The 144179-nt window shown below is 34.6% G+C and overlaps 1 protein-coding gene across 1 annotated transcript; it reads left to right on the top strand.

The window, feature by feature from the left end:
* The first annotated feature begins 62904 nt into the window (after window positions 1-62904).
* On the top strand, window positions 62905-105081 carry NAMPT (nicotinamide phosphoribosyltransferase). Its single transcript, XM_031938752.1, has 11 exons — window positions 62905-63075; window positions 73922-74078; window positions 76250-76353; window positions 79640-79768; window positions 83637-83795; window positions 84982-85118; window positions 93414-93639; window positions 95612-95731; window positions 98717-98857; window positions 100096-100230; window positions 102149-105081. Exons 1-11 carry the CDS (start codon window positions 63019-63021, stop codon window positions 102257-102259), a joined length of 1476 nt encoding a protein of 491 aa, XP_031794612.1. The 5' UTR covers window positions 62905-63018; the 3' UTR covers window positions 102260-105081.
* Window positions 105082-144179: the final 39098 nt, after the last annotated feature.

Below are 144179 nucleotides of genomic sequence, written 5' to 3'. Positions count from 1 at the left end.
AATGTACATTGATTTGTTGACTTGACATTAACTTTTTTGGTTGCTATAGTACATTGCTGATGTATATTGATCTTTAAATCACTTATTGAAAGCTTAAATAGCACATCTTTAAGCACAAATCTGTGGAAAGCTTCTCTTGAGGTCTCCTGTCAAATTGACATCAAACATTCGTGACTATTTTTTAAATCTAATCATTCAGTCAGTTATGAAACCACCTAATTGTACTACATCTAGCCCATCTTTTCTGTAAAGCTAACATGAGATTTCGTGAAATCTTATGTTGAAATTTAGGTAAAATACAGATGTCCAGCATTCTTTTTGTCTGCCACTTTAGTAATCCAGTGGGGAAAAAAAATAAAATAAGGCTATTCTGGAATGGTCTGTCCTTGACGAAACCATAATGAAGAGGTTCGGGGTTATGTCCCCAACTGATGAGGTTCAGCATTGGGCAGAGAGTTTTTGTCAGCACAGAGGTCCTTTGTAAAGGAATTTATGAACCCAAAAAGCTAAACTGGCAAAAAGAAGTTTATTATTGGCATTGGGAAGTCAGCCTTTACTAGAAAGACTGAATTCCTTTGTGGCAGGTCCTGACAGAGAAGTAAAGCTTCTAAGGAAGGAGTCTTGGCAGAGAGAGGGAGAATTTCTAGCAGAGAAATACTGACAGAGAGATGAATAAGGTGTTGTTAGGGAAATAGGTGAGAAAGAGATAAGGAGGGGGTAACGCTGAAAGAGAATATCATTTCAGCAGGCAGAGGGTTGCAGCTTATGCCAAGGAGAGAGAGAGGTTCCTTGGCATGTTAGGTCCTCTACAAGGACAGAGCCCCAAGTTGGCTCTTTTTATAATTGAAGCTAGGCTAGAAGCTGGGGCAGCTCTTGATGGGGGCTAGGTACAGTCTGAGCTGAAATCAGAATAGAAAATCTTGGAATTGAATGAGTGTCTCTGGGTTAATTTCCAACTCAATAGAGATGGAATCTCCACCTCTGCTAAGTCCTGTATTCAATTAGCCCCACCTAGAAAACAGAATGAAACCACTTTATCTTGATTCCCTGAGGTGGGTCTCTCAGGGGAGAACTTAGCATTCCCCCTCAAAGTCAGAGAAAGAGAAGACAAAGAGTTTCAGGACTCCCCTCATCAATAATGACTCTTGATGATCAATGATTTCTTTTCTAGATAATTTTTTCTTTTTCTAATAATAGATTTCTTTTTCTAGTAATGAATCTTAGAATTTTGCTAGGCATCAAAATCAAATTCATTGATCTATAATTTAAAGACTCCATTATTTTCTCTTTTTTTGAAGATTGGAATACCATATGTCCTATTATTTAATGTACTTCTCATATACCACAATCTTTCCAAAGTCATCTACAGTGGCTCAGAAGTCACATTTATCAGTTTACTAAGTATCATAGCAAGTTCATCTGGGCCAAGTGACTTAAACAAATAAAAAACTGCTAGGTTTTCCCTATTTCCTTACTTATTTTGATATATCAACTTATTAACTTTTATCCATTTTTTAGCTACTCTTTTCAATGGAAATATCATACTCTACGATAGAGAAATTGTAAGAAAAACAAAGAATTCAGATGCTATGCTCTTTCTGTCATTAGCTTTCACTATCCCATCCACCCAAAGCAACAGCTTTTTTTCCTTCTTTGATCCTTCTTCCCTGGGTCTTATGCAAGGGTATCTGGGCATATAGTAGATAGAGCACTGGACCTAGAGTCAAGAAAACCTGAGTTCAAATCATCTCTCAGAGACTTACTAATTAAGTGGTCCTGGGCAAATCCTTTAACTTCTATTTGCCTCAATTTCCTCAAGCATAAAATGGGGATGATAATAATGTCTACTTCCCAGTGCTGTTTTGAAGATCAAATTAGATAACAGGATTTTTAGCACAGTGCTTGACCCACAGCCAAGTTCTAAATAAATGTTTATTTACTTTCTTTCACATAGATAAAAACAAACTTTTATTATCCTTTACTTCCTCACCAATCTCAAATGATTATAATTATAGATATTTAAAACTATAGTTGAATCCCAGTGAAGAATTCCAATGAGTCTTGGGCATGCCTTTGTGTAAATCTGTTTGCTGAGAACTTTGGAACGTACTAGTGATTATCTGATAGAACCTTAGGAAGCCCAAGAAAACACTTTCTGGTGTCTTAATTAATGAGTGTCTCTTATGGCAGACCTGTGCTTACCCTGGAACCTTACCAGTTTCTGGAGTAAACATAATCCCCCTAAAGGAATGAACAAATATTCTCGGTGGGTCTCTTGTGATGGAGCATCCTAGACCTGGGAGGCTTCTACTCAAGAGTCAAGTATCAAATGAGAATACTTAGCATCCGACCTTCTTTGTTCTCAGACTATAAAACCCCCTACATAGAAAGGGACTTTGAAGATTTGGGCTAGGAAGTTTTGTACAACTTGCCTAAGAATAACTCTCACTCAAGATTCCAAATAGCTGTGACCATGAGTCTTCCTAACTAAGGAATTCAGATAGTGATACTTCCTCAGAATGGTCATGTATGTCGTATATTGTTTATTTGTTTGTTATAATGGCCACCGTGTTTGTTAATTGTGTGTTACTTTTATGTCTTATTTAAATCAAGCTTCTGAGAAATAAATATTCAACAGACTATGCCTGTTGAATGCGAATTCCAAATTTAGATTAATCTTACATAAATTGGTGTCACAAATAGGATTTACAATCAACATTCTGTTCTTAAAGTGAAATAAGGACAAAAAAAAAAAAAAAAGAAACCATACTCACTGATGGGATGATAGCAAATGAGGGAGCTAAAGGAATGGGCTTCTATGAGGATTGGGGGAGTAATTTATAATGTGCTCCCTCAAGTCACACAATGTACAGAGATTATATCTTTTTTTAAAAAGTGAATGGAGTGAAGATGGTTGAAGAGAGCAAGAGAAGGGTAAGATTAGAATGAGAAAATTTAAGCATGTTGGGAATAAAAGAGTATGGGCTTAGAGGAATTTGAAAGTTTGGGAACTCTGGAAACAGAAAAGTGATTGACTGTTTTTAAAACCTAGTGGCAAACAGCCTACATTTGCATAGACAGGTATTTAACCCTTTTCTAATAGGGTTTGAAAGAGAAAAGAATTTTGTGGGTTGGCAAAAACAATCAAAAGGTAATAGTTTCTTCATGAAATTGCAGAACTGAGATTTGGCTTGTAATTAAAAGTTTGTTAAAAAGAAATGTTTAAACCAAGTTAAGAATGGTAAATATTGTGTATAAAAAAATGGGGTGAGATTTAAAAAAAAAACAACACTTTATCTGCTTATCTGTATTGGATCTGCACTTTAAAAGCCTAGAAATCTGCAAATTATATCTCCCTTCTCTTCACCAAAATGGGAAGAAGAGGGAGGGAAGCAAAGAACAAAGAAAGCAGATGTCAATCAAAGAAGGTACAAGTGGGGTCTTTATGTTTGTTTTTGGAATCCCTGGAAATTCCTCTTAAATTGTAAATTTATTAGGTTTCTTAAAACTATCTGGTGAGTAAGCTTGTATCCCTGAGAAATAACTTGTTTGAATTACTTAGGTCCCAATGAAGGAATGGGTTTACTGATAATCTACAACTTAGTTACTTAGGAAAAATTTCTAATGATTGACTTTGAGACCAGGGATGTTGAGCTTGAGGCCATCTCCTTAGCTATCAGGATGGTAGTTGTGTATCTTATGTGATGAATCTCTTACTATTACAATTTTGTGAGACAATCACTATTAAGTGGTGAGTGTTAAAATTGTGAATTTGTTTATTTTAGTCAGAAGATCTTAGAAATTTTTGTGCTATTGAAAATTTAAATCAGTGTCTAAGCAAGGTTCTCCTTGATAACTTAATCTAATGAGGTTACATGTTTGTATAAAGTGTTCTATTGTTTCTATTATTCAATTTGTAAATTTTGTTTTGTGAAGTTATGAGTCTAAAACTTAAAACTGATGTAACTAATGTGTATTGGATTATAAGGTTGATATAGTATATGAAATTTCTACACAAGGAAGAAAATACAGGTAACTATTTGGTTACCATTCTTGAAAATGTTTGATTAAAATTTTTTTTGGAAGTTATCTGGAATTGGGGATGAAAAATTGCAAGATTTCATGGTTTTATTTTGGCTCAGTTGGAATAAATGGGAATAATTATAGGATGTTCTAATTTGAGCCCTTCCCTTACAAAATAAGGGAAGTATCCAAGAACACAGCCCCTGCTCTGGACCCCCTGCTGGTTAAATGAAATTCCTTTGACATTAATTGCTGCTATTGTTTAAAAGAATGGCTCATGTTTTCAGTGTTAATAAATGAATTTTTTTTATTTTTCAAGTGTATGGCTATTTTAAGGCAAAGTCATTTGTGATGCTGGAGGAAAGATTCTACTACTTAGCTATGCAAGAAACTTTTAAGAGGTTTGTTAGAAGTACAAGTTCTGGGACAGTTAGTTGGCATAATGGGTAGAGCACTAGCTCTGAAGTCAGGAGGACCTGAGTTCAAATCTGATCTTAGACACTTAACACATCCTAGCTATTATGACCCTGGGCAAGTCACTTAACCCCAATTGCCTCAGCAAAAAGCAAAACAATAACAAAAAAAAAACTACAAGTTCTCTGAAAATGGTTGCTTCTACTAAGGTCTCCACCTATCTTCAGCAAAATTATTTAATATATATTTAAGTGCTTCATGGTCTCCTTGTTTAATGAACATGATAATAAATATGATCTATAACTTTCTTGAAGTACTTAGAGCAGAACTTCAACCTGATATTCCTGCACTTAGTTTTTGTCTGTGTTCTACAGGCACATGTGTTAGGTTAGACACAATGGTTTGTAAGATTTTTTTTTACATAGACTTGCAGCCTTTGATTGGTGAAACTTGCTATTGAGATGAAATCTCTTAGGACTGTAACTAATATTGTTTTGAGTTTTGAATTTGGGAGTGATTGTCTGATGAATTATTAGGAGGTAATCCACCACTTGAGAAAAATACCATGAGCTACTCAGAAGAATGTAATCTTGAACAGTTACAGCTGGAGGTCTGTATCTGGAGAAGAGTTGGGAGGACAACCTTCACCTCTGCTCAAGATGGGATCCTTCTGACTCAGTTCCCAGTTGTGTTTCTTTGAATAAGAGCCCATCTGATTATTCCTGAGTCTGGCTATAAGGTAGAATTGTTACTGCATAATTAGTTATCAAACTGAGTTAAGGATTTTTTATCCAATCATGTGTGTGTTCCCAAGCTGAGGTCTGAAGGACCAATTTTAATGGTATTATAATCATGTCCCTGTTTTTTCTCCTATTGCAAATTTCTATAGTAAGAACAAGTGGTCAGTAGAAGCCAAAAGCACAATTCAATGATATGATATCCTGCTGTTTTCAATATGAAAATAAGTGGTCCTTATATCCTGAATAATTAAGTGAATGAATATTTAAACAAGGAGACCATGATGCACTTAAATAAATATTAAATTAAATAATGTAAGAACAATTAACATAACTGTCATTTTATTGCTTATCAAAACTAAAGCTGAAACATCTTTAACATTTCTCTGTGCTATGCATCCTATGGCACAGATGTGTTTTCTTAATTGATATGAAAAGCTGTAAGCCAATCTATATTGGCCCTTCTACATCTCATAGCAGTCCTTATGGACTGGTCTTTCTATCTCAGACTACTCTAACCCCTATTTGTTTTTTATTCTAGATTTTTAGTCAGTTACAGCTGCATTGAGCAGCTTCAGGGATATGACTCAATCAATTAGATAGTTAAATCAATTCCAGCTTAGCTCCCTTCCCACCCCCCAGAAAAAAACTCAGGATGACCCAGCTCAACACCCATTCTCAGCAGGAAGTCGTGTCAGAAGATGAAATTATCTCCTCATGCCCCCAAAGAACTTTAGGTCCCATTGGTTTAGGGAGATTGGTGAATGAACCCCAAATTATCCAATGTCTGAGTGGGTCTCCTGTTACAATGTATTTGGGATTTAGGATGGGAAACATTGGATTAAGAGTTAGGTAAGAAAGGATACAGTTCAGCTTGGTGTTTGTCAAACTATAGAATGTATATAGATGTGACTAGTTACAGACAAGTAATTTCAAAGAGTATTTGTGCCCTAATGGATAAAGAGAATTTTATAGAACTGTCTGTACAATTTAGAATAATGTCTGTTTTGTTACAAGGACTGGATATTTTTTTTAAAATGCAAAGTAAGTTAAACTTATGATTTGAGAATAGGTATAATAAGTTTGGATCTCTTAGAAAGATTTGGAATCACAGTTCTACCATGATTCCATGAGGAAAATCATGAGGAAAGCACCAATGCTTGAGTAGAATTGGTAAAGCACTCTGAAAAGAGTCTGTAAAGAGCCATCTCAATGCCTATGCTACTGGTTGCCTCACACCCAGATAGTATCATTTTCTTTGGGTATGGAGAACCTGAGAACTAAGGGAACACCTGAATTCTGATCCAATCTGGCTATTCCTTCTGCCTTGGCATCCAACAAAGAATAGAAGATTAAATTGGGAAGAATTAAGTCAAGGGTAATACCTGGTGGATTCAAGACTAGAAATTCAGTTAGTTCTAGATCCTATTCTGGTGGGTAAATATTATTGGATAAATGATACTAGGGAGGCAGTGAAGGGTATTGCTAACCATTTGGATGCTATAAGCAGAATATATAGATCATGAAGTTATTTTAACCAATATAATTGCTGCTGTTGAGCAATTTGCAAACAAAATTGCCTAAGGTTAACAGAACTTTCAAGAACCCCTACATTTCCCAGCTTATGTCATCCTTAACAATCAAATAGCCTTATTTGCTGGAAATCATAAATACCTCATGTTGTGCTTACATTAATAAATCAAGTGCCATTGAAACTAACATACATAATAGTCACAATATTGCACATTGGATGCATGATACCCAAGTATTTTTTCCATCATTATCAGAATGGGACTCAATATGGAAACACTTATCATGTCTATACCCTATCATTTTAATATGCTTGTTCTTTGCTTTGGACCTTGTATTAAAAATTGCCTCTCAAATATGGTTTCTTTTAGAAGTGAATATATAAGTGAATGTGAATCAGTTGAAGTCCTCTTGTTTTATTTGACCAATTTGAAAACATGTCTGATGCTAGGGCTAAATTGTAAGAAATCCTAGTGAATAAGGAATTTTAAATAAGTCTCAGTCATGTCTTTTATGTAACTTTTTGCTGAGATCATGACAACATGCTTACAGTTATCTGATAGAATTCCATGAAAGCACAAAGAAGTTAAAGGCCACTCTTCTGATGCATTAATTAATTAGTGAGTATCCTTTATTGCAGCCCTGTATTTATCCTGGAAACCTGGCCAGTTTCTGTAGTAAACAGTCTATCCTAAAGAAATGAACAAATATTTTCCTTGGTGGATCTCAAAAATTATATATCAAAGAAGAATATTTAGCGTAGTGCCTTCTTTGTTCTCAGCTTATAAAAACTCCTTGGTGGAAAGGGATTTTGAGGATTTGAGCTAGGAAGTCTTGTACAAACTTGTCTAGCAATGGCTCTCACTCGAGACTCTAAATAGCGGTGACCATAAGTCCTCTCAGCCATGGAATTCAGATGCTGGTGCTTCCTTGGAGTGGTAATGATGTATGTTGCATATTGTTTGTTTATTAGTTATAGTGGTCATTGTGTTTGTTAATTGTATATTACCTTGGTGCTATGAGTTTTCTCTTCTTTTATGTCTTATTTAAATCAAGATTCTGGGCAGTAAGAAAAATTGTATCCATCCTCTTTAAGACTATGCCTATTGAACATGAATTCCAAACCTAGATTAATCTTATGTGCTGATACCTAAACTAGGAGGAGCCAACACAGAGAAAGAAAATTATACAGCAATTTTCCAATGAATATTGCTGCAAAAATTTTAAATAAAATATTAGAAAAGAAATTACAGTTATTTACAATCAGGATAGTACACTATGACCAATTTGGAGTTTTATCAGAAATGCAGCACTGGTTCAACATTAAGAAAACTATCAGTATTATGGACCACATCAATAGAAAAAAAATCAAAAACCTAATTTCTCAAAAGATAAAGAAAAGCAAATTAGGAGAACAAGAAATAGTTTGCCTGTCTAATCTATGGGGAAAGAAAGAATTTCTGACCAAATGAGAATTAGTATAAATTATGAATAATTCTGATTACATTAAAGTAAAAGGATTTTGTACCAACAAAAGCAATTTAACCAAGATTAGAAGGGAAGCATAAAGCTGAGAAACAAATTTTATAACCAGTGTTTCTGATAAAAGCCTCATTTCTCAAATATTTAAAGAAGTGGGTCAAATTTATAAGAATACAAGTCATTTCCTAGTTGATAAATGTTCGAAGGATATCAACAGGCAACTTTCAGATAAAATAATTAAATCTATAGTCATATTGAAAAATATTCTAAATCAATATTGATTAGAGAAATACAAAATGAAACAACTCTGAGGTACCACCTTACTCCCATCAGATTGGCTAATATGATAGAAAAGAAAAATGACAAATGTTGGAAAAGATGGGAAAAAATTGGAATACTAATTCATTGTTGGTGAATGTGAACTTATCCCACTATTCTGGACAGAAATTTGGAATTGTGCCCAAAGTGCTATAAAAGAGTGCATACTCTTTGATCCAGTAATACCATTGGTAGGTCTGTACCCCAAAGAATTCATAAGAAAGGGGAAAGGACCCACATGTGCAAAAAAATGTTTATAACGCCTCCTTTTGTGGTAGCAAGGAACTGGAAATTGAAAGGATGCCCAGCAGTTGGGAAAATGGATGAACAAATTATGTTGTATGAATGTTATGGAATACTATTGTTTTATAAGAAATGATGAGTAGGCAGAGTGCAAAAAACCTGGAAAGACTTACATGAACTAATGATGAATTAAATGAACAGAACCAGAATGTTGTACACAGTAACAGAAGCACTATGCCATGATCAACTTTGATAGAGTTAATTTTTCTCAGGCATATAATGATCTAAGACATTTCCAAAAGACTCATGATAGAAGATGCTAACCATATCCAAAGAAAGAACCATGGAGCCTGAGTGTAAATCAAAGCATACTATTTTTACTTTTTTCTTTTTTTTTCTTCCTTATGATTTTTCTTTTTTGTGCAGATTCTTCTTTCACAATTTGATTAATATTGAAATATATTTACCATGATTACATTTGTGTAACCTATATCAGATTGCTTGACATCTGGAAGAAGAGAGGAGAGTAAGAAGGGAGAGAGAAAAAAAGTTGGAAATCAAAATGTTATATAAATGTAAATGTTGAAATTTTAACATATAATTATAAAAAATATCATTAATGGGGGAGGGGGAATAAAACATAAAAGAAATATAGTGATAATACAAAATAGTCTTCCAGTCAAAATTTTACTTCCTTCTAAGTTACTCCCTAATTCAAACAAGATTCCCTCTTTTCATGGTTAAGAAAAAATTAATAATAGGTAGTTCCTAAATACCAGCTAACTTTAAATTGCAAATGGAAAATCCATTTTTAAGGTCTTTTCAGTGAAATAGATCAGTGAAATCATCTAAAACACTAAAACAATAAATCTGCCATTCTCCAGGGAAAGAATAATAAAAGATCTAAGCACTATTTCTATTATAACTTATGATAACTTTCATAGTGTTTTATTCTTATTTTCCTTAAAACAAATTCTATGGAGTTGTATCCCAAAAAAATCACTAAAATATTTTAGCATTTATAGAAATTTTCAGACCATGATTTGAAAAATCAAAGCAAAGAATTATCAATCACAAATTTAGTCTCTGGTTTACGATGCCATAAATTCCTGCAGATTGGGAACAAAAATTGTATTCTTTCTTGTCTATATCTTGTTTGCCTTCCCAACTTAGCCAGTTAGAAATGCAAAGATACTGTCTTTCTGAATACTTTTAAAGTTCCTCCAAAAACATCACTTTTTATACTTTTTCCTTGAACTGATCAAGCCACAAGAAGTTAGATTTGCTGAAATACAAAACATAAACAATATGACAAGACAAACACATAGAAGTAAATGTTTTCCTTCTTATCTCCTGCTGAAAATTTAATCAAAAAGTCCTCGAAAACAAGTCCCTACTTAATATTATTAATAGCTGGTAGAGCTGTTTGAAATTCCACCTTCTCTGACTTTTTCTTACAAAATGATTTCTTAAGAATGCCATGGGAAAAAAAATTTTTTTTTAGAGTGCCATATTCATCAACACCACCACCACCACCATCATCATCATCATCATCATCATCTTTTCCTCCCTATCCCCTTCTCCTCCACACTTCCCTTCCCTTCTCTTCCTCCTCCCTTTTACCCCTCACTCCTTTCTGTCCTTTTCTCCCTCCCCTCTATTTCCTTTCTTCCTCCCTTTCTCCCTTCCTTTCCCCTCCCTTCCTTTAATCACTTTTCCCTCCTTTTCTCACTCCCTCTTCCCTCCCTCCCTTTTTCCCTTTTCCCTCATCCTTCTTTTTCCTCTTTCCCCTCTTCTTCCCATTCCTTCTCGCCTGCTCCCTCCTCCCTCTCCACTCCCTCCAGGTTCCAGGCAAAGCCTCAGTTGGTCAATGTTTAAGCCCTGATTGATTCAGAGTGAATGCAAATAGCAATTATTTCTGTTTAGAGTAGAAGTGCTAAAGGTCTTTCCCTCCCAGATTGATTTTTTTCTTTTGACTAGGTAAAAGAGGCCATTCTCTGCCTCATTTCTTACCTACACTTAATCACTGAATGAGCAGGTGACTTAGTCCAATTGAAATCTGTTAAAGATCTTAATTTAAAAAGGCCAAGATCTCCCATTGCAGCTAGAGACATCTCCAGTCTATCCTGATTTATATCTGGCCATTGGACCCAGAGAGCTATAAAGGAGAAAGTGAGGCAGGTGATCTTATCCATCCCTTTCTCACTTAAATCCAATTCATTTGCATGGCATGGCATTACCTCCTAGATGTCATGGTCCTCTTTGAGAATGAAGGACAAACAACAACAACAATAACAATGAGGTAGGTGCTATTATTATCCCTCTTGAGGAAATTAAGGTAAGCAGAAAGAAAATGAGTTGCTGAGTCACAGTTAGTAAGTGTCTGAAGGTAAATTTGAATTCAAGTATCTGATTTCAGGTGCAGTATTCTATCCAAAGTGCCACCCAACTGCCTATGATATAGGAGGCAGGATATCTAGTCACCATTCTAACATCTGTTGGATAATCTTGGTCAAATTGTCTAATCTATGTGCATCTCAACTGTCTTATCTTTAAAATAAGGGTAATAGGAATCAGTGGATACAGCACCCACCCTTCAGTAAGGAGAATCTGTGTTCAAATCTGGACTCAGGCGCTTGATACTTACTAGCTGTGTGACCCTGGGCAAATCATTTAACCCCAATTGTCTCTTAGAGAAAAAAAAGGCAAAAATAAAATAAGGATTTTTCGTTCTGACCTACTCTTACAATTCTCAGACTAATTAGCAAATCCAGCCTCTGAATTAACTCTGGACCTGCAGAATCCACAAATATTGGGAATGCAACAAATTGTCATCAGAAGAAAATTTCAAAGATCACCCGAAAATATCTGCATTTGGAAATGGGAGGGAAGCAGCAAATCACAAACAGCTGACCCCAAATGCCAGCATAGACAGCGCAGAGTCCTGGCGCGGTACAGACTCCATAGGCAGGTGTGGACTCTATGGGGTGGTGAGGACTTTACATAGCGAAGAATCTATGGGGAGGAATCTATAGGAATCTATAGCAGTGTTGGCCATTCTGTCTTGGTTGCAAGCCAGTAGATCAGCAGAGAAGTTATAAAACACCTAACACAAACACAAAAGTAAATAGTGAACCCCAAAAGGCCAGAATCTCATGGGACCTGGCCACACCCACTCAGCTCCAGGAGTGAGTCATCACTGACTTAGGACAGCTACCACCTCTTATAGAGGAAGCTTGGAAAACTTCCCTTACCCTAAAAGCAGACCTTAACATTTTTTTTTTAATTAGGAAAAAAGTATGGTTAAAGAGAAGAACAGATTTCAAACTCTGCAGAGACTAAAGGCAGATTGTCTCCAGATAAAGTCCCAAAAGGTGATATAATCTGGTCCCCATCACTCAAGGCTCTCCTAGAAGAAATTTAAAAAGATCTGAAAAGAGAGTTAGAAGAAAAATGGGGAAAGGAAATGGAAACTTTGCAAGAGGGTTTCAAAAAGGCAAATAACTCATTAAAAGATAGATTTTATAAAATGAAAAAGAAAGCAACTCCCAGACAAACAGAATTTGTGAAACAGAAAAAGAAAATAGCTCCTTAAAAAACAGAATTTGTGAAACAGAAAAAGAAAATAACTCCTTAAAAAAACAATTTGTGAAATGGAAAAAAGTTCCATAGAACAAAACAACTCATTTAAAAATTCAATTGGACAAATACAAAAAGAAGTTTTAAAAAAAGAAAATGAAGAAAATAATTCACTAAAATTCAGAACTGAACAAATGGAAATCAACAACTCAATGAGAAAATAAGAATCAGTCAAGCAAAACCAAAAAAATGAAAATATACAAAAGATGAAAAATACCTAATTGGGAAAACAACCGACCTGGATAGTGGATCTAGGAGAGAGAATTTAAGGATTATTGGACTCCCTGGAATCCATGATAAAAAAAAAAAAAAAAAAAACAGTCTAGACACTATTTTTCAGGAAATCATCAAAGAGAACTGCCCAGATGTCATAGAATCAGAAAGATTCTATTGAAAGATCATTGAACACTTCCTGAAAGAGATCCCAAAATTAAAACTCCAAGGAATATCATGGCTAAATTTCAGAACTATCAGACCAAGGAACAAAAATATTATAAGCAGCCAAAAAGAAACAATTAAATACCACAGAGCCACAATAAGGATTACTCAGGATCTAGCAACTTTCACTTTAAAGGATCAAAGGTCCTAGACTCTGATATTCTGAAAGGCAAAGGAACTTGGAATGCAGCTAAGAATAAATTACCCTGTTAAACTGAGCATTTTCTTTCAGGGAAGAAAATAGACATTCAATGAAACTGGTGAATTCCATTTATTTTTGATGAAAATACCAGAGCTAAACAAAAAAATTGACTCAAGAGAAGTATAAAAAGGTAAAAAGAAAAAAAAAAAACTCTTGAGAACTATTTCTGTTATGGGTATACATAGAGAATACATGTATAATCTGACTTTACTGTTATGATATAAAAAAAACTAGAGGTGGAAAGGGGATTGTAACAGAAAAAAAAGGGGGAAAGAGGAGATAAAATGAGGGAAATTACATCTCAGGAAGAAGCAAAGGAATCCTATTATAATGGAGGGAAAGAAGGGAAGGTGACGAATATTGTGTGAATCTTACTCTCTTCAGATTTGACTCAAAGAAAGAATATTAGATATATTTGGTTTCACCGAGAAACTTCTCTCACTTTATAGAATAGTGGGAGGGAAAGGGGGAAAAGGGAAGGGGTAGGCTAAATAGAAAGGAAAACAGAAATAGTAGGAGAAAGATATAAGAAAGGAAGAGGGTCTCTAAAGGGGGAGGACTGCTTGAGGCAAGCAGTACTCATAAGTAAAATACTGGGGAGGAGAGAAAGGGGAAAAGGAAAGAGAAAAGTATAATTTGGGGTTAATAAAATGGCAGGAAATAGAGAATTAGTAGTTTTAACTGTAAATGTGAATGGGGTGAACTCTCCCATAAAGCATAAGCAGATAACAGACTGAATTAAAAGCCAAAATCCTACAATATGTTGTTTACAAGAAACACATTTAAAACAGAATGATACATACAGAGTAAAGGTAAAAGGCTAAAAGCAGAATCTAATATGCTTCAGGTGAAGTAAAAAAAAAAAAAAAAGTGAGAGTAGTCAACCTGATCTTAGATCAAGCAAAAGCAAAAATTGATCTAATTAAAAGAGATAAGGAAGGAAAAGATATCTTGCCAAAAGATACCACAGATAATGAAGCAATATCAATATTAAACATATATGAACCAAGTGGTGCAGCATCTAAATTCCTAAAAGAGAAGTTAAGAGAGTTGCAAGAAGAAATAGACAGCAAAACTATAATAGTGGGAGATCTCAACCTTGCACTCTCAATTACAACCTTGCACAATCAAACCACAAAATAAATAAGAAAGAAATTAAAGAGGTAAATAGAACACTAGAAAAATTAGGTATGATAGACCTTTGGAGAAAACTAAATGGAGACAGAAAGGAGTACACTTTCTTCTCAGCAGTTCATGGAATCTATACAAAAATTGACCATACATTAGGACATAAAGACTTCAAAATCAAATGCAGAAAGGCAGAAATAGTAAATCCTTTTTTTTTTAAAGGTCACAATGCAATAAAAATTACATTCAATAAAAGGCCAGGGGAAATAGACCAAAAAAAAAAAAAAATTGGAAACTAAAAAAATCTCATCCTAAAGAATGAATGGGTGAAACAGCAAATCATAGACACAATCAATAATTTCAACCAAGAGAATGACAATAACGAGACAACATACCAAAATGTGTGGGATGCAGCCAAAGTGATAATAAGGGGAAATTTTATATCTCTAGATACTTATTTGTATAAAATAGAGAAAGAGAAGATCAATGAATTAGGCTTACAACTAAAAAAGCCAGAAAAAGAACAAATTAAAAACTCCCAATCAAATACCAAACTTGAAATTCTAAAAATAAAAAGAGATCAATAAAATTGAAATTAAAAAACTATTGAATTAATAAATAAAACTAAGAGTTGGTTTTATGAAACAACCAACAAAATAGATAAACCTGTAGTTAATTTGATTTGAAACAGGAAAGAGGAAAAATTTGGTCTCAAAATGAAAAGGAAAAGATCCACCAATGAAGAGGAAATTAGAGCAATTATTAGGGAGAGCCAGGATATGAACAGACAATTTCTCTTTTTTTTTTTTTTTTTTTTTAAAAGCCTTTTTATTTAAGGTTTTGCATGGATAATTTTTAAGCGTTAAAATTGAAACCTTTGTTCCAATTTTTCACCTTTCCCCCCCCTCCCTTTATGGCAGGATGACCACTAGATGTTAAATACATTAAAAATAAATTGATAAAAAAGTATACATGAAAAAATTATTTTGTGTATAAAAAGAATGACTCTGAAATATTATACAATTAGTTGGAAGGAAATCAAAATGCAGGTGGGGCATAAATATAGGGGTTGGGAATTCAATGTAATGGTTTTGTCATCCCCAAAGTTCTTCTCTCGAAAGGGTTCATTCAATGCTCCATTGGAAATGATTTTTGATTCTTTGGAGGATGGCCATCCTAGAACTGGTCATCATATAGTATTGTTGTTGAAGTATATAATAATCTCCTGGTCCTGCTCATTTCACTCAGCATCAGTTCGTGTAAGGAACAGACAATTCTCAGATGAAGAAATTGAAACTATTTCTAGCCATATGAAAAGACGGTCCAAGTCATTATTAATCAGAGAAATGCAAATTAAGACAACTCTGAGATCCTCCAACACCTGTCAGACTGCTGTGACAGGGAAAGATAAATGGGAATGTTGAGGGGATGGGAAAACAGGGACACCAATATATTGTTGGTGGAATTGTAATACATCCAACCATTCTGAGAGCAATTTGGAACTATGCTCAAAAAGTTTAAACTGTGATACCCTTTGATCCAGCAGTGTTACTACTGGGCTTTATCCCAAAGAGATCTTAAAGAAAAAGGGACCTTATTGCAAGAATGTTTGTGGTAGCCCTTGTGTGGCCAGAAATGGGAAACTGAGTAGATGCCCATCAATTGGAGAATGGCTGAATAAATTGTGGTATATGAATATTATGGAATATTATTGTTCTGTAAGAAATGACCAACAGGATGATTTCAGAAAGGCCTGGAGAGACTTCAGAACTGATGCTGAGTGAAATGAGCAGGACCAGGGAGATCATTATATCTTCAACAACAATATATATGATGATCAATTCTGATGGACGGGCCATCTTCAGCAATGGATGAACCAAATCAGTTCCAATGGAGCAGTAATGAACTGAACTAGCTACACCCAGCAAAAGAACTCTGGGAAATAAAGAACTTAAGAATTCCCAGTCCTATATTTATGTCCACCCAGGATTTTTTCACAGGCTAATTTCCAAATTTCAGAGTCCAATTCTTTTGTACAGCAAAAAATGGTTTGATATTATACTTATTTTGTATTTAATTTATCTTTAACATATTTCCATGTATTGGTCATCCTCCTATCTAGGGAGGGGATGAACAGGGGAAAATTAAAAAAAATGGCAATTTAAAATACTTAAAATTACCCCATGCATAGAACTTGTAAATAAAAAGCTATTAATTTTTTTTTAAATGGAGTTACTTTGCCCAACTTTATGTCAACAAATTTATACAATCTAAGTGAAATGGAGGAATACCTACAAAAAAATATAGATTACCCACATTAACAGAAGAAGAAATAAATTACTTAAATAGTCTCATTTTAGAAAAAGAAATAGAACAAACTATTCATCAACTCCCTAAGAAAAAATCCCCAGGACCTGATGTATTTACATGTGAATTCTACCAAACATTTAAAGAACAATTAACTCCAGTACTATATATAAACTATTTGAAAAAATAGGGAAAGAACGACTCCTACCAAATTCCTTTTATGACACAAACATGGTACTGATACCTAAACCAAATAGGATGAAAGCAGAGAAAGAAAATTATAGACCAATCTCCTTAATGAATATTGATACCGAAATCTTAAATAAAATATTAGCAAAGAGATTACAGAAAATCATCCCCAGGATAATACACCATGACCAAGTAGGATTTATACCAGGAATGCATGGCTTGTTCAATATTAGGAAAACTATTAGCATAATTGACTATATCAATAACTAAATTAATAAAAACCATATGATTATGTCAATAGATGAAGAAAAAGCATTTGATAAAACCCAATGCCCATTCCTATTAAAAACACTAGAGAGAATAGGAATAAATAGACTTTTCCTTAAAACACTCAGTAGCATCTATTTAAAACCATCAGCAAACATCATATGTAATGGAGATAAACTGGAATCATTCCCAATAAGATCAAGGGTGAAACAAGGTTGCCCACTATCACCATTACTATTCGATATTGTATTAGAAATGCTAGCTTTGGCAATAAGAGAAGAAAAAGAGATTAACAGAATTAGAATAGGTAATAAGGAAATCAAATTATCTCTCTTTGCAGATGATATGATGGTATACTTAGAGAACTCTACAGAACCAACTAAAAAATTGTTAGAAGCAATCCACAACTTTAGCAAAGTTGCAGGATACAAAATAAATCCACATAAATCATCAGCATTCTTATACATCACTAACAAAATCCAACAGCAAGAGATACAAAGAGAAATTCCATTTAAAATAACTGTCAATAGTATAAAATATTTGGGAATCTATCTGCCAAGGGAAAGTCATGAACTATATGAGCAAAACTACAAAACACTTTCCACACAAATAAAATGTTTTCCACATAAATAAAGTAATTGAAAAAATATCAAGTACTCTTGGATAGGTTGAGTGAATTTAATAAAGATGACAATATTCCCTAAACTAATCTATTTATTTAGTCCTATACCAGTAAAACTCCTAAGAAACTATTTTATTGACCGAGAAAAAAATAACAACAAAATTCTTCTGGAAGAACAAAAGATCAAGAATTTCAAAGGAATTAATGAAGAGAAAAACAAATGAAGGTGGCTTAGCTGTACCTGATCTAAAACTATATTATAAAGCAGCAGTCATCAGAACCATTCGCTACTGGCTAAGAAATAGAGAAGTTGATCAGTGGAATAGGTTAGATTCACAGAACAAAATAGTCAATGACTATAGCAATTTAGTATTTGGCAAACCCAAAGGCCCCAACTTTCGGGATAAGAATTCACTATTTGACAAAAACTGCTGGGAAAATTGGAAACTAGTATGGCATAAAGTAGACATAGACCCATACCTAACACCATATACCAAGATAAGGTCAAAATAGGTTCATGATCTAGACATAAAGAATGATATTATAAACAAATTAGAAGAACATAGGATAATTTGCCTCTCAGATTTGTGGAAGAGGAAGGAATTTGTGACCAAAGAAAAACTAAGGATCATTATTGATCACAAAATAAATCATTTTGATTATATTAAATTAAAAAGGTTTTGTACAAACAAAACTAATGCAGACAAGATTAAAAGGAAAGCAATAATCTGGGAAAACATTTTACATCCAAAGGATCTGATAAAGGCTTCATTTCTAAAATATATAGAGAATTGATTCAAATTTATAATAGTTTAAGTCATTCTCCAATTAATAAATGGTAAAAGGATATGAACAATTTTCAGATCAAGAAATTGAAACTATTTGTAGTCACTGAAAAGTTGCTCCAAATCACTATTTGTTGGAATCTTTACAAACTGTTAAGCCATTGGAGTTGATAGAGACAATAATTATCTAATTTGGCATGGTTCAATATGATTGATTTGATCTCAGAAGGAGATATTTTGGGCCAGAACTTGAAACAAAGTACTAAGTACAACTGATAGAAACGATGGTTGTGTTCATACCTTTAGAGAGGTCATAAGTATCTAAGTACTCAATGGAGTTCACACTTGGGAGATTTCAGGATTTAGTATGAGATATCCGAATTCACACCTCCCTTAGGGCCAGAGAGCACTCTGGAAGATAACCCAGAATCCTTCTCTCTCCAGAAGGCAGAGTTAACCTTTGGGAGATCATATATATACACACATATACAGGAAGCTCTTAGAGCTTGATGGAGTTTTCTTGGGAACATTGACTGGGGTCGGAGAGGAGCACTCTGGAAGGAATTTCTCCGGAACATTCCCAGGGGTCAGAGAGGAGCACTCTGCGAGGAAGCCCACAAGCCCTATCTTCAAGGCAAAAGAGATTCGTTGTATCTTCTACCTTGGTGCTGGCTGGAGTTGGAAGGACAAACCTTTGTATTTGGAGACATTCGGGCGGAGCTCTTAGAACCAAGCAGAGAGATAGGCCTCTGAGCTAACCAGGCTATATTGAAGGACACAATAAAAGATCTGAACTTTTATCAGCTGGCTGCGATTTTGGAGTAATTAAACCTGCTTTCTCCCAGAGAGAATTATTACTATCATTTTAAAGAAGAGAAAAGTACCAACAACTATTGATCAGAGAAATGCACATTAAGACAACTCTAAGATACCACTACATACCTGTCAGATTAGCTAAGATGACAGGAAAAGATAATGACAAATTTTGGAGAGAAATGTGTGAAAAATGGGACACTGATATGTTGTTACTGGAACTGTGAATGGATCCAACCATTCTGGAGAGCAGTTTGGAACTTTGATCCAGCAGTGTTTCTACTAGGATTGTATCCCAAAGAGATCTTAAAGGAGGGAAAAGGACCCAAAAATGTTTGTGGCAGCCCTCGATGTAGTGGCAAGAAACTGGAAATTGAGTGGATGCCCATCAATTGGAGAATGGCTGAATAAGTTATGGTATATGAATGCTATGGAACATTGTTGTTCTATAAGAAAATGACAAGCACGATGATTTCAAAGAGTTTTGAAGAGACCTACATAATGCTAAGTGAAATGAGCAGAACCAGGAGATCATTATACATGGCAACAACAAGGCTATATGCCAATCAATTCTGATGGATGTGGCTCTTTTCAACAATGAGATGATTCAAACCAGTTCCAATTGTACAGTGATGAAGAGAGCCATCTATACCCAGAGAGAAAACTGTGGGAACAAGTGTGAAATAGAACGTAGCATTCTCACTCTCTGTTATTTGCTTGCATTTTTTTTCTTTTTCAGTTTTTCTTTTTCTTCCTTCTTGATTTGATTTTTTTGTGCAGCAAGATAACTGTATAAATATGTATACATATATTGGATTTAACATGTATTTCAACATATTTAACATGTATTGGACTACCTGCCAGCTAGAGCAAGGCATGGGGGGAAGGAGAGGAAAATTTGGAACAAAAGGTTTTGCAAGGGTCAATGTTGGAAAAATTACCCATGCATATGCTTTATAAATAAAAGCTTTAATAAAAAAAATAATAAAATGAAATAGGGATAATAATACTTTATCATACTGGGAAGATAACTCCTGAGTTCTTTCAATTCTAAAGTCTTTGGTTCTGTGAGCAAGGTCTATAAATCCTTATGTGTCAAAAGGAAATAGTTTTTTGCCAACAAATGACAATTTGAAAGTCATAATCCAATCTCACCTCTTTCAGGTCAATGTGAAGGGAATTAATGCAAGTAAAATTAAAACCTAATAATCATTTACTACCCTTTCTTGTGGTTGCTTTAGCAGTTACTTCTTGTACTAATAAACTGTTCATAAAGGCTAATAAATAACTCCTTTTGAATTCTGCAGCTAATCAAGTTACTTTGAATTTTCAAGAAGGTATAGTTGGTATGGAATGGAGTCTACCTCTTCCACTGACTAGTGATATAACCTCAGACAAATCATTTAATTTCTCTGGATTTTAGTTCTTCATCTATTAAATCTCAAAGATGTGAGGATTTTTTTTTTATTCAGAACTTTTAGTCATGTCTCAATTAGTACTAATAAGGAATCCTCCAAAGTGATCATATTATTTAAATTCTCACTACATATTTACATTGGACTGGAAGTTAGGATGGTATTTTACATAATTATCATTTTGAATAGTATAGATTTGAATAAATATGACCACTTCATGGAATGTGATCTTTATACTCATCTACAGTAAACTCTATATATACTAATACACAGTATACTCCCTACATTGTTGAAGATAGACAACTAGTTCTCTAATGTATAATTTTTAAAAGATTTTTGAAGTACTAACAGATTTAATGTCTTGCCCATGATTATACAATTAATATGTGTCAGAAGTAGGGATCTGAACTCAGGTTTTTATGCAACTAAAACTAGCCTTCCATACATTTCTCTCACCCTATTCCCCAGCTTGAAAGGATAAAATATGTATATGACTATACATATGCATGTGTGTAATACGCGTGTGTGTATGTGTGTGTGTGTGTATACATATATATATATATATATAGTCAGTTAATATATTTTCCTATCACAACAAACACAATGAAATCTTATAAGGACAGGAGGACAGGACTTATAAAGGTTTATAGATTGAGTTATATCAGTCCTTAAATTAATATCATATAATTAATATTAAGAGCAATATCTTTGACAAGTTATTTAATCTCAATGAGTCACAGTTTTCTTAACTGTAAAATGAAAACGTTGAGGGCAGCTAGATGGTACAGTGCAACAGTGCAGAGAGCACCAGCCTTGAAATCAAGAAGACTTGATTTCAAATTTGGTCTCAAACACTTAACACTTTCTTGCTATGTGACTCTGGGCAAGTCACTTAACCCAAATTGCCTCAGCCAAAAAAAAAAAAAAAAAAAAGGTTAAATTAGGTTTCTCCCACCTTTAAATCAATGATCTTAAAATCTCCATAGAAAAGTGTTTTTAGGAAGAGATTTCATTTTGTTACTTGAACTTTTTGTAAAGTATGGAAAATTAAATCTCTCACAAAGGACCACAATAGTGTATGGTCCCCAATTAGTAGACTAAGACCTACTCTAGATTATAAAGCTTTCCCTGATATATGTTCACCTTTGCTGCTATTACACTACCTCATCTCCTTCACCCCAAACTATGCCATCTCTCTCATCCCCACCCAAAAAAACCAACAAAAATCCTCCTTTTTTTTTTTTTTTTTTTTTTTTTTTTTTTACTGGTATTCGCAATGGGGAAGGGATCCTTCATCTCAGAGAATTAGGAACTTCATTGTTGACAGTCTCCCCACTCCTATAGGTATATATATATATATATACCCATCAACCTGAGTAAGACAATAGCTAGGATTTCTGTCTTGAATTCACTCTAGTATTTTAGAAAGTCTTTACAAAATAACTGGAGGGATGAACTAAGAGGTTCTGCCACAGTGCAACTAAATTTATTTTATTGCTGCTTTATAAAAATGACTTTGAAGTTTATTAACTAAATCTTCCCTTAAAAACAATGGCAATGAAGAAGCAGCCTGGTTCAGTAAAAAGAACAAGGGCCTGGGAATTGTAAGAACTCAGTTTCAATTTCTAATTTCTGTTTTGTCTTCTTTGTCTTTTGTTAGTCACTTTATCTCCTTTCAAATTAATTCTTCAGCTGTAAAATGAAGAGGTTGTTCTCAATGACCTTGTCCATTCCTTTTAGTTCTAATTAAGAATGGTATTACATGTGCATGTGTACACATACATATATATGTATATGTCTGTGTGCATATATATATATATACACATATACACACACACACACATACATATGTGTGTATTCTATACATAAACTGCTTAGTGTCCAGGATGAATAAAGAATAGAAGCAAGTACCAAAATAAACAAAGGGTAAACATACTTAAAATAGGAGGGGGGAAAGTGATGACAGTATTATTTGTTGTTGGAGAAAAGATAAGGAATTTAATAAAGAAAATCAGAATACTTAGGGTTTAAATGATATACTCAACCTTCTGTTTACTTTATACTACAACACCAAGCAACTAAATTTCTCAAATGCAGAAGGAAGTTTTTTGTCTTCTTATCTCTTTCATGTATTTTTCTTAACCCTTGCTTCCAAAAAGGTACTTTTACGTCCTACACTGGCAAGTGTTGTTGAAGGCAAATAGATAATAGGGTCAAAAATTAAGCTCTGAGAGAATACCTAGGAGGATATCCTTCTAAGCTGCATCCAGTGGATCACAACATACTCTTTATGTAGATGAAGAGGGTGAAATAAGAAATAAGAACTTAAGGAATGAACAGAGGAAAAATAGTTTTTGTAAATATAGTAGGAGAGTTCAAGATGTAGAGTATTTTAAATTACTAGTTTTCATGTATATTTATAGGAAGTATAGCAGTTTGAGAACAACCATAGGAACAAGGTCATCAGGTCCACATTATTCTCTTTAAAATTGAAATTCTTGATCAATTTGAATTATTGGGGCTAACTACAAGAAGTATAATGGAGGTTGAAAAAAAAAATTCATCACCTAATAAATGTTGGACAGTTCTTCAGGAAATTGATTGCTGAGGAATAATTAAAATAGTTCCAAAGACTGACCTGAAGTAAGGGTTTTTGCTAATTATTGGATAGGATAGTTAGAAGAGTCTAACTTAAAAAATAAAAAATAAAAAGAGCTGTAATAGCTCTAGGGTGTGAACTCTTTTATGAAGAAGCTCTGGCCACTTCTCTACAGAGGAAAAAAAAATCATGCAGCAATAGAAATTCATCAAAGAACCAGCAGGTGACAGCATAGCAAAGAATACAACCCAGCAAAAGACACCAATAATTTGCAACTATTCAAGAAATTAATCACATGATGATACCAGATAGCAATTCATAAACCTCTCTCAATGATATTTCTCTTTTACCTAAAAAAACAAAAACAAAAACAAAAAAAAAAAACCCAGAGATCACATCAAGTAAAAGCAAAAGAAATTTAATTAGGGCCCTTTCTGGGTAAAGAGCAGAATGCAGACCAAGAAAGTAGTGAAGACATATTTCTTCAGACACCACCTTGCAAGCAATGAAAACTTGCAGACCCTGAGGACTAGCTCTGAAAATAACAGCCCCCCCCCAAAAAAAAAAAAAAAGGTTGAGATAATGCCTCCCCAAAAGTGAACAGAGTACGACTTTAAAATAAATTTCTACGTCAAAAAATAGGCTGGAAAAATCATCAAACAACATAAAAAGAACTACTATGATGGCAGGGAAGACAAAAATACCAACTTGAAAGAAGACAACAATGTGACAAGAGCTACAAACAAAGCTAAAAAGAAAAATACTCATTGGACACAAGCCCAACAAGAATTGCAGGAAGACTAGAAGAAGAAGATAAGAGTGTTAAAGGAAAAAAATGTAGTAGAAGGAAAATGAGAATGATGAAAAAAAATATGAAAAGAAAATCAACAGCTTAGTAAAAAGAGGAACCATAAATTACTGAAGAAAATAGCATATCTTCAAAAACATAATTAGTCAAATGGTAAAAGTCAAAAGAATGAAAAAATAGAATAAAATGTTGAAATACCTTATTTGAAAAGCAACCTGGAAAATAGTTGGAAAAAAAATCATTTAAGAATTACTAAGCTATCTAAAAGCTATGATAAAAAAAAAAACTTAGATATTATATTTCAGTAAATTATAACTGCTCCAGTATCATAGATCTAAAAGGCAAAATTAAAATTAAAATAATCCAGCAATGATCCCATGAAAGAGATTCCAAAATTAAAGCTTAAGAATATTATAGCCAAATTCCAAAGTTCCCAAGTCAAGAAGAAAACATTGTAAACAAGAAAGAAACTATTCAAATATCATGAAGCCACAGACATAAGATTTAGCAGTTTCTACATTAAAGGAATAGCAAGGCTTAAAATATAATATTCCAGAAAGCAAGCCATGACTGAAAAATTACAGAATTTCAACTCTTTTTTGAGTCAAATCTATAGCCATAACACTCATTCAGCAAAAGTCTTTTAGTAAGATCAATCTTATGATTTATTTTGCTTTTGCATCAGGAACCACTCCTCCAAACTAATCTACCAATTGAGCTGGAATGAGGAAATCTCTTTCAATTCCCATCATGCTTTTAAGGCTAACACTGGTTGTACAGATTACCCTAGAGCAGGGATTGACACACTGCAGTTGATCTGCCAAATCCCACCATTCACCTCATTTTGTAAAGCCAGCAAGTTAAAATAATATTTTTTTATTATTTTAAAATATTTGTTTAATATAAAAACTTTTTTCTCTCTGGCCATACAAAAGAAAACCAATGGATCAGATTTGGCCACTAGGCTATAATTTACCCACCCCTTCCTGAGAATTTCACTTTAGCAAGCCTACAGGTATGGATTAGAGCTGATTACTTTAATCTTCCATTTGTATAGTTGATATTAAAATGCTGCTCTCCTTCCATGTTATTATCATTTTTTTCAACAATCAAAAAAACATTAACAGTGGTCTCAATTCATTTGGAATATACTAAGGAAAAGAACCCTCTCAGTTCTTTCCCAAAATTCTTCTTTTGCCTCATATAGATATCCAGTTTAAAGAGATAATTATCTAACACTCCCTTATCTCTTCACCTGTGTTCACATTAGAAGTTGTGCTTTTTATATATTCTGCAGCTTTTTTCTGTGATACAATACAGTGTTCTATGAATGTGAACTGCTTTTATTAGACCATTTGATGCCCAGAGTCTGTGAAGGAAATCATAAGTCTCCATCTGGTCCAAAAGAAAATTATGTGAGGTTTCATCAACTATCTTGCTAATGTCTAGATAAACTATAACTCCAGTGATTCTTAACCAAGTTTAAAAGAGAAAGGAAATTAGTCTAGTATTACCTGCTTTTGATAGTCATGATTGTGATCATTGCTCTCTTTCCTAGATTTTTATTAGCATTCCTTTGATAATGTATTCTAAAATATTGAAAAATTAACATCAATGAGAAGAGAATGGAAAGAGAATAAACATTTATTTAATACCTGCTGTGAACCAGACACTGTTCTAAGTGCTTTGTGAATGTCAGCTCATTTGACAATATACAATAATCTAGTCTATCCAAGCTAGATATATTGGTTGACTGACTTTTTTGGTTGTCAGCTCAACTGGATAATTAGTTTGGACACCAGGATTTCTTCAACCACTTTATTTTTTTTTCAGAGGATTGTAGAGTCAAACTTTTGATTGATAATGAATCCTATTTAGGAGGTCCAACAATCTTTCAAGGTTTCACTCTAACAACTAAATATTGTATGGGGGAACTTATTATGTTTTGGGAATTCTTCTACTTACATTCTATGCTAGTTGTCATCCAAAACAATGAAAAAAACTTTTGGTAGACAAATTTCCCAGTTTTATTCTTCACCTGACATTTATAATCAATCTTCAAATAAAAGTATTGCTATGGTCAGATGTTTCAATCCATATGGTTACATTTTGACATATATTTCCTTTAGTTATATTCTCTTGTCAGAAGAGACACCTTGTTGGAAGGTGTTCTGAGATAACTCCTTGTTCTAAGGTGACATTTGCTGAACTGAATTAAATGCTTTTTTTTATAGTCAACAAACAATTCTCACAGTTCATCCTTGGAATGTCTAAAATTTTCTAGCATTTGTGAGAATATAAAAGTATTGTTTACAAGCCTGCTTATTCCCTTCTTAAACCATCATTAAAGATACTTTTGAGATATATATATATAATTATTCTTATTAAAAATTATAGAAATGAGGAAAATAGGTATATAGGGTCAGTAGTTATTGATAGTCTGTTGTTTAGTAATTTTTCAGTTGTATCCAACTCTTCATGGTCCCTTTGGTAATGACTTGGCATTTCCTTCCCTAGCTCATTTTTCACAAGAGGAAACCAAGATAAAAAGGATTAAATGACTTTTTCAGGGTCACGCAGATACTAAGTGTCTGGAGTTGGATTTGAACTGAGGTTTCTGACTCCGGGCCGGCTGTTCCATCCAGTTTCCCTGATAGTCTCTTGGTTTCCTTTTTTCCCAAGTCTTTGACATCTTTCCCTCTTTCATATAAATTAATATTATATACATATTAATTAATTATTAATTAATAATTAATCCTTCAACCTCTTTAAAATTATTTCTCCTTTTTTTAAACTGTCTAGTCCAACTTCTCTTCTTATTTTTTCAATTTTCAGTGCCATTTTTTTTCTCCTTCACACAGCACCATCAATGATAATAGAATCCAAATGTAATGGTTTCATTCCCCATTAACAGAAATGAAAATTTGCTCTAAAAATGGTTTTTGTTTTTCAGTCATTTTTCAGTTGTCCTACTCTTTGTGACCCCATTTAGGTTGGTTTGGGTTTAGATTTGGATTTGGGTGTTGGCAAAGATGTCAGAGTGATTTTCTGTTTCCTTCTCCAGCTCATTTTACAGGTGATGAACTGAAGCAAACATAGTCAAGGAACTTGCCCAGGGTCACACATGAGTTTTCCTGACTCCAGGACCAGAACTCTTTCCTTGTGCCAACCAGCTGCCCTAAAGATTTTTACAGATACTATTTTTATTCCATTTGTTATTCTCCTTCTAATTTCATTCTTAATGTTCTCAGAATAATTTTATTCAATTGAGTCTACCATTAAATTTCTTTTAAACTTGTTTTATTTTCCTTCCTCAGATTCTCATTGCATAAAAGACAATCCTTCATAATCCTTTATCAGGAAATTTTTATTCTAAACCCATGTTGTCCTTGTCATCCATATTTCTCTCTTTAAAAAGGAATTGAATGTTTGGGATATGAGGCATTTTCCAGGCTCATTCAATCTCATTATAGCAACTTATGATTTCAGTGGTTACGCTTCATTATAGATGGTGATTGTGTCAATAGTTTTTTTTTTTTTAATTTCTTACTTTTCAACACCAATATTAAGGAGATTATGTGGAATTACTCCAATTTCATGCTATATTGCTTTATTTTTGTTCTTCTAGTTTGACATTGATTTTAGTCTTTGCTCTAACACAGGGGTCCTCAAACTTTTTAAATAGGGGGCCAGTTCACTGTCCCTCAGACTGTTGGAGGGCCGGACTATAGTAAAAACAAAAACTTTGTTTTGTGGGCCCTTAAATAAAGAAACTTCAAAGCCCTGGGTGAGGGGGATAATCATCCTCAGCTGCCTCATCTGGCCTGCGGGCCGTAGTTTGAGGACCCCTGTGTCTAACATATTGGTGACTTGATGGCACCAAAACAGCTGATTTAGAAACGATTCCCATATCGGTAAATAGTTTCCTGTCCTTTAAAATAGAATCCATACCTTTTTGGCTTGATTATTTGATCTAGTATTTTCTGACTCTTTTCTTGAAAAAAGTATATATTACATGGATGGACAGATGTATGGATAGATAGGTAGGAAGGTAGGTAGATAGATAGATAGATGATATTTAGATAGACAGGACTTCTAAATGACCAATTGTTTTTGTACTTCCATGTCTTATTCTTGAGTCATATTTTCCATTCTACTTTTCATTTTTGTCTTAGATGCCCATCTTTACATTGAAGTCACTGAGTCTTAAAAGACATTTTTGTTTAATTTGAAAAGATTTTTAATAAAATTAATATTTATCTCACAAAAATTGAGAAGCAGAATAAAAGAAATGAATATTAATGTTTTCAGTTGTCAAAATCATAAACTCTTAGAATTTAGAAGAAATCATTAGATAATCTGACTTCTCCTTATTTTATAGATGAGGAAACTGAGGCCCATAAAATACAAGCAAGCATAAGTATTATGCTGAAATTAAATTAAATTTTTAAAAGATATTTTGTGTCACAATATGCTTCCCGTAATCCAGAAAAAAGCAAGAAAATGAAAGTTTTTTGTTTTTTTTTAAAGAGGCAAGAAGTTTCAGTATCTTTGGTTATACACTAAGGAATTTCCCTTTTTTTAAAGAATGAAAAAAATAAATATCTATAAGCAAAGGAAAAAGGGATGTTTGTTAGTATATATGTGAGAGTAACCTCTGAATGTAAAATGAATTTGTAATGTGAGCATTAGAGTTCTTACTAAAGAACATCAATTTTACTTTTGAGGAAGTAAGGATTATGACAAGAGAAAGAGACAAAATTGAGGAAGTTCATGAGCAAAAAAAAAAAAAGATATAAAGGGCAGGGTAAATGAAACACAGAAGTCAGAGTAAAATGAAACATAAAACTAAGGATGATAAAACTATGAGAGATAAGAGAAGCCACATTCTAGAATGAGGAAATGGAGGCTCCCAAAGAAGTTTCAGCTAATATCAAAAAGTAACATTATTTGTTAAGATAAAATTTAACTGGAACCTCGGTCTTTTGATCCTTTGTCCAATACTCTCTTGAAAAAAATTTAATTAAGCATAAAACAAATATAATTAAGGTGAATTTCAGTTTATAGAAATATTGATTCCTGAATACATGCTGAAAGTATCTTTTGTTTAGGGTTGAATGAGCAGTTAATTAATTAAATTTAAAAGTTTCCTTCTAAGAAACATATGTCTACTGGTAGAACTGCTTTTCAGATACTTTCATAACACTATTCTGAGGGGATGCAACCAATCAAGCATTGGAATAAAGGCAGACTAAAGGCATTCCAGGAATTCTATAAACACCTCATGTATTTTGAACTCAGATAAAATTGTACATGCTATAAAAATGAAAATAACAAGAATACTACCCACACCTTCATTGTTCATTTAAATCAAGAGAAAAATATGAATTACACATATTTATTTATATAATGTTAATATTTATTGGTGTTTCTACAATGTGCTTATCTTTCTACTGGATGTTGTAGATAGAATTGTATAACAAATTCCAGCCAATTACTACTAGCCTGGTGACTCTTGCCAACCCATATCTTTTATCTGTCCTCAAAATTTATCCCGGGTCCATTGCTCTGAGATGACCTGTCTTCTTAGTGGAATACACGGAACCTCCACTTCAGATTCCTGAACAATTTTATTTTTTACTCTAGTCTAAGGTGTATTCTTCCAACAGAGAGAGAGAGGAAGTAAAAAGATACCCAGAGCAGAAACACCTATCAATTATAATGTCAATTTTATGCCCACATTAAAAAAAAAGGGAATGCTGAGCAATAATGAATTATAGTGATTACAGTCAGTTTTAAAGTTAGCTTTCAAGTTCTGTTGGGACAATTGCAACAGAGCTTGCTATTTTCAGTTTTATTTTCACCTCCTCCAGTTCCAAGAACTCTTTTCCTTCCAGTACTTTCTCTTTGTGTAATGGGCTGAGGCTTGAGTTGATGCACTGAGGTCCCAAGTACGTGAGGCTAACTAGTAATTGGGCTATACTCTATTAATATACATGATTGGATAAAGAATGGTCCCTGCCCACTCTCTGTGCAAGTCCTGATGTGTTGTATAGGAAATGAAGATCTTGGTGGGTGGAGGCAGAGAGAGACAGGAAGAGAAGCTGGGAGAGATTGGGCCTGGGTTCCATTCTCCTAGCTGCTGGTCGTGTGGCTGCAGGTCTAGCTAGCTTCTTGACTCAGCTGCACACATTGCTATCGCCGATTCTCTTCCACCTCCGATCCTTCTTCACTGAGAATAAAGACTGACAATTTTCCCCTAACCTGAATTCCTGTCTCGTGCTGATTTTAAAATACACGATCTTCACATTTGGCACCCAACGTCTTTGTGTAGTATTCTGCTTTCTCAGAAGTTCTACTACAACTGCTCTAGTATCTGACAGCTTTTTGTCTGTCACAGAAGTCAGATCCCTTTTAAGATCTTACAAGACCCAACAGAAAGATTGTTGTAATTGTCATTGTCATTGATATCATTGAGGTGTTTAGTTATGTCCAACTCTTTATGACCCAATATGGGATTTTCTTGACAAAGATAATGGAGTAATAATTTTCCATTTCCTTCTCCAGTGGATTAAAGCAAACAGAAGTGACTTGCCCAAGAGGATACAGGGTAATATCACTCAGATACCTTCCCCTACTATGTCTTCCTTACTCCTATCCTATTGAAGTTTTCTCCAGACTGAAAAATCTACATTGAAACCATCTTAATTTAACAATTTAGGAATCAACCACATAGATACAAATATTTCTCAGAAACAGTACACTCAATAGGTAGCCATCTACATGTATGATTTTAAAAATAGAAAAATATTCAATGGGAAAAAAATTGCTCTCCTCTCAGAACTGGTTGTTGAAATGCCCACCATAATTTTGATGAATGATTAATTAATGGAAAAAAGCAACATTAAGATTTACTGTGTGCTAAACATGCTATAAAATAAAAGCAAAGATTATATTATAAAACAGGGAGACAAGACACAAAAGGAAGTAGTGGCCGAGAGGGGCCCTTTAATCCAGAAAGTTATGGGGATAGAGAATAAAAACAAAATAGGAAGAGAATAAGCTTTTATTACGTCCTGGGCACTATGGTGGGTCCTGTATAAATATTTTCTCATTTGATTCACCGTGAGATTTAGATACTATTATTATCACCATTGTACAGTTAAGGAAACTGAAACAAATAAAGGTTAAATGACTTGTCTGAGACTACATTTGAATTCAGGTGCTCCTGACCCCAGACAGTACTTTATCTACTGTACAACTTAGAAGAAGAGAGAGTTTTAGGAGAGAGATAATGAGTTCAGTTCTGGACAGACTGAATTTTAGATGTCTATAGAATATCCAAGAGAGATGTCCAATAAGCAGTAAGAGATGTGAGATTGTAGGTCAAGAGGGAGGTTAAAGCTAGACAAATAGATCTGAGAACCTTCTGCAAAAAGATAATTGAATCCAAGGGAGCAGATGAGATTACCAAATAAAATGGTATAGAGAAGAAAGAGAAGAGGTCCCAGGACAGGGCCTTGAAAAATACCCATTGGCTGATAGGAAAATAGAGTGACACACCCCATCTAAGAAGAATATAGAGTTTATTTGATTATGGTTCCTGTTTCTTAAAACTAGAGAGAGAGATGTTAAAAGTTAAACATTTTATCTGAAAATGATAAATGACATGATTCTCAACCAATAATTCATGTTATAAAAATAGCTGATCATTCAACTAACAAAACCCTGAGGGAATAATATACAAGATAAGAAAATTTTGTGGTTAGAAAGGGATCAACAAAGGTTCAGGATATTAGATACCATACTATGATAATCTTCCTGTATTTTCTTAGGGTATGAATGGATGACTTCTTCTGGAGCAACAGTTGATGAAGTCTAACAATACCTATAAACTAACATAGTCCAAAAAAGCTATGATAAAATTAATCTGACTTTCAATGCCATGTAAATTAATTATTGTTCAATATAGTTATTAGGTAAAAATAGAAAGAAATCCATGTAAATGATTTGGTCATTACTTTTGTATAGCTATAGGGACTGGTTCTATGATTCCACTGATATAGAGAATTGCCTTATGAGGAAATTCTTTCTACCAAACCACTCTGGCACTTTCTCTGCATCTTATCATCTTTAGAGAGTTGCTTAGAAAACTGAGAATTTAAGGAATTGCCCCAGGTCATATAGCCAGTATATGTCAGAAGTAACACTTGAGCCTGGGTCTTCTGGATCAAAATTGACTCTCTATCCACTATTCCATGCTACTTCCTAGCTAGTAAGATCTCAGTAGTAATTTCTGCCTTTCCTCATCCATAAAATAAGAAGATTTAACTATATAATCTCTAAGTAAATTCTGTAAGGTGATTTCTTCAAACCTGGCTTAGCCCCTGACTCCAGGAGACTACTTTTCCATCTGCCTAGCTTTCAGGCCTTCTCAGTCCGACATTTGCTTCCCACTTTTGCGTCTTACTTTGATTGGTAACTTCCTCCCTGAAATCTTCATTTGAAGAAGTAGCCAGCCATAGTCACTTTAAACTCGGTTGAACTCCTGAACACTGCCAAGAGTTGAGTTTTATATGTTGTCCTCCAGGGATAGTTTTATGTGTTGTCTTCCCCCAAATAAAATGTAAGTTTTTTGAGAGCAGAGACTGTTTTTCTTTTTGCTTGTACTTGTGTCTCCAGCATTTAGCACGTCTGTCACACAGGAAGCACTTGAATATTCTCTATATCCTCTCTCACACTCTCTCTTCTCTCTCTGTATTTCTCTGTCTCTATATCTCTCTTTGCCTCTCTTCTCCCTCCCTATTTCTGTCTCTCTGTCTCTGTCTCTGTCTCTCTGTCTCTGCCTGTCTCTCTCTCTCTCTCTCTCTCTCTCTCTCTCTTTCTCTCTCTCTCTCTCTCTCTCTCTCTCTCTCTCTAAATGCTTATGGGCTCTTCCAACTCTAAAATGCAACTCCAAAATGTCTATATGTAAATTCTTCAGAAAGAAAAACTAGTAATATGAGGTCTAATTGATTATAGGATAACAGTATCCTTTCTGTTTTGATGAAAGGAAGAAAATTACACTTGAAGGAGAAGAGATTTTTTGAAGGGGAATGGATCTTTCTGTACTTATTGAAGCTAGACTGATACTGGAACAATAAACACAAAGACAGCCACTGTATTCATACACAAAGTCTTCCTTGCTTGGCTATACTTAACAGAAATTGAACTTCATGTATATAGCTCTCAAGAACTCGGGGTCATCTCCATGTCATCATGAGGTGTTAGAATTGCTCTGTAGTATTGCAAAGTTTTTTCATGAATTTTTTTGTAAGAAATAAATGAGTATTTTCCCCATTAGCTCAGAGTATAATCTATCTATGTCTTCTATTCCTGTGTGGCTATTGTCATTTTCTTCCCTATAGTCTCAAGTCTGGGACTATCAAAATTTGTAATAATGACTAGACATCTAAATGAAAGTACAAAAGTCAACTAAACATGTAGATACAATAAAGAAAAGAGGACAAGTAGGTGACTTTTTTAAAATGCTTTTTATTCTGAGTTGGGGTATTCATTTAAAAATGACTTCAGCCTTCTACCTAGTTTGTAACCAAAGTGGCTGGTACAATATATATAGTTCCTTGTCTTCAAGTCAATTGTAATTGTAAGACTAATTAGATTGTGTCTTGCTATGTCAATATGATTGAATACTAAAATGCTAGGAAATTGGAAATAAATGACAAAACATATTGAATACTAAAATGCTAGGAAATTGGATATAAAATAACAACATACAAATAACTAAAGCAAATTAAAAATACCTATTGCTTTCAGTTATGATAGGTTTTTTCTTGGCAAACACTTTGTCTAGTATTATTTTTTCAATCTAATTATTTCAAAAAAATTTCCATACACAGAAAAGAATAGAAAAAAGATTTTATATGAAATCATTAATCTTTATTATGTACTATTTTGTTTGTTTTTAAAGTATAAGATAAATTCAAAATGGTAGCACCTCAGTTGTCTGGGTTCCTTTCTGAACTTCATTTTGTTCTCTTCTGTGTGGTTTTTTCAATGTTTTATTAATTCTCTTTTCTTCTTTTTGGACATCACTATCATTCCTTCCCTGTTATTCTCTTCCTCTCAATAATAATGTCTTTCTTTATAACAGCATATTCTCTATATTCAGGCATTTACCATGTCTGAAAATGTACATTTCCTTCTGAACTTCTAGACCCATCATTTTGCTGCCAAGAGAAAGAAAGAATGAGTCATCATCAGTCTTCTTATATGTCATGACTGATCATTATCCTGTTCAGATTTCTTAATCTTTACAATATTATAGTAAATATATGAATTGATCTGTTCCTGCTTACTTCACTCGACATCAGTTTATACAGAACTTTCTGTCTCCCTAAATTTGTCCCTTTAGTAATTTCTTACCACATAATCCATATTCCACTTAATTCATATACCATAATTTGCTAAGAAAGGAGAACAGAACTAATTCCATGCTGAACAAAGAACCATATTAGTGAAAGGACCCTGTTCACCACCAACTACAGAGGTTATTTATAAAGTAAAACTTCTGGAGATTGCTATTCTTCTCTGTTCCAGGACATATCCACAAATTTCTCAAAATGTTAATATCTTTGTAGATGTTTTCCTTGTTCGTGGAATAAGACTCAGAAGTCTATAGAAATGAAGATTTTGACTTTCTAATAACTCAGAGGTCTCAAACTTTCCAAGTGTCTATTTTCCATCATTTGAAAGTTGAATGACTTCCAGTTATTCAGTCTAAGCCTGGAATTATTTAGTTTCTAAGTCCTGAAAGATTAGGTTCTCATCCTATAATCAGACATGGAGAAATACATCAAAATATATCAAAAACCAACCAAAAGGCAACTGTTCAATAATTGTCTATTTGTTGCCACTTTTTTAAAAATCTGCAAAATGAAAATAATCTGTTCTAAAGCTCTGGATCTACCTGAAGTCAAGAAGTTCTGAGTTCAAATCCAGCCTTAGACACTTGCTATTTGTATAATCTTAGGCAGGTCACATAACCTATTAATTTCTATATATCTTTTTCTATTTCTAAATTTCCTATTTATCTCAGTTACTCAACTATAAAATGGTAATGATAATAAGGATACCTGTTTCTCATGGTTGTTATGATGATCATATGAGATAATATTTGCAAAGTACTTAGCACAGTGTCTAACAGATAGCAGGTACTTAATGAATGTTTTTTCTCCTTATTTCCCAAGAGTATTCCTGCTAAGTTTATGTTTAAAATCTTGCAAATTTGGAGGGAAATGGCATTTCTTAATCACAAGTAATGAAAATTTACAGTAGTCTCTTAAATAATCTTTCTCTTTCCCTATCCTAAAGCATTTAAGACAGGCATTAGAAAATAAAGAAAGCAAGAATCGCCAGTGAAGGGCATACTGTGATGCATATATGAAGGCAGAAAAGAAACTAAGTCAAAGTTTTAAAAAAGATATCTGAACTTAGGGTTGTAGTTAAGGATTTCTACAAACCAAAAGATGACAGTTCAAATTTTAAGAAAGAACTAGAATTTCTTAGATCATGTATCCTAGACCTTCTCCAGTTACTTAAATGATACTTTCACGATTAGTAGTCAAAAAGTGGCTTAAGAAAGATTGATCTGAGATACTGCCTCACACTAATCAGATTGGCTAAAATGACAGAAAAAGATAATGACAAATATTGAAGGGGATGTGGGGAAAGTGGAACACTAATGCATTCCTGGTAGAATTGTGAAATGATCCAACCATTGTAGAGAACAATTTGGAACTATGCTCAAAGGGCTACCAAATCCAGCAGAATCTCTACTGGGCCTGTGTGCCAAAGAGATCATAAAAAAAAAAGAGAAAAAGACCCCCATGTGCAAAAATGCTTGTGGCAGCTCTTTTTGTAGTGGAAGGGAACTGGAAACTGAGTAGATGCCCATCAGTTGGAAAATGGCTGAATAAATTATGCTGTATGAATGTTATAGAATATTATTGTTCTATAAGAAAGGATGAACAGGCTGATTTCAGAAAAGCCTGGAAAGGCTGACATGAACTGTTGCTAAATGAAGTGAGTAGAACCAAGAAAACATTATATACAGTAATAACAAGATTATGTGATGATCAATGGTGATGGACTTGACTCTTTTCAACAATGAAGTGATTCAAGATAATTCCAATAGACTTGTGATGGAAAGGGCCATCTGAATCTAGAGAGAGAACTATGAAGACTGAATGTGGATCAAAGTTTTCACCTTTTTGTTGTTGTTATTGCTTGTTTGCTTGCTTGTTTTTTTCCCTTTCTTTTGTTTTTTTTTTTTCCACTTTTGATCTGATATTTCTTGCACAGCATGAAGAATATGGAAATATGCTTAGAAGAATTGCAGATATTCAATTTATATCAGATTGTTTACTATTTTGAGGAGGGGGAAGGCAGTAGAGAGGGAGAAAAATTTGGAACACAAGGTTTTGCAAAGATGAATATTAAAAACTATCTTTGTATGTATTTGGAAAAGCAAAATAGTATACTAAAAAAAGAAGAAAGAAGATTGGGATCAGGGCATTATATCCTAATCAGATTTAATGATACAGTCTCACATTGCACAAATCATAAAGAATGCCATGGAAGTTGCAGATTACTTCCTTGCCACCTTCACCAAAAACACAACTGTATGTAGAAAAAAGATAAATCAGTTGAGGAAAAGAGAACTTTTATTACTACTGAAAAATTGTCTACTAGTATTCACAAATATTGTCAAATACTGATACAGTTATTTGTCTTTTGTTTTTAAAGTAGATCAATGGCATCATAAGGTAATGAATGTCTTGACTCATGCATGAATTAGATTTAAGAGAGACAAAGTAAAATCTCTGTTAGCTCATATATTTAGAATCAATCTGGTCTGTCGTCATAGATATTCTCCTTTTGTTCAGAAAATTGTTGTCCTCATTTTGTTTCCAGTGATTTTCTATGATAAGAGTGCTGCTATAAATATTTTTGTATATACTCTACAGTATTTCTAGTTCAATTTCTTTTATAACTATATAATGTATGTATGCAATTATTATTGTCTTTTATTTTTATGTATATTTAATTTTTGAAAATACCCTTCTTCTTTTCCTTATGCAAAAAGACAACTTTTGTAACCAAGATTTAAAGAGAAAGAAAAAAGCAATTAAGCAAAAATGAAACAATACATCAATTGTTTCTGACAATCTATGACATGCCCATAATTTGCAAAGAGGAGAAGGAATTTCAGCTATTAACAAAGTGCAATCCAACATAGTAGGTATTTATTAAGTGCCTACTACATACAAGATAATATATTAAACACTAGAAATACAAAGGTAAATAGAAAGAACCCTATTCTCGAAGAATTGATACACCTACTATTACAATACACACAGCAATAAATTTTGACCATTTTGTTGACAACTTGGAAATTCTTAAGTTCTGTAGTGTCTATCCTCAGTCATTGTGCTGCTGCATATTTTTGTCAATGATTTGCATAGTTGAATCTATAAAATTGTGTCCCTTTCAGATGTTGGCATGTTTTCAAAAGACAAATAACAGAAGTCAATGAGATAGATAAAAAGCATATTTCATTCAGAACAAAAATGGTCAGATTTTGAGCAGATAATTTTGCACCTTATATTGAACACTATTTGAAAAAGCCATTTTTCACCTAATAAAGGATATGAGATTTTGAGTAGATTGTTTGCAAATGAAAAGGCCAGGAAAGATGTTAAACAGATAGCAGAAAAAAATTAACTTTCCTTTGGCTATATATCACTTATATAGCTTTTCCCCACCCACATTTGCATAAACAAGGGTGACTTATAATGTAAAAAGTGGGAAATTTTGAACCCCAGAGATGTTTGATGACTAATAGGAAAATGACCACTGCGTCATTATAGTCTAGACTGCAGAAAAAAAAAATTAGAAAAGTAAGCAGAATTGCCACCATAAATTAGGACACCAAAAGACACCCAGTCCTGTCACGGGAATAATTGTCAAAAGGAAAAGCTTATAAGCCTAAGTATTTAGTTTGTCATGGTAACCATGTTCTCTTTCTGATCTTCTGTGTAAGAAGTCAGAGACCTCAGAGATGGGACACAGAAGGAGAAAAATTGAGGAGTTTCTTGTTGTCTTGAGCTATGAGCCTCTCTTATTTCTAGTAGAACACAAAACAGCACCCTTAACTGAAGATCACAATTAACTAGAGGTAGGAGAGACAATAGTTAATTCTCCAAAGACCAAACTCAACCTAGGAGTGGAATGATGTCATGAAATTGTACAATTCTGTTTGGTGCTGTTTGAACCATTCCCTTCTCCCTTCCCAAAACAAACATCGGCTGACATTACCTAAACCTCAAGTTGCAAATTCCAGTTCTGGAGACTGTTATGAATTGGCAAAGTCTGCTACTTTACCACCATATCTGGATGTTTTAGCACCATGCCAAAAACAATCTCACCCTAGTTGATCAATTACAGGAGAGAAAGGCTTTTCTTTAGTCAAATCTAATACTGTCTGATTAAAGTTTCTTGGGCCAGAGTACTGTAAATATGAGACCAGTCTTGAACTACCTACATTCTCTCTGGTCTCCTAGCCAATCATTTTAGACATCGTGAACAACACCCTGAAGGAACTTTAATCCTAGGATCTGGCTTTCCTGATTGGTGACTGTCTCTTTTGATCTCTATTTTAGGAAAATTCCACCAATGATTCACTTCACTCCCCCTTCTCTGGTCATCACTTCCATAACATCCTTATTTGCCTTCCATGAGTACCTTTTCTTTCCTCACTTCTCCAGTTCTGGGACCATGTACCATGATCAAATCAACTTTGCTATTATTCCTGGATGGAATGTGTCGTTCTACTGTACTATAGTCCCACTTGATATCTCTTTAACTTTTTGGACCAAAATGCCCCTCTCTAAGCCACTACTTTCTCATCAGAATGCAAGCTCAGAGAATGAATGTCTAGTGATAGACAAACAAAATGCACTTAATATTTGCTTTGTCATTTATTCATGTTTTTAAAGTTACATTTCCAGAACATTCTACAAGGTCAGAGCTGGCTATTCCACATCATCTTATTATCATGGAACACATCACATGCCATAAAATCAACTGGTCATCCATTCACCCATATCCTTAAAAAAAGAGGCAGAGGCATTAGACTTTCTATTATATTATGCCAAGCTAATTTAAAAGAAATTAAATCAAATAGAATAGAAGAGATAAAATACAAAAAATAAAACAGATAATTTTAGTTATGTGAAAATGAAAATCTTTCATTCAAAATCAATGTATCTAAGGTTTACCTAAGGAAACTGTCAATTAGGAAGGAGAAAAGCCATAAAAACTTTGTATCACATAAGAGTTAACACAAATATATAATACCAAGAACTTTTCTAATGGATAAGTAGTCACAGGAATTCTTAAAAGAAGAATTGCAAAAGTGTCAAGGGCAAGAACTTTGGAGAAATATACTTAAGGCTCAGTATGATTGATTTAATCCTACATCAAGGTATTAACTCAGTGGAATTGATAAGACAATAGTTATCTAGTTTAGTATGTGAGTTCTCTAGTTCAGTATAATTGATTTAATCTTACAACAAATAATGATTCCCTAGTAATATAATGATTGGTTTATATTCAGTATACAGTAATAATGCAATTGTAATGGAGTGTATAAAGTGGGACAAACTCAGCCAGAGAAGACAGAAGACTGGAGGCTGGAGCTCTGTAGAGGGCTGAAACTCTGAAAAGGTGTACTTGAATCAGACAGCAGAGCACTTAAGGTTAATTACCTATTCAATGTGAGATAATGGCTCTATATACATATTTAGATGAGATGGTGATGTGATGGCTCTCTTCACCATTGGCAATTGCTGAATGTTTGGTGGTAAGGTAATCATAGGCAAGGGATTGGAGGGCTGAGGGAGAGAGGTCAGCTTCACTTGGCTGTAGGGCAAGGAGGAGAGAGGCTGGTGAATCCAGGATACATCTTTGGCAAGCTGTGTGGCAGCTTGCCCGCCTCCTTCACTTCTCCCCTTAAAGACCAAGAACTCTGACTGATCCTGACTTTGACTGACCCTGAGGCCCTCCAGGGAGCAAGCCCAAACACTATATTTGGCACCCCAATGTGGACTAAGGACCTGAACACGAAGCTCGATCGTAATTTCAATGAAGAAGTCCCTGTGACCAGGAAGTACGATTAGTATTAAAATAGACAAGCAGGAAACTTTGTTAAGGGCTGAAATGGGGCAGATACTAGGAAAAGAACCTCCCCCACCCCCACCAGAGGGAGCTCTATAGAAAGAATATTTAGGTTAATAAAGAGGCAATTTGCTTGTAACTTGGGAGCAGATTGATGGACTCTTAGAAAAATTAGAATGCACGTCCCCTTGGTTCTTCAAGGAAGAAGAAATAAAGGCAAATAATTGAAAACAAATTTCCAATAGGAGAACAAATAAAAGAATATTACAATGATAATGGTCCTGATTCAGTTTCTAAGAAAACATTCTATAAATACAATGTAATATAATTGGCCTTAAAAAATCCCACAAGTTCTACAAAAAAGAAAAGTTTTAAGGAGAACAGTCAGACAAGGAAGCATGAGGAGAAAGAAAGAGAAGGGGGAGGACAATGAAAAAAAATCACTGAAAGGCATAGGGAGTTGAGTAAACTTAAAGGATGTGGTGCTTCTCACTCACAGCCCAGCTTCACCTACACCTACACCCGACCAGGATCTTGACCCTTCCCCATCAACTTCACCTTCCTGGATGGAGAGAGGAAGAGGACTGGGAAGGGCAATGATATCACCAGCACCTTTGCAATGGCAATGATACCAAAGATACCATTGCAAAAGGCACTATTTAAAGCCAAAGAGGAAGAACAGAATACATCTGATTTAAGATAGAAATTTATCCCGAGATTGAACAGCTTAACTCTTCAGGTCAAGAAAGGAGAAGCTACATTCCTTTTAATGTAGAAATTATCAAAGATCTGAAAAAGGCTTGCATTCTTTACAGATCTACATCATCTTATGTTAAGATGTTATTACAGAATTTGGCTCATGAAATTTTAACCCTAGTGACTGGAAATCTATAGCAAGGACATGTTTAGAACCTGGGCAAAACTTATTGTGGCTTTCTGAACATAGTGAACTCTGTAGGATACAAGCCCAATGAAACAGGCAACTTGGAGCTAATACACCAATCACCTGTGATCAACTAACAGGTATAGGTCCTTGTGCAGACACTTGAGCACAGATTAATTACCCCATAGCAGCATATGAGCAAATTGCTTCTGCTGCTATAAAAGCATGGGGCATCCTCGCAGGAAGGCAAGATAGAGGGGAAGCCTTCACAAAAATAGAGCAAGGTTCAAATGAACACTTTGCTGATTTTGTAGCATGTCTGCAAACAGCTGTCATTCAGATTATTGGTTAAAATGCAGCAACAGGAATTATGATAAGACAGCTTGATAAAGAAAATGCTAATGAGGTTTGTAGAAGAATTATACTGGGACTACACAAGGATGCTCCTTTAGAGGAGATCATAAGATGCTGTGCCAAAGTAGGCACAAATATCTTTTATATCCAGTCTATGATGCAAATTTCCCAAGATCTAAACATGGGAAGACAGATTCCCTTTTGGCAAGGGACTTCTAGAGGGACTCGTCAATGCTTTCAATGTGGTAAAGTAGGGCATCTGAAAGCTCAATGTTGGCATACAGATAGAGTGAGAAAACAGGGTAGGAGAACAAGACCCAATACCCCATGTCCAAAATGCAATAGAGGCTTCCATTAGGTATCAGAATGCAGACTGATTCAGGGAAATGGGATGGGGGGCCCAGCCCCGGGTTTCAAAGCAAAAAATACTCAGGGCACGATGGTAGCCGATGCTACACCTAGAGAGTCTTTAGAAGTTTAGTACTCAGACATGACCAATCAGCTGAGAAGCAATCTGATAGGAGAAAGGGATTACATAATCAATCAGTTAAGAAACAATCAGATGGGAAAAAGGGATTGCAATTAGGGAAAATAGAATTGTATGCAGCTGGGACTACTGAGATATCCCCTGGAGAGGAACAGATTTCACCTCTCCAGATCTCAGCTTCCAGCCTATGGATCCCCTACCTCCAGGCACAGTAGGTTTGACCATTTCACCTCTTGAGAGTATGTACAAAATATTGTCGATCCATACACTGAGGTGGGAAACTGGGGAATGTGTAGATAATATCCCAGTCACTAATACAGGTAGACAATGTGTAACCTATCACCCAGGAGAAGTAGTAGCATCAGGTTTACTGATACAGACTCCTAATAGGCAATCTGGTAATAGTTGCCCAGATTCTGCCTCCAAGTATCATAATCCAGGAATATTCCAGACAGCAGCAGTTACAGCTGAATCCTATGCTCACTATCTATATAAATAACATATCATTAGAAGGATTGGTAGACACAGGTGCAAATCATTATTACATTCATTATCACAGTCATTAGAGATGCCAGCTGGCCCAGTCACTGGCTAAAGATTAAGGCAGATACCTATATGTCTGGCATAGGAGGATCAATAGCAGCTAAAGTTAGTGCTGTCGCTATGAGATGGACATTTGAAGGTGAAACAGGAGTTTTTACTCCTTTTGTACTTGAAAAAAATCCCCATCAATCTATGGAGAAGAGACATTTTACAGCACTTAGGATTACAATTGAGTACTTCGGCTTTCTAGGCAGGGCTCCTATTGAAGGCCTGCCTGCGCTCTCACCTGTTCCCATTTAATGGAAAACTTATACACTAGTGTGGGTAGAACAATGGCTCTTAACAAGAGATATTATTCAGGCCTATACCTTATTAAATATTAAATTAAATACCATAATAAGAATAATTATAATATAGTACAGGAGCAACTTGACCAAAGACACTTACAACCTTCTCAAAGTCCTTGGAATTCCCCTGTATTTGTTGTAAGAAAGAAATCTGGGAAATGGAGGATGTTGACTGATTTAAGAAAAGTAAATGAACAGACAGAAACTATGGGAACTCTTCAGCCTGGACTTCCATCTCCTACTCAATTGCCTAGAGAATGGCCTCTTTGGGTCATAGACATGAAGGATTGTTTCTATTCTATCCCTCTAAATAAGGAGGATATGAAAAGATTTGCCTTTTCAGTTCCCAGTGTTTATTTAGCTGAGCCTTATAAAAGATATGAATGGTCAGTTTTGCCACAGAGAATGAAAAATAGCCCTACTGTGTGTCAAATGTATGTTGCTGCTGCTCTTACTCCAATAAGAAAAGCATTTCCAAAAGTTATGTTATTACATTACATGGATGATATATGTTGGGATGTGCACCTGAGGAACAAATGTTAGAAGCATGTCTACAGAAGACCACAGAAACACTAAGAAATTACAAATTGCTAATTTGCATAGGACCTCACCTAAAACCCCATGTTTGGGCAGCAAAATATAAAGTCTGGACTAGTTCTCTGGAAGACCTTGGGATCAGCTCGAGTCCTTCATCTTATCAGAGAATTGAAGGAGGCAGGAGGGCCATGTGGCTGCTCAAAGATGGAGTCTGGAATGTTCTTTTATGTCTGTGGCTGAGAGCTGTGGCTGAGAGTCTTCTGTGTCTGAGACATCTTATACAAGCTTTTGCAATTATGGGTGTGCCACAAGCAATAAAAACATAATGGACCTGCATATACTTCCAAACATGTTGCACACTTTTGGGTACAGTATAAGATTTTACACACCACTGTACCCTTTCATCTTCAGGGATAGGCAATAGTAGAGAGGAGAAACAAAGACATCAGGATACTCCTCCAAAAATAAAAGAAAGGGGGACCTACAAAGGATATGAACAGACAATTTTCAGATGATGAAATTGAAACTATTACCATTCATATGAAAGAGTGTTCCAAATCACTATTAATTAGAGAAATGAAAATTAAGACAACTCTAAGATACTACTACACACCTGCCAGATTGGCTAAGATGACAGGAAAAAATAATGATGAATGTTGGAGGGGATACAGGGAAAACTGGGACATTGATGCATTGTTGATGGAGTTGTGAACGAATCCAACCATTCTGGAGAGCAATTTGGAACTATGCCCAAAAAGTTATCAAACTGTGCATACCCTTTGATCCAGCAGTGTTTCTACTGGGCTTATACCCCAAGGAGATACTAAAGAAGGGAAAGGGACCAGTATGTGTCAAAATGTTTGTGGCAGCCCTGTTTGTAGTGGCTAGAAACTGGAAAATGAATGGATGCCCATCAATTGGAGAATGGTTGAGTAAAATGTGGAATATGAATGTTATGGAATATTATTGTTCTGTAAGAAATGACCAGCAGGATGAATACAGAGAGGCTTGGAGAGAATTACATGAACTGATGCTAAGTGAAATGAGCAGAACCAAGAGATCATTATATACATCAGCAACGATACTGTATGAAGATGTAATCTGATGGAAGTGGATTTCTTTGACAAAGAGACCTAATTCAGTTTAAATTGATCAATGATGGACAGAAGCAGCTACACCCAAAGAAAAAACACTGGCAAATAAATGTAAACTGTTTGCATTTTTGTTTTTCTTCCCAAGTTATTTTTCCCTTCTGAATCCAATTCTCCCTGTGCAACAAGAAAACTGGATCTGCACACATACATTGCATCTAGGATATACTACGACATATTCAAAATATATAGGACTGCTTGCCATCTAGGGGAGGGGGTGGAGGGTGGGAGGGAGAAAGCGGAACAGAAGTGAGTGCAAGGGATAATGTTGTAAAAAATATTACCCTGGCATGGGTTCTGTCAATAAAAAGTTACAATAATGAAAAAAAAAAATGAAAAAGAAAAAAAAAAAAAAAGAAAGGGAGACCTACAGGTAACCCTAAAGAACTTCTAAATTTAGTTCTCTATACCATTAATTTTTATATTTTTGATATAGAGGCACTGGATCTGGCAGACAGGTTTTATAACCCACCGGAAGGGCAGTGTCCAATGCGAGCAGCTCCACTATCTTTAGATAATTGCCCGGTGATGTGGAGAGACCCAGAAAGTGGTGAATGGAAGGGACCAGATAGGTTAACTGCTTGGGGGAGAGGGTTTGCTTGTATCTCTACAGATGGAGAAGAAATCAGATGGGTGCCAATGAGCCATATTTGCCTTGTCCATCGGAGAAAGACAGAAAAAGTGAAAAACATTGAAACAAAAGAGAAAACTCAAGAAACATCAGATAGTTCCATCTCTGACTACATGTGCCACTGAAAAAGCAGGGTTGTTAACCCAATGTTTATGACAATTGACTCATGAACATCAAAAATTGTTCATAAGACTGTTACAGAACTTCAAAACCAGCAGGAATTATTGGATTCCCTGAGACATGATGAGACTATTGCAGAACTTCAAAATTTGCAGGAATTATTGGATTCTCTGACACATGAAGTAATGGACAATAGATTGGTTTTGGACTATTTCTAGGACTTATGGACATGTATAATTCCTCATGTTGATTCATGTTGTTTGTTCCATCACTACTAGCCTGTGTCATATTACTATGTGCTTATGTAATACCTCCCATATTGATGGATTTATGTATACCTATTTCAAGTGAGACCCTTCAGAAACCCACTAACAAAATCTGGTTTGACTTCCCATTTCCCTTTGGTGTTTTCACCTTCCTTTCTGAGAAGTCAGGGAGGGCATGATCACCTTCTTTTTGGGGTTCTCATCTCCCTGAAAAGTCAGGGAGGGTATGACCACCTGTATTCTAAAACAAAAGAAAGAGGGAGATGGAAAGGGCAGGAACTTTGGAGAAATATACTTAAGGCTCAGTATGATTGATTTAATTCTACAAGGTGTTAAGTCAGTGGAATTGATAAGATAATGGTTATCTAATTTAGCATGTGAGTTTTCTAGTTCAGTATAATTGATTTAATCTTACAACAAATAATGGTTCCCTACTGATATAATGATTGGTTTATACCCAGTACACGGTAATGATGTAATTGTAATAGAGTATATAAACTGGGACAAACTCAGCCGGGGGAGAGAAGACAGAGACTGGAGGCTGGAGCTCAAGCTCTCAGACTTGGAGAGACTTCAAAATAGAGACCCTTGTAGTGACTCTCCTGTCTCCTACACTGAAACCAAGATCCATTCCAGAGGACCTCCAGAAAGCTAGCCTGGCCTCAGGCAAAGGAGACAGACTGTGAAGGAGATAATAAAGATTTTGGACTTTATTCCTGACTATTCACATGGTGATTATTCTGCTGAGACCAAGGCTGGTCAGAAAGACTCTAGAAAGCTAACCAGAATATTAAAGCAAAGTATTAACAGCAATATGAAAAATTTCTCTGAATAAGTAGCCATAAGTAAAATATACATTATAATTAAAAAAAAAACAATATTTATAATGACTTTGTTGTTAATTTAGTTTCAATCATGTCCAACTCTTTGCTACTCAGATTGGAGTTTTGTGGGATTTTTTGACCACTTTTTTTTTTCTATTTCCTTCTCCAATTTATTTTATGTATAAGGAAACTAAAGAAAACAAAGTTAAGTGACTTGCCCAGGGTCACATAGCTAGTAAGTATCTGAGGCCATATTTGAACTCAAAGAGAGGAATCTTCCTAACTTCAGACCTGACATTCTGTCCACTGGGTCACCTAGCTGCCCCCAATTCATAATGACTACAATATTATAAACAGAAAGAACAAAATAATGAAGCTCAGTAATCATAATGACTAAGTTTCATCTTTTTTTTTCCTTTTTTTTTTTTTTTGTTTTAAATTGGGGTTAAGTGACTTGCCCCAGATCACACAGCAGGAAGTGTTAAGTGTCTGAGGCCAGATTTGAACTCAGGTCCTCCTGAATTCAGGGCTGGTGTTCTAACTAAGCTTCATCTTAAAGAAGAATGATGGGGGAGGGGAAAGAGAGTGTTTTATTCTGGGAGAGAGGGACATTAATGGCCAAAGAACATTTCACTTCTTTAAATTCAGGCCCACAGGATCTAATCTCATTCATATGAGCCCAGGGTTCTGTGGAGGGATAAGGAATAATAGGGAGATATGAAAAAGACAAAAAGAGTGGAGGGATGTCTCTTGTGACAAAGGTGGTACTTGTCACTTATATTTGCTAATACATTAAATCTAATTTGATTTTAAACTAAAATTCAAAGTTTTCTATAAGGAGGTCTCCAGTTTCTCTTACTTCCAATCTCTCCAATACCTTTTCCCCATGAACACAAGATGAATTTCCCTTAAATATATCACACCTATTCAGAAACCTACAATATCTCTTTATTGTTCATAGACTCAAATCTATACTTCTTACCCTGATATTCATGGCTCTCCACAACTTCCAAAACTCTTTGGATTTTTATCTCCTACTACCCTCTAGGCTTCAGCTAATGTCTCTACGATCTCTTGATTACATTATACTCATTATTGCCTTTGTTTATGCCATGCCTCATATCCAAAATGATTTCCTATGCTTCTATCTACTATTTATCTAAATATTTTCAGGTCCTTATCATTTCTACCTCTTAAATAAAGATTTTATAACAAATCTGATCTCTTTCTTTCCCTTCCTTATAAAATAGCATTTATTATCTCTGCCATACAATTTGGCAATTAATTAAATTAAATTTAGCACTTTGTATGTATATAAAAATATTATATAAAATGTCAGTTATTTTAGGTTCTTAATAAATAATTTACTGTTTTTACTAATGCTAAAGCTTCTAGTTTTCAAAGGCATTTTAATAGCTGTGCCTACATTAAGGCTTTTACCTTTTAAATATATTTATCCAATTATATATACACACACATATACACACATATCTAAATGCATGTTAAAACATGGTTCCTGGTAACTTTTCCAAGTTTTTACCTCTTTTCTGTTTAGTTGGCTTTGGAATAAACTCAGCTTTAGATTATAGAAGATGTAAGACCTTACAGTTCCCTTTCCTCTGTTCCTTTTTTTCTTTTGTCCCAATAGCTCCTTTCTCTTACTGAGCCTAAGCCCTTTAGGTAGCATCAACTTCACATTAAAATACAAACAAGTCTTTCCCAGTAAATAGCATGTGCATTGAAATAGCAAATTAGAAAGAAATGTAATGATCTGTGAAATTATAATAACTATTAATTTCAGAATCATCCTCAAAAAAGCCTTTAATAAGTGGCAGTTTTTAACAGGAAAAAGAAATAAAGCAATGAGAAGAATAAACACAGCCAACAAACAACTCAAGACACTTTTATTCTGTGTGTACTTCATCTGAATATAATAGCAATTGAAAAGTCTATATACTAGAGCTATTAGCTATGTTAATATTGTTGCCATTGTGCAAGTGTTCTACAAAGGCTGAAGAATGATTGGGCATTTGTCTGTTTTGTTCTGAGAGATTCATTCTACTTGCTTACTGTCTACCATCTTTTAATGGATACTATCCTATTGCCACTATGAGATATAGACTTTCTACACAGGAAATTGTTGGTGACCGGACCATAGTCATGGAAAATTACTAGACTGCAGACCTTGCATCAAGCAACAAATAGCAGCCAAATGGCCAGGAAAGCGGAACGACCCCCACACCTCAGAACTTATATCTATGGTATTATGTCAGCCACAGAGATGTCTCTGGGCGTAACGACCCTGGAAACTCAGATAAGAACAATAACCACAGGATGTCCTTCCTTCTCCTCCCAGAATATCTGTTCCCTCCTGTAGCCCCCTCCCATACCTTTTCTCCCACGCAACGCACATAGCTTCACTCTCCCCTGCCAGCTTTTGTCCTCACGTATCACACCTAGCTCCACCCTATATAACCTGAGCTGTTTCCAGCAATAAATGAGACTTGCTTCAACCATATGCCGTCTCCCTCCTCCTTCCCGCCCGTTTCTCTTTCAGGCTGGGTCCCCCTTGGTTCCCCACGAATAACTGAGTCCCGGTGGACAGGACAAGTGGCGCCCAACGTGGGGCACAAGAGGTGCGGACCCTTGCCAGGCGGACCCCGAAGAATCATCCGGACCCCGAAGAAATCACAAGGATCCCTTTCTGTCCTTGGTAAGTAAGATTCCTCCGTCTCATAGAAATGGGCCATAAGTTGTCTAAAGAACAGGCCTTTATAAAGGACCTCAAGGCCTCCCTCAGGGAAAGAGGAGTTAGAGTAAAAAAGAAAGATTTGGTGAAGTTCTTTGTTTTTATTGATGAAGTCTGTCCCTGGTTTCTGGTTACTGGGCCAGAGATTCATCCCCAGAAATGGCAGAAGGTGGGCAAAGATTTAAATGACAAACTAAGAAAGGAGGGACCTAATTCCGTCCCCATAACTATTTTTTCTTATTGGGGCTTAATTCGTGATATTGTAGATTCAGCATCTGATGACCCTGATAAGTAGCAACTATTATCAGTTGCGGAATTTTGTCTCCTCCCGCTTTCTCGGACAGCCTCTGTGGCTTCCGTCCCTTCGGGCTGATAAAAATCCTTCCAGACCCCCATCTGTCATTATTGAGATGCCACCCACCCCAAAACCATCTCAGTCCCTTTATCCCCCCTTGCCTCTGGAAAGTCCGCTTACAAGCGAGCCTCAAAATTTCCCTATCATTATAAAAACCCCTCCTAAAAGCCCGAATAACGATGTCCTAAGCCCCGGGGACCTTGCCGAATTAGAGGGTGAGGCTGCCCGTTATCATGACCTTGATAATTCAGCCCCTTGGGATCACTCTTCTATATATCCTCCTCCACACACTCCACATTTACACCCCCCTCCCCTGAACGGACCCCCCCTCTATGTCACACAAACAGTTTTGACCAACCCCGCCTTCATGCCCCCCTCTGCCCTTTCCGCAGCTACGGAAAAACTCTCTTCCCAGGTAGGTGCCCTCAAACAGCATTTAGATTTACAGAAACAATTTGTCCAGCTCTCCACTGAACTCTCCTCTCTACAACATTCTTTACGTGGTATGGCCCTCCCCTGAACGCTGAAACAAGGACAAGCCCCCTTAAGGGACCTAAGAAAGCCTTGGCTTTCCCCGTCATTACTCGTGCTAACGCACCCAATAAACCCCATATTTCCCCTTCCAAAGGATCCCCACCGCCCTGGGATTCTGAGGGACAGAGCGAAGTTGACAGCCAAAACGAAAATGAGGGCGAGGGTGACGATGAGGTTCCCACGACCTCCGGGGTCCCCCGGAGGGAGCTCCGTAAACTCAACTTTAAAACCCTTAAAGGACTTGAATAGCGCTGTTAGAAATTATGGTCCCAATGCCCCTTTCACCCTTTCTGTTTTGGAGGCCATGTCCCGGGGAGGTTATATGCTTCCCTCCGAATGGACTCGCATTGTTCAGGCAGTCCTATCCCGCGGCCAGTTTTTGAACTGGCAGGCAGATTTTTTTGACCGTTGTCGCACCACGGCTGCTGCCAATTTAAAATCCCCACATTCACCCTCTGCCAACTGGACTTTTGAGAAGCTTAGCGGACAGGGAAAATATGCAGCAGAAGCTCGCCAGCGTCACGTTCCGGTTGGCCTTTTAATGCAGACATCCCATGCCGCCCGTGATGCATGGCGGGCCCTGCCAAACACAGGTTCCCCTTTTGCGCCTTTAAACAAAATCATACAAGGGAATCAGGAAGATTTCTCTGAATACGTCAGCCGCCTGCTTGAAGCTGCTGAAAGGACTCTAGGACAGGAGGCTGCTAACGACCAGCTTGTTAAACGCATAGCCTATGAGAATGCAAACTCCTCGTGCAGGGCAGTCCTAAGGGGCAAAGTCAGAGACAAAACCCTTGATGAAATGATTCACATGTGTAGGGACATAGACCCCCTCTCCTCTAAATTATCACAGGCCATTGACCCCCTTTCCTTTAAATTGTCACAGGCCCTGGACCTTACCATAGGGGCTTAGATCTGTTATTTTTGCAAGGGGGGGGGGGGGGGCTCTGCACTGCTCTAAAAGAAGAATGTTGCTTCTATGTGGACAAGTTTGGCCTTGTGGAAAATAGCATACAGAAAGTTAAAGAAAGCTTAGAAAAACGCAAAAGGGAGAGAGATCAACAGGAATCGTGGTATCAAAATTGGTTCTCCACCTCCCCATGGCTAACAACCTTACTCCCTAGCATTCTAGGGCCACTCGTTGGTATACTCCTCATCTCCTTTGGCCCTTGGCTATTCAACAAACTAACCACCTTTGTTAAGTCTCAGGTTGATTCCGCGATCCAGAAAAATGTTCAGGTTTTGTATCACCAGCTCCACAAAGCTGACTCAAAAGATGACCTGTCTGCCCCATGGCCTGAACCTCTCCGTTTCTCTGACCTTGATGTAGAGCTGAACACTCCATGGTACAGGAAGCTTTGTTTAAGATAAGATCTTGTCCCCCCCCTTTTAGGAACCTTTTAGGCCATAAGCTGTGGACGAGCCCATAACGGGAATATTGTGATTCTATGTTTTGGACAATCATGCCTGGCTGTAGGAGCACCCAATGACGGGATTATTGTGAGTCCGCTCCCAGTGGGAACGGGGACCACTCACATAGCCTAAGACAGGGGCACTACCCTTTTGTATAGGCACCAAACATAGCTGCAAATCACATAGCCTAAGACAGGCCATCCACCGACCTAATGTATAGGCTCCTTCATTTTTAATAAGAAAAGGGGGACATGTTGGTGACCGGACCATAGTCATGGAAAATTACCAGACTGCAGACCTTGTATCAAGCAACAGATGGCGGCCAAATGGCCAGGAAAGCGGAACGACCCCCGCACCTCAGAACATATATCTATGGTATTGTGTCAGCCACAGAGATGTCTCTGGGCGTAACGACCCTGGAAACTCAGATAAGAACAATAACCACAGGATGTCCTTCCTTCTCCTCCCGAACATCTGTTCCCTCCTGTAGCCCCCTCCCATACCTTTTCTCCCACACAACGCACATAACTTCACTCTCCCCTGCCAGCTTTTGTCCTCACGTATCACACCTAGCTCCACCCTATATAACCTGAGCTGTTTCCAGCAATAAATGAGACTTGCTTCAACCGTATGCCGTCTCCCTCCTCCTTCCCGCCCGTTTCTCTTTCAGGCTGGATCCCCCTCGGTTCCCCACGAATAACTGAGTCCTGGTGGACGGGACAGGAAATCATTGGTAGAATGAGAAATTGGACTCATGACAATAAAAACTTGGATAAGTGTTCTATTCCACAAGTATGAAGCTTGTTCTCCCTGTTCTTGGTCTCCCTGCTAATGTCACAGCTGGATTGATATTCCAATATAGATTTTGCCATAGTGTGGTGGGCTATTTATTGTTTCTAAGAAAATTACTTTTGTACTGACTGAATGGTATTAAAGGTTAATAAAATTCAGATTAAAATTATTATCTATCACTTGTTAAAATCTGACTCAGATCAGCTGTTTTCAAATGCTTTTGCTATTTGACAACTTTTTCAGACTTGTGGGAAATGAAGCTATTATTTCTGTTTAGTTTCTAGTAGACAGTAGTTAACATCCAAAAAACTGTCTTCAAAAATGACATTTACTTGGCAGAAAGACACCATGACATTCTACTAACATGTGCATGACAGAATGAGCCTGTCAAAGTCAATATGTAAACATCACATGCCAAGGTCACGAATTTCAGCTCAGTGCCCTAGAAACATCAGTCATGGTTGGGGTATGGGCACCAAGGTCATGAAAATTAAATTATGACCCCTGAATGAGAGCTACATATTTATGCAGGAAAATTTTGTATAAAATTTTTCATTTGCTTCATTTTCCCTTCCTCACCCCCAAAAGAGTCTTCTAAAGCATTAGCTCAAAAAACACTTGTAAATGAAATTTGCAACAAATTTTTGACATTTGGGGTTGTTGTTTTTTAAAAACAAGGGAAAGATAATTGAGTGAATATGGTTTACTATGAAATCAAAGTGAAACCATAAAAGATATTTTGTTCTTGTCTATATGAATATATACATATATATATTTGCATGCACACATTTATAATATAATATGAAAACTTAATTCCATTTGTCTGTATTTTATTGTAAGTCAGCTGTGCAATCTGTTTTAGTGCTTAATAAGTGATTTTAGATGAGTGATAACATGCCTATTGAACAATTTTATTTTAATAAAAAAAATCTTTGAAATGGATTGCATATTTTAATTGTTAATATTGATTGATTTTATCACATTGACAACTTTCACAGAATATTTTAACACTTTCTTGTCTATTTCAGATAAATGAGATTTACTTTATGCCCACTCTTCCTCACCTCTATCTTTATATACTCTTCTAACACTTTCCAATTATGATATAGCAAGTTCTACCCCCTCCCTTCTTTCTACATTAGTGCATTCCTTTTACTCTCCCTTCTATATTTCCTCCTGAAACTTTCAAAACAGAACCAATCTACCCCATCTCTTCTGGTTTTCTTATTTAACTCCTTTATAAACTTTGAATTTATTAAGATTCTGAAACTTGTTTGTTTTCATTCTATTAATTTGTTGGCACCATAAAGTCCTTCCAACTGTTCAACTAAATTTATCTTTCTAGATTTCTCTGGACTCATATATTTGTATTTTAGTACTAGTCTTTTAATCAAAAATATTTGAAAGTCCTTTTTTTTCCATGAAAGATTTCAGGATATATTGTTCTTGATTATAATATATCTTTTGCCTTTTGAAATATTATATTCCAAGATTCGATTCATTTATATGTTACAAGATCTCCTCTCATCTAATATGAGTTGCTATGTCTTGTATAGTCCATATTGTAATTTCTTAAATGTTTCTTTCTGAAAGCTGATAGTATTTTTTTCTTTGAAATGAAAGCACTGGATTTTAACTATGATATTCCTATTATACTTCCTCTTGAGGTTCCTTTTTTTCTGCTTTTGATTTGTACTTTTAATTTATGGTTTCTTGAAATAATGCCCAGAATTTTTTTCCCATCTAAATCATGATCTTCAAGGAGCCCAGTGACTCTTAAATTCTGTCTTTGATCTATTTCCCAAATCACTTTTTTTATATCAGATATCTTACATGTTCTCCTATTTTTTCAATCTTTTTATTTTATTTTATTCTAATTTTTCTTGCTGTATCATGAAACCACTGATTTCTTCTATTTTAGTTTTCAGGTCATCTGCTACTTGAATAAGGTTTACCACTTTCTCTTCTAAGTTATTAGACTCTTTAAGAGCTTTTGTTTCATTTGTCTTTATCTCTTTATTTCTTCTAGATATTCACATAGTTCTAGAAAATTCACATTTTTCCTCTAATGAGTCTGTTTATAGGGTTACTTTCTCTTTCTAGGCAGTCTATTAGCATATCTCTGGATCTATAGTATTTTTTTTTTTTAATTTTAGTTGGTGTTTTGTTTGATTGAATAATCGTTCCTGCTTTGGTTCTTAAATCAGAGCTATGCCAGGTCTACCTCTGTCTCCTACTGTAGTTGCTGTTCTGGATGAGATAGTCAGCTTTGCTTCAACTTATCTACATAGAGTAGGTCTAAAAATACTGAGACCTGGCCTCAGTATTTTTAGACCTACTCTATGTAGTTTTAGAATAAAAGAAGTCACTTGTCATAGTTTCTCATTGGTTTATTTGATTATTCAGGTCTTTACTGAGCAAGAGTAGGTATGTAGAAAATATATGTGTATATATACCTCTAGCCCACATACAAGTGATAAACCCTTGAGGCAAAAGCCTAGAAAGGTTATCTACCAATGGGAATGGCCATTATCATATGTGGGAATTTTATATGGTATTCACCAGAACACAGAATTAAGGTCTCTTGGTGGAAACAAACTTGCAGCCCCATAATCTTGCATATCATGAAACATGAGGACCAAACAATCCTCTTGTATTTCTTCACAAGTATGACTCTCCCTGTATATGCTTTTATTCTACATGATGTCCTACTAATTAGATTTTTTTAGAATACCATCCAGTTGAAACTGGCATATACTTAAAGCAAATGTATCACAGCAATATTAATTCAGATATAGTTTATGAACAGGTGGATGCTTTGAGGATAACATACAGACCCCATTATTTTATAATCTATTAGGTGATTGATTTTTAGCTTATTGATCTCATGAAAATATTTAGTAAGTTTCCCTGACATCTAAGAATTATCACTGCGCTTCTCCCCCATTTTGGTGAAGTTTTTTCCCTCAATTAACAAGCATTTACTCTTTCCCTTCTATCCTCATTTTTATTTAATGGAAAAAGAAAAAGTAAAGACAAATTCTCATATTATCCATGTCACTATACACACACACACACACACACACATGTATATGTCTCATTTTGCATCTTGAATCTATCATTTCTCTATTAGAAGGTCAACAACACATCAATCCTCTGGAATCATGTTTGGTCTGTACTTTAATTAGAGCTTGTAAGTCTTTAAAAGTTGCTCATCTTTACAATGTTGTTGTTATTGTATAAACTATTCTCCTGGTTTTGCTCACTTCACTCTATAAAAGTTCATACAAATTTTTCCATGTTTCTTTGAATCCATCTCTTTTATCATTCATTGCTTACTACATAATAGTATTCCATTATAATCATACCATAATTTGCTTAGCCATTCTTGATTTCCTGTGTATTTTTAAAATAATACACACATGAAATACACACAATCTAATCTTGGAAGCTACAAGAATTCTGTTGTATATGGGATTTTTCTGTACCTTTTGCAATTCAAGTCAGGATATTTTAACTTCTTTGCTAAAGTAGTTAAAAGCAATCAATTGCAAAATAACCTTGTGATGCTTCATTCAGCAAATGTCTATTCTGTAGAGGATGTTTTAGGCTGAATTGACTCAGGGCTATCTTAAAGAAAATACAATTTCCTTGACAAATTCATTAATTCAATTAATATTTTGAAGCACTTACTATACATAGAATTTCTTTAGAGTTCTTAGGAGAAATATGAAGATATTTAAGACATTATACTTTTATATATATATATATATATGTCACCCAAAGGACCTTAAAAAATCTAATAGAGAAAATGAATACAATACAAATTAGAATATAGTTAAATACTGATAAGTGTGAAAATGAATACCCTGAATAGTCTCATTATTTGAATTGGTACTGCTTATTTCCTCTGGGTTGGAACAAATGACCATATTTTACATAATTATAATTTTAAATTGTTGTTTGTCCTTTATTCTCAAAGAGGACTATACATCAGGGAGGTGATACCATGATATGCAAATGATTTGGACTTAAGTGAGAGAAGACTGTGCAAAGTCACCAGCCTCACTTTCTTCTCCAGAGCCATCCAAGTCCAGTAGCAAGACATAAATCAGGACAACTGGAAATGGTTGCAGTGGAAGACCATGGCCTATTTAAGATAAGGTCTTTAACAGGTCTCAGATTAATTTTTAAAAAAATACTGCAAATTTGAATACATACAGTCATGCAGAGGATTTATTATATGCCAGTGCCCTGAGTTCAAATATTGCCGGGCAGCTTTATGAGAATGTAACGTGCAAAATAAAGATAGTAATACCTTATATTGATGAGTTTTGTATCCCCTCAATTCCTGGTGGTGATGAGGTTAATGGCAATAAGAGAGTTGTTAAAATCCCCTTTCAGTTGACCGCAGGTTCAAAGTGAAAGAATTCACTTATCCTGGATTATTAATTGCAAAAATGAAAATATATTGTTGGATAGAAACCAGTTTACTAAGAGATTGACTTCTACAGTGGCAAAGTCCTATTAGGGAAATGGAATCTTGAGCTGAGAAGAGAATGCCTTCTCAGTGGGCAGAGGGTCCTAGCAGCTGAGCAAGCTATTTTAGGCCTTCTACAAGGAATGATTCCAGAAATTGCCCTTTAAAAGGAATCTTGAGATTTCAGGAAGCCAAGATTCCCAGGCTTAGATGCTTATCAGTACCCAGCCCAGATTTCCTATTGGAATTAACACTTCAAAAGGGAGCCTTTTGACTAGGATTTCTAATTGAATCAAAAACTCTGGCATCCCGGAAAGATAACTTATCTGGGGAGATATGCCTTCCCCAGGAGGGGCTGAGACTTCAAAAGGGATCATAGATCAAAAGGAAATACAATTCAGTGTGATAATCTTAAAGGGAACACAGCTTCAGTAAAGGGAAGAGTTTCCCTCCCACTTCAATATGAGTATCAAATGAGATAATATATGTGAAGTGTTTTGTAAACCTTAAAGTGATATGTAACTGCTATTTTTATTATTATTTTATAACTTAATGATAGGATGATATTGCCTATCTCCTGATAGAGAAACAATAAAAGTTTCAAGATGCAGAATAAGACATACATTTTGTGACAGAGACAACTTGAGAATTTGTTTTGCTTGACTATTTGTCACAAAGATTTTAGTTTTATTTTTCTTTTCCTATTAAATGAGATTGAAGGTACAAAGGGGAATAGAGAGTTTTAAATGAGATAAAATCAGTTTTAATCTAGATTACAAACTTCTTGAGGTTAAGAGACTTTCTTTTACCTAAATTTTGTATATCTCCAGTTCATGGCATACTATTGCACATACTATATATATTGAATAAAAACAGAAATATTGTTTGGGTTATGGATATGTGTGCCAGCCAGGGTTAATGAAAGGTCATCCATATTTAGAGATCCCATGGGAGGAAACTCCTTTGGATAATTCAGATAGACAAATGGTTTGCTGTTTATAGTCTTATAGCATTGCCTGGGTCACTGATAGGTTAAGAAACTTGTTCAGAGTTATACAACACATATGTCTAAGATAGGAACTGAACCTTGGTTTTTCAGATTCAGAGGTGAGTTATCTATCCATCATGCCATATAGCCCTTATTATGTGACCACAATCAGTTTTTCATTTGAAAATACCATATTAAGAAATAGTATCTTAAACCTTTTATAGATCAGAAAAAGATAACTATTAAATTCATAGGCCAATTAAAGATAGCTATTAAATTATTTTTCCAGTGAAGGTAATTTTTAAATGAAACCTTTAACTTCAGATTGAGTAATAAATTCATAATATGAACTTTATTTCAAAACTGATCTCCTTAGAGCTATTTGAAGCTAAAGAAATTAGAATAAATTTACCTAATTCCAGAGTAGTATAGAATGTTTTTCTATAAATAACATTTTTATAATTACTATTATTTACTGTAAAATTGGACAGCTAGGTGACACAATGGATAGAATCTAAAAATCTAGAAACAGGGCCTAGCAACAGGAAGACTCAGGCTAATGACTTCAAATATGGTCTCAGATACTTACTAGCTGTATGAAGTAGGCAAGTCACTTAATTCTGCTTACCTCAGTTTCCTCATCAGTAAACTGAGCTAGAGAAGAAAATGGCATATCATTCTAGTATCTTAGCCAAGAAAATTCCAAATGAGATCACAAAATGTTGAATACAAGTGAGAAACAACTGAACTACTGTAAACCTATATTAGATTTGTTCATTTTGAACTGAAGACACAGTTTAGGATTTTAAGATTAGATTGTAATTTTGATTTTAACATCATCATTAACTATAGCCATTTTGTAATACAATCCAATTCTTTTTTCTGTGCAAAGCAAAACGGGACAAAGATTACTGTATAGTAACCTATATAATGCCTGTAGGAAGATAAACAAGTAAGTACTGTTCTTTAAATTGTTTATAGAAGTTTTATAAAGTTCATAGAAAAAATGCTAAATGAGGGCAAAAAAAATATTCTTCTCTTCCTTTGTACTAGTTATGATAAAAATGGTTTAGTAAAACCTCTTTCTTATGGTATTCTGCATATTTGGATTTATTAATCAACTGACAGTTAATCAAAAATTTTATTGTTTCAAACTTTGTTGAAAATCACTTCATACTACATCCATAGAATATGTTGCCATAAGTATAATAAACATAATTGCACTGGCTTAGAAACATCCTGCTATCTTAATGCAATTCTATAGACCTAGAGGAAGAGTTCTCAGATATAGTTCTGAGATAGCAATGGATCTCCAAGACCCTTTCAGAGAGCCCTTAAAGCAAAAAAATTTTTTTTTCATAACTATTTTCACGTTTATTTGCCTACTAAGATATAGGAGTTATTATCTCTTTTGCAGTTACATATTTTTGTGAGGCCTGATTTTCCAAATATTTCATAAAACAACATATTACAAGAGACTAAATGCAGAAATCTATCTGAATCTATTTTCTATTATCCTTACATTAGAAAGCTTTTTAAAATATATAAAACAATGTGAATCTTCTCACTAACTTTTTGGTGGGAAAGTTTTGTTTTTCATTAAAATATCTTTTGCTAAAATATAATGAGTTAGTTCCATTTGTTCAGTGATGAAGAGAGCCATCTACACCCAGAGAGAGGACAAGGGGAACTGAGTGTGGATCACATAGCATTTTCACACTCTCTGTTGTTTGCTTGCATTTTGTTTTCTTTCACAGTATTTTTTTCTTCCTTCTTGATCTGATTTTTCTTGTGCAGTTAAATAACTATAAATATGTATACATATATTGGATTTAACATATATTTTAACATATTTAATGTATTGAACTACCTGCCTTCTAGTGGAGGGGGTGGTGGGAAGGAAGGGAAAATTTGGAGCAGAAGGTTTTGCAAAGGTCAATGTTGAAAAATTACCCATGCATATGTTTTGTAAATAAAAAGCTTAAAATAAAATAAAATGGTGTTATTGTTGGTTTTAAATTAAGTAATTTTTTAAATTATTGGTTTTAATTTCTAATATGATGAGTATAACCCACATAAACAAAAGCCCTTTCAGGCCTTCAATATTTTTAAAATTTTAAAGGGGTTCTGAAACCTAAAAATTTAAGATTCTATTCCAGGGGTCCTCAAACTACGCCTGCGGGCCAGATGCAGCAGCTGAGGACATTTATCCCTCTCACCCAGGGCTATTAAGTTTCTTTATTTAAAGGCCCACAAAACAAAGTTTTTGTTTTTACTATAGTCCGGCCCTCCAACAGTCTGAGGGACAGTGAACTGGCCCCCTATTTTAAAAGTTTGAGGACCCCAGAGTGCAATAGGTTAATTAAGTAGGGCTAGCCTGTAATTAGAAGAGGAAGGTTGGGAAAGGAAGTGCAATACTTGAAGTATATAGAGATATTCTTTGCCTTTTTTCTTATGTAACCATGTGGAAACTTGGAGAAATAAAGATTAAGGAAAGATGGAACATTTAGATTGGAGGATTATTAAAGACTTATTTGTCGGTATAGTGCTGTACTAGCACTAGTGCTATACTAGGCATTGAGGAAAGAATGAACACAAAGAATGAATAATTCCTGTTCACAAAAAGTCGGAATTCTAAGGAAGAAGACAACAAGTACATAGAAGAAATACAAATGTACCCAAAGTTCTTAGGAAGAGAAAGGAAGTACTTGAACCAAGTCTAAAAAGAATAGGATTCTCTGAAATGGAGATGAAGACTGAGTGGATTTCAGGCATTTAGGAAATTGATGCAAAAGCATGGAGATAGGAGATAAGTTACTTGTGTGAAAAATAAATCAATGTGGATGGATTGCTGAGTGCAGGGAGACAATAACATCCAATGAGACCAGAAAGATAGGTTGAGGTAGAGGAATTTATACTGTAAGCTACATTAAATCACTATAGTTTATTGAATAGGGGAGTGACATGATCAGATTTCTGTCTAAAGAAAATCACTTTGGCAGATATATGGAGGATGCACTAAAGTGGTGAGACAGGGAATAATAGTTGACATAGCAGAGTCACCCCTGAATTGAGGGTGCAATTTACTGGAGATGACAGACAGGAGTTGATGGGATCAAGTACACATAATAAAGAGATAGGCCGTTTGCTAGGGGCAGTTAGATGGCTTAGTAGATAGAGTACTGGGCTTAGAATTAGAAAAACCTGTATAATCCTATGGAAATGTTTGCCTTAATGTGGAAGGAAATGGCAAATTATTTCAGTATCTTTACCAAGAAAACCCCACGGACAGTATGATATACAGGGATACAACTGAACAGAAGGCTATGTCTTCGACAGATGTGGGGAAGTTTGGAAGAGAGGAGAAAGGATATTGGGCTCAGTTTAGTACAGGTGAGCTTGAGATGTTTTAGTTTGAAATAAACAGGAAGTTCTCATCTTCTCAAATTAAAAATTTTAAACGTTTGACTGCATGAGAAACTTGTCAGGGCCTTTCTTGAGAAAGTGAGGTTTACAGGAAAATTTCCAGAACTTGCATTGATCAAAGAATAGCTAGCTGGATATCTCCTTTCCTACCTTCCCTAAACAAAATCCTCACTATCGGTTTGTTTTCTAGGCATTTATCAATTTTTGAGAAAAAAATATTCTAGAAACATGATCGTATTAGTTAGCATTTGGATAGCATCTCAAGATTTACAAAGCATTTTACAAATATCTCATTTTTTTTCCTCACAACTACTCTGAGAGGCTAGGTACTGCCATTAATATTCTTCTAATTTTATAGTGAAGTAACCAGATGTGAGCGACTTGCCCAGGGTCACACAACTAGTAAAGGTAAGATTTGAATCCAGGTCACACAGCTAGTAAATGTCTCAGGGAAAAGTGTGAATCCAGATCTTCATGTTATGCTACTCCATCTATTGAGCCCCCTACCTAGCTAATTGAGGTTAATTGTATTTATTTTTCCTAAACTACTTCCCCAAGCATGAATCAGATGAAGGTAAAGCTTTTAAAACGTGTAAGTCGTTATTATGCAGGGGACTGGAGGAAATATATTGAGGGGAGGATAATACAAATATACGGGACAGGAACTGTTTACCGAAAGGACACATGATTTATTCCCTTAGCGGAATGAGTGACACATCAATCTGAAGACCACCGGGTCTATCAGGGATGCACCGGGACAACTGTTTTATCTGTCTTTTGTTTCCAGACGTAACTAGCTTTAAGCTCGCTTCCTTCACTTATTAGCGCGGCTTGGAAAAGCATTCTCTATCCCTCCATTTCAGGACCAAGGAGCGTTCCAGGCATTTTCTCTGATGGGTAAAGATGTCCCAAAGAGCACGGAGAGAGCTGGACTAGCTCGGCTCTCGGAGGAGCTCGAGCAAAGAGCGCTGGATGCTCTCGGTTTAAGAGTCCCGTGTGGCCATGCTACCCTTCCTCCGGGCGCTTCAGAATTTGGAAATGCGTCGGCTGGAAGACAAACGGGGGGCGGGGGGAGGGAAGAGCATGGATTCCTTCAGAGTCAAAGACAAAGATAAGGAATGAATCTCCCCCCTCCAGCATCCCTTAGAGCCGAGGAGAATGGGAGGGGGTGGGGAGGATGGAGGAGGATTAGCTGCTGCTCAGCACCCAACCCCGGTGGCGTGATTTGAGGAGGTGCAAGAAAAAGAGCAAGGGACAGTCCTCCTCCAGCTGCCCCGCCCCACCCAAAAGGCAGCTCTAAGACCGGGCGAGGCTGGAAGCCCCGCCCCTAACCTTTTTTCCCCCTCCCCCTCTAGGAGCCTGCGCGAGACAAGGGGAGGCGGGCGCTCGCGCGTCTCTCAGGAGTCACGTGCCGGGACCGCTGCCCCGGTTATCTGCGGACACCGTGCGCCCCCGAGGGAGGGCGGGAGGCAGCCATCCCTGCGGAAAAGCGCGTGCCTCACGTCCAGCCCGTCCCCCGCTTCCTCCTCCTGACCTCCCAATCCTATCGCGTGCGCCCGGCTCCGCCTCTCGCCTCCTTCCTATGTCCTCCCCGCCCTCCGCGGCGCTCCCCGCCCTGGGGGGTGGGGTGGAGAGATGGGGCGGGGAGGAGCCCAAGCTCGGGCTCGGGAGCCGCGCGGACCGCCGCCTCCTCTGGCGTCACGGTTCTTCCCCTCCCCAATCCCGGCCCGCCCTCCCTCCCTCCACCCCCCCCCCTCCCCCTCCCCCCCCCCCCCCCCCCCCTCCCCCCCCCCCCCCCCCCCCCCCCCCCCCCCCCCCCCCCCCCCCCCCGGTCCGTGCAGTGACTTAAGCAACGGAGCGCGGCGAAGCCCATTTTTCCCCTTCCTCGCAGCGCCGACGAGCCCGCGGCTCGCCTCCCCCCACACGCCCTCCGCCCCGAGATGAATTGTGCGGCTGAAGCCGAGTTCAACATCCTTCTCGCCACTGATTCTTACAAGGTACTGGGGCTTGGGGTGGGGGCAGGTGACGGCCGAAGGAAGGAGGGTCTGGGAGACGCGGGTGGACGGAGGAGTGGAGAAGCTGCGGCCGGGGAGGGGGGGAGGGGGCAAGCTGCGCTGCAGCGGGGGGCCCGGGGCAGGTGAGCCGGCTCGGGGCCCGGGCCGAGGCCAGAGCCGGGGCCCGGGGAGGCCGCTGTCGCCCGAGTGGGGCAGGTGAGGTCGGGGCTCCCTGACTGCGATGGATGGGGAGGAGGCGGGGCCTGCCGGAGGGGAGGGGATGTTGAGGCGGCGCGGGGGGCGGGGAGGGGGCGTGGGAGGCCGGGCGACGAGGAGGAGGGGACCGCGCACGGATGCGCACCTCCGCAGACCCGCGCCCCGGCCTCCCCGGGAACGCGTCCCTTTCTCTTCAGGCCGGGCCTGGGGTGCGAGCGAGCGAGCGAGCTAGCTAAGGAGGGAGGAAGGGCGGGCATCCTGCTGGGGAAGCGGGTCAGTTAGGTAACGGCTGCAGCGCCGGCGGCGGGGGGAGGCCCGGGGCTGCCCACGCCGCTGCCCCCCTCCCCCGGTCTGTCCGGGGGTGGGGGGATCTCGGGCGCACCTGGCTTCGGAGAAAGGAAGGAATTGCCTTGCTCTCCAGACCTTCCCTTCGGGGAATCCAGACACTTTTATTTTTCCTTTCCCGTACTTTCCTCCCTTTAAAAAGAACCAGACCAAAAAATGTTTCTGGTCTCAGGCAGTAATTTGTAATCAGCAGGTACAACCTCCCTCTTAGAAGAAGCTATGAGGACGATGGTGGAGGAAATAGGGGCAGGAATGTGGTTTTAAAAAAATTTAAAAAGAGCATAAGGATATATTGTCTGTTCAGTCCGGTGCGTGTCTTCCTCCGAGTTGCCATTGCTTTCTTCTTATCCCTTGCTCCAGTCTACTGGACTCTTCAGTCTGTCACCATGAGGAGTGTCCTTTGCCCTATAAAGAGGCAGAAAGTTTCGTTTGAACTTTTAGGAAAAAGAAGTTGGGAAAAGAAAGTGAAACTAGTGGAGTCCTCACGGCTTGTGGAGTTAATACTAGAGAACATAGCATAGTTGAATATTAGTTAATTAAACACGTGTTCTGACGCTGCCCCATTACTTATGCTTTCAAAAATACAGAGGAATGTCTCAATAAGGAGTAAATTTAGCATAAATCATTGTACACATTGCTCTACTTTATTAGACTGACGCTTCAAAGACATGCCATATTATTTGGACAAAAACTCACGTGTGTGCGTTGGAGAAATTTATTATTATATATATTTAATTGAACTATGATTCCCTTCATATAGCAACTGGAACATTAGAGTTAACAATAATTTAGAATTATGTTTCACTTAATACAAATCATTCTGCTGTTTACTTTGTATTTTCCCTTAATCTGGCAGTGGCTTAATAAAACAAGGTTATTTTTAAATACGCTTTCTGATTCAGAAACTTAAATGTTCCGAGACCTAAAATCATAGATTGTCTATTCAGGTAGTTTTAGTGGTTCATTAAAGTAAGACCTCTAAAGTTTTGAATAGTACTGTTCTTCATTATCAGGAGATCTTAGTATCATAGATGTAGAGCAGAAAAGGACTTTAGAAGTAATCTGGTCCAACCCCCTGAGAAAACAAAGACTCAGAAAAATTGTGACCCAAGTCTAGTAGAAGTAAGTTAGAACTCTGATTTCAAAGTCCATCCATGCTGTTTCATGCTAAAAAGTAAAGTATCTCACTACTCTTAAACCAAATTACCAGATTGTTGTTAGATCAGTACAGCTCCATTGGATTAATGGTGATGTTTTAGATATATTAAGTGGTTATTAGACATCTTGTTAATCAATTGTCCAAATCTTGGTGACCCCATTTGGAGTTTTCTTGGTAAAGATACTGGAATGATTTGCCATTTTTTTCTCCAACTCATTTTACAGATGAGGGAACTGAGGCAAACTTGCCCGGGGTCTTGCAGCTAGAAAGTGAACGAGACCATTTGAACTTGGAGAAATAGATGAGTCTTTCTGACTACAAACCTGGCACTCTTTCCACTATACTATCTAGCTGCCTGAAGATATACTTATATTAAGGCAGCTGAGTATTAACTAAGTTTGCACTAGTGGAAAGAGTCTTAAGAAAGACCTGAATTTCAATCTTGCTTCAAACACTTAGCTGTCAATTAATCTTTCTTGGCTTTAGTTTCCTCATTTATTAAATGAGTTGTTGTGGGGCTTAAATGAGATAAGATGTAAATAATTTTGCAAGCCTTAAAGTTCTATGTAAATGTTAGCTATTGTTATATTTTAGTGCTTAGATTAGAAAGAATTTATTTCTTAACTCAGCCTGTAAAATACATTTTAATAATAAGGAAAAGGTAATATGTTGCTTTCATTAAAAAAAAAAAAAGAGAGATTGATTTAACACTTAACACTTTATTTTTTTCCTTTAGTGCCTTCTAATAAAAGCTATGAATATGGCAATAATGTATTTTTATGATGACTTAATGTGGTTTCACATTAGTTTTTGCACAATTATAAACTACATTAAACTAATATTTTCTCATCTAACAAGGTAGATTTATATTGTATTACTTAAAACAAAAATTATAGAATATTTTCAACAGGACCCTAAGAGTTCATAACCATCTCAGTCTGCTGATGAGAAAACAGACTGAGAAATCATTTGCCTGAGATTTGGCTTAAATAAAATGAGTTTTTTGCTACAGTTGTAGAAAAAAGTTTAAATGTTAAAGTACACTAAGATATAGGAAAATAAACTGCTTAAAAAAAAAAAAGTAGCATACTAGAAAGTTAAAGCCTGTTGGCTTGATTTGAAAGATACCTGAATAAAGAACCGTATGGAAACCAAGGGTGTGGATTAAGCACCAGACCAGTAGTCTGATGTCCACATCAATATTGTCTAATCCTATCTCTACACCACATTCATTATTTAGCTCTGAAATCTCAGACAAATGATTTCTCATTTTATATTTTATATTCTGGTCTTTTTCCTTTACATGATCTAACATGTTTTTCATTTGGGATAATAGGCCCTATTTTATGCTAAACAAGACAAGTGAAAGGTTATGAAACATTTCATATTATAGGTTAAAAATTTGGTTTTCTATGATAATAACTAACATTTATGTAGATATTTGTGGTTTGCAAAGTGCTTTGCACAATCACAGTCCATTTGATATTTATAACAATCTTGTCAGGTAGATGCTATTTTTTCCCCCATTTTACAGAGAGGGAAACTGAAGCTTAGGGATTAATTGATGTCTGTAGTTACATAGCAAGTAAATGTCTGAAGTGAAATTTGTACCTCTATTCTGACTCAAAATCTACTTTACACCCACCATGCATTGCTGCTCCTCATTATTGGACTTTATAAACCTAACTAAATACTGGTGTAAAACTGAATATTTAAATTCTACAAACACCTTTTGATCTAATGATGTAGGTATAGTTTTTTAAACTGATAACTAATAGTCTGTGATAATTTCTGATGGTCTCCTTTGCTGATTTTTCAATTGATCTGACTCTCTTTTTTCCTAGCAGTTGAGAGGCAATGTTTCAAAATTATATAGCAGAAAAGGCCTCTTTAAAATTTTGCTGCCTTTTTCGGGTAGGAATAATGAACAATTTAATTTTGAAATTGCCTGAGAGTGGTATATGACCATGATTTGCAAATAGAAATATACATCATCCTGAGTTAATTTTAGTGGAGACCACTGGCTAAAATTTTCTTCACTTTGTAAGATTTTAGAGTAGCTGATCCACGATTAAAATAGGAATTTTGTGATATATGTGTATGTATGTTTCTGTAACCTGTTTACCTGTTGATCCTGTGACTGCATTTTGTCTCTTATTCAACAAATAGTTTTTCAACATTATGATTGTGTCTAAGATATACATTGATGTGTAAGATATTTATTTTTCTCCCAAGAATCTTAAGGAACCAGTCATAAAATAGAACTACTCGTCTTAACCCCTATCATCATACCAACAAAATGGAAAAGGAATGAATTAACTCACTTGAACATATTCATAGTTTGCTAGACCAGGCAGTAATGTTCAGTGGGAACGTGTTTATGTTGTATCATCTTGGGATTGGGGAACCTTGAAAATGAACAAACTTTATTCCTCCCTAGGATATGATCATCAAACTTTTTTCCTTAATGGTTTATCTAAGTGATTTCCTTGATGTCTTGAATCCAGACTTCAACATACTGTTCAGGTTTATGACTTCCCACTAGTGGAATCTAATAGATAAAGGTAATTTAATAGATAAAAGTAAAGATTTAGCTGGAAGTAGCTAAATCTTAATTGAATCTTCTTACATACACTGATTAGGTTGTTGGGGGTTTTTTTCCCCCCAAAGATCAGTGCTGTCTATATATTGCCTAAAAACTGTACCAAGTCAGTATACAATCTTAAACAGCTTTGTTATTTAAATCTCATGTCAAGTATGATTAGTCTTTAACTTAGGTTATAAAAAAGTAATTTATTAAAGGCTTTTTTTTTTTTAAGTTGGAATTTGGTTTTTCATAGAAACACTGTTGTAACAGATGTTAGTTTCTCAAGATTTCTAAATTCTTAGAGGATGCTGCTGACTAAAGCAACTTTAGAATTAGTGAAATTCAGACAGTAGCAAAATAAAGTAGAAGATAGTATAAAGGAAGCAATATATTTGGAGATGGGGATTGGGGTAGGAATGGGAATTGTATGTGGGCATGCAAGCTAGTCCTGCCAGGAATTTACTCCCAACCCCATTAGGATTCTACCCTTCTTCCTCAGAACACACATTTTCTAAAAGCCCCAAATTGCCTGTTTTCATTTTCTTCTTTGCAAATGACTGGCAGTTGGTACTGCTTTGACTATTTGTCTATTTCTGACAATACCTATAATATCTACCTCATAGGGTAAGTTACCATTAAGTGAAATAATGTAAATAAAGCTTTTTCTAAAATATGTAATAGCATTAGCAATCATTATTGTGTGTGACCCTCCCAATTCAATGCTAACAATTAATGGAGCTCCTGATCAAAATGTCAAAATTTACTTAGAATCAAGGAACAGAAGGTGAATAAGAGCTTTTTTTCTCCCATTCCTACTTTATTCTGTTTCAGACTGAATATTAACAAAATATTTTCTTCATAACAAACCCAGTATAGCATATTAGATACAATGTTGTGTTTGACATCAGAAAGACCAGAGTTCAAATTCTGACTCTCGGTTACTATGTGACACTAGCCAAGCCTCAACTTCTCAGTAACTCTTGTGCACCTAGCATTGGCATTTCAATCCTGTTTCCACTTCTCCCACCCCCCACCATAGCTCAGTGTAACAAATAAGCAAACATTTCTGAAGTGTGATGAGTGTCTAGCGGTACATATATTATTATTTTTCTAATTACATAGGTGTAAGTAACAAAATAAAAAATCATTTAAAAGCATTTATAAATTCATATTAACCTTGTTCTCTTTTATCAGTCAATGTACTAATAGTAAAATTACTATCTTAAGAGTTTGTGAAACTTTTATGCATTACAAAGGGTTTCTTCTATTTGAAAAGACTGTTACCCACTGAACTAATCCATCTTCCCTTTCTGTTATTCTTTAAGAAAACTGAAGACGGGAGAGTTTAAATGATTTGTTCCAAAACACCCAGCTGGCAATGAGATGATTCTAGTGCACAAGGAGAGCTATGTATCCAGATACTAAACTTCTATAAACTGGGGGCAACTAATTTGTGTAGTGGATAGAGCACCAGCCCTGAAGTCAGGTGGACCTGAGTTCAAATATGGTCTCAGTCATTTATAGTACTAAAGCCAAGTTTGAATAATTCAGTTTCTATTACCTTTCAGAGAAGAAAGGTATTATATAATGATTTAGAACTCTACCACTTGATGTTTCTGTAGGTAAACTTACATGCTGTTATGCACATATTCATAAAATGAGTATTTTGCTGTTGATTAGGATTATAAAATGGTGGACTCTAAATATTTCCTAGCATTTAATAGTTGAGTGGCAAGCCAAGTAGGAAAGGTAGAATAGAATGACAATAACTTTTGTCCACGTAGTCCCACAATACTAGGAAAGCTGTTGATTAGGTGATGGTCCAAATTAGGATAACCTTAAAAACACTTTTGAGAAAATTGGACTTTGATTTCATAGAAATATGCTAATATAGTTAAATATTTCTAAAGTGGTTTTGAAATTGAAATGTAATTCAGAAGAGGATCAAAGCATACCTAGCTTCTGGGGTACAGTGCTTTTGTTGCTCTTCACTGTTGAATTGTTTGGGTAATTCTTCATAATTAAGAAAACTCACTTTGTAGATTTGGAGTAGAAATTTTACAGTATGCAAAAAAGAGTATAACACTGAGTGATGCTACTTAGAGTGATAATAAAATATTACCCCTGTACTGATATATAATGGCAGCTAGGTGGTGTAGTGGCTAGAGTGCCAGGCCTGGAGTCAAGAAAACTAAATTTATCTCAAATAAAGTTCAAATGTGGTCCAGATAATTCTTAATATGTGACCCTGAGCAAGTCACTTACTCCAGCATCTTTGTCAAGAAAACCCCAAATGGGATCACAAAGAATCAGATGTGATTAAAATGACTGAACAACAATAAGACTAATTTGTAATAGGGAACCAGAATAATTTGAAGGACTACATCTTATACTAACACAGAGGTAATTTCTACAATAGTCCATCTTTTCCTGGAGTAAGTCATATACTGTTTTTAAAAGTAGTTTTTTATTCTGAACTTAAAAACAACAGCAAAATGAGCATTTCCATATAGACACAGTAGAAATCAAACTACTGTGCATGAAATCACAAATTTTCATTTCATAACACTTATTCTTTTTAAGAATATTAAAGTCTGTACATTACTTTCAAAACTACCGTGTTTATCTATGCTTCTTCAGGACTCCCATCTATTCTCTTCAGAGTATCTGTGTGTATTTAATGTAACACAATGGCCTTTTGGGGGCTGGGGGGGAGGAAGGGGGAGGCTTTGCTAATGCTTACCTTCCATCTCTACCCTCAACCCCTACTTAATTAAAAACCAAGAGGAAAAAAAAAGAAAAAACAACACAAAATGAATAAGCATTTTCAAGCAAAACTGAATCTAGATAGGGACCATGTCTAAATGTATCTTTTTCCGCACCTTGTATCCATCATCTCTCTCTGTCAGGAGATAGATAATATCCTTCATCCAGAGTTTTGCAGTTAGTGTCTTTATAAAAATTGTTCTCTTGGTTCTTCTCACTTAACTCTGTATCAGTTCGTGCTACTGAATATTGAAATTGTTTTTTGTCTTTGCACAAAAACAATTGTATTACATTCATGTACCACAACTCACAACTCATTCTCCAAATTGTATAGGAGGCTATTTGAGACACCTCCTTAAGATTCTTTTTTCTCCCTTCCACTACTCCATTCTCAACCTTCTCTCTTCTCCCTTTTCGAGGTCCCCTCCCCTAAATTAATCCTTCACAATCGGGAAGTTATTTTTGCTTGCAATTACTCTCTCTCCCTCAATAAGACAAAGAGTATTACCTCCCATTTAACCATCACTACTACTTTCAAGCCTTGATTGTTTCCCTGTTGAATCAAATACTTTCCTCCACCAAGCTGTATGTATGTGTTCAGCTCTTCTCTGGCCATAATTCCATGCTAACATATGTAAAAACAAATATAGTTATGCTTTTTGTTACAGGTATACATAGATTAAAACTTAATAGGAACCATTCCTATATCCTTCCTTGGGATGTCCTTCCTTGGGAAAGATTTTTCTATTTTCTGTATCAGTACTACCTTCAAAATCAGTAGTACTGATTTCATCAGTACTGGTAATCTTCTAATATAGTTTACCCCATCCCATGCTTTAACAATGGGTTGCATGCACATTTAAACACATGCAAACACAAACACTTATATACAATTAATTTGGTAGTCTGGCAAAGAGCCTCCAAACTTAAACTGATTCCAGTATGGCTGACACACAGTTCTGTCATGGGGGTTGTATTTGAAGCTTTTCCTATATAATAAGACTAGTTGGAAGTTATATTACTATTGCATGGTCTTTGAGAACCCTATGTCAGGTCACCTCTATACCACTCTGAGGTATCAGACTAGGACCTTAGGGGGAATAATCTACAAATTTCCACTATTTATGTTAACTTCTTTTCCTTTCTGTGACCCTGGGTAAGCCACTTAATCTTATTTGCTTCATTTTTGTTACCTGTAAAAATGAGCTGGAGAAGGAAATAGCCAAACACTCCTGCATCTTTGCTAGGAAAACCCCAAATGGGTTCATGAAAACCCATTTGTCTTAAATCTTCAGATATAACTGAACAACAATAATCTTTTCCTTTCATCCCTTTTTCAAGAACCATGTAACATGGTGCAAAGACAATTGGACTTAGAATTAGTCTGGATTCAATTGCCTGTTCTAGATCCTAGCTTTGTGACCCTAAGCAAACTTTTCAAGCTTTCTTTCTGATCTGTAAAATTAGTGCTTGCATTTTATTTTTTCTCATTTTTTCCGGTTTGATCTGATTTTTCTTGTTTAGCAGGTTGAATTTGATCTCCTAGCTCTGGTATTTTTCAGGTACTACTTAGAAATTTGCAAAATTGATGTGTATGAATTTCCCTTGAACCTGTGGACTTGCCTGATATAAGTTATAAAGAGATGTGAAGTGGCCTAATTGGTGAAAAGAAAGGGATTAAACCAGGGACCTAGAAAAACTAGGTAGTCATCTTTTAAGTTGTATGTTAGAACAATTTGTACTAAGTTCTTGCTTTTATGCATCATAACTTAGAAAATAAGCTATTTTTGGCTTTTAAAAAGCAGTGACAAGCAGTGAGACATTGTGAATGGAGAGTCAGCCTTGGCATCAGGAAAACTTGGATTCAGGTCCTGTTTCCTTACTGTCTGTATGGGCCAAAGAGGAAGAGAAGATAACAAATGCTTATATAGTACCTACTATGTGCCAGGCACATTAAACACTTTACAAATATCTTATTTGATCTTCAGTACAATCCCTTATCGCCATTTTACAGTTGAGGAAACTGAGACAAACAGATTTGAGTGACTTGCCCAGGGTTATAAATCTGGTAAGTATCCAAGGCTGATTATGATGAAAGCAGGTATTCCTGCCTTCAGGCCCAGGTCTATCCACTACTCCATCTTGCTGCCAAATCACTTAATCTCTTAGTATACCAAAGTAACTCTTAATTCATAAGTTACAGAATCATCCATCTACATGGTGTGGCAGATTTCTGCACTTGTGATTACAACAACACAAAATGTGCCCAGTTTCTGACTATATAAGCATTTGTATTTTGTACAAATATTCTCTTTAGCTGTATGAAAATTTCAGGCTTTACAGTATGAGTCTTAACATGCTTAACATGCCAAGTTAAAGTAAAAGCTGTTTTTTTTTCTTTTGTAGTTCCATTTTGAAATCCATCATTCTTGTTGAAGTATGGGGGATAGGGTGGGGAGAGAAGCTGAATAGCCTAAGTGTCTTAATATTTTTGTAATGTTCTTTTCATTTATTTTTAAAAATCCTTTCTGCCAGAGATAGCTAGGTGGTGCAATGGTTAGAGCACCAGCCCTGAAGTCAGGAGGACTTGAGTTCAAATGTGGCTTCAGATACTTAATACTTCCTAGCTGTATAATTCTGGGCAAGTCACTTATTAGGCAGCAAGTTAGTATATTCTTACTTTACTTCTGTGAAAATGAACATAATTTCCATTTTTTACATTGGTACTATTAATATGACAAAGCATATTTGGGCACTGAAATAAAATTCTATTTAAAATTAGTCTGATTACTACTTACAATTTTTGTCTGAAACAGAAGCAGAAAAATCTTGTTCTGTCACCTAAATTCTTGAAAAAGAAAGGTTGGATAAAAATTTCCCTTATTTTTATCATGATTTGTAGTTTGATGTTTATTGTATAGACCTTTGTGCCTTACCCATCCCAATTAGAAAATTAAATTAGTGATATAATCAGTGCATAAGGAATTTTTTTCAGTTGCTACTGGAATGCAGTCCTTTTTTTTTTTTTTTTTTTTTTTTTTTTTTTTTTTTAATTTTAATAAGATCTTGGACCAATACTTAAACGTTTGTTCTCAATAAATTTATAAAGCTAAATGGTGTTGTGTTCTATATTAGGGACTGATTGTTTAGTCATTTCAGTCATGACTGACTCTGTGACAGTATTTGGGGTTTTCTTAACAAAGTTACTGGGATGGTTTTGTCATTTTCTTCAGATCATTTTATAGATGAGGAAACTGGGGCAAATAGGATTAAGTGATTTGCTTGATTTCACACGGCTTGATTTCAAGTGGTCTAAGGCAATATTTGAACTTAGGTCCAGCACTTTATCTATTGTACCACCTAGCTGCCAATATTAGGGACTGAATTCTTATGTAAACTTTCCCCCTCATGTATAAATTTCATATAGTAGCCATCAGAATAATATTCCGATTGATCAAGAGTCAGTAAGGAGTTGTGCCAAATTTAATTCTGCAGCATAGTAGATTTAGAACTGTAAATTACCTCAGAATTCATCTACTTATTCCATCCCCCTCATTTTACAGATGAGGAAACTAAGGCAAGTGAGGCTGTGATTTGTCTGAAGTCACACAGATACTAAATAGCAGGAACTAACTTCAAATGCACCATTCTTTCCACTGTTTCATCTTGCTTTCTCTTTTCAAGCTTTGAAATATTTCATACTTTTAAAAAAAAATTGTTATTGAATTGTTTGTTAGTCATTGTGTCTTTTTATTAATAGACTTCTCTTTATATAGGTTACCCACTATAAGCAATATCCACCCAACACAAGCAAAGTTTATTCCTACTTTGAATGCCGTGAAAAGAAGACTGAAAACTCCAAAGTAAGGAAGGTGAAATATGAGGAAACTGTATTTTACGGGTTGCAGTACATTCTTAATAAGTACTTAAAAGGTATTATTTATTATTTTCCCAGTATGTTTTTTAAGCCACTCCCTTAACATAAACCTTCATAATTCTTTCTCCAATCTTGCTGAATTCTGATAGTTAAAATCATTTTCTGAGCAGCCTGACTTTTGATGTTTACTAAATTAATTTTCTCTAGCTGACTTTTTTTAGAATGAGAAATGTGTATTGTAAAGTAGTTAAACTTTACAATTCAAGCTTCTTTTATTCACTCTTTGACTATTACTATATTGACTATATCTTCCTTTTAGTAAGTTATTTATTTGGAGGCCCTGGATATATAAAAATATTTCAGGGGATCCATGTACTTGAATAGGAAGAATTTTAAATCTCCATTTTCACTAACCTATACCTGAAGTTGTAATGCTATGTATTTTGTTTTATTTATTTAAAAACTTTTTTCTGAGATGGGGTCCATAGGCTTCACCAAAATATTAAAAGGAAGTCCATAAAACACACAAAAAAATTTTTAAAGAGCCCCAGCTTATCTCTATATACTTCATTTTATGGAAATGTTTTATATAACTATTATTCTCATCAAAAGCAAACTTTTGAAGGTATTTAGACCTTAATGTGAAATTTAAAATTCAGTTATAATTTGGAGAAAAAAATTATGGTCATGTTAATGTTTTTCTAATACATAAATAAGCCATTAATTCATATCAATGAGTTTATTTTTAAGTCTGGAAATGTTTAAATTATAAGTGCCTGATATAATTTATTATAATGACTTTTAATATTCTGTATCTTAAAATTAAGTCCTTTTGAATTTAAGCATTGATGGATGGTTATTATTATTCTCATAATGTGGAAATAATATAAAATCTATAGAGTCGCCCTCTCCTCACCTTACTCCTTTTTATCCCTTCCCATTATGTTTTTTATTCCACACTCCCACATTCACACAACTCACTATCCTTCTCACCCTGTCCTTTGTCTCACAATATTTAAATGTTTCTCAAAGGGACTAACATTTATTTGCCAAGATATTCACACATCTCAGAAAATCTCAGATTCTATAATCCTCTAATATGAAAATATCTTCTAATTTGAGTATAAATTCTGATACTAAATTCTTTGCAAATAATAGTCCCATTTCCTTAGAATTGTTGTTTAAAACTAGACAACTCAGAACATACTAACTACAAACCTAAATGAAATTTAGAGGTTTAAAATCATTAGCAATTACTGATCCCTCTACCCAGCCCAGGTATTTTTAATGAGTCAGACACTGTCTTGCATACTGGAAATTGCCAAAGACTGAGAGGGCATTTGATTAAATTCTTCAAAATAAATGTGTCTTTAAAATAGAGATTTTTTTTAAAATTTATTATTTGGGTAAATTAGTATTTGTGAAAGTCACTGGATTGCCAGTCCTGGAGACTGAAATCCTTTATTTTAACCCCAGGGCAGGTACATCACAGATAGCAGTGCAAGCTTTCCCCACACCGCCCTGCCAATGTACCTCACCACTGTTTGGGAGAGATCACAGTCAGTCCTTGGCTTCTCTGCTAAGTGCCAACCAAGGTTGCCAGGTGGTGTTATGGCTTTGTTGTGGACATCTGTCCACCAAGAACAGGACTGAATCCAACAACTCACTTCATATAGACCACCAAACATCATCAGATGGTAATGCCTTTCAGTCTCCTGTGACATGGGTTGTATGAGAATTGGTGACCTAAATAGTTAATCTGTTGCCAGTTCCTAAAGTAATCCAATTCTCTCTCCACTCTTCTCAAATAAAATGGGAGGTTGAGGGTGGAGAGGTTCACCTGGGGATATGTATTAGATTGCATATCAGCTGTATCGTTCTCCCAAATTTAGTTTTTGTAAAAAGCATGGTATATAGTTAAATAACAAAAGAGCATATAAATATATATATGTGTGTGTGTATGTACATATATATAATATCCCCTATTAAAATAAAGATTTATTTTTTATACAGAGAGCAAGAGACTAGAAGTTGGAAGTTCTGAGTTCCTTTTCCAGCTCTGCCATTGGCTCTGGATGAGTAATTTAAATTCTCAGTTCTTGTTTCTTCTGTCTATAAAATGGGGACACTATTTCAGAGGTTAATCCCAGAACAGACAACATTTTAGGTAAAAGTAGCACATGAAATCCTTTTAGCAATATAAACAGGAGTTGTTTATTATTTTTAGGCAAAGTAGTGACCAAAGAAAAAATCCAGGAAGCCAAAGAAGTCTACAGAGAGCATTTTCAAGATGATGTCTTTAATGAAAAGGGATGGAGTTATATTCTTGAGGTAAAAATTGTTTTGATTTTTTTTTTTTTTTAATTCAAGGACTCTCACAGAGGGATTTAGAATGAAAAGATAATTCTTAGATTCATGGTTATTTTGTGTCTTGAATCCAAAAGCTATGGAAAAAGTTGTTATGGTGAATATAATTTTAAAAATAATTCAGTAGATTTTTTTGGTTTTTTTATGCTTTTTGATGATTTTATGATTTTTTTTTTTATGTTTTTTGGGTACTCCTTTTTACTCTTGCTCCATAATCAACTAAACTTTTTTAAAATGATATTTCTAAGGCTATTTCTTACACATAAGTTGTCATATTCTGCAACCTCTATGTGGACAACATGTATATTTGTTAACCTTTGGGTTATCTGCAACATTCATTCTTATTAACATGATGGATTTTTACTATTTAAAATTCATAGCACATCAGTTTCTTTTGGGATAGGCTGAAGAGTTGGGTAAAGTTTTTGCTGTATTTTATTTTCCCTAGGATGGTTAGTAATACTAGCTTTTATTACATGAATGGATCTATTACTTGAACCTCTTAAGAGCTTAAAAGAATGGACTATTTCAACTGTATAACACATAATTTTTTTTCAAAGTTTTCAAAATTTTTTTCAGAAAGTACATAATGAGAAATTTATTTGCTCTATTGATTTTCTTTTCTTTTTTTTTTTAAGAGGGAGGGGTAGTTTTTTTTTCTTCTTTTTTTTTTTTTTTTTTTTAAATTTAATAGCCTTTTATTTACAGGATATATACATGGGTAACTTTACAGCATTAACAATTGCCAAACCTCTTGTTCCAATTTTTCACCTCTTACCCCCCCCCCCCACCCCCTCCCCTAGATGGCAGGATGACCAGTAGATGTTAAATATATTAAAATATAACTTAGATACACAATAAGTATACATGACCAAAACATTATTTTGCTGTACAAAAAGAATCAGGCTCTGAATTATTGTACAATTAGCTTGTGAAGGAAATCAAAAATGCATGTGTGCATGCTCTATTGATTTTCGTCATAGATATGTGTGCATACTTATGTATTTGTATACATTTATGTGACATAAATCTATATACATATATATCTCCAATGTAACTTGTATATAGGGATAGCATAATAAGCATTTCATAAATGATATCATTCTGTTTATTGTATGAAAATGGTCTGATAATTAACTGTATTTTCTATATACTTGTTCTGTTGTAATATATCTTTCATACCTACTTATCATTTACTTTTATTAGCCATCTTGCTCTGAATGATCAAAACATATTTCAGACTTCTAAAATTTTTCTTGATTTGTCATTAATTTAGTTTTATCTGCATAAAGTTTGGGAAGATACATGTCAAGATAGTTTAATGAATCTTAAAGTCAAAGGTTTACTGACTTTGGAGAGAAGATCTACAAGAGTCAAGTAATTGTTAGGTCAAACATGGATCTATGTCTTGCTCTCTAGGAAAGACTATAGTGCCCATTAAAAAAACAATAGGCTTTTCAAATTTTAGAATAACATGTCACTGAGAGAGCCAGCTAACAACTTAGGTACTCAGAAAAAACTTGATAGAACAAAGGGCTAAACCTAATGAGATGGAATTTAATAGACTAGTAATAGTTTTTCTTGGTTGTTGTTGTTGTCCTTTTTTTTTTTTATATTAAAGGAATTTATTTGTTATGTGTAGCCAGATTTGGAACTGCTGGTTTAGCAGTTGATTTGTTAAAACCAAAGTACAAGATGTTGAAACATCACTAAATGGCACGGATTTTTTGTTTGTTTGGTTTTTATGTGTGTTTTAGTAGATTTACTGGGTTTTAATAGATTGCAAGCTTGCAAATTGGCAAAGGCAGGCTAATTAAAATTAAGATGATATTAGCGTACTTTAATAAGAATTATGTTGTCCAGGATTAACGGTGGTAACAGTCTCATTTGCCTCGATTGCTCAGTTCTTATTTTTACTTAAAGTTTTGTTTTTTATTTGTTTTATTAATCAACTTTTATAGATAATAGATTGGGAAGGGAAGACTAGACCAGAAAGCTATGGGACTACAAAATTGTCAGTGTGATAAACAACAAAAAAGTTAATGCAGGGGCAGTTAGATGGTGCAATGGATAGAGTACCAACCCAGAAGTCAGGAGGACCCAAGTTCAAAGCTGGCCTCAGACACTTAACATTTCCTAGCTGTGTGACCCTGGGCAAAAACCTCAGCCAAAAAAAAAAAGTTAATGCAGTCTTAAATTGCTTTAAGAGAGGCCTAGTGCCTAAGACTAGAGAGGGGATAGTATTAATCTCTCCTTACTTTATGAGACCATATCATGACTACTATATTTTGTTCTAAGTAGTAATTTCAGGAAGGACATTAATTAGCAGGAGGAAAGTTACGAGGATGGCAAAGGGGCTTCACTATCATGCCAAATGAGGACTTAGTTACAGCAACTCGTGATGTTTAGGTTGGAGAAGAGTACATTTAAGAGAGAGAGTTTTTTAAGTTCTACAGGACCCAAGAGGTCAAAACCAAGAGCATTAAGTACAGAAGCAAATAAAACTTAATACTTAAGAGTTATTCATAAAATAGAAGAGATAACTTGGGATAAGTTACCTTTCACTAAAGGAAAATTTTCTAGCAATATATGGATGACTTGATCTATATTATAGAAGAGCTCTTTGTTGTACTGAATGGCCTCTAACAGAAGTCCTCCCAATTCTATGAGTTAATAATAGTTTTCCTTATCCTATAAGTTCTTTCATCTGTTATTAAAAGGTTAAAAAGCAAATAAAATTCGTTTCTTTCTCTCAACAAAAGAAAGTGTTTGAGATGATCTTTTCCCACCTTCAGAAGCAATTACTTTATATATTTTCTTTGTAGTACAATCTACTTGTGGTCATTTTATGTTTATAGTATATATAGCAGGAAAGGATATGCTTTTGGAAATGTCACAATATAAGTTCATTGTTTTCTTTAAAATTAAAGGAGCAACTAATAGGTTTTTTAAATGAATTTGTAACTAGCTGCACATTCCAGCAACATTACTCTAAAGTATTTTTCCACAGAATATTACAGAATTTATTTCTGTACCACATATATTATTGTAATATTTTGAAATATGTTTGTTTTGATGTGATAAAGTATAATCATTCATTCAGATGATAAAAGAAACTAAAGGCATATGTACTGTTGTGAAGGTTTTTGCATTTGGTGAAAAAACCGTGTAGGTAATAGTAAAGTAAAACTTTTTTAGTTGATATTCAGTATATTTTTGAATGAATAAATTAGTTGTTATTTCCTAACAGAAATATGATGGCCATCTTCCCATAGAAGTAAAAGCAGTTCCTGAGGGTTCTGTCATTCCCAGAGGAAATGTTCTCTTCACAGTGGAAAACACAGATCCAGAATGCTACTGGCTTACCAATTGGATTGAGGTGAATTTTTATTTGTGAGTTTCATGGATTTTAATGAAAATGATGTCAAGAAAAGACCTATTAACTGAGAGCTACAGCTAGATAATCAAACCAAATTATCCCATTAGGGACCTTTGTGACCTCAGGCAAGTTATTCTCTAGATTTCTGTTTTCTCATCTGTAAAATGGGTAGCTTGAACTAAATGCTCTGTGAATCTGGGGATTCAAATTATGAATCTTGATATTTATCTGATAAATTTAAACCTTCTAGTGGTTTCATTTAAAGACTTATCCATAAGAGGAGGTTACTTAGAACAGAAGTTAATAATTTGGGTCTGAATTTTTTAAAGATATTTTATGACTGGATTTTATTAATTGCTTTCCTTTATGACTATGCATTTAAAAACTTAGTCTGAGAAAGTATAAGCTTCACCAGGTTGCCAAACATTTCCATGACATAGAAAGGGTGTTGAGAACCTCTACCCTTAATTAATAATATATTTGCAAAATTGTAACAGAGAAGATTGAAAACTACATTTTCTCTTCAGGTTTGGTCTTTTATTAGAAATGGTTGGAGGCCCTCTTTCCATTAATATCCATTTTTTCTCCTGTCAGTTTATACTTGGTTTTCTTGAATAGGTTATTCTTGGCTGTAATCCTAGCTCCTTTGCCTTTTATAATATCATATTCTAAGCCTTCTATTCCTTTATAGTAGTAGTTGCTAAATCTTCTGTGGTCTTGCCTGTGGTTCCAGAGTTTTTTTAATATTTCATTTATAGCTTCTTGGTAGTATTTTCTCTTCAACCTGGGAGTTCTGGATTTTGGTTGTAATATTCCTGGGAGTTTTTGTTTTGGGATTTCTTTGAGGGAGCTGACCAGTGTATTCTTGTAGTTTTTCCTTTGACTTCTGGTTCTAAGATAATCTGCATAATTATCCTTTATATATAAATTCCTGAAATATGATTGCTAGGCTCTTTTTTTGTTCAACCCTTTTAAGTAGTCCAATGGTTTAAATGATCTCTTCTCAATCTTTTTTTCTTAAGAAATCTTTCATATTTTAAGGAGTTATTTTTTCTTCATTATGTTTTGTACCTTTTTAAACAACTTCTTAATTCTCTTTTCATAATTTTCTTACAAAGTTCTTATTTCTTTAACCAGTTTTTCTTCTATTATTTTTACCTTGCTTACCTTTTTTTGCTCTAACTCTTCCAAGAATTCTTACTAGGCTTATTTATGCCTAATCTGTATTTTTCTTTATAGCTTTGCTTTTAGATATTTCAAACCATTCCTTTGTAACTTGAGTTTTCTTGTCACCAAAATGGCTTTTTATGGTAAAATTCTTTTTTTGTTCATTTTTCTAGTCTTATTTGTTGCTTTTGGACTTTGTTAATGTTAGGTCCTGTTCATTTTTGGAAGGGATGTTTCAGCTGAGCTTTTGTCTCTTTATATCCTTTTGTGCTTTCATAGAAGTTTTTGATGTTTCCAGTATGGTATAATTTAGGGAGGTCTTCTGCCCTGGTTTATTCTATTGCAGGTCTAAACATTAGAATTCCCACTCTGCTCATGGGCTCAAAAATCACATACCTATATTTCTGGAATTTGTTCCTTGCTTCTAAAACAAGTTACGGTTTCTGCTCTCTCTCGAGAGCACTATTGGTGGTCTTGAATCTGTGACCAACTAGGTAATGAGGGAGAGTTGTCAGATAGCATTTGTTCCTGTTCCCTATGCAGGTGCCCTGGCAGGGGTCCCTGGATATCTCTTTCTGCTATGCTTCTGGCCAGCTTGCCCCAGGGTCCACATATTTCTCTGTCTTTCTAAGATACCTAGGCCTGGAAGAAAGTGACTACTGTGACATTTTCTTGGATTTCCTGCTCAGAATTCAGTCTAGCATACTTTCTATGTTTTTGTGGAGAAATTGAAATGTAAATGTTATCTCTTACTCTTGTTATCTTGACTCTGCCCCTTCAGCAATTGTAATTGTTGATTTAAAAAAAAATTCTTTCATGGTGTGGTTTGTGTTTTGGGTCCATTGGATTATTGCAAGTTATAACATTTTTATTTTTATAGTATTGAGGACTCTGTGTATGTGTGTGTTTAGGTCTTTTTTTTTTTTTTTTTTTTTTTTTTTTTTAACTCATTTGGACTCTGGAACTAGAAAGTAATTGTTCAGCATCCTGCTTTCCTTTATGTACTTGAAGACAGAAAATTAAACCCCTTAACTTTTTCTTCCATAGTCTAAATAACTAGTAATTCCATTAATATTTCCTTACAAACTGCATGTTTCATATTTTTACTTATTTTCATACACTTCATCAAGAATTTGTTATAATCTAAAGAGAATTATTTATATACAGATCATATTATTACTCAATGATCCAAGTATATATTAAATGTCTGCTGTGTGTTAGACATCAATGCTTACATTAGGGATAAAAAAAAAAAAATGAAACAGTTTCTGTCCTTGAGGAGCTTTTTTTAATTATCCTGTAGTTATTTATAATCTCAGATAGTATTTTATAGTCTAATTTAATTTATATTATTAACTCATAAAATTTTAAACACTTTTTCTCAGAATTAAGGAAGATGTAACCCATTACAGAGGAAAAGATAGTCCACTTGTTAAAAATATCACAATGCATACAATTTGAGCAATAAGTATCAATGCTTCCTGGTTGAGAAATTTGGAACTATATTTCCTAAAGTTATTGTATCTCTTGTGCTGTTTTGTTTTCTGTGAATCAAGAGCCAGAGGGGTTTGGTGGTGGCAGGCTTAAAAAGGAACTAGAAAATGTATCTTCACTGGCCACCATCTACATCCTTACTTATCATTACAGCTTTAGAACTTACTGTTCTATGCTGTGTATACTCTTTTTCCCTTAACTTTCTAGCTCTGAAACTACTAAATCAATACAGTCATTATTCCTAGAAAGTACATTTCAAATCAACTGCTCCCTTTACCATAATGGTGTCTTCCCAAACTTTCCCCTTAAATATTATTTTCTCTATATTTCTATGGAATTCTTTGTAACAAGCCTTTTCTTGCTTTTCTGCTTGTATATCCAGCACTTAGCGCACTGCTTAGAAGATAGTAAGTTTGAATTTGATAATTTCCAATAATTTTATTGCAATATTTCTTAGGTGGAATTTTCATATTCCTTAGTATTATAGCAGCATTTGGCTTCACTTTGTTTTGGTCTTGGTAAATGCGACCCTAGTAGATAGCATTTTTTACTGAGGCAGTTGAGGGTTAAGTGACTTGCCCAGGGTCACACAGCTAGGAAGTGTTAAGTATCTTGAGGCCAGATTTGAACTCGGGTCCTCCTGACTTCAGGGCTGGTGCTCTATCCACTGTGCCATCTAGCTCCCCCTAGAAAATTTTTCAACAGACTATTCATAAAATCTTGAATAAATCCAAACTTTCTGTCATTAATGAACTATTAATGAAAGATTGTTTTAAGATTCTGGTGATTTTCTTGTGATATGAAAATAATGTCAAAAATTACTTTTTCTTTTATTTCTTGTCTCTTGAAATTTCTAGGAGGAAAGATTTTTTTCTTCTTTTTTATAAGCAAAAATAAAAGTGTTCAGATTTTAGTTCTTTTTTCTCATTTTTCCTTATATTTAGAGTCCTTAATCATTTTTTGTTATGGAACCTCTTTGGCCATCTGGTGAAACCAACAGATGAACCCCTGTTTCATAATAAGATGGTTAAAATATATAAAATACTTAGGATTACAAAGAAATCCATTATATTGTAGACACTAAATTAAGAATCCTTGCCCAAGACGATATAATTATTTAAGCACTACCAAGCATAATTTTTTTTCCTTAAAATTTTCATGCATCCATATGTGTGGTTTTGTTTTGTTTTATCTTATAAATATATAGACTATCCTTGTTCAGTCCTGGTATCCAATTACAGTAGCTACAAATTCCAGAGAGCAAAAGAAAATTTTGGCAAAGTATTTGATGGAAACATCTGGTAATCTAGATGGCCTGGAGTACAAGTTACATGATTTTGGCTACAGAGGAGTCTCTTCACAAGAGGTATGTCATAATTAGTAGTTTTGTGAACAGAGTCAAGTGAGTTTTAATGCAGATTTGTGATGGGGGAGGAGGAAGAGGAACTGGGAGGTTGTTGATTGCACTGGTTCTAATTAATTATATTTGTGAAATTCCAGGGAGGATGTTTGGAAAGGTACATTTCCCCAAAGAAGAGTTTTGTTCAGTAAAATAATGTTTTTTGCCCTATTAAGAACTTGTTCCATTCACCCATTTTATTACTATAATCTTTATCACAGATAGAAATAGTATCAGGAGACCAAGGGTAGCAAGTCTAAGATAAAGATTTCTTTCCCATTTGTACATTAATTGGGCCATTTCCTCTAGTCACTCTAAGCAAGAAACTCATTAGACCTTTTAATACATTTAAGTGTGTTAAGTTCTGCCCAGTCTCCATGACAAAGACTCATCTAACTACAATCTGGATTGGATTGGCAACATATATCATAAATTTAGAGCCAAAAGGGACCTAGAAGATCAACTCTTCTTTCCTAGGTGACCCTGCTTACTGTTTGAGTTCCAGGAGTATTTTCAAGGGGTTTATTTTAATACCACTGCCAACACCCCAGATTTAATTAGGAAACCAAAATTAACCTCAACATCCTCTATACTTAAGCTACCTTTTAGTACATTATTATTGTTGTTGTTATTTAAGGGATTTAATAATTAAAGTTTATGGCTTGACCTTTGATTATAGATAGAAATAAAATTTGAAAACAGTCTTTTAGATACTGATCATTGAAACCTCAAGTATTTAGAAAAATACATAATATATATATATAATATATATATATATATTATATATATATATATATATATATATATATATATATATATATATATATAATATATATATATATTATAATATATTATATTATTATATATTATAATATTATATATTATATATATTATAATATTATATATAATATTATTATATTATATATAATATTATATATATTATATTAATATATATTTTATATATATTATAATATATTATATATATTATATTATATATATATATATATATATATATAATATATATAGCATGTTTGATATAAATATTGCTTTACTAGTTATGAAAAATAATCATTTTTGGTTTTGCCTTGTATGTTTATAAGAATGTGTTATAAATACACATATATATGTATTGTATATTTATGTATATTTTCAGACAGCTGGTATAGGAGCATCTGCTCATTTGGTTAACTTCAAGGGAACTGATACTGTAGCAGGAATTGCTTTAATTAAGAAATATTATGGAACAAAAGACCCTGTGCCTGGATATTCTGTTCCAGCTGCAGAACATAGGTAAAAATTCTATTTTTTCATGCTCTAATCTCTTAAAATTATTGTCAAAATTAATAGAATTTTTTTGTTTTTATTGCTATCCAATTATATTTTGTGTGACCATAATTTAGTACTACAATAAAACACCATTAATTTGGAATGTACTAATTTTGCTGGACTGGATTGCATTTTACTTTTGCCTTATTTGGATAGAAATGTTGGATTTAAAAAAAAGATTTCAAAAAGACATTTACCTGTTTTAGCAAAAACTCCTTGAAGATGTCAACTTTATTATATGGAGATAATGACAAATTATAAATTAATCACCTCTGTCTTAAAATAAGTCTTTAAAAGTCTTCTTTCTTTAGTGTTTAAAAGTATGCATTTTCTCTCATTATCTCTGTATAGCTACATATACAATTATGTACATATTTATAAAATCAGGGTAAGATATATATGTGGGTATATATTTCAAGATCTCTTCCCTTCTCCTTTCAATTTTGTTCATCTATGTGTTGCTTTACCGCAGTAGTTGCCAAGAATAGCAAAAATCCTTTTTGAAGACTTTTTAGGAAGAGTTATAAAGTACACCTCTTTGATAGGAAAAAAAGAAATTCTTAAATTGCTTTTAAGCTTTGAGATGAGAGGAAGAGAATCATACTAGAATTTCACTCATTTTTTTACTTTCAATTGAATTTTAATTGCTTATTTTATCTTCCTCTTTACCCATTTTAGTAGTAGAGCACTGTCTTTGCCTACCAAGGAAGAAGCAAAGCATAAACAGTGTGATAACTTTGGGTTTTTTTGTCTTGTGGAATTAAAATTTTTTTTTTAAAAAACTTTCTCTCCACTTTAAACAAAATTCAGTGAAGTTGCACTGTACTTTGAAAACATTTCAGCCTAATGCTATATAGTAATAGATATCACCAGACAAAAGTTATTTTAATTTGAAGCTCCCACTTAGTACTTGGGTGATCTTATTCTTACTGCCCTCATAGACATAGCTTCATTTCAGAGGTCCAAGAAGTCTTATTAGAGCTTGCGTAAATGAAACTTTTCCTTATTTATAGTTCATTGATTAACTTTTTGAACTAAAAAATTATAAGTCAACAAGAAGGTAGAGGCTTAAGTTACCATAACTCATTCAGGCAGCAGTTGCAAAAGTTTTTCAGTTATCTTTTTTCAGGAAGAATTTGCTGAAAAAAAATTTTTAACTATTGTGTTTGTCAGAAAGAACTACAGCATATGTCCAGAGCATATATCACTTAACCCCAGTGATCCCATCATTTCTTCTTTTAAAAAAAAAAAAAGGTTTTGTTGTTGCTTTAAACTTAATATGCCATACCATAGTAAACAAGGATATGTCACATAGACTAAACATTACAAAGGAAAATCAACCCAGTTAGAATGGGAAGCTCTTAAAAAAGAAATCCCGGGGCAGCTAGATGGTGCAGTGGGTAGAGCACTGGCTCTAGAGTCAGGAAAACATCCGTATTCAAAACCAACCTCAGATACTTAATACTTTCTAGCTATGTGACTCTGGACAAGTCACAAAATCCCAATTGTCTACGAAAAAAATCCCGATGACATAAAAACAAACTTTTTTTTAAAGGATGAACTATTGATGCAGGTGCACAAATAATTCATTTATTTATTTGGACTTAAAAAATAAAAAAGGTTGAAAGCAAAGGTAGTAAAGGGTGAGTACAAAAGAATGGAATAGTATTGTGAGACTTGTCAACAATGCAAAACTTGATAATGATATGAGATTTTCCATAAGTTTCAAGAATAACTAAAAGGACTTTTTTTATCTTTGAAGATGGGAGGAAGAGCAAAAATAAACCACGTTCATAAAGGGTACAGTAATAATAGATGACAGAGAAGAGGCCAAAAGTACTTGTTCTTTAATTTGCTTCTCTGCACATTTGGTTTTGGGGATTAAAAAGATGAAAAAAATGACTAAGAATTTAAAACTTAGGACTGATGAGATACAGTACCTACTTGCCTTCAGTAACTTTAAGACACCAGGGTTAAAAAAAAAAACCCCAAAAAACTTCGGTAGATTGGATTGCCAACCCACCATAAATGTTCTGTTAGAAATTCCTGGAGAGTTTTCAAAAGACTAAAATAAGCAAATGTCCCAATTTTCAAGAAAGAGAAGATAGAACCATTATACTTGAGGCTACCAAGGATCAGTTTTGATTCTTGTAAGAATTCTACAAACCCCAGTCAGTGTTCTGAAGTAACTCCCTCTAGTGGCTCACTGAAGCTCTATTTATGCTGAGTGTAAAAGGTTGACTCCACCTTCTGGAGTTAGGGATTAAGGGAGGTGTGAATTCAGATATATCATATTAATCCCTGAAATCTCCCAAATGTGTGAACTCCAATGAGTACTTAAATATTTCTTGCTTGGATGAGCTCTCTAAAGGTGTGAACACAAGCATTGTTTCTATCAGTTGTACTTAGTACCTTGTTTCAAGTTCTGGCTCATAACATCTGGTAGGATCAGATCAATCATACTGAACCAGGCTAAATTAGATAATTATTGTCTCTGTTAACTCTAATGACTTAACACTTTGTAAAGATTCCAACATCTCCCCTTTTCTTTTGATTTAGAACATGGGTGGAATCGTTTATTATGACAGCCCATATTGTCCAAGGATTTGTCTATTGCTCATTGCCCAAGGACCAGTATACATAAGTTTGGAGAGGCTCATCACTAGATAAATTTTTAAGCAAAGGAATCTCTTTAAGACTCAAGATCACCTTCTAAAATATGGAGATTTTGTGATCTGCATCTGTGAATGGGGAATATCCACAGAGAATCTTATGTCCATAAAGTATTAAGAACATTTAGAAAAGGAAGCTGTTATCATTAAGAGTCATCATGTGGGAAAAAATTGTAATTCATTGGAATTGCAAAAGCCCTAAGCATCTCAAAGGAAATAATGAGGGGGAGGGAGAAGAATTAGGAAATAAGGGGAAATGGACGTTTTTAAACCTAGTTTTATTATAAAGCAGTAATCAAAAAATCTTTGATAGTGGTTAAGAAATAGGAAAGCAGAGCAGTTAAATAGACTAGATAAAGACAGATCAGAAATGATTGAACTCAGTAACTCTGCTTGATAAAACTCAAGAACACAAATTACTTGGGGAAGAGTTTGCTTTCTCACAGGAACTGCTGAGGAAACTAGAAAAAAGTTTGACAGAGATTAGGTTTAGACCAACATTTTGTATCATATAGCACAATGAACTCAAAATGGGTACATGACATGTTTAAATGTGGGGGGAAGGGAAAGAGAAAAATGAAAATGAGAAGTTGTTAACTTTCCCAGGAATTACTAGGGGTAAAATTCTTAATCAGAGAAGGATTAGAAGTGGTCACAAAAGAGAAAGGGACTTTTGCTTGAATAAAATTAAGGCAGCTTCCATAAAAAAAGAAAGCTTCAACTAGGGAAAGCATTTTGCATCAAATATCCCTTGTAAAAGAGAATTCTGCCAAGTTATGATTTATACATTAATTAGAATCAAATATTTTTTATTAATACTTTATCTTTACAAAATCTTTACAAAAATGAAATATTATTACATGCCATAAGAAGTAATAAATGGTGAATTCGGGGAAGCAATAGGAAGACTTAATGAGAACTGCAAAAGAATGAATAAGCAGAATTAGGAGTATCAAATACACAGTAATTACAACAGTAAAAAAAGAAAAAACAAAACTGAATGTTTGATCTCTGAGATGAGTTGAATTGAAAATAAACCTCACGCCTTTTGGTAACCGATGGAGGGACTAAGGGTATGAAATATTGAGTATACTGCTAAGGCAGAGCTTAATAAGATTCAATTTAACAATTATAAATCTGAATCGTAGGCCTAAGTGATGGCTTGTTTTTCTGACTTACAGACCAATCAAGATGTCAGAGCAACCAGATTGTACATGTATTAAAAAAAATTTTTTTTTAATCAAAGAGGTTTTAATTCTGTAATCTGCTTTTATCAGACTACATATGGAATTTTGTGTTCATTTCTGAGTGCCATATTATTAGGAGAGTTATTGATAGGCAAGAAAATGTTTGGATGAAAAGACGATGCTATATAGTGGCCAATTGAAGGAACTGTTGATGTTTAGCCATATTTAGACATGGTAGGACATCACTTCAGATTTGACTTTTCTGTTTGGCAGTTAATGGGATTTGAGTTTTAGCTTTATATGAGAGGATATGTTCTAATGATTAAACCTGGTTGTTGTTGATAGAACTTTAAATTGAACCCAACATTATGAAAAGAATTTGGAATTAATCATTTTTTTAAATGTGATTTGTCCATATACTTTAACCTGGTGAATGCACTGAGATACAAAGATCTCATATATAACCAAAATATTTACAATTCTTTTTTGTGGTAGCAAAAAACCAGGAACAAAGTGGGTATCCATCAGTAGAATAATGGCTAAGCAAATTGTGGTAGACAAATACAATGAATAAAGAATATAAGATGAACATGTAAAGACTTGAAGAACCAAATAAAGAGATTCAGGAAAACAATGTACGTAAATGACTATAATATTGTAGATTTTAAAAATAAATAAATGCATTTGAACAAATTAATTGCAATGACCAATTTTGGTTTCAGATAAAAATGAAAAAAAAAAAAAACATTTTTTTGATGAAAAGCTGGTACAACAAACCATTTGGATGAAGGTGTGAAGCAAATGCAATCAGATATGCTTATTTAGTTAATTTTGTTTAATTTTTTAATAGTGACAAGAGGATTGGAGTTTAGAGCTGAGGAGGAATGATACACAGAAATATTAGAAAATGATATAAAAAAAATCATTAAAACTTTTTTTTTTACTTTGACAAGAATTTTTACACATAATATGGCTTCTCTGTTACTGAAAGTATTTAGTTGGAGACTGAATAATGACTTGTAGAAGACATTGTAGAGGTGATTTGTTGCTCAGTGTAGTAGATTACATCTAATATTCCTTTTAATTCCTGAGATTTAATATTCTTGGAATATAATCTGATAAAGAATTTGGGATCTGCAAGTTAAGAAATTTTAATAACTCCATTACTTAGTTACTGAATAAACCAGGTCACATTTTTTTTTGTTTGTTTTACTTCTATGCTCTATTTACATATTTGTGTTTACATATCTTACCTCATAGGAACATAGAAAACAAATAAGACAATATATGAAAAGGATATGAAGTGAGATTCTTTGATTCTAAAATTCCAAATCTTATGTGCAAAGAACTCAATCTAGAATATTTTTGGCATTCTATTTAAGATTTATGTGTATATGTCTATACACATGTGTCTATGAATATGGAGTTTAGTAATACAGTTTTATGTCAAAATAAACTTTGGAAAAGTATCATGAAAATTTGACACTTTTTATTGAGCCTAGCTATAGTTGGAATTAAAAATTACTAGTTATAATGTAATGATTAACAACTTACTTCTAGCATACTTATATATATATATATATAAACACACCACCTTAAAAAATATGTTCATTTTCTTGAATGTGAAACCTCCCTTTTGATCCAGGAGCTTTCTGAAAACTGTCAGTTTATTTAGGATTATTTGCTCTTTGTCAAGTGGGTGTAACTTTAATCTTCTCTCACAGATAAAGAGGTGTCTGTGCGTAGGTGGAGAAAATCACTCATCCATAAAAAATTTATTAAACCTCTCCACCTCCTGATGGTCCCATCTTATATTTAACAAGAGAGCGTTATACTGGTTCAAGTCCTTATTTTTATTGAATATAACTTCAAAGCAATCTTTACCTAGGTGAAAGGGTCATAGTTTGTTGTGTTTTTTTTTTAAGGAATAGTTGATAGCAATATCTAAGTTACTGCTTTATACTTTACATTACATTTCATTACAGTATGATTGCCTTAATTTTTGTTTGACTGGAAGAACTGAGAAGTGTGATATAATCTTCAAAATACCTAACAGTTCTTCAAGGGTTTGATACATAGGGTATTTTTTTGTATTCTAAAGAAAAAAGTGTGGGGAAAATGAATCTGTCCAATGCATTAGAATTTGACTGAGATGTTTCATGTGTTAATGATTTTTTACATTATAGATAAAAGTAAATTACTCATTATATTTCTTATTTGAATTATTAAAGGCAGTGCCAAAATTATAATAGCTGTTATTTTTGTGAGAAGGTAAAAGAAAACAATAGCCTAGATAATTTATAAATTGGACTTTTTTGGCAAATTTACTTATTATTCTTTACATTTTGCTTTTTTCAATTAACAGACATTTATTCTCTCCCTCTTATATTTCTCTTTTCATTTGAAAAGAAAGAAGGAAAAAAATTTTTTTCATAAATAAGGATAGTTAAAACAATTTTCCAAATTGCCCATGTTCAAAAATATGTCCTGTTCTGCGTCACGAATTCTATCACCTCTCTCTTTATGAGGTGAGTAGGTCTGTTCATCTTTGGTTATCTCTGGCTTTGTTGTTGCATTGATCAGACTTCTGAAGTTTTTCAAACTTTATCTTTAAAATGATGTTGTTATTGTACAAATTATTCTCCTGGTTCTACTCCCTGCACATGTTTGGGTTTTTTCCAGTTTTTTTTTTTTGCCACTATAAAAAGAGCTGCTATGTATTTTTGTGGAAAAGACTTTAAAATTCTTTTAAGACAACAAAAAACCTTCATATTTACTTTTCCTAATTGTATTATTTTGATAATATTAAATCTGAGGAATGAAAGATTTTTTCTAACTGGATTATCAGGAAAGATTTAATGGATGTGATGTTACTCAAATTACTTGAAGGATAAATAAGAATTTTTAAAGGTCAGGATACAAGTAGTATTATGAGTAATTACTAAGTAATGTAAAGAATCCCAAAGTAATGTGAATGTCTTCTTGGGATAATGTTCTCAAGTACTTTGCCAGTAATCACTTTTACAGCCAAATTACAAAAATCATAAAAATGAATGATGTTTAAATATAAAAATGTCTGTTGTCTATTTGAAACAACTTATTATATTTAGCTATTCTCTATTTTTAAATTTTAAATATAAAAATTGTTTTCAAGCTTATGCCTTTTGCATTTGATTGTCTTCAAAATTTGGGTGTTTTTTTAAACTAAACTTTTTATTTTACCAATGGGGGAAATCAATAGTGTGAGAATTTCCAAGAATGCAGATGGGCAAATTCATAGCAATTATAATTGTAGAGATTTGCTATCACTTAGGCCAAGTTATTGATATATAAAGTGATGAAGAATAAAATGAGTAGACAAAGAATAATACTTTACATATTAATAACGTGTAAAGACAAACACTGAAAGATGATCAGAATAATAACTCCATGATTTCAATGAATCGGTGATGGAACATGCTATCTATCCAAATTCTAATAAAGAGGTGATGGATTCAGAATGCAGAATGAAATTTGGCAATGTGAGAATTTATTTTCCTTTACTATGCCTATTTATTACCAAGATTTTTTTATTTTTTAAATTTGGTTTTTTCCCATTGGATTAGGGGGGTGGGAAGTGGGGAGAGTACTAGAACTTGGAATGTTTCATGTTATTTTAAACGAAGTCACTGTATTATTAATTTTGTTAATTTTATTTCATTGTTTTGGGACATTTTTGCTGAGGCAATTGGTATTAAGTGATTTGCCCAGGGTCACACAACTAGGACATGTTAAGTATGAGGTCATATTTGAATTCAGATCCTCCTGACTTCAGGGCTGATGCTCTATCCACTGCACCATCTAGCTGCCCCAGTTTATTTCATTGTTAAGAGATGCCTTAGAATGGAGATAAATTGTAAATTCTTATAACAAAACCAAAATAATATGAAATAATTTTCAAAAATAAATAAGTTTATTTTACCATCTCTTAGTCTTAGAAAATAAATGAATGTCTTATGCATCTGACTATATAATATAATGCTAACAAAATAATGAAACTGAAGCATAATCCTCTGTGTATATCAGGCATTCTATAATAATTGTCAGTTGATTATAGGTGAAGTCAGGAAAATAATAAAATCTAATTTAAAAAATTAAAGGTGGTTTCTTTCTAACTTGATAAGTCAAAAAAGGAATTGTTATTTATGCCATTCTTGAAACAAATTAGATAATTGATGCTAGTCTATAGATTCAGTTCACAATATGATGTATATTTAAATTGCTCAGCTTGTTTTGTGTGGCTTAATATGTGAGACAGCAAATGTTGTGTAATAGTGAGAGTTTCTCCAGGATAGAATAATAGTGCAACTATAACTGCTTAAGTAAATTAATTCTCAGTGGGATATTTTTTTTCTCCCTAGTACCATAACAGCCTGGGGCAAAGATCACGAAAAGGATGCTTTTGAACATATAGTAACACAATTTTCATCAGTGCCTGTGTCTGTGGTCAGTGACAGTTATGACATTTATAATGCATGTGAGAAAATCTGGGGTGAAGATTTAAGACATTTAATTGTATCAAGGAGTGCAGAAGCACCACTAATAATTAGACCAGATTCTGGAAATCCTCTTGACACTGTATTAAAGGTAAATTTAAAATTATTTTACTTAAATATGAAAATGTCTATGTTGTCTATTTGAAATAACTTACCATATTTGGCTCTTTTCTGTTTTTAAATTTTAAATCTAAAAATTGTTTTCAAGCTTATGCTTTTCTGCATTTGGTTATCTTTCAAGATTGGATTTTTTTTTTTAAACTAAATTTTTTCTTTATCACTGGGGGAACTCATAGTGTGAGAATTTCCAGGAATGCAAATGGACAAATTCATAGCAATTAGAATCTTAGAGACTTGCCTGAGAGATTAACTTTAATAGTTTCCAATGTTATATAGCTGGTGGGCGTCACAGATAGGACTTAAATTAATATTTTTTCAATTCCAAAGACAGTCTTCTAGTATGCAATTATTTAAAATAATCTGAAGTTTTTGTGCCATTTTCATTCAAACACTGATCAAATTAAATGATTTAGTGGTAGAATTCTTCTATGTGCTTCATTTCTGTCACTTAGCACAAATTATTGATTTTTTTCTTTCGTCCATGGAATGTGGCATAAAAATAATTTGAAGATATGTTTTTAAGTATTTATGCTTATTAAACTACAGAAATTTTATATTCTAAAGACCTCTCAGAGAAATAAAAAGTGTACTAGTAACTAGTAAAACTCTAGTAGGTCACTCAGAAAGTTGACACCTTAAGTTCTTTGGCAACAAAATTTTAGAATACCTAAAATTTTTAAATTTTTAAATTTATGCTTTTAAACTCACACAAGTATCTAAGGTCTAAGGATGATTTCTTCTAGTTGTAACAGATCAAATCAGAAATTAGAATCTTTGTCATTTACTTGAAAAGTCATAGCTTTTATAATGTGTTTTATTTAGCTGATTTTGTCACTCAATATCTACTAATAATTCACTCCCTAATACTCAGAATAAAAGAACCACCTGGTTTTGGATATAGGAAACTTATAGGCAAATACTGGCTATGCTATTTATTGTAAAGGAGACTTTGAACAAGTAACTGTACCTTCCTGACCACCTTCCATTTCCTTATCTACAAAATGAAGCAAATAGATGAGATAATTTTTTTTTTTTTTTTTGGCTGAGGCAATTGGGGTTAAGTGAGTTGCCCAATGGCACACAACTAGGATGTGTTAAGTGTCCGAGGTCACCTTTGAACTCAGATCTTCCTGACTTCAGGGCTAGTGCTCTATCCACTGTTCCATCTAGCTTCCCTGGCTAGATTTTTAAGATCCCTTTCTACTTTAAATATTTTTCTTTCAGAAGAGAAAATCTATCAATCTGGTAGATTTATATCTTTACAAATATTTATACTGATAGTTTATTTTTTATCTCTCTCTCTCTCTCTCTCTCTGTATATGTGTGTATGTATATGTGTGTATATATATAGCTTTATTAACATCTTATATTTTTAAATTGTCCAAATTTTCCTCTGTATCCTTTCCCTTCCCATTTTCTAGAGAAATAATTCTTTATAGACCTTTTATATGTCTAACCTTGGTTAGTCTTTTTGATGTTTCCCATTCTAAGAAATAAAGGAAATAAATAGGAACTGCCTGTTTTACTTCCTGCCTAAAGGATTGTGATGGCAGATGTTATTTTAGTCAGTTTTGTCATATCAGTAAGATTAAACTTATTTTTTAGAGAAAACCAAGTAAATTTATTCTGTAGTACTTTGTAAAAATCCACTAAAAACCAAATAACAAATATAGTTATAGAAATGTTAATTATACATAGGACTGCATATTATGTTGGGGGTTTCAACCTTTTATGAGAGACATAATGAAAAATAATGTTTTTTGAGCTGTTTTGAGTGTGATTTATGAGCAGAAATGAAGGCAAAAATTGTTCAGAACTAATTTTAAAATTGCACATTATTTAAGGTGATCAAAATTATTTAAATATAATGATTATGCTGTATATGACAGTAAAATACCTTTTCAAATTGGGAAACAGTTACTTCTAACTTTATTTCCTCACAGGTTTTGGACATTCTGGGTAAGAAGTTTCCAGTTACTGAAAATTCAAAAGGCTATAAATTGTTGCCACCTTATCTCAGAGTTATTCAGGGAGATGGAGTTGACATCAATACTTTACAAGAGGTATTTTCACATCCAAAATTTCCTAACAATATATTACAAAATAATTAGGCTTTTGCATAGATCTAACTAGCTTGATAACAACACCAGGAAATTAATTATGACTCCTAAAATGTCCATGTCTTTAAACCATCATGGTTTATATAATAATAGTAATAGTGAGTGGCACTAACTTTTCTCTACCTCTACCTACTTTACCACCCTGGAAATGGAGCTGGAGAAGTCTTATTATGGTCTTATTATTATTATGTCTTATTATTATATAAATGAAGATACTAAGCAAGGAAAAGTATTTCTCAGATTGATTTTTTTTTAATATGAAAGATTTCAGATTTCATGAAGTAGAGATTACTTGGCTAACTCATCATCAACCATAAATCTGCTTTTCTCAGATATATATATATATATAATGGTTTGTCAGTAATTAACAGTAAATAAATAGGGAGGCTTCTTTGAAAGCAATACTAATTGACTAATAAGTATCACGAGTCTACTTGTTCACTGAAATCCTAAAAGTTTGTCTATGTAATTATCTTTAAATATTAATCCCTAAAATTATATTGTAATATAATTTAAAACCATATCGTAATTGTTTTAAAACCTTATTGTTCTCCTTAGATTCATTCAGATCAGAATTAACAAAGCTAGAGTATTTAAACAGTATTTTAGTATAGAAAATTTATATCAAGAATATACACAATACTCAAGTGATACAAATCAAATAGTCACATGATTTTCTGCTTGAAGAACAAGTTTTTGGCTCTATTGCAACATATGTAGTCTACAACTTACATTCATTGTCTCTACTTGCCTTCCTCTTTTTCATCAACTCATTGTGGTCTATCTTCTGACTATATCATTTAACTGAAACTCTGCTTTGTATAGTTAGCAATGATTTTCTTAATTGACTAATTTGATTATCTTTTTTGAGTCATCCTTCTCTGCTACGTTTGATACTTTTGGCCATTCCTTCTTTCTGGACATTCTCTTCTCTTTGGATTTTTGTGCTACTACCCTCTTCAGGTTCATCTTCTGCTTGTCTGACTGCTCTCTTTTAGTCCCCTTTACTAGCTTATTATCCATACAATACCCTGCAAAAATGGTGTTTCCCTAATTCTTCATTGTCTTGGGGGTTTTTTAAATACCCTTTTTCTTGGTGACCTCATCAACTCCCATTGTGTTATCTAGACAGGTGACACAAATCTGCATATCTAGCCTTATTACCCCATCTTTCTTTTGGGCACTTCCAAGTAGATGTCATAGAGACATCTCCCTTGCTTAGCTTTTAAAAGCCAACTTGGTTCCAGCCTAGTTTCTAGCAGTGTTAGACATATTCTCTCTTCCAGAAAACTCCACCTCCTATTTCTGTGTCTTTTGCCTGAAATGTCCTCCTATGTTGCTCTTCATAGAAGCCCTTTCTTTTTTTCAAACTGCAGTTAATATATCACTTTATGAGAGCTTTCTGAACCTTCTAACTGCTAGCGTCTCCCCCCTTCTTTAACTATCTGGTATTTTATTTGTTTTTATTCTGTTTACCTTCATTCTGCATATACTGTATTTATTTATTTTCCTCATTAGAATATAAGTAATAAAAATTATTAATATTCTTTGTATTTTCATCCTCGAAACCTAACAGAGAGAGCACTTAATACTTGGAACTTGATGCTTCCGATATCCTCTTTTACACATCTGCTAATTGCTTCTAACCTGGGGTTTCTCCTTCAGGTCTACCATGAAGTAGAATGCTTCCTTAGAGGTTCTTTGTTCCTCTATCTGGAGCCAAGAACCTTCTTCAGGTTTTGAAAGAGTTTTTACTGCTAGCAGCAACAGTGAGAAAGCCTCATCCTGCTTTTCCTTGGTCTCTCTTTCTCCTATGTTCATTTCACCTTCCTTCTCCCCCCGACTCAGATCCTACAAAGAAAGAGAGACCTATTTACCTGGGTCATAATGGTAGGTGTTCTTTTGTAGAGCAGCCTGAAGTAAGATTCATCTCCCGAAATCCAATCTTTTCTTTAATAAATGAAATGCTTTTCTAATTACTTATGTTAGCCCTTTCCCCCCCTTAAGCAAAGCAAAACACATTGCCTTATCCATATGCTTCTTAGACTATGCCAGTGTGTACAGAAGGGGAGTACATAACATGATTTATTCTAGGCTTGACAACCCTTGAGTAAGATTCTTATGGACTATGGCCTAAATGATTAATTAGACTTGGAAAATTTCTAATTCCTATCTTGTATTTTTATATTATTTTGTTTTTAAATATATACTTATGTAATCTGTAAGGCATTCTTTGTCACAAAAGAATAAAAATGGAAATGGGAAAAAAGGTAAATCATAAACTAATGAACACATTATCTGGAGTTTGACAATATATGAAGTGTTGGACAACCATGTACTTAATCTTTTCAAGAAAATAAGGGTAGTAGGGTACAATCCTTCAGTTCTTCTCAGAGACCACACTTAATTGATATCTTTATATATCATTCAGTTTCATTTTTTGTTGTTGTTTCCATTTGCATTTTACATTGTTTTCTTGGTGGTCCTTCAATCATGTTCTGACTTCTCTGAATTCTTTTACTTTTTCTTACTGTGCATTGATATTTCATCACATTAATGGGCCACAGTATATTTCACCACTTCCCAATCAGTGAACCTCTTATTTCCCATTCATGACCACAACAAAAAGTGCTCATTTCATTATTATGGTATACCTCTCTAGCTTTTATAGGAAGAACTGCACACTTCTTGGCATGTGGTGATTGCTTAACAAATGTTTAATGATTAATTGATTTGATCTCTGAGGTGTGTATATCAGCAGTGGGGGTCTCAGGAATAAAGGAAGTGTATTTTTTTACCATAATTCCAGAGTATTTTCCAGAATGGTTAGACCTAATTGGTTAATTGTTAGGGAATATCTTTTGTCTTTAACTATTTGAATTTGCCTATGGGAAATCACTTTTGCATATCTGTTCTTCTTTCCCATAGATTGTTGAAGGCATGAAGAAAAAAAAATGGAGTATTGAGAATATTTCCTTTGGTTCTGGTGGAGCTTTGTTACAGAAGTTAACAAGAGATCTTTTGAATTGTTCCTTTAAATGCAGTTATGTGGTTACAAATGGCCTTGGAGTATGTCCCATGTTATTTTTTCATTCTTCATGTTGATAACATCTTTGTGGAGAAATTGGGCAAAAAATGGAAGTTGTGACTATAATAGCTAAATTTGAGCACTTTCTTTATAAAGTCCTATTAGAAGGTAGTGCAAGTATTATCCCCATTTTATTAATGAGTCTCAAAGAGATTAAATGACTTGTCCATGGTCAGTGTCAAAACTAGAATTTGAACCTTAAAATGATTCTCAGCATAATCCTCTTAAACTCACCATACTGGAGCACAAAAATCAAGTAAAAGATGATATACTATAACTGATATAATTACTCTGACCTTGACCCAGGAAAATCAAAGGAAGAAAAGAAACCCGAAAAGATTGAGAAGGGAAGGGAAAGAGAACAAGAAACAAAAAAGAAGAAAATTTGGTGAGAGCAGAGATAGAGAAGTTGGACTGATAAGAGAGGTCCTTAGAGCTTTCTCACTATTTAGATTGGTTGGTATATTAAATGATTTTTAATATGAATGTCACACAGTCAAACTATCACTTATCAAAAACATCATAGCTACAGGTTTGGGCAATAGAAAATTCTTAAAAATTAGCTAATTTCTCCCTAAATAACTCCCACTTTGATTTACTTGAACAGATTCACACACGTTTCAGTGTGGCAGAATCAGTATAAACACATTCCTTAAAAGCAAGATAATCAAAAACTAAGAAACTATTCAGCAATGAGCACTGGAAAAGTAAGAAAATTTATTGTACCTATAGGCCAGTTGTCAACTTCTTATTACATATCTACTGTATATAAACACCATTAAGAATATAAAAATCTCTGCTCTCAAGAACTTTGGATGGAATCATCCAACTTGGTAATTATATAACAGTATTATAGGAGGGGGAAATAACCTATCTACCCATTATTCAAAATAAAGTAATAGGAAAAAAATCTTCCATGGCTTTACATGGATTTTTGTTGATTTTTGTCCCACAAGTAGAGAATCCATCTCAGAAATGGTCATACACTGTTGAGGGACAGGATATATTCCTAATAGTTATGATTCCTAGGGACTTTTTAATTTGAAACAGACATCCTTTTAAAGAAGATTCTAGAAAGTAGAAGTGGGGTGCTTTGGGCTTTATACCTATTTTGTAAAATGTATGTGTATATGTAATTTTTTAAGGGATGGGTAGGGGAGTAGGGTAATATAAGAATCTCTATCTAAGGTTTCACTAATTTTCTGACTTTGGATTTCAGATTAATGTCTTTAAGGATCCAGTTGCTGATCCAAACAAAAGGTCAAAAAAGGGCCGACTATCTCTACATAGGACACCTACTGGAAATTTTCTTACCCTTGAGGAAGGAAAAGGAGATCTTGAAGAATGTGGTCATGTATGTCTTTATAATGAATTTTTAGTAGTAATAGTTTTATTCTCCATACTAAGTAAAAAGGGTCTCTTCCCTCTCCCACATAACCCCTGTTGTTGACATACACACAGATGATGAAGAGCAAAAATATCTTGTGTGAAGTACACAAAATGTACTTTTTTTTTGTGCAGTGGCTTGTGCAGCCAGGTGTTGCAGATAACAAACAAACATCTACTTAAATACAAGACATTCAGCAATGTAAAGAAAAATGAACACCTGAAGTTATTTATCACTGGATCTCCAATCATTATAAGAAACGAATCAACAGTACTAGCTTTGAAAGATCCGGGAAAGGAAAATTTTTGAAAGTTCCTTCATAGATAATTGTTAGAATTGATTTGACAATAAAATGTTTCATAATTTACAGTAATTATGGAGAAGGCCAGTCTAAATTATAGTTGGCTTCTTAAAAAAAAAAACCTGGGTTTTGAAAACAAAGTTTTAGACTCAGCTTGGATACTTATAAGATATATATGCCCCTAGGCAAGTAGTTTAACTTGTCTAAACTTAAATTTCTTAACTTGTGCTTTCACTATCTCTTTGTTACTTTCACTATCTGATTCATGAGACTGAGTTAAAGAAAGTACTTTGCAAACTTCAAAATGCAATTAATAAATATAAATTATTGTTACCCAATTTTTTTTTTTCATCTAAATGGGTGAGATAAATAGATTGGAAATTAATTTATTAAGATCATCATCATAATGTTGGTCAACAAAATAGTCAATATATAAAAATCTATTTTTCGGTCTAAAAGTTTGGCAACGCAGTTAAAAAAAAAAGCTTAATTTCTTAAACTTTTGCTTAAACTACTGAGTAAATGACCAACTGTAAAACCCTGAATATTGCCTCCCAAAATTTATTTCCTGCATTTTTCTTAAGACTCATGGTATTGATTAAAAATTGGTAATTTTTTGGTTATACCTATTATTTTATAAAGAGAAAGATAGTTTTATCCTTCAAACAAAGCGAGTTCTCAGTCTTGAGAAGGCTATCAATTCCTAAATACTACACTTGCATCCATGATCTTGTTAGTGGTAGTCCATTCACTGGCACAAATCGCTACTTTTCCATACTGAGTTTTTATCCATGTAGTCCATAAATCTTCTGTAGAGGATATGCCCAGAGTTGTATTCTGGTGATCAAGGAAAGGAGAGAGGAGTTTGAATACCACTTCAGATACCCACTGTGTGACCTTAGGCAAATGCTTTCATCTCTATAGATTTTTGGTTTCCTTATATGTAAAACACATAATAATTATGGCATGTTTTTCAGTGGCACTTTATAGAGCTCTAGTACATCCATACAGTGTTTGGAACAAGCGTTGCATGTAGATGGACAGTATATTGTGGACAGAAATAAAAAATGGATGAAGAAAATGAGCTAGATAGCACTTGGCTCACAGTGTTAAATGAGATAGGGTTTGGCAAGTGTTTTTGAAAACTTCTAAAGTTCTGTTAAAATGTGAGCTATTACTATCATGGTTATTACTTAGGCTGATCACTAAACAATAGACACAGTCCTTTATTGTGTATATGATGCTTTTTCAGCTTTATTAGAAACTGCCAGAATTTTCTGGGATCACTTCCATGCCATGAAGCACTAGAATAGAACTTCTTACCAAGAGATTCCCAAATTAATAAAAAAAAATTGTGTAGTAAATCATGTAGTTCTTAAATCATTCATCTACTTTTCTCTTGAAGCTTTTTAAATGTCAGTCCACTTAGCTTAGACAGTCATTAGTTCTCTGTCAGTATCTTTAGGTTAGTAAATGTAAAATTAGGGGATAAACTAGGTGACATTAAAGGGCTTTAGTAACACTAACAATCTATGGTTCTTCTGGTTCCCATCACTAAATTATTAAATTGGTCTGTTTGTACAGGATCTTCTCCATACAGTCTTCAAGAATGGAAAGGTCACAAAAAGCTATTCATTTGATGAAGTACGGAAAAATGCCCAATTGAGTAGTGAACTGGAAGCGGCACCTCATTAAGCTTTGTTCTCTGTGTGTGCGAGCCTGCGTGTGTGAGTGTGTGATGCATAGATAATATTGTACAGATCTGTGTGTGGGGTTTATGTGTTTTATGATACATTACAGCCAAATTATTTGTTGGTTTATGGACATACTGCCCTATTTTATTTTATTTTATTTTATTTTCTGCCAGTCTTTAGAAGATCTCAAATTAGGAAATGGCACTTAACTGTGTAAAAGATTTAATGCTGAAGTAAGCTTTTTAGGGCCCTTTGCCAATAGATAGTGATTCAATCTGGTATTGATCTTTTCACAAATAACAGAGAACTGAAAAACTTTTTTATATATAACAATATCACATAAAACAGATTTACATAAAATTATCATGATTGCTTTATGTTTATATTTAACTTGTATTTTTGTACAAACAATATTGTGTAAGATATATTTAAAGTTTCAGTGATTTAACCGTCTTTCCAACTTTTCATGATTTTTATGAGCACAGACTTTCAAGAAAATACTTGAAGATAAATTTCATTGCCTTTTGTCCATTAATCAGCAAATAAAACATGGCCTTAACAAAGTTGTTTGTGTTATTGTACCATTTGAAAATTGAATCAGGACTGTACCCTTTAGAATTACTGACCTCACTGCCCCATGTAGAATTTATGAACCATTCTACATTAAAGAAAATTATTGTTGTTACTGGAATGTTTAGGCACTATATGCAGAGTCCATACCTTCCTAATGGTATAAGGTATAAAAGTGAAATGCCAAATTTGAGAGGAGACAGTATTGCAATTTGTATGTCAGATATTGCCTATGGATCTAATATGCACCTCAAGATTTTAAAGAGATAATGTTTTTAAGAAAATTCCTCTTCCACTGTAGAATATATACATATATGTAAAATATTGACAGATGTGGAAGTGGTGTATTTTAAAGTAATTACACTTCTGGATTTATTTTTCATATTCTATAGATAAATATGATTTCAGAATGAAATACTGGACTGGGTAGTGCACTATTTTGTTTTCATTTTTACTTTTATATTTCTCATTAGGATTTTTCTTCCTTTTGTCAAAATGAATGTTAAATTGTACAAATATATTTTATCAACTTTTAAAAGAAATAAACAACACTTCAATAAAATACCATACAAGCATACTCTTATCTGAAAGCAGATTACCCTATGAAAATATAAGATAACAGATATTGGCAGAATGAAATCGTAACTAATGGCAAAAGTTAATATGGTTAAATAGTATTTTGGGCTTGATTTAAATTGAGTTCACCCTCAGCATATACTAGACTGAATGGCTGCTAGACAATGAGATGGCCAGTGGATCTAAGATGTTACAGAATCTTTCCATGTTGTTGTACTATGTTAGACTAGTCTCCTGTTTAAAGGAATGTGCCTTGAATTTTAGGGAAGAGGGAAATACTAATGTTCGTATTGGAATTTTCATTCATTTTGGAAGAACTATCAGGCTTAGGTTTTACTTAATTTCAATTTTTATCTCATTAGAAAGCTGACATATGGGAGACTAGTTTAGAAAATCTTTAACAAGATACTATAATTATGAAATTTCTAATACTGAAAAAGCCATAACTTGTTTGTCTTGTCAAAGAGCCATGTAACAAAATGTTGTAACACTAAGATTATTAATTAGGTAATAGATTCTAAAATTAATTGACTTTTGAGGGTGATGGAAAGAAATTATTTTCTTTTTTTGAATGCTCTAAACACTAGCTTCTGGACTGCTTTAGATAGTAATACTTTAAATGAGAATTGTAAGCATTTCTCACTCCCAGGGAAAGCCTTACTCCTGCAACTTTAGGCCAGAAAAATGTTTTAAACTGAACTAATAAATGTATCCAAGTTCAGTAGTACAGAAAAAAGCTTGTGTTTCTCCACAAAATGTACTAGAGAATTTTGTCCTGTTGAGTTTGAAGAAAAAAAAGAAAAAAGAAAAAAAAAACTGCATTAAATTCTGTACCAATAACAATTTTTGATAACTTGACTACCCATAATTGATATTTTTATATTTGATTAAACACTGGGGATATGCTATGAATGCACTATTTTCTCTTGTGTACCATGAATTAATTAGGAGTGTTTTTTGTTTTCGTATATTTAGACTTGAATTTTGAGTTTCTATGAATGCTCAAAGCTGTTCATCAATGTACATGTCAATTTTCCTGAAAATCATTATTCTTAAGTTAGTATTTTAAGTATTTAAAACTAATTTAGCCCTGAACTTCTGACACTTAAGTGCTTAGTGTTTGGCAATCCCTGTCCTGGGCACTAGTGGTTAATATCCAGGTCAAATATAGAACCCTTACTGCTGTGCTTGAACCTTGATATATTCTAATTCTTCCTAACAAAGGCAAACAGCATGTTTGGGTTTGCTTAAAATCATTAGATTTGTAGTTAGTGATATATTTTAATTCCCCCCATTTAACAATATCATAAAATATTTATATTCAAATAGAAGTTGAGAGGTTTTTGTGTTGACTTAATTTATTTGTAAAATGGCTTTTATGAGTATTCCTTATTTCTTTTTCTGAAATGAATTATTATGAAATTAATATAAAATCTTTTTTTTGTAAAGAAATCCATCATGGACGATCCGAAGGGGGAAAAAAACAGAAAGGTATTTATTGTTCTGTTTGCCAAAATTCAGAACTTTTTTTGTAGTTTTACATTCCTTCTTGACCCATTCAGTGGAGAAAGGTAACACTTCTCCTAAGTCATATGTTAAAGCAATCTTAATATGTATTCAGCATCAAAGACAAACCTGTAATAAACATGGAAATAAAGTTTAGTTATGTTAGTGAAACATTAATATGACTGTGTGCTTTAACTAATAACATTATAACTTAGTGACATCCTTTTTCAATTGTATCCCATTACACATAATTGGATTACTTCCACCATAATGAAAGGTGGACAGCAGAATCATAATCTAATATCACTCAAGACTGTGTATCTGTAGTGTTTTGTTTATATTAACCCTTGCAGATCTATACATTAATATCTTCTGGAGGTAATTCCTCCATTTTAAAGGAGTGATGTTGGTGAGGGAGACGTTTTGGGGCAGGTAAGCTTTCAAATTATACCATATAGATAATATTGTATCCCTACCTTACTGATTCAATGCAAACAGGTGACTTTTACCCAAAAGCCACTTTTAGCATAGGATAACTCCTTAAATTGAAGTGGTTTCCCAAGAATTATTTAGAAGTTCCAGGGATACTTCCTGGAGAAATCCTTCAAAGCTGTGTTGTCTTTTGAGGGGATTATTGTTAAACATCTAGAAGAGGAAGTAGCAATTTCAGATACTGAGCATAGCCTTGTCAATAATAGGTAATACCAGAAAACTTCATTTCTTAAAGGTTAAATCCTTGAAAAGAATAGATCAACATCTGTTTCTTTTTCTATATGTTTATTACAGTTCTGCTGAACTGGTAAATCAGAGGAATACTGGTAGGTAGGTATGGTTTGCCAGTATCTGGCACTCAGAGTGCTTTAATATTTACAATGTATCTTTATTTGAACCCTATAAAAATCATTTGCAGTAAATACTACTGTGTAGTGAATAACTGTATAAGTGAATCAAGACTTGGTTCAGTTATTTACCCATGGTTATATAGATGATATGTTGAGTTGGGATATTATAAATCAGATCTTCATAACTCTAGTGTCCTTAGTCTAACATTGTCCATTACATCACTACAATCTCTCATGCTAACCTTATGGGTACAGTGGAGGGATATAGAATAATTAAAGACTTGAGAGCTTTAGTAGATTGTGAGCTCCGTATGAGCCATCGTGCTCTGTCAGCCAAAAAAACTAATATAATTTTATGATACAGTGAGAGGAATAGTGTCCAGAATGGGGAAAATGATAGTCACATCATACTGTGATCCTGATTGGCTCATATCTGGAGTATTGTTATATACCACATCTTAAGAACAATAAACTGGAAGAATGGTGATCAGCCAGTAAGCATTCAAGAGGACCAATCTGGATGAAGAGCCTCAAGATTAGTCAAAGGAATAAGGGATAGCCCAGATAAGAAATGATTTAGCAGAAACTTGTTAGCTCTCTTCAAGTATATAAAGGGGAATTGGATACATTCTAGTTAAGACAGGAGGAAGAGGTAATGGGAGGAAGCTGTTGAGCCAAATTTAGGATCGAAGTAATGAAAAACTCTTTACTAGCTTAGCCTAGCAGAGGCAAAGACTGGATGATTACTTGTCATGCATGTAACAAGTTTATTGTTGAAGAACAAGTTTTATAATGTGACTGCTGAGAGCCTTTCTACTTCCAAGAGTGATCACTAAGAGTAGCAACTATCTTCACTTTTGTATTTATATCCCCATCACAACACAGTTCTTGAAAGCAGTTATTGTTTTATTTTCATCTAAACTTTGTAATGGTAGACTAGCATAATTCACAAAGAAGGTGTTTAATGTCTGTTGAATTGAAGAATCATCTGAGAAGCAGAGAACTTAAGACTCGATTGTAGAAAGAAACTGGCAGTTTGCAAACAAAGTTTGACTCAGAATAACCCCAACTATCTTGATTTTTTTCACTTACTCAAGAACTCCCTAATACCTGCAGAATCATAAATGCAAAATCATAAAATAGAGCTGTCTTTTCCCACTACAGATTTAACAATCTTGACTCTACCTTATTGTCTCCTTATCTCATTCTTCAAACAATTCTAAACCTCTCCTTCCCCATAGTTTTGGCCGACAAGCCAGCCTATTTCATCTGAAGAATCAATTTTTCTGACATTCTATGGGGAAAAAGGTTTATGGTAATATAGGAGCCATTACACAGATCATTATAATGCAAGGTAGGAAGTAAAGGAGAAATCTAGACAAAATTAGAAAATTTAAAGGGGGGGGGGGGGGGGGAGGTCTTATCCTTTAGAATGTGAGTTCCTTGAAGGCTGTAGCTATCTTTTTGTATCCCCAGGGCTTAGCACAGGACTTTTCACAAAATTCTTTTAAAATGTTCCATTCATAGCCACCTGGAAATGTGGGAAAGCTATACAGAGGAAGTTATATCTGAGTAAAGCTTTGAATAAAGTAAAGCCTGAAAGACATAGATGAAGAAGATATACATGTTGTCCTATCAATAGGAGGCTAATATTAATGTATTATTATGCAAGACAGCATGTGAAATTCTGGCCCACTTGGCTGAAATGTAGTAGATGGAGTAATATGAGTTAAAAGTAAAAACAGGTTGGAACCAGATTGTGAAATACAGTTAAAATAAAAATTAAAGTTAAACTTTTAATTTTTGAGATCCACAATTATTAATCTAGGGTCCATAGATTCCCCTTCCCCACAACAGCTCTTGTGAATAGCTTGGATGGTAGGAGGAAAAAATTGTATCTTTATTTTTGGTTTCCTTTGTAAGCCTATATATTTTGTTTATGCATTTGAAAATATTACTCTGAGGTAGTGTCCATAGGCTTTACCAGGCTGTCAACGTGATCTGAGATGCAAAAAAAATTAAGAATCCTGTTATACAGTGAGCCACTTAGACTTCTGACCAAAAGGACCAAGGCCCTCAGAGGAAAGTCTACAACCATCCAGACCAGAACCTCAGACACTAAGCTCATCTAAGAATTTAGTGTACCTCAATGTGGAGGTTATCTTCTGAGAATGCTTCTTCCCTCATCAAATCTTTATCTGAATCTCCACTAGTGGTGTGTGTGACTTCAAGTCTGACTCCTGACAACCTATTCTCCAAGTATTTACTGGCCCAAAAACCTATCCAGAACCATCCACTGGTTCCACCTGACATAGAGGCTTCGATTACCAACCTCATCCTCCCTTAGGTCAAGCTGTAGAAATTGAGGACCTCAATTAATTGGTAGTTTTCCAATCTTATGGATTAAAAACAGCAAACAAATCAACCTCATACCCCTTTCCATTTCATTCAGAGTCAAAACCATTTGCCAAAACAAAAGCCCCACCACTTGTATTGATTGCTCTCCATACTTTGTCTTGCTGTATTTCAACCCCCCTCCATAAATCGTTTCTTTATCTGCTAGTCATTGAGCTATCTGCAGGTACTAGAATCATGTCATTTGAAGACTTGATAAAGTTCTTGTCACTACCAGTGGTTCAGCATCAAAAAATGATATTTTATCAGTGGAAATATCATTAAAAGTCATTGGGACAGTTAAGTGGCATAGTAGATAGAGCTCCAGCCCTGAATTCAGGATGACACCAGTTAAAATCTAGCCTCAAACACTAGCTGTGTGACCCTAGGTAAATCGGAGTATATAGATAGCTTGATAAATAGATATCTTCTGCATTGCTTCTGTATCCCTAAGGGACTATAAAGCCTTCCCATTTGATATGCTGCTGAAATCTTCCATTTGTGTTGCAGTTTTATCTTTTAGAATGTGAGTTCCTTGAAGGCTGTAACTATATTTTTGTATCCCCAGGGCTTAGCATAGCACTTTTCACAAAACAGTTTCTCTCAAAATGTTTCTTTCATTCATGGAATCACATATCCACTATTAAAAGTCATTCTAATGAGGGAGATAGATAGGGAAACAATTGTACAAACAAGATTTTAAAAACAACTTTAAGATAATCTCCAGAGGAAAAGCTTTAGGAAGGGAAAGGAGAGCAAGAAAGGCCTCCTGCAATAGGTGGAATTTGACTGAGTTTTGAAGGAAACCAAGAAAATTATAGCAGTCGAAATTGGGGAAAGAGGACATTCCAGATATGGGATATAGTGCAAAGACACAATGTTAGGGAATAAAAGTGTCATTTTCAACAAAGAACAAGAAGATGAGTGTAGTTTGATTGTAGAATATGGAGGAGACGCATAAGAAGACTAGAAAAATAGGGGACAAGTGAAAATATATATAGGTCCTGCACATGTAACACCTTGCAAGGTAATGTGATGCCAAATTAAAATAGAAATGGATCCCTGCAAATAAGTAGATACTCATCAATTGGGGAATAGCCGAATAAGTTATGTTATATGAAAATAATGGAATATTATTATTCTTTTTTTAATTAAAGCTTTTTATTTTCAAAACATGCATGGATAATTTTTTCAACATTGATCCTTGCAAAACCTTGTGTTCCAAATTTTCCCCTCCTTTCCTCCAATTCCTTCCCTAGATGGCAAGTAATCCAATATACATATTTATACAATTATCTTGTTGTACAAGAAAAATAAGATCAAAAAGAGAAAAAATGAGAAAGAAAACAATGCAAACAAACAGCAACAAAAAAAGTGAAAATACTATGTTGTGGTCCATACTCAGTTCCCATAGTCCTCTCTTTCTGGATGTAGATGGCTCTCTTCATCACAAGATCAATCATCTCATTGTTGGAAAGAGTTACATCCATCAGAATTAATCATCCTATAGTCTTGTTGCATCAGTTCATGCAAGTCTCTCCAGGCCTCTCTAAAAATCATCCTGATTATCATTTCTTATAGAAAAATATGGAATATTATTATTCTATTAAAAAAAAAAATGATGAGCAAGCTGATTTTAGAAAAGCCTGGAATGATTTACACAAACTGATGCTGAGCAAAACAAGCAGAACCAGGAATACATTGTACACAGTAACAGCAATATTGTGTGATCCTCAACTATGAAAGATTTGATTTTTCTCAACAGTTCAATGACTCAAGACAATTCCAATAAACTTTGGATAGAAAACACCAAAAAGAAAAAAATAAATGGATCCCTGCTACATATTGATTTAGAAAACCACAAATTAACATTTTCTAATTACATTTTAATTTGGTTCCAGCAGGCACTTTTTGCAGGCTGAATTTGATCTCTCTGGAATAGTGGACAAAGAGTCATTCATCTTGGAATCAGGAAGACCTAGTTTCAAATCCAGTCTTTGATACATACTGACTGTGTGATCCTGGGAAAACCCCTCTTAGTGCTTCTTAACAATTCACTACAACTAGAAATTGCAGAAAGAAGAAAGATTTTAGGAAGATGGCAGAGTAGGTGGGTACATTTCAAGCTTTCCAGATTTCCCCCACAAATAAGAACAAATTTGTGGCTCAGGGCAAACATACACTGGTGAAGAATCCAGAAGACTTGGGGTAGAACAGGGGTCCTTCTGAGTACAACTGAAGAAGAACTAAAGGAAGACCCCAATCTAGGGATTAACCTGTATGAAGTGCAAACATCTTCCAGCTAGCTCTGCAGAAACATCAAGAAGAAAGCCCTGGAGTCAGCTGGATTTGGCTCAAGTCTCAGCAGGAATCATAGACTTTCATCTATAGACCCTTTGTGAAGTTGGGGTCTGAGGCTGGGAATACTGAGTGAACCTCTGCTGATTAGGAGCCCCAGACCCAGCTGTACTACAGGGTTGAGGGAGGGGGGCATGCCAAGAAGGAACCAGCAGACTGAGTGCAGAAGCAGTGGGACAGAGATGCTGCTGACTGCAGGCACTTGCAGGAGGGAGAATTTTTGGTTTGGGTTCCAGGTAAGAGTAGAGAGCTGATTCCCCTATCCTATGATTAGTGGTACTTACACTAATAATTCTCATTAAAAAAAAAACTGGCAAAGAATCACCCAACCATAGAAGTTTACTATGGAAACAGAGAAGACTGGGTTTCATCTTCAGAGGAATATATATATATATATATATTTGTTTCTTCAATCAATAAAATTTGAAGAGTTCATATCAAACTTCTCTCCACCTGGCTGCTGCATAACACACCCTTATTTCACTACTGGAGCTGGATTTTAACATGGAATGGTAGAACATGAAGGGAAAGTAGAAATAGAAAAAAATCCATCAATCACCACCTCAACTAGACCCTTTGTGGAAAGCACATAGGAATATTGTTGCTAAATTTTGAAGCCCCCAGATCAAAGAAAAAAATTTGCAAGAAGCAAGAAAATACCAATTCAAATATGCTGAAATTACAATTAAAATTGTACAGCCACAATAAAAGACCGCAGGTCCTGGAATCATATCTACTAACAGTCAAAAGAACTAGGTTTGCAGCCAAAAATATCATATCCAGCAAAATGTGTTTATGATAAAGAGCTTTGCTACATCCTTTTCAGGACTAAGCCTTCTACAAGATTCTTTCTCTATCCTCATAAGTCTTCCTTTTAATGGCACCTTTCTCCTTATTATAGCTAACCCTGGTTAGCTCCTAAGGCTTTAACTTGCCAGTCAATGGCACACTCACACCTCATGACATATTCCTTTAATGGACTCTTCCAAATTTCTTTCCTTGGTAATCCTATTACTCTCCCAAGTGTATTTAATTTTATCAATCCTGGTACCTATTTTACCTCTTCATTTTGTCTGTAACCTCTTCTAAATAAATGTATCTTTTGGCTAAGGAGAAAGCCCTTGTGAGTTCGTCACATAAATTGCTCCTGAACCCCATCATTTGGTGTTTACACTCAATCTCATTACTGATGACTTGGTGCAACTCTTCCTCGATTAAATCCAGTGCTCCCTATAACGGACATTGGTCCTCTTCAAAAACTAACGATAAACATCATAGTGCCCACCTCCCAGGGGCCCAAGAGACTAATCCTCAAGTGCTAGCATTAGTCTGCAGGTGGGGAAAGTAGGCTGGCCTTTAACATGGAACTGATTATACCCTCTCTGGCTCTCCAGGAATGCTAGCTGCTTTATGAGAGCCAGTTGCCTCTAGCAATCTTGGCCAGAAAAACAAAAGCCATCTCAATCTTCTTCTCCCTAGGTAAGATCTCCCCCTAATTTTGATAAAGGAAAAGTAAGGAAGAGAGACTTGTCCCCTGTGGAGGGGGGAGGGTTGTTTAGCCCAAGCTGGTTAAGTCGTACATGCTCTGGTGGTTGGGAATGATTACATTACTAACTCTCCTTCTTCAAAGGCTGCCGGCCTTTCAGAAGTGGGGACTGAGTATAAAAAATGAAATTTTAAAATCAAGGAATTGTACCAGCTGAAGGAGAAGAATGGAGAATATCAAACAAGTAGTAGTGATTAGGGCTGAGTGTGAGAGCCAGAGATAACAGCCACCTTTAAAAAAATTTTTTAAAGTAACCAAAGGAACATAATATTGTATCTAGAGGAGAACCTGAAACTGAGAAAACTTTTGCCCCAAACAATATTAGTATACCTAAGATAAGGTAAGTGGCCAAAAAGGAGAAAAAAAAAAATTCTTTGTGTTAAATTTCTCTGATGAAGTCTTGGTATCTATGACAATAAACAAAATTTGTATATTTTATATATATATATATATATAATATATTATTTTTGCTATATATTATTTGTTTATATGTAAATGTGTTATATATATGTATACACATGTACATGTACATATTTTAATTTATCTATAACTAATAATCATTTCCCAATATATAAATGGTCAAAGGATATAAGTATACAGTTCTCCAAAAAATTCAAAGTATTATTATATATAATATTATTGTTGTTATAATCACATGAAAAATGGCTCAACTCCTTAATAATAAGAGAAACAAATCAAAATAACTTGGAGACTTCACCTCATATCCTGCAAATTAGAAAAAATGAGAAAAGATGTTAACATCTTTTAATGATGAATGTTGGAGGAATGATGAATGTGGGAAAACTGGGACACTAATACATTGTTGGTAGAGTTGTGAACTGATTCAACCATTTTGGAGAGCAATTTGGAACTATACCCTTTGATCCAGCCGCGTCTCTATTGGGTCTGTATTCCAAAGAGATAAAAAGGAAGAAGGAGACTTATGTGAAAAATGTTTGTGGTGGTCCTTTTTGTAGTGGCAGGAAATTGGAAACTGAATGGATGCCCACTATTTGGAGAAAGGCTGAATAAATTATGGTATATGAATGTTATGGAATATTATTGTTCTATAAGAAACAATCAGGAGGATGATTTCAGAAAGGCCTGGAGAGACTTATATGAACAGATGGTAAGTGAAGTGAGCAGAACCAGATCACTGTACATGACAAGAAAAAAATTATATTATGATCAGTTCTGATGGACATGGCTCTTTTCACTAGTGAGGTGATTCAGGCCAGTTCTAATGATCTTGTGATGAAGAGAGCCATCTACACCCAGAGAGAGAACTGTGGGAACTGAGTGTGGTTCACAACATAATATTTCCACCTTTTTATTGTTGTTTACTTGCATTTTGTTTTCTTTCTAATTTTTTTTCCTTTTTTATCTGATTTTTCTTATGCAGCAAGATAATTGTAGAAATAGGTATAGAGGAATTGCACATGTTTAACATATTGGATTACTTGCTGTCTAGGACAGGGGTAGGGGGTCGGGAGGGAAAAAATTGGGAACAAGATTTTACAAAGGTGAATGCTGAAAATTAACTATGCATATGTTTTGAAAAGAAAAAGCTTTAATCAAAAAAAAAAAAAAAAGATGGTAACATCTTTGTTAGAGGGTTATGAAAAATCTAGACACACTGGACCTGTGAAATAGCACAACCTTTTTGAAAAGAAATTGGAATTATGCAAATAAAGTGACTAAAAGGTTCATACTATGAACCAGAGAGTTTATTACTGAGGTTAAACCTCAAGGAAGCTATTGATTAGGGGAAAAAAGACTCCATATGACACTCTTCCTTTGGGTCAGTCCCTCATAGCACTTTACCTCATAGTGTTGTTCCCCTTATTGCTCCCCATTCTACATGGTGTCTCCCTTAACCCTACTATGTTTCTCAATTCCAGTTCCTCTAACTCTTTTAAGGCGCTAAATCCCTTTCAGGATTTAGTCTGCCAATTAAGCCCAACCTCATGGGGTCTCCTGTTATCTCTTTCTGACCAGATCCCTTCACTAAGAGTTCACAAAGCTTCTGCTGCTTCTTTTACCATCACCTACTCCCATCACTAGTGTTTCATCCATGTTCATTTCAGGCCAGCCGCCACCCTTATGTCACAGATCTCCCTTTCCAAGCTTCTAACTTGGATTAGAGCACAAAAATGTCTCACCCTGATTTTCTGTTGCCACTCCAGAATTAAACTTCTTTGGTGAGGAATGTTGGAAGAGCTCAGATTGATACTTCCTCTACTCTACCATCTTAGTTTCACCTTCAGAAATCAAAACTTTTTTTTTTTTTAATAAAAATAACTGAAAGATTTAAGAATTCTGATAAATGCAAAGATCAATTAGAATTCCAGAGGACAGATAATGAAGCATGCTAGCTACTTCTTGACAAGAGAAGTGATGTAATCAAAGTAAAGAATAACACATACTTTTAAAAACAAAGCCATTGTAGGGAATTGCTTTGCCTGCCTATGTATACTTGCTGTTAAGGACTTGATTTTCCTGTTTGTTTTTTTAATTGTGAGTTGGAAATAAGGGAAAATAGATTTTATTCATGAAAAATATTTTTTAAAAAGCAGCTTCATATTAATAATTATTTTTATCTTATTTTTGTTTAATGAACAAAAATGTTTTCTTTCGCCATCTCTTACTCTCCATAAAAAAAGGAAAGTAAAAACTTTGTAATAAGAAATGCAAAAAATTAATAATAAAATATCGAGAAAGGCATTGTCATATAATATAAGCCACGAAGTGGCTTAAATTCAGGAGGTCCCTAATATGAACACAGCTTTTGATACTTTCTAGCAGATACCATGGAACATGTCATGTAAATTCTCTGAGCCTCAGTTTTTCATCTATAAACTAGGTACAATAGCTATTTACTCTACTATCAAACAGAGTTTAGCCTTGTTATTTGAGGGTTTGGTTTTTGGTGCTGGTGAAAATACAGTGCTCTATAAATGTACATTGTTTTTTGTTGTCCTAGTGTCATAGGTTATGAGCTGAATAATCTTAAGGATTAGGAAATCAAGATCCAGAATGGTACACTCATTTACCCAAGGTCATAAAGCTAGTAAATGGCAGAGATAACTTAACATTCTTTGACTCTGGTTTCAAAGATCTTTCCATTACTTCCCCGTAATTAGAACATTTTAAACTGCTCAATGGTAGCAAAGAGTTGTTTTATTTTAGACCCAGGAAAGTTTGCTCTAGTAACAATAAAAGATCCAGAATTAATCAGATACAATTTCATAGCCCATTCATGAGACAGAATTTATATTAAGTCTATTGACTAATTCTCTTTCATAAAGGTTAGAGAATCTAATCTCAAACTTGTATCAAAAGAAATAACTCTTCTGAAACACAGTTCTGCATTTGAAATCAAGGAGGGAAAGTTAATGAATTTTAGGTGAGTCCTCTTACTAAACAAAAAGTGAACTGTTTTCCCAAGGACAAACACATTAAATAATATTGCATCCAAATAGTGATATTTTTATTCAGAAGTCAAACTGTGAACTAGTAGGAAGCTCACCCAATCTTGGGTGGCCTTGGACACAGAGTGCAAAAATCCTGGCAGCCCTTGTGTATATATATCAGAATCAGTAGGAGGTATATGTTGAAACATGGTAAGGGGGAGTGATAGTAAGGAGCAAAAAGCTATTGTTTTTGCACTATTTATTGTATTAATTTTTAAAAATTCTAATGGATTTTACACATGAAAGAGCTGTGTGTGGCTTTAGAACCAAGAGTAACTCCATATATGAGAACTCCTTCCCCCAACATAAATGGACAACTCATCTATAGAGTTTAGTAGATAAGTCCTAGGAAGTTGCTTGAAGTACATAGAAGTTAAGCAACTTGCACAGTCACATGACTAATAAATGATGGACGTGGGAAACTCCAGGACTTTTTAACTGCAAGTACAACATTCTTGGAGGGCAACTACACAGCACAGTGTGTAGTGTATGGACCCTTGAGTTAGGAAGAGTCATCTTCCCGAGTTCAAATTCAGCCTCATGTATTTACTGTCTGTGTGACCCTGGGTAAGTCTCACTTCACCCTATTTGCCTCAGTTTCCTCATCTATAAAATGAGCTGGAGAGGAAAATGGTAAACCATTCTAGTATCTTAACCAAGAAAACCCCAAAGGAGGTCACAAAGCATTGGATGTGACTGAACAAAAACAAAATTGATAATTGTATGAAGTTATAACCATTGCCCATAATTGAAGCTTAAGTAGCCCCAAGTTAAATTTGAAGGGATTTTCAATAATTTAATTCTCTTTTAGACTTACGACCTCGACTTCAGAATCTTTTCTCTGAATATATTAGAATCTGGCTCATCTTAATTCTTCCTTACAGATATACAATGGTATTTTTGACAGACTAAAGTGCACATCACTGTATAACCTTAGGCAAGTCACTTAACCCCAATTGCCTCAAAAAAAAATTTCACATTTAAGTATAGAATATTCAGAACAGTCATTGATGAAGAAGTGACTATTATCCTTTTTACAAAAGGATAATTATCTGTATCCCACTTCTAAGTGAGTACAATTTGTTTCACTGCTAAATAAATACTTATCATAACATAAACATTAAATAATTCTGTTAGCAATTGGTAACCTTCAATAGTAAAAACAATAATAACAATAAGTTGTATATTTCTTTGTGATCAATTTTTAAACAGTTCAATTCAACTCTTTTCAAGGACAGTATTTTGTAGCACTGTGGATATGAATATTTGCTAGCAAGTTGTCTTATGTCAAAATATTACAAAGTGTTAAAACAAAGAAAAACTCAAAACAAAAAAAAAAACAAAAACAAAAAAAAAAAAACGAGTCTTAGTGTACTGGATGGATGGATTTTCTGACAAATCCAAGTTCTGCATTCATTCCTGACTGTCATTCAGATTCTTCTCCTTGGAATCCAAAGGCATTGTTTTTATGGTTTGCAATAGTCTCCATCTTTCAGCAGTCCTATTGCTCTACCAAATCACCTTTAGACTACATTCATGTTTGCAATTTACCAGGTCTAATGGTAAACTCTCTGGGAATTTTTTTTTTCTTCATCTATCTTCATAGGAATACCTATTCCCCAAAACTCCTTGCTCCTTTTCTTTATACATGTATCTCTGTCTTTGACATTATGATGAAATAAGGCCCTTTCCCATCAATATATGTCATCTTGCTGCCTTCCCTTATCCCTCACATGGGAGAGAAAGGAAGTGAAAAAGAGAAAGGAGTTTGGCTTACAGCTACTCACTTTTGTACATACTTGCTAAAGAATTTGCAGATAGTGTATAGGTACAGTATGTACAATTATACTATACATAGTATGATTACATGCAAAATACTGATTGTACTTTAATATCCTGTTGTAGAATTTCACACAGTGGACTACATAGATAATTCATATGTAACTACACATACTAAAATATTACACATTATACTTGCATTCAGTCAACATTATATATAATTTATTATCTAAGATGAAAATGGTGCAATGGAAAGAATACTGATCTTAGGGTCAGAGAATGTGAATTCTAATCCTTGTTTTGACATTTCTAATCAGATATAGTATGATTTAGTGGATAAAGAATTGGCTTTAGGTTCAGAACATGGGCCTCTGAGGCCTCTTGACACTTATTAGCTAGCTGTGTGACTATTAACAAGTTACTTAGACTTTCTAAGCCTCAATTTTGTCATATGTAAAATGTATGAACTTGATGGCCTCTAGTTCCCTTCTCTTTTTTTGAGATTCTTTTAAAATTTTTATTTTATTTTCAAATCCAAATTCTCTTCTTCCCTCATCTTCCATCTTTCCTTTTGGGAAGGGAAGAAATGCAAAAAATTCTTTTATTGTTGAATTGATTTTGCTTTCATAATAATTTTTAATGTAATCATAATTATCCATTTTATATCCCATGATCTTTTCTGTCCCTTGTTTGTTCATAAATTCTTCTTTTATCCATAGATTGGCATTCAGATCTGAATTTTTTCCATTTTCCCTTAATATGCTTATGATATCCTTCTTAATGTTTAAATGATGTACTCTTTTTGAGTTTATCTTCGAATATGATGTGAGATGTTAGTCTATACCTAGTTTCTGCTGGATTGCTATCCAGTTTATGTCAAATAGTGAAAGTTGTCCCAATATCTTGGATTCTTAAAATTATCACTAGATTATTCTGGCCATTTACTTCTGTTATTGTAAACTTAATCTGTTTCATTAATCACTCTAATAGCAAAATGTTTTGATTATAGTTTGAGATCTAGTACTCCTAGGCTCCTACTAGACAGCCTACTGTCTTCCTCTGTTTTGTGTTTTGTTTTTTTAGTTAAGTTGCTTAATATTCATGACCTTTTGTTTCTTCAGATTAATTTTGGTATTTTTTTTTTTTTGCACCATAGAATAATTCTTTAACAGTTTTATTAGTATGGCACTGACTCAAAGCAAATTAGGTAGTGTTATCATTTTTATCGTATTGATTCTGCCTACCATGAGCAATTACTATTTCTATCTTTATTTAGATGAAAATGTTTTATAATTATGTTCATATAGCATTTCTAGGGTCTTTTCTTATTTTTACATTTTTATTCTGAACTTACAAAATAAAACAAGCATTTCCATAACATAGTAGAATGGAGAAGAGGGGAAGATGATTGCATGTGAATCTACAAATTTATTATGTAAAACTGGTTATTACCTTTAATTATATAATAGAGTTAAATTAGTAAATGAACTTTCTTTTTCTTTTTCTTCCCTTTCCCACCATCCTAGATATATATATACCATGAGACACATAATTTATGAAATTAAGCTCCCTAGCATAGTGCAATAAAAAAGATTGTACATGAAACTGCAAATCTACTATATGCAACTTGCTATTTCTTTAAAATATATGACAAAATTATTTTAAATTTCCTTTTTTTTAACCTCCTTTCCTTCACTCTGGGGATGGCTACTATGATAGATAGATAAATATAAAAGTATTCCATACATACTTCTAGTTATCACTTCTTTCTTTGGCTGCAGATACTGTCTTTCTTCATATGTCCTTTATATTTAATTTGATTTTTTATAATAGATAAAATAACTTCTTTGCTCAAAGTCATTCTAAAAACAATATTGCTCTCTTGGTTCTATTCATTTTCCCCTTCATATTTCGTGTAAGTCTTTCCATGTGTTTTTAAGATCATCAAGCTCATCAGTTCTTATAGGACAGTATTCCATCACTATCATATATCACAACTTGTTCATCCATTCCCCAATTGACAGACGTCTCTGCAATTTCCAATTCTTTGCCATCATAAAGATAGTTGCTATAAACATCATCTTCAGAAACAATCTTAGTAGTGATATTTCTGGATAAAAAGTTACATAGGCACTTTAATAACTCCCTGGGCATAATTCAAAGATTGTTCCCCAAAAGGGTTGGATGAGTTCACAGTCCCACCAACAGTGAATTAATATCCCAATTTTTCCATCTCTTCCAACATTTATTGCTTTCCCTTTTAATCATGCTAGCCAATCTGATGATACAAAATTATATCTCAAGGTTGTTTTAATTTGCATTTTTTCTAATCAATAATGATTTAGAATATTTTTCAATATGACTAAAGTCTTTTCTAATGCTAAGTCTGTGACCAATGATTTGTGAGTCATCCTTGTTCAAATCTCTGCCAGACTACATGAATGGTATCCTTACCCATCAGCTCCTGAAGTTGGCAAGAACAATGAGAACAGTTCTCTATTAGTTTAAATTAATAAAACACCAGGAGAGCATTCAACAATTCACCAAAGGAAGTTTCCTTATTCATAACATAAAAAGAATATTCAACAAAGATCGTACATCACTCATCTTAAATAGACACTGCCACCCTCATATTTATAGAGAAATGCACCTGTTAAGCAGGGTGGGGTAGGCTGTGATAAGGTGGCTCCTGTGATATGGCATCTGGCAATTCTGAAGGGATCTGACTCCAGAGGGGTGGACATTCTTATGCCTTTAGATTACAAGAAAGTTAATATGCTAATAGTTTGTTGGTAGCCTGGGACTACCAGGAATCCTGTTCAGGAAGGAATAGTTTTACCTTACTTTTAATCTCCTGAGCCAACAAATCTGCCAAATAACTTTTTCAGTTTTTAGGGGAAAATAAGCCAATATGTCAGGGAGAAGGGGAATCTTTGGTCCACTGAAGTTTGGTGTACACCCCAAAAAAAAAAAAACCCAAAAACAAAACTCAGACAATAACATGTTTTTTTTAATGTCATTTTCATTGATAAAATCATGTCTTTCTGATGTTTGTATACAGCCTTTTAATTTACTGTAATCAGATTGACTACTTTAAACCACGTGACCAGTACCAAGAACTTTGGTGACAAGATCCTACTTTTGAGAGAGTTTTTAAAAGAGGTGACTCTAATACCTACAGGAGCTATTGCCATGCTATATTCCACAGGGATTGCTTCCCACTCTAATGGCTGTGGCTACAAGCATTGCTGTTCTGTTTTTTGTTTTTATTTCCTTTTTCATTTAATAGTATTTTTTCCCACTTTATAGTTTTCAATATTTATTTTTATAAGATTTTGATTTTCATTTTTCTTTTCTCCCTCCCCATGACACAAACAAGCTAATATAGTTTATACATGTACAACCATATTAAAAACATTTCTACCTTAATCAAGTTATAATGGAAGAATCAGAACAAATAGGAAAAACTACAAGACAGACAAAATAAAAAAAAGCTGAAAATAGTATACTTTAATCTACATTCAGACTCCACAGTTCTTTTCTCTGTAAATAACATTTTCTGTCATGAGTCTCTTGGAATTTTCTTAGATCATTATATTGCTGAGAAGAGTTAAGTTTATCATAATTGATCATTGCACACTGTTGTTACTATGTACAACGTTCTGACTGCTCACTTCACTGAGCATCATTTCATTTAAGTCTTTACAGATTTTTTCTGAAATCTACCTACTTGTTATTTTTTATAGAACCATAGTATTTCATTACATTTATATACCACAATTTGTTCAGTCATTCACCAATTGATGGGCATCCCCTTAATTTCCAATTCTTTACCATCACAAAGAGAGCAAACGTTATTTCAAAGACTCTCAGATGCTAGTAAATGCTTATTGACTGGCTATGCCATAATACGGATCTTAGTTATTCATCTTTGTTCTGTGTATTATTGCTAAATATCCATGTATTCTGATTCTTTTTATGACCTTTGTATATCATCCAAATGTTAAGCCACATGTTGTTTTACATGAAATCCATGCATGGAATTTACAGTACGCAATAGGTGGTATTGTAATTTTTATGTATTATGTGAAAAACTAGGTGATGCAAGAATAGAGTATCATGCCTCAAGTTAGGAAGACCTGAATTGTGACTATGTACTTAACTAAGAATTATGTGACTAATTTGTCAATAAGTGTTATATAAATGTTAACTGGGGCAGTTTGATGATACAGTGGATAGAGCACTCAGCCCTGAGTCAGGAAGACCTGAGTTTAAATTCAGCCTCAGACATTTTTTTATTGGCTGTATGACCTTGGGCAAATCTGTTAAGTGACTTAACTCTGTTAAGTGACTCAGTTTCCTTATCTGTAAAGAGTTGGAGAAGGAAATGGCAAGCCACTCCAGAATCTTTTCTAAGAAAACGCCAAATGGGGCAGTTGGATGGTGCAGTGGATAGAGTACTAGCCCTACAGTCAGAAGAACCTGAATTCAAATGTGACCTATGACACTAAACACTTCCTGTGTGATCCTGAGCAAGTCCTTTAATCCCAGTTGATTTGGGAGAAAAAAAACAATTTAAGAAAATCTCAAATGGGATTAGGAAGTGTTGGACACAACTGAAAATGACTCAATAGCAACTGCCTCACTTTTAATTGTAATTTAATCTTCTATATTTGAGTCACTTATTCATTTGGTGACTATTATGGTAAAAGGTATGAGATGCTAGTCTAAACCTAATCAGTTTAAACAAAGGACATCAATAAAATGTGGTTTTATGTCATTGCTATTTGAAAATCAATTTGATTTTTGTTTTTTTGTTTGTTTTTAATTTTTGTTTTTGTTTTATTAAGATGTTAGTGAAACGTTATTCTTGAGAACTATATCTTCCACAAGTCTGTGTGGAATGTAGCAGATGAGAACATTATCCTAACCTGTATTCTGGCTGGACAGGAATGTTTGCAGGATACTTAGTAGTAGACTGAGTATAGATTCGTACAAGAGATAGAAAATGAATGCATTCAAACAGGTTATCAGAAGAAAGAAGAGTCTAAAAGCTGCCCTGCAGCTATATCAGCCCCTGCCAATGTGAAAGGAAGCAATCCCTCTTCTATTCCAGGAAGCAAAGACTGTAGATATCCTACTAGCTGAAGTTCTTATCCTGAGAAACAATCCAGATGGTCTGATCACAAAACTTCAAAAGATCCGATTATACAGATCTAGTGCTGGGAGGTGACATCTTCAGACCCTGAGGTTCTGGAGCTCAAAGTTGCCAAAGCATGGTATTTTTCCTGTTCTACTACCATAAGATAACTGACTGATAAAGCCAGTATGCATTGGAGCCAAGAAGTCTCAGAAGCTATATTCCAGAGTTTAGGAGATTGTTGTTTTTTAAATGGGCAGTGTTATTGCTTGGAGGAAATATGATTACTTCTGACAGTTCAGGTGTTTTTTTTTTAATGGGCAGTGTTATTGCTTGGAGGAAATATGATTACTTCTGACAGCTCAGGGAAGTACATAGATGGCAAATCGGGACAAGTTCTAGGGACCTGCATAGGATAGTAAATGACTATATGTTTTTTTCTCTGTGTCTTTTGTTGTTATTTTATGAAATGACACTTCTTATAAATTTCGACCAACTGTTTTCATGCAATTAAGATAAAACATTCTAAACTGCTCTCATCCTCATGCCTTTCCTCTTAAAGATTATGTGTGCTGGTTAACATGGTTTCTTGATCCTTTTGGTGTCCTCCTTGTACTGATTGATTTATGTCAATTAAACTTAGGACATGGTGATAGTTTATGTCATTGTCTGTTCTTTTATCCATTTCATACTTTTCAGCACTAACAATTTGATTAAATATATTAGGTTGTAGTTATTTCAATACAATTGCATTCAATTGCATATTAGGTTGTAGTTATTTCAATTGCATCATCTTAGTTTTGTTCTTCTCATTTGGTACTAATGTTTGTCTTGGAAGTTGATGGGTTGACTATATAGAAAGATGATTCAAAAATCATTGACACATTTACTTTCTATTAGAATAAAATCAGTTTTGTGATTATTTGGTGTTTGTCATGTCTACTACCTTAATTTCTTCTTGAAGAAAGTATGTATGATACATAGGAAAGAGGCATCTGGATATCTATAAGTCCATGGTTTTTCCATATATTATTAACAAAATCCAAAAAAAAAAAAAGAGGAATAGAAATTCTATATAAAGTAACAATAAAATACGTTAAATATCTGGAATACAATGAAATCAAATGTTCATGTCTGGGCCATACCATTGAAATAAATATAATAATACTACCCAAATAACTCCACAGATTTTTGTGTTATAGCATTCAAATTACCAGTGGATTATTTCTCTCTCTCTCTCTCTCTTTTTTTTTTTTTTTTTTTTTTTTTTTTTTGATTAAAGCCTTTTATTTTCAAAAAGTATACATGGATAATTTTCAACATCCATCCTTACATAACCTTGTGTTCTAATTTTTTCCCTCCCTTGCCCCACCCTCTCCCCTAAATAGCAAGTGATCAAATATATGTTAAACATGTGCAATTCTCCTATATATATATTTCTACAAATATCATGCTGCACTAGAAAAATCAGATCAAAAAGGGGAAAAATGAGAAAGAAAACCAACTGTCCTCTCTCTGGGTGTAGATGGCTCTCTTCATCACAAGACAATTAGAACTGGCCTGAATCACTTCACTGTTGGAAAGAGCCATGTCCATCAGAATTGATCATTGCATAGTCTTGTTGTTGCTATATATCATGATCTCCTGGTTCTGCTCGTTTCATTCAGCATCAGTTCATGTAAGTCTCCCCAGGCCTCTCTGAAATCATCCTGCTGGTCCTTTCTTACAGAACAATAATATTCCATAACATTCATATGCTATAACTTATTCAACCATTCCCCAACTGATGAACATTCACTCAGTTTTCAGTTTCTTGCCACTACAAAAAGTGTTTCCAGAAACATTTTTGCACATATAAGCCCCTTTCCCTTCGTTTAACGTCTTTTTTGGGATATAAGCCTGTAATGGGCTGAAGCTCGAGTTGATGAACTGAGGTCCCAAGCACATGAGGCTAAATAGTAATTGGACCATACTCTATTAATATATGCTTAGAGAAAGAATGGCCCGCACCCACTCTTTGTGCAAGTCCTGATTGTGTTGTATAGGAAATGACAATTTTGGTGGGTGGAGGCAGAGGGGCAGGAAGAGAGGCAGGAGAGACAGCTGACTGGCTTCTGGTCTGACTGGCTTCTTGACTCAGCTGCACACACTGCTATGGCGATCCCCCCTTCACCTCCGATCCTTCTTCACCTCTACTGAGAATAAAGATTGAAGATTTTCCCTTAACCTGAATTCCTGACTCCGACTGATTTTAAAATACGCGGCGATCACATAAGCCCAGTAGAAACACTGCTGGATCAAAGGGTATGCATAGTTTGATAGTTTTTTGAGCATAATTCCAGATTGCTCTCCAGAATGGTTGGATTCGTTCACAACTCCACCAACAATACGTCAGTGTCCCAGTTTCCCCACATCCCCTCCAACATTGTCATTATTCTTCAGAGGAATATTTTTATGGAATTAGATAAAATGAACAATTTACTTGAAATAAGAGACTACCAATATCAAAGGAAATAATGAAAAAAGTAGGAAGAAGAGGATTTAGTACTATAGATCTTGAAATATAAGGCAGTAATTATTGTGTCATAGATTATATATATAATCATAAAACATGTTTTTATGTCATTATTAATGATAGACATGGGATCTGTCTAGATATGGTTCATAGGGAGGCTTCTTTATAGAGTCTCCTTCATCTACTTTTCTCTACTGGAGACTTTGATTCTTACCCAGGAGAAGAGCAGGAGAATGGAGACATGAAGCTAGACACTATTCTCTTCGATGAATGATGTTAGCTAAAACGAACCTATCTCCCCACCCCACCCCTAAGTTTTGCTAAATAAAAAATTTTTAAATAATTTAAATAAGTTTTGTTCTTGATCACTTTCCCTTAATGGCAAAGAAGTGGCCGAATTTATATAGCTAAAGGCCTGATTCCCACTAAAATGCTGGTTATGCAAAGACCATGTATCTGAATAAAAAATAAACCCATTTCTCTAAGCCTACAGCAAAGAAAAATCAGAGTTACACCAATGAAACTATATTAGATAAAACACAAAGTAAATAAGTTCTGCCACTGGGATCTATATATCTTAGCTCAAGAGAAATAGAATTCTAGATTCTACCCAATGGAAAATCCCTGAGTTTCTCTTAGCTGGAGATAATGATATAACTGAGATGCCATTATACCTCTGTTATTTACCAAAGTCATTTTCTCCCTGAAGAGAATCAGGAAGCATATGCATTCTTTCTTGAAGCTCTCTTGGAATCAGAATTCTAGTATCTCTTCTTTCCTAAGATATTCTTAACTCCAGCCCTGGAGAAGACATAGAGGACTGAGGAGTTAAGCATCATCAACAAGAAGAGTTTTTTGCAAATAGGCTTTGATCACCAGGTGTAACGTTCCGCTTGGTTTTCTGGAGGTCTCTGGACCAGCCCTCGTTTCAGCAGAGTAATCATCACGATAATAACCAGAGATAAAGCCCAAAAATCTTCATTGTCTCCTTGCCCTCCTTGCCCAGGGCCAGGGCTAGCTTTCTGGAGGCCCTCCAGAATGTGTCTTGGTTTCTGTGGGGGAAGTAGGAGGACCACCATAACGGTCTCTGTCTTGAAGTCTATCTCAGTCTGAGAGCTTGTGCTCCAACCTCCAGTCCTCTGTCTTCCCCTGAGTCTGTTCCGGTCCTATTCAATCCCCCTCTAGGTCTGACTCTGACCTTCTTAAATATTCTATTACAATTAAATCCATTTATCATACTGAGAATAAGCCAATCATTATATCACTAGGGAACCATTATTTGTTGTAAGATTAATTCAATCATACTGAACTAGAGAACTATTAATTACCATGCTAAATTACCATGTTTAGATAACCATTGTCTTATCAATTCTACTGGTTGGCACCTTGTTTAAATCAATCATACAGAGTTTCAGCCCTCTACAACCAGGTAATGTTCAAAACTGTCTTGTACTGGAAAAAAAAAAGTTGAACAATAGAATAGAATAGAATAGAATAGAGAATAGAATAGCTAACCATAGGTATTTCTTTTTAATCTAGAAGATTAAAAAAAATTACCTACGGTTAGCTAGGTACCTCAGTGGATAGAGCACCAGCCCTGAAATCAGGAGAACCTGAGTTCAAATCTGGCCTCAGACACTTAACATTTCCTAGCTGTGTGACTCTGGGTAAGTCCCTTAATCCCAATTGCCTCAGCAAAACAAACAAATTAAAAAAAAAAAACTAAAGACAGATAGATGTATATATGTATGTATGTGTGAAATTCTAATACTTAGAAAGCTGAAAAATAAAAATGTCTAGGAAAGGGACTCCCTATTCAACAAAGACTTTTAGGAAACCTAAATATGGGGGGGGGGGTGGTAAACAAGCATTTTACATCATATATAAAGGCAATTTTCAAATGGATAAATGACACCATGAAAAGATTAAAAAATATGGAAGGTTTTGTTTTCCAAAACTGTGAAGAAAAAATTCCTAATGAAATAGAGTTGGGAAAAGACAAAAAGAACTATTCTTATAATATAAAATTAAAAAGTCTATGCAGAAACAAAATCAATGTAGCTACAATCAGAAAAGGTATAGTTTTTTTTCTCATTTTAGGGAGCCAAATTTATTCATTGTAATTACACAATATTTTTGTTTTTCTATTTACATTGTTTAGTTATCTTGTACATTCTTTTGCAACTTCTGTTTACCTAACTTTCCTTAAGTTTCTATAAACATTCACAGGCTTGTCTTAATTCTTCATGTTAATTTTATATTATAATATGATAATATTCTATTATATGACTTAGTCATAATTTATTTAGCCATTCCCCAATTACTGGTGCATCTACTTTTTTTTTTTTTTTTTTTTTTTTTTTTAGAATGGATCTTACCTGTCACCTTAGACAACTCTTCCTTCTTTTTTTTTTTTTTATTATAGCTTTTTATATACAAAACATGCATAGGTAATTTTTCAACATTGACTCTTACAAAAACTTCTGAGAAAAGGTACAGATTTAATTTTTGATAAGAGACTAACATGAAATCTTTAAAGAATGGGCATAATTATATAACACAGACTCATTTATTTACCTAGTGAACAAATGGTCGACCACAAAAGAAGAAATACAAAGTTCCACAGCCATATAAAAAGGAAATGTGACCAAAAAAATGCTTCAAATCACTAATAATTAGAGATCAAAATAATCACATATCCATATAAATTGACAAAAGATTTGTTTGTAGCTATGAATTGGTTCAACTATTCTGAAAAATAATCTGGAATTGTTCAAGAAAAGTTACTAAATGGTTCATTCACTTTTAACCAAACATCTTACTCCTAAAATTATATCTAAAGAGATATTTAACTGCAAGTAATGACACAGTATGCAAAAAGAGATTAAGTGGATTGCCCAAGATCACATAGCTAAGCAAGAATCTGAGGCTTAGATCTAAACTTATTTCTTCCAGACTCTAGTCTTAGTATTCTATCACTGTTCCATCTAGCTACTCCAGATTTATTTGTATAACTGGGGCTTGCTTTGTATGTGCTAAGATTAACTAAAATGGAAGATTATGGAGATTTGCTTCTGGGAGAACATGGCTTGGAATAGGCTCCTTCAATTGGGTTATCATGAATTGATCCAGTGAAGGGAGAAAGAGGATTGCCTTCCCTTTCATTTTTATTCCATGGCTCCAAGAAAAAGGCTGTTAGTTTCTGTTCTGTTTCATTTGTCCTCTGTTTCTAGGTATAGGTAGTGATCCTGCCTCCACACCCCACCTTAGCCTACACCTGGGATTTGGAGTTATGACATCCTTGTAGGCGAGATTCTAAGTGGGAAGTTGCAACCAGCCTGTCCATCAAGGAAACTCTGAGAAACCAGAATGCCTGGGACTCAAGTCTAAGGATGGTTTTAGATTTGGAACAAGGACTGTTTTCATGGGAACTGAGATAAGAAGTGATGAACCCAATTCCTTCCTGATCTCTAGAGACAAAGATGACTTCTATGTGGGAGAAGTAGGAAAAGGGGAGTTTTACTTCTCAGAAACTATAAAATAAATTTTCCCCTGAAAAATATAAGTTTTTGAGGACAAAGAACTATTTAATTTGTGTTTTTGTATCCCTACTGCCTACCAGTGTTTGGCATATGATAACAAATGTTTCTTTAATGACTTTTTTTAATAATTCGCTAAGAGTTAAAAGATATATTTACACACAGAACAGATAATATAATAGCACATGATAAAATGCTAAAGTATCTAAGGCAGGGGTGCTCAAACTACTGTCGTGGGCCAGATGCAGCAGCTGAGGACATTTATCCCCCTCACCCAGGGCTATGAAGTTTCTTTATTTAAAGGCCCACAAAACAAAGTTTTCTTTTTACTATAATCTGGCCCTCCAACAGTCTGAGGGACAGTGAACTGGCCCCCTATTTAAAAAGTTTGAGGACCCCTGAAGGGGACTAAGTAATGAAGGCTCATTCCTTAGAGTATATGCCATATGCTCTGCCTGGTGTCAACCCACATCCTGGTTTACTGATCTTTCTGGAAAGGGATGAAGATACTCTTCCTCTTCCTACTTGAAAGCATGAGCTGGTATCCTGTTACATGCTGGATGTCACCTCATCCATGTGGTGAGAAAAAAAGCCATTTAATTAACTGCTGTGCTGAAAATGAACTTGTATACAAAATATTTGAACAAAATAAAGCTTATCTGGAAACTTCTGGGGAAGAAAAAGCAACAGGCACTGCTACCTAAATCATCTCTCCACCTCCCCTTGGGCCACCATGTGACCAGAAGTATCTTGCATCACTCTTTCTACTTGTCTCTATGTTTATTGCTTCTTCTTAGGTGAATCAGTATCAGAAACACGGCTACATGGCTACAACAAGGTTACAAGTTTGGAGATTTTAAAAGTTCAGAAAAATTATCAGAGGTCCATCATGCAGAGCCAAGACAGCCACAGTAGCCAAGTCTGGTGAAAGCTCTAGGAAGAAACCTGTTTGACCTAGCCCAGCAGGGAATTAGCCAAGTAGCCACCACACAGTTATAATGCATACAAGACAGCAACTTGTCCATCAGCCACACCACACCCAAAAGCAAACTAGGTGGAGGGAACATTTGGTAATCACATTATTTGATTTTACTCTTCCAAGGTAAGAATAGGCATATGCAGGTAATAGTGCCCTGGTTGGAGGAGGGGAAATGTTTTTATAATTCTGTCCTTGCTATACTTTTCCAGTGTCCATCCTTTTACAATAACCTTTTATAAAAAGCTTAATGTTAATTGATTAATTCATTTGAATTGATATGAAAGAGAAATTAGCTGAACAAATTTACTGAAATGTTAACTGGTCAGTTAACCCTGGGAGAGAGGGGACCCGCTGGGGGAAGGGCACATGACTGGAAATAATAGAGTAACCCTGTTACTCCTGAGGGTCATCCCTAGAATCCTGAGGGAGGGCACCTGATGTGACCTGACCTGCTAGTCTAAATGTGGATTAGGAGATTGAGCCTAGAACTTGTGCACCTAAATGACACAAGATTATAGTACTTTAGATATCCATAGAAGGAAATATCAAAATAATAAAAATGATGTGTACAAAAATGTTTGAGGCAAGAAACTAGAAACTGAGTGAATACCCACCAGTTGGAGAATGGCTGAATTAAGTTAGGTATATGAATGTTATGGAATATTATTGTTCTATAAGAAACGATAAGCAGGATGATTTCAGAGAGATCTGGAGAGACTTACATGAACTGATGCTAAGTGAAATGAGCAGAACCAGGAGATCATTATACACGGCTACAACAAGATTACATGATGATCAACTCTGATGGACGTGACTCTTTCCAACAATGAGATGATTGAGGCCAGTTCCAAAGATCTTGTGATAAATAGAGCCATCTGCACTCAGAGAGGGGAATGTGGGAACTTGAGTGGGGATTATAACATAGAACTTTTACTCCTTTTATTGTTGTTTGCTTGCATTTTGTTTTCTTTCTCATTTTTTCCTTTTTGATCCAATTTTTCTTGTACAGCAAGATAATCATATAAATATATATATGTATGTATATATATATATATATATATATTACATATATTGGATTTAACATATATTTTAACATGTTTAACATAGATTACCTGCCATCTAGGGAAAGGGGTAGAGGGAGGGAAGGAGGGGAAAATTTAGAATACAAAGTTTTGCAAGGGTTGATGTTGAAAAATTATCTATGTATATGTTTTAAAAATAAAAAGCTTTAATTAAAAAAAAGAAATAATAATAATAAAAATGATGAACCATATATAACTAATTTGCTTAGTGTTGTACTAAATAAATTACCAAATAATTATTAAACTTAGAAAAATAACAGAATTTATATGGAGAACAAACATTGAGAATTTTAGAGTATAATGAAAAAAGAAGTGAGAGGAAAAGGTAGCCTAAAAGTACCATGCGATATTCTTCTCTAAAATGTAATATTCTCTGGGAGCAGGTTTCTTGGAGGGCTTCTGGGAGCAGTCTTCATTTTAGTTCAGTAATCACCCCAAATGCAGCCAGGTGTTAAAGTCCAAATCCTTTATTGTCTCCTTCACTTGGGGCTCGGTTAGTTTTCTGGAGGCCTTCTGGATCTTGGTTTTAGTGTTCTCCACGGGACAGCCTGCCACCACTTCTCTGTCTTTCTTAGTTCTGCCCGACTGCCTTCTCTGGCTTCTGAATCTCCCGGACTTCCAAGAGTAGTGGTGTTTGAAATCATAACTTTAATTTTTGATTGGATTCCGTAAAGGTGGAGTTTCCAGAAATCTCCACCAGATAGAATCAAAAGTCCTCTTGAACAAAAGGCCCATTTAAGATCTAATCAGTGCTTTTTCCTGCTTGTTTTAAGGAATGTTATAATTCTATCAATGTTTCAGTTAATGCCCACCTGGCTACCCAGGACCTCATCATACCTATCATATAGCTTACCAAGATAAATTGATTTAGACCTAAAAAGCAACATAAATATATAAGGGGACAGAGTAGTAAGGGTCAACAGGACAAAATAATTTTTCAGATAAGTAATAGAATCACCAAAAATAAAATGGACAATTTTGACTATGTAAAATTTAAAAATTCTTTCACAAACAAAACCAAATACAGTTAAAATTAGAAGGGAAACAGATAAGTAAGGGAAGAAAATCTTTGTAGCAAGTATCTCTGATAAAGGATCCCTATCTAAGATATATAATGAACTGATTCAAATTTACAAGACTAGAGTCATTCCCCAATAGATAAATGGCAAAAGGACTTTAAAACAGTTTTAAAAGGACAAATTCAAGCTATGAACAATCATTTTTTAAAATTCTCCAAGTCATTAATAAAGATATATAAATTGAAGCAATTCTCAGATTCTACTTCACACCCATCAGATTGGTAAATATGACAAAAGAAGAAAAGTAAATGTTGAAAAGGCTTCAGAAAAATAGAAACATCAATGCACTGTTAAAAGATCTGTGAATTTGTCCAACCCTTCCAGTAGGCAATTTGGTACTGTGTCCCAGAAGTTACTGTGTACACCTTTTGACTCAATAATACCATTTCCAAAGAAATCAAAGCATTTAGGGAGAAACAGCAGTATATAGAAAGATATAGCAACTCTTCATAGTACAAAAAAGCAAAAAGTAAAGGTGAAAGGTGCTATGAACCTTAAACCAGCTCATTCTGTTCCCCTTGTTAGGAAATGCTAAATTGAGCCCATCTTGTTCCTATTATCAATAATAATTGCACACAAAATGAAGTCAGTTTTCCCAGACACTCTTGTTAGCTTAATCAAGACCATTTCAATCAATTTGTTACATATCTTGTCACTCAGCATGCAACCACTCATGTAGATATAGAGCAGATGAGAGTTTGACCCTCCCTAACTCCTCCCACACTTGTCCCACATTCCCTAAATCTTGCCCTTACTTTTCCCCCCTTCCTTCCAAGCTATTAAAAGTCATTCCCCTTCAAAAACACATTGCAAAATTATTTTTGGATTTTGTCTGAGATGTTTTCACATGAATAAAAGGTATCTTCTGGCTAAGAGAACACCATTGTGATTTTGTCACATGCACACTACAAACAGCTCTCCCACTCTATTTCAAAGAATGTCCATTAATTTAGGAATAAATAAAATCATGGCAATATAAATTAATGGAATATTTTTGTGTCATAATAAATGATGAAATGGACAGTTTCAAAGGAAACTAACAAGAATTCTATGAATTGATACAGAATAAAAAGAGCAGAATTAGAACTAGTAGTACAATAACAGAATTTTATTTTAAAAAAAAAATTTGAAAGACTTGAGATCTTTGAACAAACCAGAATTCCTAAAAACCAAAGCTGAATCACATTAACCATCTACTGGGAGATGGATTGTAAATATAGAATGAGCCATACATGTTTAGACATACATACTTATTCTGTTGTGTTATACTACATTATATTACAATTAAAATAAATTGTTAATTGGAATATGGAAAAATAATAAACATTTTTTACAGACACAAAAAAGGGATGAAGGAGCTAGAAGGCATTTCAGAGGCCCATCTGGTCCAGACTTTACTCCTCCATTTTACAGATGAGAAGATTTAAACTAAGGGAGGTTAAGTGATTTGCCCAAAATCATATAGCTAGTAAGCACTGAATAGGATTTAAAACCATATCTTCTGATTTCAGAGCCTATGTTCATTCCACTATATTATAAACAGCTTCATGGAAGAGACAGGGTATTATTCATTCCCTGAAACACTTGGATAAGTAGGAAGAAATAGGGAAAGCAAAGAGAATTAAGCAATACATTCCAGGGAGGAGAATAGCATTGACAAAGGATAACATGAACCCTGAATTTTAAACTAAGGCATTCGGACTTATTCTTTTTTTTTTTTTTTTTTTTTACTTTTTTCTCTCTTTTTAAAATTTTCATTTGTTTATTTTTAAAGCAGAGAGACTTTTATTTTTTTTCTTCAGTTCTAATTTATTTCCCATCTGCACATCTACCTTACCTATTAAAGAGGCAAGAAAAAAAAATAGAACTTATTACCAATATGGATAGTCATGTAAAATAAATTTTTTCATTAATCATGTTCAAAAAAAGAAAGAAAGGAAAGAGGGGAGGGAAGAAGAAAAATAAGTTTATCATGAGTCCTTGATATCATGGTAGGGACTATCTTTTGCCACTTTTTTGTATCCCCAATGTTTATGTATATGTGTTTATAGTATGTGTCCTGATTTATGCCTAACTTCTGTCACACTGCTTTCTAGTTTTCTCAACAATTTTGTCAAATAATGATTTCTTGCTCCAGGAGCTAAGATCTTTGAGTTTATTAAACTTATTAAAAGTTTATTAAAAAGTTTATTAAACTTTATTAAAGACTTGCTGTGTTCATTTCCTTCTATATATTATATATTTAATCTATTTCAGTGATCAACTTCTCTATTTCTTAACCAGTGACGAATTGTTTTGATTATTACATTTTTGTAGTGTAGTTTGAGCTCTGGTACTACTAGGCCCCCTTCCTTTTATTTTTTCACTTTAACTACCTTGATGTTCTTGACTTTTGGTGTTCCAGATGAATTTTGGTTTTGAAATCTATTAAGGAACTCTTTGGTAGTTTGAGTGATTATGACACTAAGTAAATTAATTTAGGTAGTATTGTCACTTTTACTATATTGGCTCTGCCCACCCATGAGCAATTAATATTTCTCTATTCTGTTTTTTATTTTTGTAGTGTTTTGTAATTGTGTTGAGTTCCTGTGTATGTCTTAGAAGATAAATTGTTAAATATTTTATACTATCTGTAGTTATTTTAAATGGAATTTCTATTTCTATTTCTTGACACTGTGTTTTATTTTTAAGATAGAAAAATCCTGACATTGACTTCTTGGCAGCAGTGGCACTCCATTGAATGCTTTTGAACAGGTATATGAAAAGATGAAAGCTGTGTTTTAACAAGGTTAATCTTATAAAAGTGTGCAAGTTGGTTTAAATGAGAGAGATGGCAGGCAGAGAAACTACTTAGAAAGCTACCAGTCATCCAGACATGAAATAATGAGGCCCAGCTTTTCAGTGCTAACAATGAGAATAGAGAATAAAGAAGAGATGTATGGGAGAGAATTCATAGTTGGATTAAACACACACACACACACACACACACACACATCAAAGGCACGTAGGAGATGAAGTTTAATTTACATTTATGACTGAAATTGGGTTATAATCCTGAGTTCTAGAGCTCCCACTGGGATGGTATTGCTATGGAGATGAAAGATGCTATCTGAGATTTCAGAAATTTGTAACATCCTTTATTACCTTGGAAGCTTCTAATACAGGGAAAGGTGGAATATGAGACACGCATTCTTTACCATGTCAGAGAGAATATCACTGGCAGGGTCAAGCCACATCATTCTGGCCCCTCCAGTTGCTTTCCTCTAGAGTTTTAGCTAGATATGCAGTAGATTTGTGAGATGCCTGCTATTTCCTCTACCTGCTTCTTGTTCATTTTGAGGAGGAAAGAGAATAACCTAAAGGCTGATTTGCCATACCAATACCATTTGGCTAAAGTCAAATTTCCTTTATGTGATTTGCCTTCTGATCAGAATCCCCAAACACACTCAGAACTAGACTGTGTGTTCTATGTCTGATTAAGAACAAAAGAAAATCCATTGATTGCCAAATCTTTGTCTGGTATGACTGATGCTAGGAGATCTGGGAAGAGGTTTCTATCCATTTAAAAAGATGAGAGACATATCTGCTTCAATATGGGCTGAAGTTCAGGAGGGAAGTAACAGCCTCTGATCCCAGTTAGAAGTTTTACATGGAAGAGAAATGTATTAATATCATACTCCTAGTATGTGCAAATTTCCATAAGCAGGAGATCCTATAAGCAGAGTGTTCTAATTTTATAGATAAACCTCTAGAGGTGAGATAAACCCTGGAAGGAAAAACAAGTCAACCTTACTTGGGTTGTTCATAATCTATGCATTTGGAGTTGCCTCTAATATCTCTTATGAGTGGGGAATCTTGTGCTTTTCTACACATGGTCATGATATATATAGGGATCCCCTTAACCCCTTGCTGCCCTACAGTAATTAATGTCGATTTTGTTCAGGATTGTGCTAGAGCCAGCTCATACCAACTCTCAAAAGTTGTAATTAAATTTTCAGTGTGAGCATTTACACCTTAGAAATTGGCAAACACTATAAATGAAGAACTAATTTGTTTTGTTGATTGTCTAGACTTAGGTAAGTGATAGAGAAAATGGTCATAGGATAGATTAAACTTAAAAGTTTATCAAGCATACCTTTTTTTGGCCTGGAGAGCCAGCTGCCAAATGTTTACTATGTACTCTAAATAGATAAGGCCATAATGTTAATGTAAGGTTTTCAAATGTTTCAAAACTCAATCATTCAACTAAACCTAACTTGGTGACCTTCACTCCTCCCCTAAAAGATGGTTAGACAAACTATGGTTCATTCGGACCACATTTCTTTTTGTATGCACCCATGTAAGAGTGGCTTTTAAATTTTAAAATATGATAAAACTTTATTTTGAAACACAAAAATTATTCTTAGCTCATTGATACAAAAATAGGCAAAGCAGAGGATCTGGCCCTCCAGTCCTAGTTTGTCCATCAATGCTCAACCAATCCCTTACTTGGTGATTCTGATATTTAAGTATTCAATGTATTCACAGATTTTGAATTGAAGGGAACCTTAGAAATCATCAGATCTGACACCACAACTCCCTTTTTACAGGTAAGAAAACTGAATGCCAGAGAAATTATGTGATTTGCCCAATATCACAGAGGTAGAAGTTATCAGAGTCAGGATTTGAATGAATCAATTCAGATATTCTCACTAAAATGTCATCATTCATTCAGTTAGCACACAATAATTTTTTTTAAGTTAATCTATTTCTAAGCGTATTTACAATTCATATTTCCCATTCTCCCTCACTGAACAAAAAGGAAAAAAAAACCATAAACTTGTAGTCCAGCAAAACCAATCCCCATATTGTCCATGCCTGAAAATTCATGTCTGATCAATTTAAGTCCATCATCTCTCTGGCAAGAGGCAAGGGGCATGGTTCATCTTTGGTTTTATCATTACATTGATTATAACTCTTAATATCTTTCAACATTATTCTTTTCCATAAAGTTATTATCATTATATAGACAATTGTTGATAACTGATCTCTTTTGATTTTTTGGTCTCATATGCTTTATTCTGCGTATGTATACATCTATATATTCTGTCTTCCTGATTAGATTGTCACTTTCCCAAATGTCTTCTGTTTCCATTGTCCTACTGAGTTGGCTTTCAATAAATTTTCATTTATCCTTCATCTTGCCATTTTGGATGCTCATGACTTCAGTTTCTGATGAGTCTTCTGATTCACTAGTTGTGGGAGTATGTTTAGAGCTTTTGCAACTTTTTTTAGTTACTTGTACTTGGAACACCAACAGTTTTTCCCAAGTACCTGAGACCAAGATAAATTAAACAAGAAAGTCAACTGAAAAACATGTCTCATCATAGAAAGGAAGGAAGGAAAAGAAAGAAAGCATGAAAGAAAGAAAGAAATCCCATTGCCAATAGTCTTGAAAGGAAATTACATATATTGGTTCACTGTTTTTTAATATTTAAGGACTTTGAACCAAGCAAACACTGAATAAGAGACCTGGTTTCTAAAAGGGGCATTTATTATATTCATAATAAACCCACAGGACACAACAATCCTTAGTTAGCAGGTTTGCTATTTTTCTGAGAAGTCTCAGTTGTACAAGAATAGTCATAAATCAGAAAGAAAAGGTGGGGAGGGGAGCCAAAAAGAAGGATTCCAAGTAATAAGTGCAGAAGACATCATCTTATCATCATCTTATCATTGCATATAGCTATGCACTAGCTAGAGAATTGATATAATATCTTTCCTCTACCCTTACCCCATGGATTGATGTACATATGGAACCATTGCTTCATACAACAAGAATGTAGTTGTATTAAGATTATGTAGATTAGATATGTATATGAGAACTCTGGGTTGCCCCCCCCCCGCCCCCAATAATATTTCTCAACTACCAAGCCACCTCAGGAGTATTAGTATAACTTGGAGGCTCCCAGGAAAGGGATTCTTCTACAAATGTAGATCAACACATAATTTATAGTCTTAGAGAATTTCCTGGAGTCTTGAAAGGTTAAATGATTTACATAGATACTATGAGAGGGATCTTGAACCCTTGATACATAGCTACTTGGTATAAGGAAATATGAATGTTTAGTTGATATAAGAAAATACTTCCAAACCTAAAGGAAGGATTACACAATTTTTTTGCTTTGATTGTCATCTTATACTTGAAATATATTTCCCTGTATCTGAAATAACACTGAATGATGGCAGTAATCTTTGTTCTGATTTCTTAGAATTATGTGACAATGGGATAGTCTGCTTAGGGCATTCAGTGACAAGATCTTATTTCAAAATCTTCAAAACTTACTAGTTTTAGGATTCATAACAATTTCATGTGAGAAGTTTTGAGAGGTAGTGAATAGAAGGCCTCCCTTTAATTCATGATGAGTTGTTTGATGTGGGAATCAAGAGAACCAATTAGAATCTCTCTCATTTTATGTTTTCACAACTTGTTTTTCTGCAAATCATCCATGGAAAACTAAATAGTATAAGCCATCTACTGTTTTATAAGTACAGGTAAATACAATTAATCAGCATCCTTTAATTCTGAGAAAAGAAAAACTCTGAATCTTACTTGGTTGCCCCTTCCCAACTCACCAAAATGTATTCCCAACTCAGAATGTCCCCAATCTTTCCTCCAATTACAAATAAGATCACTTAATTTTCTAACCTGGTTAATTGTTTTCTTATAATTAAGTGGTTTTATTTGACTAACTTATTAATACATAAAAATCTGTCTCTGTTTTCAGGATCTTTGGACTGATAGGAAAGGCCATTTACCCATTTATTATACCTGTTTTGCTAATAAATTGTTTAACTCAGATTATTTTCCCAGTTATTGTTAATTAACCTCCACAGTCTAGAGAAACTGGATTTAAGTCATGTGTGTAACACATACTAAAAGTACAAGTCACTTAATAACTCAGAACTCTAGGTTATTAATTATCTAAGATACAAGATGACAAAAATGAAAATAGCACTTGGCTACACGCTGACAATTGATAAAGACAATGGACTTACTTATAGGGGTAAACTGGAATAATAGAGATTTTAAAATCAGAGGAACTAATTGTACTAGCACTTGAGCTTTTGTATCAATTGAGAATAGAGTCTGCAAAGGACTCAGGTGTGGGGAGTGAACACCTGACCTTTTTTCTTGCGCCTCCTGGAGAGTGCAGCAACGGAGATCTCCCATTTGACTCATCAGCAATGGCGTGCCATAACAGAAAGCCATGAGAGGGTCCAGTTTCAGAGTCCAAATGAGTACAAAAAAGTTCAGGAGAGAAGAGTCTGGCATCTTGACCTGGAATCCCAATAGAACCAGGAGCTCAGTCTCTTACTAGTTCTAGAAAGTGGGTTTTGGTACTTAAATTAGGTACACAGCAATACCCGAGGCCAGGATTTCAACTGAGCCCCAAATTGTAGTGAATGAAGACCCCAGCTATTCATCAGAACCACCCACCTGCTTTGCCCAGGAGCAAACTAAAGGGGGTACAGCAACATAATGTGCCCAGAAGAGATACTGCATCCCGCAAGTTATATTGTGGAAACAATAAGACATCAGGATCCAGAGACAACTAAAAAGATATGTTACCTTGACTCCATTTATTCTCTGCTAAGGTACCTTTTTTATCGTGAATTCTTTCTATCCCTTCTTCTCTTTGACACTTTGTTTATTGGTGCAGGAAAGTATGTCCCAGCTTTATGGGGGAAGTTTTTAGTTACAACACTTCTTAATGAGTTATTCCAATGAATGCTTTTGCTTTGAGCTAATTGTGTCTTTGTTAACCAGAGACAAGAGATATTGTTAAAAACTCATAAGCTACAGTTTTAAGAGTTCTAATATTACCAGAGCACCTAGAACTGGAGGTAGTCATCTCCCAGGAGACCACCTCCTCCTCCCCCACTATGGATGTTGGAGAGGACAAGTAGGATGTATCTTATAAAAAGTACTATAGATTCACTTTGTGGCAAATAAAATGGATAAAGAAAGATTCAAAATATATACAAAGTAAATACAAAAAGAAAAAAAAAAAAGGCCATGGTGGTGGAGGAATCCTGTAAGTACTTGTGTAGAAGATGACATTCGAGGGGAGCCTTAAAAGAGAAAGAAAATAAGTGGGAGGACATTCCAGCTGTGGAGGGGCAACCTGAGCAGAGATTAGACTCTGGAGATGAATTTCAAATCTATACCAGAGGAGGATGTTTTCACACCAGAGAGTTCTCCACATGTAGGAAATTATATCCAGTCAAGCAAAACAAAGCAATTTTACCCAGAACCTTCTCCTTTCCCTCTTGACTATGAAATAAAAGCTTGGATTTAAAAAAAAAAAAAAAAAAAAAAAAAAGAAGCTATTCTTTACAGGAAACATGTTGCTTTTGAGTATAGATCTCTCACTACAGAGCAAGAAAAACTTATATTTTGATCCATAAAGACTGTTGTTAAAATTATTCAAAATCATTAGGACTATTATCTCTGACTCCAGTTACAAGGATTAAATACCATACCCCACTGCTTCACAGGTATCCAAGTAAATTTCTCAAAACAGGAATGTCTCACAGACATAATGAAAGGGTTCTTTGTTTTTCTCAACTTATCACAATTCAGGAGTAAGTTGACATGCCAGTGATGGTAATAGCTCTCTTTCAGAGCATGTTATTGCTTGTCTTTCTGCAAATTGGTTTCTACATATTGGGCAACAACATTCAAAATTTCATTTATTCTGAATCAATTTATTTGCCATCAGAAGAATGAAAAAATTGTTTCATATAATAAAATGAGAAGGCAGGTGGTTTATTTTTATTTCAGTCTAAATTAGTAACTGTACTGGAAAGACAAATTTTATGCAATATATTGTAATATTTTCAAGTGGTAAGGTCTTCTTGAGATGTTTAAAAATGAAAATGAAACTAGCATATGGGATTTTTAAAGAATTCTGAACTCATTCTGAGAACTGTGAGCACTCTAAGGAAAACAAGACTGGCAGGGCCTGTGAAAGAAATGATGGGTTTTTTAAAGCAAGAAATTATCCATATAGATAGATAGATAGATAGATAGATGTATATATGTATGTGTGTGTGTGTACACATATGTGTACCTCTATATACAAACATATGTGTATAAATATACATTTAGCTCCAACTTGACTTGTATATAAGAGATAGATTTATACCCAAATTCATAGTTATTCTGCATGATGGATAGTTATGAAGTAACTTGTGGTTGTGCCCCCAATTAAAGAGAAAACTCTAACAATAAGCTGGGGATAGAACTCTAAACCACCATTAAGAAAGATCCTTTTCTCCTCCCTGGCTTCCATTGAGCCCACATTCTGCAACCAAAAGGATAACCAGCAATGTAAGGATAGGGCCAACCAGAGGTGTTTTGAAAAATAATATTGAATCTAGCAAATGTATTCTTTAAAAACATGGGCAGAAATAAAGCTGGAGTAGAGTAAGACAAGTCTATTTTTTCTTCCTCAGCTGGCTGAGTCCCAGTTCTGCTACTGGGAGAGCCCACAATAAAACACACACTGTCACACATAGCTTCTTGCTTGTCTATTCTCTTGGTCTTGCAGAAGGGAGTTGTGGGTAGTACCTCCAAATTCTCTGGAAGTTGTGCAACCTCTACACTCCCCTGCCTCCCCTTCTTCCCCTTTTTCCCTCCTTTGGGGACTAATTTCACTTACTTTTCCCCACCACTTCCTGAAATTAGGAAAAATTACAAATCCCTGAGGGACTTCTTGAAAGGAGGGATGAAGGGAGAGAGAGACAGAGATAGAGAGACCTGAACCAGTGGACTTTGGGAAAGGGGTTATATTTCTCTCATGGGCCGAAACTTTTTTCAGTTCTTTACAAAGATCAACTGGAACAGATCCCAAATTGGAAATATATTATATAAACCCAAACATAAAATAAAAAGGATGATTTCCCTTGTGACATAGGCAATCAACCTTTCGATTGTTGAAACTGAAATGAAACAAATGAATTTTGACAATATGTACAATAGACACGATACTATAAAGAATATCATCTCCAAGAATAAAACAGTGACAGTATGTCTAACTATATACAGGATATAACACATCCCAAAAAGTACGTGCAAATCCATGGTACACAGGAATCATCAAAAGCAATAAGCTTGGCTAACGAACAAAGGAAATCTAGCTAGTTTGGCTAATCAACAAAGGAAATCTAGCTAGTTGCAACAATAACACTAGAAATAGGCCTATATATTAAAGAACAAGAATTGTTTGCAGCATATATACAAAACAATAAATAGGCATTGTTATAACATGAGTGCAGCCCAAGAAACATAACAGTAAAATAATAAGCACATTCAAATCTGCAGAAATTTATATGTACAGTAGTAAACAAAAAAGTAGTAGAAGGCAGTTTTCACATGAGCAATTTCTAGCACCATTGCTTAGTTGTTCAGTAACCTTTGGCTCTTTTGAACACCATTTGGGGTTTTCTTGACAAAGATGCTGGAGTGATTTGCCATTTTCTTCTCTAGCTCATTTTACAGATGAGGAAACTGAGATAAACACAGTTAAGTCACTTGTCTAGCATTGGACAGCTAATAAGTGTTTGAACTTAGATTTGAACTCTGGTATTCATTATTCTGGCCTGGCACTCTGTTCACTGCACTACTTAGCAGCCCCAAAGAAGTGTATAATGGCATTTTCAGGTTTACCTATAATATTATCACTTAAGCTATTAACTAGTTCTCCTATCATGGATTGATTTCTCTATTCCTGTACCAGAGCCAGTAGTTGGTATGGGCCAATTGTCAGGATCACGGTAGACTTACATGTGTACACCTGGGCTGGCAGCTATATCAGGTTCATTATCAATATGTTCAAACTCTGTGGGTTAAATGGGTCCTAGGAGTTCCATTAGGGTACCCCTATTCTCTGGGGCTATTTTGTAAAAAGGCAAATTGCCAAGTTTCTCAATTTCTTTGTATGGGTGCTTTCCATCAGCCTGCTAAATTGTGAGTCCCTTGAATGTTAATTTCTCAATAGAACTACATCTCCTTGTTGAAGATCTTGATATCACACGCTGGCACTTCAAGGATTCTTTTTTGTTTGTTTGTGTTACAGATCTTCTGCCAGCTCCAGGGTCCTTTCTTGATGCATATGTCCAAAATCTTCATACAAGGCATTCAGAGCTCTTAAGCAATATGCTTTGAGTAGCACCAGCTGCCTCCTGGTCCCTTGTGGGATCGGCACTCTACTGCATGGCTTCATTGTCTGCCATCATCTCAGAAGTAAGGTGCCTTCTGCTCTCTGGACCTTCAAATGAGTAGGATCATTACCCTGCTTTGGGGCTTAAATTACTTCTCTTAGTTCTTTATCAGCCACCTGTTCTCAGTTCCAGTCATCCACAGGCAACCACAGCAAGGAAGTTAGATTTAATGTCAGAAGATTTACTTATATACTTGACATGATGTCTGGTGGAAGTCCCAAGTTCTCAATTTATACATCTACCCAGTTATAGTGCAATACCTTGAGCATCATGGCGTGCTATCACATCTTCTTCTTGTACCCATCTCTCTGAAGGGCAGAGTGGTGACTCCAGCCCCAATCTCCTGCTTCTCCTGGCAGAAATAAAAGTCTCCCTTGGAGAGAAGCTAGAAATGTCTTCTACCTCTCTTCAAGCCATACAACAAGCTTTGCCGTGTGTGAGCCTGTCTATACATGTAGGAGCCACTTCTATTTATCTATCTATCCATCTGACCATCCATTTATCTTTGTATCTGTCTTTTTATCTATGCACTCCTATATACCCATACACATATACAACTTCATTACTTTAAGGATCCATGAAGATCCATGCAGGTTGCAACCCATCCACACCTTATCCTATGACCTCCTTGTCTATGCCCTCCCAAACCCCTCCCAAAAAGTCCATTCCACATGTTGTGGTCCTTCCATTAGCTTTCCTTACAAGGGTGTGAATATAAACTGCCCATTTCTTTTCCCTGAACTGAGACAAGACAGGATCACCTTCATTTTTCAGTCAAGGAATAAAGGAATTAGCATGCAGCTTCTCTGCCAAAACTCAACTTTCTGGAGTAATGGTAGGTGAAATGTTATCAGGGGATGAGAAGCTGGCCAGAAAGAAATATCTCCTTTGTAAAATTTTAAAACCTGAAGTAACCTTAGAAAACTGGCAAAGCGATCAATCCAAGAGAAATATGCTGGAATCATCTCAAAAGGGATCTTGAACCATTGTAAAGTTTTCATGTGAACATTTATACCTCAGCAATAGTTAGATGTTACAAATCATGTCTGATTTGTTGCTTTGTTGATTGTCTAGACCAGTGGTTCTCAAAGTATGGTCTAGAGAATCCTGGAGATCCCTGAAACCCTTTTAGAGGGTCTACAAATTCAAAAATAGTTTTTATTTTCAATATGGTAAATGTCTATAAATATAATCCAGATAAACAAAAATGCTTTGGAGAGACTCAATAATTTTTAATAGGATAAAGACACTGAAAACAAAAGTTTGAGAACCACT

This window comes from Sarcophilus harrisii, chromosome 5 (assembly GCF_902635505.1).
Source record: "Sarcophilus harrisii chromosome 5, mSarHar1.11, whole genome shotgun sequence".
Lineage (NCBI taxonomy): Eukaryota > Metazoa > Chordata > Mammalia > Dasyuromorphia > Dasyuridae > Sarcophilus > Sarcophilus harrisii.
Note: the sequence above shows the minus strand (reverse complement) of the source record. Positions and strands in the feature narration are given on the sequence as shown.

Bases quoted from the DNA above. Each gene is read 5' to 3' on its own strand.
- NAMPT (XM_031938752.1), top strand. From the start codon at position 63,019: ATGAATTGTGCGGCTGAAGCCGAGTTCAACATCCTTCTCGCCACTGAT. The intron at 74,079-76,249 runs GTATTATTTATT...TATTATTTTTAG, and splicing joins TCTTAATAAGTACTTAAAAG to GCAAAGTAGTGACCAAAGAA. The intron at 83,796-84,981 runs GTATGTCATAAT...GTATATTTTCAG, and splicing joins GAGGAGTCTCTTCACAAGAG to ACAGCTGGTATAGGAGCATC.